The sequence below is a fragment of the Lygodium microphyllum genome, chromosome 24 (assembly GCF_053477565.2).
Source record: "Lygodium microphyllum isolate KBCC chromosome 24, Lygodium_microphyllum_v1.1.10, whole genome shotgun sequence".
Taxonomy (NCBI): Eukaryota; Viridiplantae; Streptophyta; class Polypodiopsida; order Schizaeales; family Lygodiaceae; genus Lygodium; species Lygodium microphyllum.
In genome coordinates, this window is record NC_141158.1 from 11,186,082 (window position 1) to 11,330,260 (window position 144,179).

The 144,179-nt window shown below is 40.1% G+C and overlaps 1 protein-coding gene across 1 annotated transcript; it reads right to left on the reverse strand.

The window, feature by feature from the left end:
* Positions 1-116,499: 116,499 nt before the first annotated feature.
* On the reverse strand, positions 116,500-118,907 carry LOC148014841 (putative xyloglucan galactosyltransferase GT13). The gene is made up of 2 exons (XM_087665461.1): positions 117,704-118,907; positions 116,500-117,611 (listed from the first exon to the last, which is right to left on the reverse strand). Exons 1-2 carry the CDS (start codon positions 118,745-118,747, stop codon positions 117,015-117,017), a joined length of 1,641 nt encoding a protein of 546 aa, XP_087521587.1. The 5' UTR covers positions 118,748-118,907; the 3' UTR covers positions 116,500-117,014.
* Positions 118,908-144,179: the final 25,272 nt, after the last annotated feature.

Consider the following 144,179-nt stretch of genomic DNA (forward strand, 5'->3'; position numbering starts at 1 on the left):
TTCCTCCGAATGCAGATCTTCTACGAGCTTGGAAACGAAGGAATGCAGATGCATTGTGTGCCTTAGTTACAAGCTGTTCTGACAGTGTTTTGACTCTGATTCAGCATACAACCAAAGCGTCAGAGGCTTGGAATGTACTAAGGAGTCAGTATGAAACACGAAACCAAACAAGGATTCAAAACTTGGAGAATCAACTAGCAGCGGAGAAGTTTGCTGAAGGAGAGACGGTTGAAGCATTCATCACTCGGATTAAGAATCTGCGCGACCAGATGGCTGGCGCTGGGATACAAAAGACTAGCGAAGAGCTAGCTCGGAGGTGTCTTCGGATTTGTCCACAAAAGTTTGATGGACTAGTAACTGCCCTTAATACTCAGGTGAGACCTCAAGCTTTGACTTTTGAGGAGTTTTGTGCATTATTAATGGAGGAGGAGTTGAGGCTGAAAGCCCGAGAAGGAAGCAACAATGGAGATGCTGCATTCTCTGCCAATGCAAAAGGCAAAGGTGTTTCCTCCACCAAAAATGATGGTGACAAAAAGAAGAAGGGCGCCAAGAAGAAGTTTCAAGGAGAGTGCTTCTACTGTAAGAAGAAAGGACATGCAATTGCAGATTGTCGTGTCAAGAAGGCAGATGAAAAGAATGGTACCCTTAAAAGTAAAGGGAAAGAGACAGCCAATACGGCTGAAGCAGAGTTAGAATTATTCATGGCGACCATTGAGGAAGTGTGCTCCTCGGCGCAAGAAGAATCTACCACTGACTCTTGGGTGTTGGATAGTGGGGCCTCCCGTCACATGACCAACAAGAAAGGTCTATACAGTTCTATGCAGCCTCTACAAGAATCCATCACTGTGACGGTTGGAAATGATGCTAAATGCCCTGCTGCGGGCACAGGTACTATTTCTTTTGTTGCTGCAAATGGTGAAGTCAAAAAGCTTTCAAATGTGTTGTATGTTCCCGAAATCAGAAGAAATCTCTTATCAGTTGCTGCCATAACTGATCTTGGTCATGAAGTGAGGTTCAAGAAGACAGGTGCAGAAATTATTGATAGTGCTGGCACAATTGTTGGCAAAGGAGAAAGGAGGAACAACCTGTATGAGCTAAGTGCTCTTACAGCCACCGCTGGAGTGGGCACAAGTAAGCTTTGGCATGAAAGGTTTGGACACATCGGATTTGCAGTATTGAAGGAGATGCAAAAGCAAGGTATGGTTGCTCACCTACCTACAATAACTGAATTGAAGGAACCATGTGAAGCTTGTATGATGGGCAAGCAACAGAGAAAGGCATTTCCACAAGAAAGCAAGAATAGAGCACATGCTCCTCTAGAGTTGGTGCATGCTGACTTGTGTGGTAAGATGCCTACACAGGCCTTGGGGGGATCTTCTTATTTTATGTTGATTATCGACGACTACAGTAGGAAGATGTGGGTGTACTTCCTTCGTGATAAGGCTCAAGCTTTTGGTAAGTTTAAAGAATGGCTAATACTTGTTGAGAATGAAACAGGGAAAAGTGTGAAGAAATTTAGAACAGATGGTGGTGGTGAGTTCAACTCAAAGGAGTTTGAAGGCTTTTGCAAGAGCAAAGGTATCAAGCGTCAATTGACAACGCCTCACACACCTCAGCAGAACGGTGTTGTGGAACGCAGGAATCGCACCATTGTGGAGATGGCAAGATGCATGCTAAAGGGCAAGGGATTGCCTAACCATTTTTGGGCTGAAGCTGTTAATACTGCAGTCTACATTCTAAATCGGAGCTACACAAAGGCTCTCAAGGGAAAAACACCTCATGAGGCTTACACTGGTAAGAAACCATCTGTTTCACATTTCAGAATTTTTGGATGTGAATGTTATGCACATGTTCCAGATGAGAAGAGAAACAAGTTACAACCAAAAAGCAGAAAATGTATCTTCTTGGGTTATAGTGATGAGCAGAAGGCTTACAAGTTATATGACCAAGAGGCAAAGAAGATCATCGCGAGCCGTGATGTGGTATTCAAGGAGGAGCCGCATACAGTGGAGGAGGAGAAGGCAAGGTCTTCCACTTTATCATCAAGCGAAGAAGTAGTCCACTATGAACCTGTCCCGAGAGCTATCCCTATCCTTAAGGAGGAGGAAGCATCATCTTCAGATGATGAGGAAAAAGTTCACCAACCTGACATCACCCCACCGGAAAAGCCATTGCCGCGCTGGGTGAAGCAGCTCTATGACCACAATAATCCTATGCCTGCATCTGTTGAGGAGAAGGCAGACGGACCAAGGAGGTCTCAGAGAATAGAGGAGCAAAGGAGGGCTTCTGCTCACATAGTCAACATGGCCTTGATGGTTGAGATTATGAGAGAAGTAAAGGAGCCAACTGACTTAGAAGAAGCACTTGCAGATCCATCATGGAAGGCTGCTATGCAGGCGGAGTATGACAGCATAATGAAGAATGACACTTGGGAGCTAGTGGATCGGCCAGCAAAGCGGAAGATTATTGGCACCAAGTGGATCTGGAAGGTAAAGTACAAGGCTGATGGTACCTTAGAAAAGTACAAAGCTAGACTGGTTGCCCAAGGATTTTCACAAGTTGAAGGGTTTGATTTTCAAGAGTCATTTGCCCCAACTGCCAGAATGACCACTATTCGCACGGTACTTGCAGTGGCTGCCCACAAGAAGTGGCCAGTGTACCAAATGGATGTTAAGTCAGCGTTCTTAAATGGTGACCTCAAGGAGGAGGTGTACGTGGCTCAGCCACCAGGGTTTGAGGCCCCCCATTCTGAGAACAAAGTGTGTAAACTGAAGAAGGCATTGTATGGGCTGAAACAAGCCCCCAGAGCATGGTACCAGCGGATAGATAGGTTCTTTTTAAACCTAAACTTCAAAAGATGTGCCTCAGATGCTAACTTGTATGTTTACAGGGATGGTAAAAAGTCTGTAGTGATTGTCCTATATGTGGACGACCTTCTTATTACAGGTGACTATGAAGACATGATCAACCAAACTCGAAATGCTTTGAGTTTTGAGTTTGAAATGACAGACTTGGGCTTGCTGCACTATTGTTTGGGGATTGAAGTCTGGCAAGAGCCAGGAAAGATCTTCATCTCTCAGAAGAAGTATGCATGGGAGATCTTGAAGGCATTTGGCATGACCGAGTGCAAGGAGATAGCTACACCTATGGAGGTGAATGTAAAGTTATCCGTTGAGGATACATCAGCACTAGCAGACATTGGGAGGTATAGGAGGTTGGTCGGCAGTCTAATCTACTTGTGTAACACCAGACCAGATATCAGTTTTGCTGTTGGTGTTTTGAGCAGGTTCTCAAACAAACCTCATGAGAGTCATTGGAAGGCTGGGATGCGGGTGCTCAGATACTTGAAGAAAACTCTTGACTATGGTATCACATACAGTTTCGGAACTTCTCTTGTGGGGAACTGTGACTCAGATTGGGCAGGAGACATTGATTCCAGGAAGTCAGTTTCTGGTTATTGTTTCTCTTTGGGTTCAGGAATTTTCTCTTGGATTAGTAAGAAGCAACCAACAGTGGCATTGTCTTCTACCGAAGCAGAGTACAAGGCAGCTTGTTTTGCTGCATGTGAGGCCGTATGGTTGAGAAGGATTCTATGGCATATGGGAGTGCAGGATGAAGAACCAACTGTGCTGAGATGTGACAATCAGAGTTGCATCGCCATTGCCAAAAATCCAGTGTTTCATGCACGCACCAAACATATAGAGATCCAGTATCACTATGTGCGTGATTTGATGGAGGATGGGATAGTGGAATTGGTCTACTGTCCAACAGAGGAGAATGGAGCAGATATCTTCACCAAAGCACTTACGAAGGATCTGCTTCAAGTTCATCTTCAGAGACTCGGCATTGGGCCGAGGAGATAGTTCACCTATGGGTGGACATTGAGGGGGGGTGTTAGATATGATCAATGCCCCACTCTCATTAGGTACTACCAATGATCCATGGTGCTCAAAGTTGTAAGGCCCCCATTATGAGGAGAAGCCAAGTGTGAGCCCGGACATTGGTTGAGTCCTGACTTGTATATCAGATGAGGTCTATGTGACCGGATGGCAAAAAGGTGACTGTTGTGGGTCTAATCTTTGGGTTAGACGGAGTGGTTAAGCTGGTAGCAACTCGAGGCACATTGCATTGAGTTGCGTGGTAAGGGAGTTAAAAGGGGCCCCTATTGTGGGGTCCAGGGGCCGCGGAAGCGGCCCCTGGCTGGGGGGTCCCAGGGGGGCCAGCGGCCCCCCTGGCGGGGGTCCGGGGGCAGCGCCCCCGGCCCGATGGTAAAGGGAATATTCCCTGGAATATTCCCTGGCCGACTAGTGGAGGCTCATATGGTAGGTCGGTCAGCAGGCCGACCTAACGACCTTCGCGGGCTATAAAAGCTAAACCCCTTCGCAGCCATCTCACACTCATCTTTCACCCAGTCAGAGTTGTTGTTCCAGCTAGCCTTAAGCTCTTCACCTATCTTCTGTCTAGATCGCCATCTAAGCTTCATTCATTGGAAGCGCACGGGTGGACAGAGCCATCTTTGTATCAGTTGTTTGGAGTTAAAGAATTTTACTGATTCTCCTCTTATCTGTTGTGTACTCTCTATCTCTTTCTCAGATTCTGTTCGCTGCGCCGTGTAATATTTTACACCTAGTATCTCGCATGAAGATGTTGCTTGCACTCCTAAGTATACAAGAAAAGTATGGGTGGAGCGATGCGAGTGTGACCAAGTTGTTCAGGTATCTTCTACATACGCTTCATTGATTTCTTTTTGACACCATTACAAAAAGCAATTGTGCTTTCTCAAGGTATTTTATGATTTCTTTTTAGGTTGCTAAATTATCATATATTACCACTTGCAAATACCATGCTTGAGTCTCGTGATGATGGGCGACATGCTTTTCGAAAGCTTGGCATGGACTACAATAACATCCATGCATGTGTCAACGATTGTGTGTTGTTTTGAGGAGAATACAAGACTATGGAGACATGTCCAAAGTGTGGTGCTCATAGGTATCTAAAGGACTTGCAAGGGCAAACCATTCCTCAAAAAGTTCTTAGAAAGTTTTTGCTTATCCCCCATATACATCACATGTTTCGTACGTCAGGCATGCCGAGCTTGACAACATGGCATGCATAGAATAGATCCAGAGATGGATTCCAATGAATGTGAGTGGATTTATGTGCATGGAGCCACATTGACTCTACCTTTCCAGGCTTTGCACGAGAGCTAATGAATTTTTTGCTCGGTCTTGCTATGGATGGCAAGAACCCATTCGGTCTCTGCTCAACTTCTTACAATGTGTGGTATGTAGTCATTGTTAACTACAACATTTCACCATGGGTTTCTACAAAGAAAGGATACCTAATCCTTACCTTACTCGTTCCTGGTCGCTACAAAGTCAAGAGTATGGGCCTCTATCTCCATCCATTAGTTGATGAGCTTAAGATTTTGTGGGAGGAGGGGGTTACTGTGGAAGATATGAGCAAGAACGATGGTCGACGGTCTGCCAATATATGAGCCATTCTCATGTGGACTATGCATGACTTTTTGGGATTCGAAGAGTGCTTACGTAAGTAGGCTTCCATTCTCATTTGGTAATATCTATCATAGCTCGTTCAAGTTTGTATTCATAGGATAGAGTTTTTGGGACACGTCTGGTTATCGCACGTTATCATGCATGTCCATTGTGTGGGCCACAGTTAGACTCCCGAAGATCACGAACCATGAAGAAGATGGTATATCAAGGACACGGAGGTTTCTTGCCGGCAGAGGGTCATGAACTGAGGGAAGGTTTTCTTGGACCACCTCGAACACAAATGAATGCCCAAATCTGGTATGAGCTGAAAATGATCCACACGGAGTCACATCCAAATGGAATGCAATGGTTCTCAGTTTTATACAAGTTGTCGTATTGGATCCACTTATAGATCCCATGCATATTTTTGGATCCCTTGCATATTTTCAAGAATATGAGCAGCTTACTATGGGACTACATCACAGGAAAGAGAGATTTGTAGAGGCATGATTGGATTTGAAGGAGGTAGGCAAGATTGAGGCCACAGTCAAGTGTTGATGGTCCCTTGGAGCTACCTTGCGCTCCTTGGGTTTTGTCCACTACTAAAGAAAAGCACTTTGTGAAGCAAATTATCAAGTCTTTTCGCACTCCGATGGGTCTGATGCATTCTCTCAAATCCATATTTTCTAAAGACGACCAATTATCAGGGCTAAAATCCCACGATTGGCATAAGATATGTCAGGTTTGTACTACGAATGGATTGTAAGTGGCATGTGTATTTTTCTATTTGGAGTCAAGTCATTGTTTGTAATGCTTCTTCATTTGTGGTAGTTTGTACTATCAATCACGATCCTAGGTTGCCTTACTCCACAAATATCCAGGGCAATTTACAAGTCAAAATTAGTACAATGGATCTCACAAAAGGAGATCAAGATATCCTCTATTGATTCCACAAGGTGAGAAGCAGCGGAGAGAGTCTATCTCTTTGAGAAGTACCTACCAACTAGCATGCTCATGATACAAACCCACCTCCTTGTGCATCTTGTAGATGAAGTGGACATCACATGACTTGTCCATATACAATGGATGTTCTTCTTGGAGCACTTTATGAAAACCCTGAAAGGCTTTGTGTGACAATGAGCTCGACCAAAGGGTAGCATGGTTGAAGGTTGGTTGGTGTCTGAGGCGTTAGTGTATATTTCATAGTAGGTACCAACGGTAGATTCTGAAAATAGTATTCTATGGTCACTGAAGGATGATGATAGACCGATCGGAGATGTGGTGGTCAAAAATGGGGTAGAAAAAAAAATGGATATTGCAATGTATGAGAAAGTGAATCGTTTTTGTATGTTCCACCATTCCCCCATGGAGACGTGGCTCGCTAAGTACGAGCAAGCCAAGAAAGATCGAGAAGAAGCGTGATCTAAATTTCAACGTAGTACACGTCGTTGACCGATTCGAGATCCCAAGGGCATGACGGAGATGCCATGGTTTATGTCAATCCAATTGTTGCATGCCGCTTTTATTGCAGCCTCTCACGAAGGGGTGAATGTCTCAACTGAGGAGTGGGAATTCTCAAGGAGATGTAGTCCAAAGGTGACCACATGTTTTATAAGCTGTCATATTTAGATTTTATATGTGACAACTAATTAACCATTTCAATGTACAATACAAAATATACAGTGTGACGTGTTGCGTGGACAATATTTTTGCGTGGAGCGTAAATCGAGCAACAATGACGGAAAGACAAGAGCCCAAGAATTCTTTGAGGATGAGGTGGACTCATCCTTCTGTGGTGACCTTTCTATCAACCTTCTAGTGTATGAGGAGTTGTGTCAGGAGATTGACATGGGACCATAGGCTACGTCATACTTGGAGCATCCTCCTACTCCATTTGTTAATGAATTGCTTATAAGAGTACTCTAGAATATGCGTTTTAAGTAAGATCGTTTTTTAAGAGTTCTATTACCGTGCTTTGCTTGAATCTTTATATTGATTATGCTAACATCAATTTTTTTGTGTGTAAGTGACCTTTGTGGATATTTGGATTTGCACGATGAGTCGAGGGATGAGCGATGAGGAGCTACAGGAGATCTTCATACGTATGTCTCTAGATCAGATGGCTCCATTCAGAGATATGGAAGTGTCTCGGACACCATCAAGCCGTTCCATTAGATCTACTTCCACATGCGCTAATGCTTCGGTTTCCAATAAACAAGGTCAACATTCGAGACTTGGACCAAACGGAGGGAGTGGTTTTGGGGGATGTTGTAGAGACATGGATGCAGTGAGCCCTCGCTCTCACAGGTTTAAGAGAGGATGGCTCAGGTGGTTGTTGTGGAGGTACCAATGCAATGTCTCCATCTTGTCATTCTGTTGGAGTTACTTCACCTGTGAAATTGGTTACACTTGTGGAGACATCTACTCCACTCACTCGAGCTTTTGCTTAGCCGTCCGAATGTGGTACCCCTATGGGTACTACTCTGAGAGATTTCACCCCCGTGGGTATACCAGATGTACATGGGTCTCTTGGATATACCTAGGAGTGCAGTCGAAAGTGAAAGAGGACATATCTTGGGCATACCTTAGAGGATTATGGATACCTGGTAGATGGTAGGACAGGAGCCGTCATCATGAATGATGAGGGGAGGAGGGTGATGGCTTATATGAGAGAGTTGTGCAAACAATTTTTTCAGCATAACGTCTTAGATAATTGAAAGAACATACTGGAGGGGAGTAAGAACTATATAGTAGCACCTTTGCATGAGGAGTTTCTGGTATCCACCATAGCAGATAGGTATTCCATATCCTACGTGATAGAGTGCATACGTGCGTACATGTCACACAAATGATCGGACGCATATAAGACACTTAAGAGTAGAGCCTCAAAGCCCGAGTGGCTAGACAGAGATGAATGGCACCTACTCAAGGAGGAGGCTATAGATTCTCCAAGACATTGGAGACAACAGCGCGAGGCAGCAAGGCCACGACTGGAGACAACAGTGATTTATCATCTTGGAAGTGGCGGCCACATGACTTATCTGGAGGACTTTGTAAGGTTTTCTTTTATTCTTCTCTCTTATTTTTTTGCAATATCGCTTGTACTGACAATCATGTTTCTAAGAGTTGTATTTTATTTTCTTTCCAACACTCCATCACAAACCTTAATTCCACCAGCGTAGAGACTCGATATGTAGAGAGACATGGTCTCAATGCATTGATCGGTAGATTGTATGCATATAGTGGCCCAACAAGTCACTCATCTTTCTTGTTCGTAGTTACTAAATTTAATCAAAATGCACTATTGTATGGTGGACTGATGTGTAGTTATTTCTTTTAATCAAAATGCATTATTGTATGGTGGTAAGTGCCATACCCATGACACTTACTACACCAAATATTGGATCTAGGTGGGTTTGGAGTTGAGCTACTCGAGGATTGTTATGCATTAGAAGACTATGTTGTTATTGAATAAATTTCTTTCAAATGTACTTGCACTGCACTCATAATCTCCTCATTCAACTTTCCTTGTGATTTTGTAATAATATTAGCTACTTTAACTTTATCAGAGGACTGAGATTGTGGCATAGAAGGCATTCCCATTTGCATCATATAGGCTGGAATAGAAGTGTATGGATTTAAAGGTATACTTGATACATTTGGATTTTTCATTACCGACGGATTTAAATGAACAGTCACATAAGACACGTTCTTAGATATCCCACTTGGAGTGCTTGGATATTCCATCCGAGGTTCTTTAAATAACTCCCTCCATCATTGTTGACTGAGTTGCGCTTCTTCCCACCATCTAGCATGTATTTTAGCATCTGCCGACATAGTTGGCCATTGTACGCTAACATGCTAATGAACTTCAAGGTTAAGCCCATCAATAAATTTATGCTTTTGCGTAGGTTCATCAGGAGCTGGATTCATCTTCCAAATAATTGTCTCTATACATTCAATGTAATGTTCAACACTTTCGATTGTTCCTTTGGATAAATAATCCAAATTGAAGGGCTAGTCTATCTTGGAAACCTTATCATCGAAATATTTCCAGGAACGTGCTTGATATGGCCGCATAAGTCACTTTATGTTGGGCATCTAGGTTCCCATATGACCTTTCTGTCTCATCTTTTAATGTTGTAGGGAAGATATGAAGCTTTTGGTCATCGTCTACTATCTCCTTGGCGACATAGATCACCTCAAATCTTTGCAAATGCACATCTAGATCCTTGTCCCACAATCCCCCAAATTGTGTGAAGTCAACTAATCTGACTGGATTATGAGCCATTATTTCTCTAAATAATATCTCTAATCCAAAATCTTGGGTAATATCCAACCATATAGGTTCCTGAGGCTCCTTGAATAGTTGGCGCAATCCAAAATTTGACTCTAAATCCCAATCAAAGGGTGGTTCAGTACTCTCCACTACTGTAGCATTAGCTTCACTCTCTCTACTTTCACTACTTTGCCTACTCTTTTTCCCAGTGACACTACTGGTGCCTGAGGCCTCTCAATCCCATTGATATGAGTCTACTCCACTTTCCATTGATCGTGTTCTATCGAATGATGTACTAGGCCTAAAAGGTTCTATGTTTGAGTTAGACATAGTATCTATCCCTAGATTCAATAATGCAATCAGCCTCTCAAGCCTATCTAATAGCCAAGCCTCCTGTCGCAATAGGTTGATGACCTCTCTCACTCTTTCCATTGCCTTCAGGGTTGTAGACTAATGTTAAAGCCAACTTAATACCCAATTGAGCAAAGAAGTTGTGTGCCTCATTAGTATCCAACTCTCCTCTATCTGTAGTAACTTTACCCACACAACCATATCTACAAAACACTTCTTCAAGCAAAAAACAACAAACAGCTTGAGTGGATTTGGTTGTTAAGGCTTTGCCTTCAACTTGATTGGTTAGATCCTCTCTTGGAAGCACTAAATACTGCATATTCCATATTCATGTAGGCATGGTTACAGGATCAATAACCCATCTATAATGTAAAGACAAGGGATAAGTCGGTTGTAACCCTTCTCGATGTTTAACCATAGAATACATTTAACACACATACTAGGTTTCAACAAAATGTGCTATGTCCCGATACATGTTTTGCCACCAATATTTTTCTTTGACTTTACCAAAGGTTTCGCATATGCCTCTATGGCCAGCCCACAGACTTTCATGAAATTCCTTTATTACCTGTTGTTGCAATCTTTTGTTAACTAAAACTTGGACAGTCACTCCTTTCTTCTTCTTTGCGTGCTTCCATAGATGTCATTCTTTAAGAAAAAAGCCATAAGCTTTCCTCTTGATATGCTTGAACTCCTCATCAGTCCAAGTCTCCTTCTTCTTCATTGTGCTCAAATATTGGTCGATCTTCAGCCAATCTTCTTCATAATTTTATTCTAGAAAATGAACTAAAACTTGAGCAATACAATGAGCATGTTGGCTTCTAGTTGACCATCCTGTTGTTTTCAACTTTGAACCAGTATTTGCAATAACTGAAAAGGTATTTTCAACAGTCATGGAATGAAATTCAGCAAGTATAGATTCTTAGCCTTATCTTCTTCGATCAGCTCTTCTTCATTGTCATATATTGCATGTGATAGCATGTCAACAACTGGATTTGCCTTACCTGCAATATGCTTTAATTCGAGGTTGAGATATTTAATATATGCAATCCATCTTAGCATAATAATGTCGGGTGTAGAGCAGTTGGCAATCATGCCCAAGAGTGGAAGACAATCAGTTTCTACCACTACGGAAGCACCTATAAAGTATTCACGATCACACTTTAATGTTGTTACAACTCCCCACAATTCCCTTTTTACTTGTGCATACCTTCTTTGACATTCATTGAGAACTTTTGCTCCAAAACAAATTGCATACCTGTTACCTTCAAGATCCTCTTGGCCAACAACTCATCATATCCCAATGGGACTTGTATCCACAGTAAGGATGATGGGTTGACTGTTTCAATAATCAGCCCTTTTGAGAGTGGGGTTGAAATTAATAGCTTCTTTAATTTACTCATAATGAGAGTATGCTCATTACCCCAAGAGAATCTTTGGCCTTTTCTTAATAATTGATAAAGATTTTCGACTACATGAGCAAAATGTGGTGTCTATATGAGATAGAATACACATGCACTAAGAAATCTTCTCACCTCTGAAACATTTGTGCATTTTTCTTGAATTCTGTTGATGGCATCTATCTTGATTGGAGAAGGTTTGTGTCCATAGGGGTCACACAAATGACCGACCACTAGGAATTCTTCTACTTCAAAAATCGACTTAGCTCCAGAAAGGGTAAGATGTACCTCTTCTAGCCTTGTCGAAATCCTGTCACAATCATGAATATGGTTAACTACAAATGTCCTGCAGCCATCTTCGTCAAGCTAATCATTATTTTCATTGACTTCACATCCCTTGATTTCTTGATAGGTACATCATCAAGAAATGGAATAGTAAGTTATGAAATAAAGTCCCTTAAGACTTTGTGCATGGCATTCATCATATGGGCTACGGAGTTTGTTGCACCTTGTGGTAGAGTACACATGCAGACCAATCCAAGAGGTGTCTTCATTGTGGTAATGTCTCTGCTTTCGAATGAAAGCTAAAATTGGTCATATCCTGAATATAGATCGCCCATAGAATAAATTTATGTACCTGCAAAAGCTTTAGCAAACTCATCAACAATTGGACCCGAACCAACATTTCAGATTGTGACATGATTAAAAGGTTGTAGATCTTGAATGAATCATAAAGATCCATTTTGCTTGGGCACGGTAAACAATCGGTTTAAGTAGGGCGTTGAAGAAGGTTCTAAAATCTTCATTCTAATCTTTTCATTTAGAAGTTCCAGTAATTTGGGCAAATGTGCCCTTGGAATAGGAATAGGCTTGAGGTTCAAAGGCACATGTGGGACCGTAAAAATGACTATAGGAGTCACAATATTCGGATCCACACAGCCTATTTCACTTGGTTGAAATGCAAAAGCTTTTCCATGTTTCATTAGTATTTGAATAAAATAGTGTTTTTGAGCTGAGGAAAGGAAATAATTTTCACCTATTTTGAGCTCTTTTATGCTTTAAGATGTGAACTTGTAACCAATGTTGAAAGGATCACTGAGACTTGACTGATTTGTTGCCCTATTAGCGAGCCCTTCACTTTCAGAAGGCAGTGGGACTGCCACACGTTTGACTTTCTTATCCATTGTCTTGTATTTTGTCTCCACTTGCGCTTCAACCTTGTTGAGTAAACCAATGTCTTCCTACTCAACAGATTCTTGAATTGTTTGATAAAAATCCAATGAACATACTTCTATGGATTGATTTTCTGTCTGGTTTTCTACATGAGCAGCTGCATATATTTCAGCCAATGTGTCAATAGTAATCAGTCCAAAAAAAATGCTCGAAATATCTTCATTTTCAGCCATCCTGTCGTAAGTTTTCAACTCCCTTTTTACATGACATAAATATTTTCTTTCAGCCTTAGTCCTGGCCGAAAGAGACTTATAACAGCCCATACTATTGGCTATACATACATAAAAATTTACTAGAGACACAGTTTCTATTGCATAAGGAGGTTCAATCTTTTTACATGACGCACTACCATAGTAGTGCAGCCCGAAAACCCTTGAATTCTCGGGCATTAGGAGGCACAGGATAATCACGTAGTTGATCTCTGTTTGGATGATGGTTAACACACACAGTAAGAAATCGGATAGCTCATTCATTATCCTTGCTTCAGATTCGAGCATAGGAAGAACCATCATCAAGAGCTTTTGTCTCCAAGCGGGCTTAAAAAATGTAAGGTTGCCCAAGAATGATAGGGTAACTACAAGAGTCTTCAACAAAAGAGTGAAAATTGTCTTTTATGTCTCCAATAGTTACCTGCACATTAGGACATGCAGCGTATAACTCTCTAGAAGAGTTGTTTACAGCTCTCATTCGCCATCCTGGATCAACATCTATGGGCCATCTGCCACTTTCATAGAGACTCCTTGCCATGGCATTTATCTTCAAGCCATGGTCTAAGAGTGCAATACATGGTGTTTCTTTTTCTCCAATTTTGACAACTGTCTCTGTTGTTGCTCTTGCTCAATGCGTATGGGAGCAGTGACTTCTTGGAATGAACCAAGCCTCTTCCTCCTCATGCATGTGCTGTAGACGGCCTTCTTTTTGAGAGGTGGGCTACCCTAGCTAACCATTACATTTTCAGCTTTTACTTCTTTAATTTTTGCTTTCATGTTTTCTTTATCTTCAGCTTCAATTGCTGCAATTAATTCTTTAACTGCTTCAAGATGAATTCCTTGTGAAGTTAGCTTCTCTTCATCTTGCACAAAAACTCGAACAACTTGTAAAAAAACATGCACTGTTTCTTCAACTTCATCACCAACATATTGTCTTTTCCTTCTGATTACATTAAAAATTACATCATAGAATTCACATTTGGCAATTCCAAGAATTTCACCTAAGGTGAACTCAATTTTGCTTCCTAGAATTCGTTTTTCTAGGACTTGTTTGAGATCGGTTATTCCAACCAGTTATTCCTCGAATGCACTGACTGGCGTTAGCCAAATCTTCTTTGGCTGCTTTACCACAATCCATTTGATCTAGTACTTGCATACATACTTTAGATTGCACATTAGCTTTGCATGCTTTCAAACTTGATTTAGTTGGCTCAATTTACAGCCCATAGATAGCTGCATCAATTGCTCCATAGGCATTCTTTACAACTAAATATTCTAATCTTTTCTTCATTCCACTATTGCCAAAATTTGGCTCCAATGGAAGACCAGTTTCAACTGCATGTATTTTTCCATCTTTCCAAAAGACGATCTTCTGTGCTTCAGCCTCACGCAAGGCAGAACGCTCCCTCTTGTCATGTTGTAGGCTGTCGCACCAAATACAGCACCTCTTAAAGCCTTCTTTCATGGGTCTTTGAGTTGAAGATCGCCCTCGTTCTTCAACTTTGACATCCAGCTTCTCTACTTTGGAACTAATTTATGTAAGATTCAAATGAAGATCATGCATGCTTTTAATAAGTTCATCCATGACATCATTTTTAGAAGGAACAGAAGAAGAAAGAGTTGTTGATTAGTCAAAGGAAAAGAGGATTTTGAAGGTGGAACAAGCTCCATCAATGGAGTTGTTGAATTTTAAGTAGAACCCAATGTTAGTTGCATCCATTCTCTTCGAGCAATCATGTTAACTACATCAGTAACATCTGTGCATGCAGTCTTGACTCCTGATTTGGAGGTAGCATCTTCTAGGCGATCAGCAAGCTTTTCTTGTAGAATGGGATCTGTAGCCTTAAGGAATAATTCAATCTTCTGACCTTCCATACTTTGTTGGTCTTCAGCATCAAGTTGTCCAAATTTACTTTCAAATTCATGGTGTAGAGCTATTGCAGCTAAACCTTTGTTGGGTTTTTCAACCCATTCAATGAAACTTTTCTTCGTCATAAGGCCAGAGTTTTCTAAGAAGAATTCTTCAGTAGGGCTTTCTTTAATGTAGCTCAATCCGCATCTTGTTGGAAAAGACCATGCACTACAAGATATAGACCTTATACCGACGTTTAAAGCGATGAAAATACAAACAACAAAATTTACCCTCGTCGTCGCAAAAAGCGTCGTTATTGACGACGCCCTAGAAACGTCGCTATTGGCGTCGCTAAATGCATTAGCGACGGCAATAGCGATGCAACCAGTAAGTTTGTGATGCGCATAGCGACGCCAATAGCAACGCAAGTAGTAAATTTGCGACGCAAATAACGACGATAACAGGGATTAAAAAAATTTTGTGGTAGGGCAGCAAGTTGCCCTGCCATATATAGCACTGTGTGTTGTATGAGAGCCATACAAAATAGTTTCTGCACTACTGTATACAAAGCGCTTGCAAACAAAAAGAATGTATACTGAAATCATAAAACTGATACATGAAATAAATACATGATCACATAAAAAGTGATTGGTACAATCATGACAGGATATCACTAATACATAGAAAATGTCTATATAGATCAGGCGACTAAAAAATAAAGGTGTGTGAGCTCCAAGGATCCAAGGGCGAGCTGGAAATCCTCATCCCCAAAAGCTCATCCCGCCGCCGCAAAGGAGCATCGAACGGATTCTGCAGAAAAAGAAACAACACATCAATCCACCATACAATAATACATTCAAATATCTCATGGTAACTATGGACAAGAAAGATGAGTGACTTACAGGGCCGCCGCATCTATACAATCGGTCGATCAATGCATTGAGACCGTGCCTCTCTGTATATCGAGTCTCAAGGCCTTGCGGATCGCGATTTGTAATGGAGTGCTACAAAGAAAACAAAATGCTAGCTATTAGAAACATGATTGTTAGTACAAAGAATATTTCAAAAAAACAAACTAGCAAAACAAAAGAGAAACTTACAAAGTCCTCCAAATATGTCCTGTGGCCGCCACTCCCAAGATGATGGACCACTCCAGCCTCGAGTCATGCCCTCGCCACCTCGCGCTGCTGACTCCAACGTCCTGGCTAATCTGTAGCCTCCTCCCTCAGTCGGCGCCAGTCGTTTGCATCTAACCACTCGGGCTTTGCAGCCCCACTCTTGATTGCCTTACGTGCGTCGGATCGTCTATGTGACATGTATGCACGCATGCAATCCATCATCCAGCCTGTAGAGAATCTATCTACTGCGGCTGGCACCGAAAAATCCTCGTGCAAGGATGCTACTATGTATTCCTTGCTCCCCTCCGATATGTTCTTCCAATGATCCAAGATGTTGTGCCGAAAAACTTGTTGGCACAACTCTCTCACGTGAGCTATCACCCTCCTCCCCTCATCATTCATGATGATGGCTCCTGACCTACTATCGACCAGATATCCATAACCCTTAGGAGTCTGCCTAAGATGGGTCCTCTCCCATCTCCGTCCATGCTCCTGGGCATATCCAGGAGACCCCTCTACATCCGGTGTACCGACGGGGGTAACCTCTCTCGGAGTGGCACCCAAAGGGGTGGCACTTGCTGACGGCTGCGCAAAAGCTGGAGTAACTGGAGTAGACGTCCCCATAGGTGTGACAAATCCTGGAGGTGATGCAGCTCCAGCTGAACGACGAGACAGAGACACCACATCCGTGTCTCCACAGTAGCATCCCCCTGATCCCGATGTAGTCCCTCCCTCTGGCTCAAGTCATGAGCATCAAGATCGTCTACTCGAAGCCGAAGCATCCGATCGCGCTGAAGCAGATCTAGCAGAGCACCCTGACGAAGAACGAGACAGCTCCTCGTCTGCCATCTCTCTGAATCTCGCAAGCTGGTCTGAAGACATGCGTGCGAAGATGTCCTGTAACTCCTCGTCGCTCATCCCTCGACTCATCCTGAAAATGTCACCTGCACAGATAAAAAATGGTGTTGTTAGAATAATCAATTTAAATTATACAAAGAACAGTTATATAAATCATTTTAAAAAAATCCCTCCTAAAATGCATATCTTATGTACCTTTATAAGAGATCTAAACAACGAATTGAGTAAGTGGATGCTCCAAGTATGAAGTATCATATGGTCCCATGTTAATCTCCTTACACAACTCCGCATACATTGGAAGGTCGATAGACATGTCACCACAAAAGAATGAGTCCGCCTCGTTTTCAAAAAATTATTGGACTCCTGTATTTCCATCATTGTTAGTAGCCGATGCAAACTCCAAGCTTTCGATGGCCTCCACCCCTTGTAATATTGACCCCTTTATTTGCATATTATCTTCATCTATGCTCGGAACATCGCTTTGATCATATACTCTCGCACTTCGGGGAGTTGAAGGTATAACATACCACCATCGAGGTTGTCGGGGGTTTGGATAGAAGATTACCTGTTGAGAAACTTTATTTTTTTTTAAATTATAATTTTATATTAATATAAACTTTGACTAATTGTGTGCAAATATAAAATAAAATATTACTAAAGATGGTACAAGAGAGAATGCATAAAAGGAAGATAAGAAGGTCACTTGTTTTTTATGTTTCATGAAGTTTAGAAACTAGTATATTGTTTTTGTAAATAATGATCAATTATCATAAATAACTATCTAATTATGGATATTTGATATCTTGATTTTCATCAAGTATAACCTATCTAGCATCATATGATGAAATCTTTTGACTATCCTCCTTGGAAGAGATAGAAAAAGGGTAGATTTTATGGAAAAAAACTCATGGTTGAATGCTTTAAAAGCTAGAATGCAGTCATGCTTAAAATTTATCAATAGATATAAAGATGGTTTGAATCCTCAAAGTCAAATGATCGACTCTACAGAAAGGCAAAAAAAATATTGAATTAATAATTTCTCAAAATCACCATGAAAATTTTATCATTGAAGTTTCATGGATGTGAGTACTTGTGGAGAGAGCGTGATATTTATGACTTGTGAGAAAGCACAAGGCAAGATAAAAGAATTTATTTGAGAAAAAAGGGCCTTGTAAAGAAGGTAAGTTAATGGATTTTTTTTCTCATTATCTTTCCTAAAATTTTCATTAGTAAATTCATTATTTTTTTGCATATAGAAAGAGTTTACAACCTTTTTTGGAGTGGATAATTTGGATAAGGTTGAACCTATATTCAAAGATGTGATTTCAAATATAATAGCACCATGAATAAGATAATATGATTTATATGTTTTGTTTTATGATTATCTGGTTAGTTTCACTTCTTCCATCTCCATATATATACCTTTTGTTGAGAAGTAAGCATGTGAACTCTCCTTATACTGGAAAGAATAAGGGTAGCTAGGTGTAAATGAACTAGAGGACAGAGGAGCAAGGGAAAACCCTAACCCTAACTCCTTCAGAGGCTATATAAACTACCTAAAGTACACCCTCACTGTTGAGGAGAGTATACTAGTTGTACCTTGAACAACTTACTAAGCAAGATCTTATTCTTGTACTTGAGCTTTCTCTCTCCCTCCTCTGCACACTCTCTCATGCTTCCAACTCTAATTTTCCACATGGTATCAGAGCCATCTCTGATCCTTCAGCTTCCCTCAGCCTCTCTACACACCTAAGTGCACAAGAAGAAACCTTGTCTTCTCATTTATCCTCATTTTCACCATAGCCAGCTTGACCCACCTCTGTTGGAGGACCTAGGGAGAGCATTTCAGCTCTTGGCTTCTTCTAGAGATATTTTTTTCTCAGAAGGTAAGTGACTTGGTGTGGCACATCATCAGAGGCCGACATTAGGCATCATGGAGGGCAGCATTGCACAAATCGTGAATCTAGTGTAGTTTTGGCAGCATGCTACTCAAGAGCTTCGTGCTTGCTAATGATGGCGCAATCATGGGGGCCACCATAGGGCTTTCATAGCCCCTCTAGCGGGCCATCTCTAAGAGGGTTTGGAGAAATTCCTCAGTTGCTAGCTACTATGAGCAAAACCCTAAGTGTGGGTTTCTGGCAGCCATAGCCAAAAAGCTTCAAGCTTTTCCATTTTCCATTTTTTCAAATCTCTAATCATTAATAGTGATTGTAATCACTAAAGCATAAACTCTAAAGTATGTCCCTAGCCTGTGAGTAGCTCCAACACTCGGGGGACATCATAAGCTCATTGAGAAGTGTAACTTCAATACCGGTAATAAGCAAAGTGTCTCACCAAGCTTGACAAGGTAATACCTAAACATCTCAATCTTGAGATGAGTGCTTCTAAGCACTAAAAAGGCATTTAGTGACATCAGTACTATTGTCCTATGAATATTAAAGTGATTGAAATCTCCTCGGACTCTTCACAAAGTATCGAGGTCATTAATCGACCGTGCTCAACCAAATGCTCGTATACTAAACCATAAGGAGGGGAGGAGCCAGAAGTCCAATCACCTCATTGAAACCTAGGAAAATAGTAAGACTTAAATCAAGGGTCGTTTGCAGAATAGGAACACCAAAATCTTATCTTGAGATATTACATATATATGATTTCCAACCTTTTTCAGCTTTACAATTTTAAAGTTGGTTATCATTTGTAGGGCTATCAATTCTGCTATTTGGTTCGTACTTGGCCACCTGTAAAGTACTAGACACTGCCATTGCTTAAAGCAATAGGTAAGACCTTCCTATAATGGCCATGGCCTATGCAGATGTAATGCCTTAAATTCACAAGTTCAATGGAAAATATTTCCATCCCTAGTAAGCCCTAGTAAAATATAAATTGATGGAATGAGGCTATTGGCCCTTTATAAAAGGGACAAAAGTTATTGATCCATCCAATCCCCCTGATGTAGAAGATGATGAAATAGCTCAAGCCATCATCATGCTTTATTTGGAGTAATCGTTAATTCATCATATTGACCAACTCTCCATTGCCAAGGAGAAGCGGGATGAGCTTGAAAGGCTTTATGGCGCTACAAGGAAGAACTCCAAGATCTTTCTAAAGATTGAGGTTTTTATCTTGGAGTATAGATAGGGAGAAGATCTAAGAAAGTTTATTTCACATATGAAGGGGCTCATGGCATAGCTAGCCTGCGTTCAAGCACCAATTCATGATGAAGATGCCATTGCCATCCTTCTCAAGTCTATGAATAAGGTTTTTTCAACCCTTGTTACTACCCATACTAATATCCTAAACCCAACCTTGGCAAGTACTATCCAACCATGCCTAGATGAAGAGAAAAGGAACCATAATGAAGGGACTTCAGCATTTACTTCCTGTGAGCAAGTGTTAGTCCATACAGCTTCTACAAAGTGCTCCTTCTATCACAAAAAAGGGCATATTGTAAGCAATTGTTGGAAGAAATATCTTGACAAAATGAAGTGCAATAAATGCAAAAAGATCGGGCATATCACCAATTAAGTGTCGCAGTGTTCTAGAAGTACCTAATGAATTGAAGGCTAATTTTGCCTCCCAATGCACAGATAATCGACATTTTTGAATCTTGTAACACTCTCTACCTATAACCATCTTTTATAGCCTGATTTATAAAGGCATCTCATTATGGATTAAGGGGGGGTATCCTATCATGCTTTATCCAATGCCACCTGGCATTGAGGGGGGGTGTTGAGAAGTAAGCATGTGAACTCTCCTTACACTGATTGGAGAGGATAAGGATAGCTAGGTGTAAATGAACTGGAGGACAAGGGAGCAAGGGAAAACCGTAACCCTAACTCCTCTAGAGGCCATATAAACTGCCTAAAGTACACCCTCATTGTTGAGGAGAGTGTACTAGTTGTACCTTGAACAATTGACTCAGCAAGATCTTATTCTTGTACTTGAGCTTTCTCTCTCCCTCTTGTGCACACTCTCTCATGCTTCCAACTTTGATTTTCCACACCTTTTGATGGTAGTGTAAAGTATTTACTCCTGTTGCTAGCTCTCAAAAGCTAGATGTATACATCCCGACTATGAACGATACCAATCAATCAAGCCTTGGAAAGGGTATCCTATGAAATTGTGTTTATTTTTTAATTCAAGATTTTTATGCTTTTATGGTATTTCATACATTTAATATATAGGTGTGGCATTATCTTAGTCTCTTGGACAAGAAAAAATATTTGAAGGTCCAGAAGAAGATAAGGAGACGATTTATCATTACATATAATGATTTTATTTAAAAAATTGTATTTTTTAGATAATATATATTTCATATATATTTATATATGAATATTTATTTATCTTAGATGAATATGTTTGTCAAAGGAGAGGAAAGATTTCAAGATTTTTAAGACTATGCAACAAATTAAGTTTTGATATCTATATTAAAATTAATTTTGATTACATGTTTGTATTCTTAATATTTTATCTTATTATTTACTTTGTCAAAATATATTATTAATGAAGGATGTTGAAAATAAAGATGAGAATCTTGATGTGGAAAGCTGTGTAACATTCTCAAAGTTGTTACATGGTTTAACAAAAAGAGTATATTCTAAAGAAACCATACAACAAAACATCAACAACTCAAGCAAAGATAAGGTACATATTTATTTTTCTTGTAGTAATATGTTTTTAAATCTGATTACTAGTTTTTTTTCAAATATAAGTTTATGTAGATGAGAAAAAGTATGAAGTAATACGAAAAAGTTTGAGAAAGTGAAAGGTAAATATTAATAGTTATGAATTGATAATATTTATATCATTTAGTAAAATTAAAAATATAATTTAGCATTTAATTATCTATATATTTATTTTAGCTGAATTAATAAAAAGATTAATCATTTACAAAACAAGCCAAAAAGAATGTAACAACATCAAAGAAAAGAGATTAAAGGTATTATACATGAATTTTATATTTTTATAAGTTTTACATTAGAAGAACAATCTTATTTGGTTATTTTATTTGGATTAGCAATGTAAGGATCTTTAAATCCAAGCATTGAAATTGATATTTTCAATGACATTCAAAGGGTAACTTTTTAGAGATTTTTTAAATTTGTATATGGTGTTTACTTAAAATTGTAATCATATAAATATGTATTTTATATTATAATAATTTACTTAGTTTAAAATAAATTATATTAGTTGTATATTTTGTTATTTATTTTTAAATAAAAATTGATATAACAAAAAAATATAGAGACAATACTTTTAAATTATCTTGGTGTGCATACGATTCGTGATATGTACTTTTCATTGAGAAGTATATATATCTCTCTCTTAAAAAGACTAATGCTCAAAGAGCTGGATTTTAGGACCCGATTTGGACCCATTCTTGAAGCGTTGAAGCTCCTTTTAGAGCCGAAAAATGCCAAAGAGGTGTTAAAGAGCCAATTTTCATGAAAAATCAAATGGTGGTGGATGGCTGAGCTAGAGTTTTCCTAGATGCATTTCGACATCACGAATCCAACACAAGTCTCGGTTCATCAATCAAAGGTCGTTTGACCTTACATTTAATCCCCGCAAGGTTCAACATTATAAAGCAGCTACCAAATCGGGAACCGATAAGTGCGTGGGAGAGACCAAGTTCATGGAGTTCGATGCCACGAAGCCAGTTGTCCAATCGGATTGCAAATCGGAGTTCGTTTGGGCCTTCAAAATTGAAAAAATCCACTTGCGGGACAGTGTGAACACAAAAAGATGAACTGGTTATTTTAATGTTTTAAACCTTATGCTTAATAAAAGCCTTGAAACGAATGCAAAAACTGTCAAACAGAGGGAAGCATCAATGCGCCTCCTCATTTTTGCTCGTTGCCTCTCCGATTCAAACCCGTTTGAAGAGAGAGAGGGAAATTCTCAATCAGGGCAGGGAGAGGAACAAGATGGCTGCAAGCTTGCTCGTTTTAATGGAGGATTTAAAAATCTCATTTTTAGTCCTTCTCTCTCCTCTCTTTCTCTATTGCAAGGGGCAGTTCCTGCATGTAAAGAAGAATAAAGCCCGATTGGTGAATGCTCGTCCCCGATGTGGTACCGGATTGCTTTCAAATTGAAGGTGGACTGAAGACGGCAGTGTCGAGGCGGGCTGAGCATCAAACAGGCCTTGATTTACAGACCCGCAACAAGTTTTAAAATCGAAAATAATGAAAAATACATGGTAATTACATTTTTACAAAGAAATTGGCTCTTTTTTTGCATTTGATGAGGTAAGCAATGTTCATATGGACTGAAAATTGATGGACATGTTTTTTGCTATTTTTTAAAATAAAGAAACCAAAAAATGTATACTTAAAATATGGAAACCCGAAAAGTATGGTTTTTAGAGTAAAAATGAAATTTTTGGGCTTAAAATGGAAAAAGCATGAAATAAAACACTAATAAAATCTCCATGGTTGCTCTTTAAAGCCTCAAGCCACAACTCTGAAATAATGCTAATTTTCTTCCATTTTTATTGATAATAAATAAGAAAAAAAAGGAAAAATGCTTGTTAAAAGGGGAAAATATAGGGAATGGACGAGGAAAATTATGAAAAATTATGGATGTGTTTGTGAGTGTATAATGAGGATAAAGCATGAGGGTTTGCCTCAAGTTATCCCCATTTATATGTTTTGTGAGTATCTACTGCTTATTTCGTGCAAAATACACATGAAATTACCCTTTTACCTATCACCGCAAGCAAAACTCTAAACAGTAGGAGAGAGGGGAGTTTGAGCATTGAAATATGATGTAAAACCTGATGTATTTGCTGTGTTATTCATATAGGATGACGTTAAGTCAAATAAAGGGAAGTACAGCACGAGTGTAAGGCTCGGTGTCTTCTCTCATCTAAGTAATTACGCGTTAGTGTATGGAAACATGAAAAGAATGGATTTGCATAATGCAGGAGGCTATTTTTCAATTGTTTAAGCACTTAATCATATACACATTTGCATCAAGCATTGTTAAATGGTATCAATTACAAGCTCCTGGATGCATAGCACTTGGTTTCTCTAGGAGTTGACCCAGGTAGAGAGAGAGTGAGCAACCCAACTGTAGGTCTAGACAGTGGGTCCAAGGGGACGGATAAGTGAGGATAAGTGCATTACTGGAACGTTAAATATATTGGAAATAAGAGGGGAGTTTGTTTCGAATGTGTCTATATATGGAAGCAGTGCATTGAGGAACCAATCCCCAAGATGTAGGAGAGCTGCAGTAGGGCCACGACAATCAGCCGATGGGGTATCCTTGGGTCTGTGATGTGTGGCATTTAATGCCGCTATATGTATAATCTCCCTCTAAGGAGATGGAGAAAAGGGAATATCTGTTGGATTACAGACTATAAATGCTCAGTCATTAGTGTTTAGGATAGTGTATCCCTCGAGAGATGCTCCTGGTCTGCGAGGCCATGTGGTGTTGTGGGGTTGTCTGTTGAGAGCATGAGGTCCGGCTAGTGCCTTAGCCAGTTCCGGCCCATTTTAGGTCCCATCAGTGGTGCGTCTGCCGCAAGCTGCCTATAAGTGGTGGTCTTTGAATCTAGGTTGTAAAGGGACCTAAGTTTATAATTGCCATTAGGAGTATGCTAAGCTAACCATAAAATGGGGTTTGTTCAAGGATGGAAAACCTTGGCTTTCCCTGTACAAAACTTACTGATAGAATTAGTTAGTTATGTAGAGCATGAGTCCTATACAGAAGATAATTTAGGTGATGAGAGGTGTAACCAGTTAGTGGTTATCCCATCCTCTAATGCGACGGCATGGGCCGAGGTTTGTCTTATGGCGGTCATGGCATCAACAAGTGATTATGCTGAAGCCACAGTGCCATGGGAAAAACTAGACACACAGTGGAGTGCAGTTATGACTGAAACATCCCATGTGGTGAGGCATCATGCCAAAATTTTAAGTATCACAAGGATGTTACAAGCCTTGGATGTAAAGGGAAAGCCGTTGCTTAAAAGACATGGTCCCCAAGTCTTAAGTGCTAAGGATAAGTTTGCTTTTGATGAGGAGCAGAAGCTCCTAGATAAAGCCATCATGGAACTGCCTAAGAAGGGGCAAGATATGAAAGATCATCTAAGAAAGGATAGGAATGACATGCTAGGAGCTATAGGTCTCCCTAAACCACTTTATGAGTTGGCAAAAAAGGGATATTAAGGATAATATTAACCTCCCTACACCACTAAAGGTGGAAATGAAAGAGGTTGGAGACCCTAAGATACTAGGATTAGGCCATGATTATGAGGATTTTAATGGCCCAGTGCTGATCCCGAAGGAAAGGACTAAAAGCCCTCCTTCTTATAGGGATCTCCCAGTGTTTCATGGGCTGGTTAATGAGGATCCGATGGTGCATTTATGAGAATACGGCCTAACTTACCTTGCAAGTGGGTTCAATTATGTTTATCGAATGCTCGTATTCTCAAGTACCCTAAAGGGAGAGGCTAGAAAATGGTATTGGAGCCTCCCAAGGGGGTCTATTAAATCCTTTGAGGAGTTGAGTGATCGATTTTTAGATGAATATGAAAAGAAGGTGCCTATGACCCAAGTTTTAGGGCAGTTGATGTAGATTAGGCAAGATTCCTATCCTTCTATTAAAGAATACGCTAGAGCCTTTGATGATATTCTAAGACTTTGGCCAATAAGAGCTACTGCATTGCCAAGTGATATGCTATGTGAGCTCTTTTTGAGTGGCTTGGAGATTAACATGCAAATCCAAGTGGGACTGTGGAATCCTAAGTCGTTAAGGGAAGCAAAGATGCATGCCATTGATTATGAGGGACATATTCAAAGATTTTTGGAAAACTTTTGGAGTTTTCCCTGCTAAGTACAAGTGCATCCTAGCTTCCAACCATTTCTGCAAGGAGACAACTCACTTATTGATACCAAGGCAGCCTATGGGAGGAACCTTGGTAGTCAAAATCTCCAATCAGAAAATGGCAATAGTAGGGATGATATACCCCCTAGGGATAAAAAGATTTCAAGCCCAGTAAGTCCCATCAAGGCTTGCAACACTTCCATGAGAGGTAGTTGTGACACCATTAGGTCTATAAGCTTTGATGAGCATTCTATGGGTGGTTCTAGTTGTGCTCCTAGTAAGGCTCTTGAGAGACCTTTCCAATTTATAGATGAATCATGCTTTCGAGTAGATGCTATTTCTTTTAGTAAAATCATGGTTCCTATGGCTAAGCAGTTGTTGCAGAGTGGACAAAGGCAAGTAAAGACATCTCGTGTAGAGAAGATGCGGCATGCAAAGGTCCACCTATACTAAATAGAAGCCATAAGGATGTGAGGCCATCTGGTAATGGTGATAAATCCACATTGAGTCCATTGGACTAATGTGGGTAGATGAGGCAGTCTAAGAATATGAAAAGGAATATGAGATGGGTTTGGAGGCCCAAAACCCCTAAAAATAGTGTTGGTGTATCAGATGAAGGGCCAAGAATTGCATGTGGACATGCTTTGATGGATTCCCAAGAGGATGAGACTAAAGGCCATAATGTGACATTCTACAATAGGGACCGCCGCCATGAGATGCATCTATGTGATGGGTCTAGGCTTGAAGCTCTGTCTAGTTTGAATTGTATCATTGACATATGTAATGGTCCAATTAGAGAAGAGTTGAATGATCATAAATCCATGATTCTCCCTGTAGGAGGAGTTACTGGAAAGTTGGGACAAGCGATCCGTTTGAATGATGACCAAGGGGATGAGATATATCAACCTAATGATGTCATTCATTCAACTTATAGTACCCAAGAAGAGATGGCCATTATTACTGAGATATCAGTAGAAAGGCTTGGGCTAGTGGATCTACAAAGAGCGTAGATCAAACTTTTAGATAACTCGCATGAGTAGCATGATGCTAGTCCTCCTATTTTATGCTATCCTTGGTATCCTGATTAGTTTGATAGGATGTGCTGTATATGCCAAGGAGATCATATATTGCATGGACTAGAATGAACTATCCATTTTAGACCAAGAGGGCCAGCTAGTTTGTAGTGAAATGTGCTATTTCTTTAGGCCAAGAGGGCCATTTGTCTGTTTGGTGCAGGTACAGTTAATGGGTTTTTGTTGTATTGATTGCATCATATAAGTTACCGAAGTCGTTGGAGGGAGCCTTTGCTGCAAAGGAGCTTCTTGTGGCCATTCCAGGTGGGTTCATCCCTTTTTTCGAGTCTTTTCCCTTAAGCAATTAATGATATATGTACGTGTAAGGGTCACTTTCTTTTGTTTATTGGGGACCAGCACACAAGGCATGAAGTCCCAGGTTTCAGCTCTGTGTGTCTGGGGGAGGTCTGAGTAGTCATTGCCTCCTGTAAGGCATTGTCAGGCATTGTAAGACCTATTTTAGATGGGAGTTCTAGTGACCCTATTCTGCTGACCTACTAGGCGGCCGTTCTCAGAGTTCCTGTTAGTTGTGAGGCAGTTAGAGAAGCCTACTAAAATAATGATGGAAAGAGACAAAACCCTAAATATCTGAAAGACAATATATGAATATATGGAGATGTGTAAAAAGGGGTTCTAACACCTATAAAAATAGAAATGGAAAGAAAGAAAAATCTTTGAGCTATTGTTTATCGCCTTGCGAAGGCCTGGTAGATGCTTGGGGACGAGACAAGACCCAGGGCCAATGCCTTGTCTTATTGGGGGTGGTGTGCAGTAGAAAAATAAGAATAAAAGAAGGTTGGAGTGAAAATGAAAGTGAGTGTTAGAAAAGGATTAAGTATCACCTTGCGGGGGCTTGGTAGGTTCTTGGGTACCGAGACAAGACCTGAGGCCGATGCCTTGCTCTCCTTGGGTCACTACGCTTATCTCCCTCCTTTTTACATACCCGAGTATCGAAAATAAGAGGCTAAAGACCCAATGTGCTAAAAGATAATATTTGTTGATCCGGCTATAGGAGTCCTCACCTAGTAGGAGCTCCTAGTTGAGTTGTCCTTAATTAGGTAGGTAGTTCAGACCACCACTGAGGATGACCTCTTTGATGATTTTTTTTGGCTTGACTGTATTGGCGCAGTTGGTTAGTGACTAGCTTTAGGCTTTCTGTCAGATTATGCTAGGCCTACTCCTCGTGGATTTAATGCCTTGGTTTTGAGAGGGGGTGGGGTGAGAACTGTGATGTGTTTTGCTTTGTATCTATTTTGTATCAGCTTGATCCTCTTTGTGGTTGTGTTTATGTGTAGATTTGTTTGTAGGATTCCATGGGCTAAGTTTCCCTATTCCGTGGTCGCCAATGAGAGCTGGATTTTAGGACCCGATTTGGACCCGTTCTTAAAGCGTTGAAGCTCATTTTGGAGTCGAAAAATGCTAAAGAGCCAATTTTCATGAAAAATCAAACGGTGGCGGATGGCCGAGCTAGAGTTTTCCTAAATGCATTTTGACATCAGGAATCCAATACAAGTCTTTGCTGAACAGTGCACGAGGGAGACGAGGAACGGAGGAAGAGGGAGGAGAAGAGAGACACGAGACACTAGAAGTGGAACCCCAAAAGTGCGTCAACTGAGCACACATGATAGGAATATATAGAGGGGACTGGGGCGCTATATATAAACAGACTATATATATAGCTAACACCCCCGCTCAAATAAAGGTCCCTTACTATGGATGAAAAAACCATTGGGGACTCAAGGGAAAAACCCACAGCTCTATATAGGCCTATCGTTATATTAATATTCAAAATATAAAATTAAAAAGTTGAACTTACAAGAGCCTACTCATAGGCATCAAAGGAGCTACATCATTGATGAATTACAACATCAACAGAGAAGGAGCTACATGTAAAATAGGGGTCGAAAGCCTTGTCCTTGGAAGAAGGGAACCGAACGTTGGCCAGACGGATATACGTTAACAATCAGCCCGACTGCTCTAATACCATGCTGAACAGTGCGCGAGGGAGACGAGGAACGAAGGAAGATAGAGGAGAAGAGAGACACGAGACACCAGAAGTAGAACCCCAAAAGTGCGTCAACTGAGCACACATGATAGAAATATATAGAGGGGACTGGGGCGCTATATATAGATAGACTATATATATAGCTAACAATCTCGGTTCGTCAATCGGAGGTTGTTTGACCCTCCGATTAATCCCCCCAAGATTCGACATTATAAAGCAGCTACCAGATCGGGAAGCCATAAAGTGCGTGGGTGAGGCCAGTTGATGGAGTTCGATGCCACGAAGCGCCTGTCCAATTAGATTGCAAATCGGAGTTCGTTTGGGCCTTCAAAATTGAAAAATCCACTGCGGGACAGTGTGAACACAAAAAGATGAATCGGTTATTTTAATGTTTTAAACCTTATGCTTAATAAAAGCCTTGAAACTAATGCAAAAATTGTCAAACAGAGGGAAGTGTCAATGCACCTCCTCATTTTTGCTCGTTGCCTCTCCGATTCAAACCCGTTTGAAGAGAGAGAGGGAGAGATTCTCAATTAGGGCAGGGAGAGGAATAAGATGGCTGCAAGCTTGCCCGTTTTAATGGAGGATTTAGAAATCTCATTTTTAGTCCTTCTCTCTCCTCCCTCTCTCTCCTGCAAGGGGTAGTTCCTGTGTGTGAAGAAGAAAGAAGCCCGGTTGGTAAATGCTCGTCGCGGCGTAGTACCGGATTACTTGAAAATTGAAGGTGGGCTGAAGATGGCAGTGTGGAGGCGGACTGAGCATCAAACAGGCCCCCATTGCAGACCTGCAACAAGTTTCAAAATCGGAAACAATGAAAAATACACAGTAATGACATTTTTACAAAGAAAATGGCTCTTTTTTCGCATTTGATAAGGTTAGCAATGTTCATATGGGTTGAAAATTGATGGACATGTTTTTTGCTATTCATTTTAATCTTTCATAATAAAAAACCCAAAATAAATACACTTAGAATGTGGAAAATAAATGGAAAAAACCCAAAAAGCATGGTTTTTAGAGTAAAAATGGGATTTTTGGGCTTAAAATGAAAAAACCATGAAACAAAACACTAATAAAATCTACATGGTTGTTGTTTAAAGACTCAAGAGCCACAACTTTGAAATAATTCTAATTTTCTTTCATTTTTATTGATAATAAATAAGAAAAAATAAGAAAAAATAGAGAAAATGCTTGTTAAAAGGGAAAAAAATAGGGAATGGACGAGAAAAATTATGAATGTGTTTGTGAGTGTATAATGAGGATAAAGCATGAGGGTTTTCCTCAAGTTATCCCCATTTGTATATTTTGTGAGTACTTACAGCTTATTTTATGCGAAATACATATGAAATTACCCTTTTATCTATCACCGCAAGCAAAACTCTAAACAGTAGGCAAGAGGGGAGTTTGAGCGTTGAAATATGATATAAAATCTGGCCTATTTGCTACATTATTTATATAGGATGATGTTAAGTTAAATAAAGGAAAGTATAGCACGAGTGTAAGGCTCGGTGTCTTCTCTCATCTCAGCAATTACGAGTTAGTGTATGGAAACATGAAAAGAATGGATTTGCACAATATACGAGGCTTCTTTTCAATTTTCTGAGCATTTAATCATATACACATTTGCATCAAGCATTGTAAAATGGTATCAATTACAAGCTCCTGGATGCATAGCACTTGGTTTCTCTAGGACTTAACCCACATAGAGAGAGAGTGAGCAACCCGGCTGTAGGTCTAGACAGTGGGTCCAAGGGGACAGATAAGTGAGGATAAGTGCATTCCTGGAACATTAAATATATTGGCACTAAGAGGGGAGTTTATTTCGAATGTGTCTATATGTGGAAGTAGCGCATCGAGGGGCCAATCCCCAAGATGTAGGAGAGCTACAGTAGGGCCACGGCAATCAACCAGTGGGGTGCCCTTGGGTCTATGATGTGTGGCATTTAGTGCCGATATATGTATAATCTCCCTCTAAGGAGACAGGGAAAAGACAATATGCATTGGATGACAGACTATAAATGCGTAGTGATTAGTGTTTAGGATAGTGTATCCCTCGACAAATAGACGCTCTTGGCTCGTGAGGCCGTGGGGTGTGGTGGGGTTGTCTGTTGAGTGCATGAGGTCTGGCTCGTGCCTTGGCCAGTATTTCCGGCCCATTTTAGGCCCCATCATGGTCGCTTTCAAGTCTTTTGTAAGGATACAAAAAAGCCAACAAGTGATAATAATTTGATACGTAAGATTCTTCATGGGCTTCTAGAGAATGACAAGATTGTAATAGCCACAAGCAACAATATGATTAGTTTAGATTATGTAAAGATTATATCGTAATGCTTTTATGCACTCCAAATTTATGAACTCATTACTACTTTAGAAAATTTGTATTTTTCTCTTTTATTGATACTATGTATTGATGTCTTCATTTTTTGAGTTTATATTAATGAATTAGATGTATGCTATGTCATTTTCTGAATTTAACTAAACAATCTCTATGTAATTTTCTAGTTGAGAATTTTCTATATAATATCCTACTTAAAAATAGACAAAACAAGACGTGTGTAAACTAGAAAAACTAGAATATCTCTAAGCTAGAGAAAAATTAGAATTATATTAGAAATTTCCCTTATAGGAAAACTATCATATGTAGACGAATTTTCCTATGTAGGGAGACAAAGTAAAATTTTTACATGTTGGAAAATCCCCACATAAGAAAACTTTCTTCCATAAGAAGGAAAAGAAAGGGGATTTTCTATGAAGTCCCTAGTTAAATACACACATAAGTAGAGAAAGTAGATCATTGGAAAAATTAAACATTTTCTAGTTAGAGAAAGTAAATTTACATACTCCCTATATAGAAAATTTTATTTTCCCTATGTAGAAAAAATTTTCTTAGTAAAAAAAAATATTTTTTCCTATGTAAGATAATTTTCTTATGGAGGAAATTTCCTATGTGATAATTTCCTAGTTTCTCCAACCAAGAAATGTTCTATTTTCCCTATGATTTACTTTCCTTACTTATGTGTATTTTTTACTAGGGAATTCTAAATTTTTCCTATGTAAGGAATGATAAAAAGTTCCTTGTGATGTAGTGAAGGAAGAGCTTGATAAGCTATTGAAGGAAGGATTTATTTATGGGATAGAGCACAATGGCTAGGTATCACTCATAGTCATAATCATGAAAAAGAATGGGAAGATTTCACTCTGCATAAACTATAAGAAGTTCAATGTAGCCACAAAGAGACACAACTACCCATTACCATACACTGAGCACATGATAGAGAAAGTGGCAGAAAAGGAAGCCTATAATTTTTTGGATGGTTTCTTGGGCTATAACCAAGTGCAAGTCCATTCAGATGACAACAAGCACAAGATGTCATTCGCCACCAAATAGGGGAGTGTTTGTCTACATAGTCATGCCATTTGGCCTGACTAACATTCCCACTACCTTCGAGCATCTCATGTGTGCCATCTTCAAGGACATGCTTAAAAAATGGTTAGAAGTGTTCCTAGATGACTTATGTGTTCACATCAATTGAAAAGAACACTTAGAAAAGCTATGAATAGTCTAAGAATAGTGTAGGCAATACAGTCTCTCATTGAACTCCTTAAATGGCCAGCTCTAAGTGAGGCACGATTGTATTTTAGAGGATGTTGTGTTGAGGAACAGGATAGAAATAGACTCCTCGAAAGTTAGAGTAATCTAGATCTTTCCCCTTCGACCAACTTCAAGGGAGTTCAATACTTTTTAGTTCACATAAGGTACTACCAACAATTTGTGTTGAACTATGTATTAATTGCAAGATGTTTATACAAGCTCTTGATAGTATTTGAGTGGACCGAGGAATGCTAGCAAGTCAATGAAAGGCTTAAATAGGCTCTAACTTTAGCCCCCATCTTAAGAGCCCAAAATTGATCAATTATCTTCCATGTTCACATTGAGGCCTCAAAGTTTACTGTGGGGGGCCATGTTGTGCCAACTTGGTGAGCATAACCTCAACTATCCAATGAGCTATGCTACTAGACAACTCAATGATACAAAAATGAACTATTCCATAGTAGAGAAGCAAGGATACACTATCTTTTGGCAACACCCTTTACCTTCTTTTTGGATCATCAATCATTGCTCTAACTTGTGAAAAAACCCTATGCAACATGATGCATTGCTCAATGGTTACTTTTGCTTTTGGAATTTGATTTCTTTGTGATAGTCTGCAAAGGCAAACCACATACCCATAAATGAAGCAGCTAGGTAGGGTATCTGTGATGACCTACCAAATGCACCTCTTTTTAGAATGTCCAAGAATGAGATTTGTTTAGACCACCTCACGCCATACTAGCAGATGATATAGCCCACATCCTAGACAATGAATTGCCTGAATGACCCATAGACAAATCTAGATTAAGGAGATTGATCTTGAAAACCCAACCCTATTAGTTGTTTGTAGGTCAATTCCATCGGTTAGGATAGGATGGACTCGTAAGGAGATGAGTTTGTGAATATGAAATGCACAATGTGCTCATAGAAGCACATAGCGAGATTGTTGTGGGGCCTTTCGATGGAGACACCATATCATGCAAGGTGCTCGAGTCTCAATTGTAGTGGCCAATACTATTTTGCGATATAGCTAAGTTTGTGAAGCACTGTAATGATTGCCAATGGACCAAGGTCTTGATTCGTCAAGACAAGATGGAATTGACCCAAGTGATTGCATACCAATCATTTGAGAAATGGAAAATTGACTTCATAACACCATATTGGGGAATATGAAAATTTCCTATAAGTTTGGGATACGTGGTCAAATCTTTGGATTTGTCATAAGTTGAACACCATAACTCCAAATGGAGCACTCTATAGCTCAACGGATTCCATTTTGCAAGCCCTTTCCAATTATACATTACATCATATAGTTTTGATAAACTTATAGGCATGTTATCCAAGTGCTACCTTTTTAGTATTAAAAAAATGGGAATTGGGAGATTCCCAAACTCTCTAATATTGTGTTTCATTGGTCCAAGTAGCCCTATGGCACGCTATTTCACCAAGTGGGAGAAGCTCAAGTAAATTGCAAAAATGACACTAGGACCACGACTGAGTTCCTTTAGGAGTAATTAATCTCATGGTTTGATTGCTCCATAGAGTTGCTTAATGACCAAGGTATACACTTTTTCAATGAAGTGATTGCTCACTTGTTATCCACCTTCTCAATAATCCACAAGAAGTCCTCACCATATTACCCTTACACCAATGGTCAATAGAAATCCACAAACAAGATCTTGGTGAATGTCCTAGCAAAAGTGACCTCTACCTCATGCAATGACTGGTACAACAAGCACATGGTAGCTTTGTGGGCATACAAGATGGCCTACAAAATCGGAGTAGGATAGAACCCATTCAAATTGACCTACGTAATTGAAGTGATTCTACTAGAATATTTCTTTGTTCCAAGCTTGAGAGTGATAATCCAAGAGAGATGGAAGGGCTTAATCGGTTGGTAAAGCTAGAATGCCTATCTGAGACTCATCTCATTGCAACCATACTCTAACATGTGAAAAGGTATGATGCAAGAGTTGGTTTGACAAACAGCTAAGAAAATGAGACTTTGGACAAGGAGACATTTGAAGGTCCATAATATCAGTAGAATAGGCAATGTGGAACTTGAAACCCTAGAAGGGGAGTACGTAGGCTTTTTCAATAGTAGGAGACACATAAAAAAGTATCATCCTCCTCCACATCCACTTCATGAACCTCTAACCATAAAAGCACCAAAAAATGTGGCAATTGCAACCATCAGAGAACTAGAGGAGGAGGACTAGGAAGCACTTGCACCATCCTACCTAGGAATAACTATGACTGCTCAAAAAGATACACCTTTGATGCATAAATTGATGAGGGAGTTGATCTAGCATCTTAATGTATGATCATTCGACCACCATGGGTCAACCCCAATTGCAACCAACCCATGAAAAACTTAGTCCATTTGGGAGGTAGTCCTATCCACTCTTGAAAAAATGCAAACTAATGATTTCTTTCAAGATAGAGAGCCTACCCATCATTTTTTATGTGCTACCTAACAAGCAAAGTGTTGGTAAGGAATCCCTGTTGACTCATGAGTTCAAAAAATAAGTTCACTGTAACGTTGACTATGACTCCTAGCACATCCATCTTGCCATCGGCAATGTTCCAATAATAAGGGCTTTCAACAAGGGTACCAAAGCCATCCAAGAGCTTGTAGTATCATTTATAGTTAAACCTAGTGTCAACCCTAAAGAGGGGGATAATGTGCCACAATGCACGCCCATGGTAAAGTCCCATGAGCGTCTAAAGACCACAACCAAAGCTATGATCCAAGCATTCAAGTGGATTCCCTAGCATAGACTACACTCTAGACGTAAATGGAGGAATTGTCGCTCTTGTAACTCATCGGTGACTAGATCGCACTTGATTCCAAAAGAGATATTGCGAGCTCAAGGCTATTATGAAGGTAACACCTTGATGTGGCTATCTAAACTCTCAACTACCACGTATGATCCTCAATCTCATGCTCCAAAAACTAAGGTGCAGAAACATTAATCAAAATAGGGAAACAGAAAAACCAAAAGGAAGGATGCTCAATCCATGAGTGCTCCAACAATCTATCACCACCACACAACTTGGCCCTTACTCATGAATGGAATGCCACTTAATGTGCTCCCTTTTTAATTTTTTTAAAAATAAAAGGAAAAGAAAAAAAGAGAGATAAAAGAAGAATCAGAAAAGAAAAGAAATACAAACATGAGATCCGTTCAACTGCACTCTATTGTCAACCCATACCATCAAGTGCCATGGGATGGCCGCTTAGCTAGAAGGAGGATAATGTTCACCCTTGGAAGACCAAGATGTAAAAAATCCAAAAAAGAAAAAGTGCAAGACAGTGCCAAGCCAAGAAGTGTGGAATAACACGTTAGGTTATTCAACCTATCTTCCAGTTCCATGATTACTTACACAATACAATGCATGGTAAGGTAAACATGACCCCCTAGGAAGTGAACTCTTCTTCTTTACACATACATTGTACAATGTCCCAGTAAGCCAACAATTATGGAGGCCCTCTTCAACCAACAATCTTATTCCAACATTGACAACTTCCAAAACCCGCTTCACACAAAGTCCCCAACATGACATATCTTTCCAAAGGCCCCAACAATTATTCCACACATACCCTCAATATTGTTAGGCCATACCATCAAGTTCCATGGGATGGGTACTCAGCTAGGAGGAGGGTAATGTTAACCCTTGGAAGACCAAGATGTAAAAAATCTAGAAACGCAAAAGTAGAAGATAGTGTGTGGAAGTAGCGCATCGAGGGGCCAATCCCCAAGATGTAGGAGAGCTACAGTAGGGCCACGGCAATCAACCAGTGGGGTGCCCTTGGGTCTATGATGTGTGGCATTTAGTGCCGATATATGTATAATCTCCCTCTAAGGAGACAGGGAAAAGACAATATGCATTGGATGACAGACTATAAATGCGTAGTGATTAGTGTTTAGGATAGTGTATCCCTCGACAAATAGACGCTCTTGGCTCGTGAGGCCGTGGGGTGTTGTGGGGTTGTCTGTTGAGTGCATGAGGTCTGGCTCGTGCCTTGGCCAGTATTTCCGGCCCATTTTAGGCCCCATCATGGTCGCTTTCAAGTCTTTTGTAAGGATACAAAAAAGCCAACAAGTGATAATAATTTGATACGTAAGATTCTTCATGGGCTTCTAGAGAATGACAAGATTGTAATAGCCACAAGCAACAATATGATTAGTTTAGATTATGTAAAGATTATATCGTAATGCTTTTATGCACTCCAAATTTATGAACTCATTACTACTTTAGAAAATTTGTATTTTTCTCTTTTATTGATACTATGTATTGATGTCTTCATTTTTTGAGTTTATATTAATGAATTAGATGTATGCTATGTCATTTTCTGAATTTAACTAAACAATCTCTATGTAATTTTCTAGTTGAGAATTTTCTATATAATATCCTACTTAAAAATAGACAAAACAAGACGTGTGTAAACTAGAAAAACTAGAATATCTCTAAGCTAGAGAAAAATTAGAATTATATTAGAAATTTCCCTTATAGGAAAACTATCATATGTAGACGAATTTTCCTATGTAGGGAGACAAAGTAAAATTTTTACATGTTGGAAAATCCCCACATAAGAAAACTTTCTTCCATAAGAAGGAAAAGAAAGGGGATTTTCTATGAAGTCCCTAGTTAAATACACACACAAGTAGAGAAAGTAGATCATTGGAAAAATTAAACATTTTCTAGTTAGAGAAAGTAAATTTACATACTCCCTATATAGAAAATTTTATTTTCCCTATGTAGAAAAAATTTTCTTAGTAAAAAAAAATATTTTTTCCTATGTAAGATAATTTTCTTATGGAGGAAATTTCCTATGTGATAATTTCCTAGTTTCTCCAACCAAGAAATGTTCTATTTTCCCTATGATTTACTTTCCTTACTTATGTGTATTTTTTACTAGGGAATTCTAAATTTTTCCTATGTAAGGAATGATAAAAAGTTCCTTGTGATGTAGTGAAGGAAGAGCTTGATAAGCTATTGAAGGAAGGATTCATTTATGGGATAGAGCACAATGGCTAGGTATCACTCATAGTCATAATCATGAAAAAGAATGGGAAGATTTCACTCTGCATAAACTATAAGAAGTTCAATGTAGCCACAAAGAGACACAACTACCCATTACCATACACTGAGCACATGATAGAGAAAGTGGCAGAAAAGGAAGCCTATAATTTTTTGGATGGTTTCTTGGGCTATAACCAAGTGCAAGTCCATTCAGATGACAACAAGCACAAGATGTCATTCGCCACCAAATAGGGGAGTGTTTGTCTACATAGTCATGCCATTTGGCCTGACTAACATTCCCACTACCTTCGAGCATCTCATGTGTGCCATCTTCAAGGACATGCTTAAAAAATGGTTAGAAGTGTTCCTAGATGACTTATGTGTTCACATCAATTGAAAAGAACACTTAGAAAAGCTATGAATAGTCTAAGAATAGTGTAGGCAATACAGTCTCTCATTGAACTCCTTAAATGGCCAGCTCTAAGTGAGGCACGATTGTATTTTAGAGGATGTTGTGTTGAGGAACAGGATAGAAATAGACTCCTCGAAAGTTAGAGTAATCTAGATCTTTCCCCTTCGACCAACTTCAAGGGAGTTCAATACTTTTTAGTTCACATAAGGTACTACCAACAATTTGTGTTGAACTATGTATTAATTGCAAGATGTTTATACAAGCTCTTGATAGTATTTGAGTGGACCGAGGAATGCTAGCAAGTCAATGAAAGGCTTAAATAGGCTCTAACTTTAGCCCCCATCTTAAGAGCCCAAAATTGATCAATTATCTTCCATGTTCACATTGAGGCCTCAAAGTTTACTGTGGGGGGCCATGTTGTGCCAACTTGGTGAGCATAACCTCAACTATCCAATAAGCTATGCTACTAGACAACTCAATGATACAAAAATGAACTATTCCATAGTAGAGAAGCAAGGATACACTATCTTTTGGCAACACCCTTTACCTTCTTTTTGGATCATCAATCATTGCTCTAACTTGTGAAAAAACCCTATGCAACATGATGCATTGCTCAATGGTTACTTTTGCTTTTGGAATTTGATTTCTTTGTGATAGTCTGCAAAGGCAAACCACATACCCATAAATGAAGCAGCTAGGTAGGGTATCTGTGATGACCTACCAAATGCACCTCTTTTTAGAATGTCCAAGAATGAGATTTGTTTAGACCACCTCACGCCATACTAGCAGATGATATAGCCCACATCCTAGACAATGAATTGCCTGAATGACCCATAGACAAATCTAGATTAAGGAGATTGATCTTGAAAACCCAACCCTATTAGTTGTTTGTAGGTCAATTCCATCGGTTAGGATAGGATGGACTCGTAAGGAGATGAGTTTGTGAATATGAAATGCACAATGTGCTCATAGAAGCACATAGCGAGATTGTTGTGGGGCCTTTCGATGGAGACACCATATCATGCAAGGTGCTCGAGTCTCAATTGTAGTGGCCAATACTATTTTGCGATATAGCTAAGTTTGTGAAGCACTGTAATGATTGCCAATGGACCAAGGTCTTGATTCGTCAAGACAAGATGGAATTGACCCAAGTGATTGCATACCAATCATTTGAGAAATGGAAAATTGACTTCATAACACCATATTGGGGAATATGAAAATTTCCTATAAGTTTGGGATACGTGGTCAAATCTTTGGATTTGTCATAAGTTGAACACCATAACTCCAAATGGAGCACTCTATAGCTCAACGGATTCCATTTTGCAAGCCCTTTCCAATTATACATTACATCATATAGTTTTGATAAACTTATAGGCATGTTATCCAAGTGCTACCTTTTTAGTATTAAAAAAATGGGAATTGGGAGATTCCCAAACTCTCTAATATTGTGTTTCATTGGTCCAAGTAGCCCTATGGCATGCTATTTCACCAAGTGGGAGAAGCTCAAGTAAATTGCAAAAATGACACTAGGACCACGACTGAGTTCCTTTAGGAGTAATTAATCTCATGGTTTGATTGCTCCATAGAGTTGCTTAATGACCAAGGTATACACTTTTTCAATGAAGTGATTGCTCACTTGTTATCCACCTTCTCAATAATCCACAAGAAGTCCTCACCATATTACCCTTACACCAATGGTCAATAGAAATCCACAAACAAGATCTTGGTGAATGTCCTAGCAAAAGTGACCTCTACCTCATGCAATGACTGGTACAACAAGCACATGGTAGCTTTGTGGGCATACAAGATGGCCTACAAAATCGGAGTAGGATAGAACCCATTCAAATTGACCTACGTAATTGAAGTGATTCTACTAGAATATTTCTTTGTTCCAAGCTTGAGAGTGATAATCCAAGAGAGATGGAAGGGCTTAATCGGTTGGTAAAGCTAGAATGCCTATCTGAGACTCATCTCATTGCAACCATACTCTAACATGTGAAAAGGTATGATGCAAGAGTTGGTTTGACAAACAGCTAAGAAAATGAGACTTTGGACAAGGAGACATTTGAAGGTCCATAATATCAGTAGAATAGGCAATGTGGAACTTGAAACCCTAGAAGGGGAGTACGTAGGCTTTTTCAATAGTAGGAGACACATAAAAAAGTATCATCCTCCTCCACATCCACTTCATGAACCTCTAACCATAAAAGCACCAAAAAATGTGGCAATTGCAACCATCAGAGAACTAGAGGAGGAGGACTAGGAAGCACTTGCACCATCCTACCTAGGAATAACTATGACTGCTCAAAAAGATACACCTTTGATGCATAAATTGATGAGGGAGCTGATCTAGCATCTTAATGTATGATCATTGGACCACCATGGGTCAACCCCAATTGCAACCAACCCATGAAAAACTTAGTCCATTTGGGAGGTAGTCCTATCCACTCTTGAAAAAATGCAAACTAATGATTTCTTTCAAGATAGAGAGCCTACCCATCATTTTTTATGTGCTACCTAACAAGCAAAGTGTTGGTAAGGAATCCCTGTTGACTCATGAGTTCAAAAAATAAGTTCACTGTAACGTTGACTATGACTCCTAGCACATCCATCTTGCCATCGGCAATGTTCCAATAATAAGGGCTTTCAACAAGGGTACCAAAGCCATCCAAGAGCTTGTAGTATCATTTATAGTTAAACCTAGTGTCAACCCTAAAGAGGGGGATAATGTGCCACAATGCACGCCCATGGTAAAGTCCCATGAGCGTCTAAAGACCACAACCAAAGCTATGATCCAAGCATTCAAGTGGATTCCCTAGCATAGACTACACTCTAGACGTAAATGGAGGAATTGTCGCTCTTGTAACTCATCGGTGACTAGATCGCACTTGATTCCAAAAGAGATATTGCGAGCTCAAGGCTATTATGAAGGTAACACCTTGATGTGGCTATCTAAACTCTCAACTACCACGTATGATCCTCAATCTCATGCTCCAAAAACTAAGGTGCAGAAACATTAATCAAAATAGGGAAACAGAAAAACCAAAAGGAAGGATGCTCAATCCATGAGTGCTCCAACAATCTATCACCACCACACAACTTGGCCCTTACTCATGAATGGAATGCCACTTAATGTGCTCCCTTTTTAATTTTTTTAAAAATAAAAGGAAAAGAAAAAAAGAGAGATAAAAGAAGAATCAGAAAAGAAAAGAAATACAAACATGAGATCCGTTCAACTGCACTCTATTGTCAACCCATACCATCAAGTGCCATGGGATGGCCGCTTAGCTAGAAGGAGGATAATGTTCACCCTTGGAAGACCAAGATGTAAAAAATCCAAAAAAGAAAAAGTGCAAGACAGTGCCAAGCCAAGAAGTGTGGAATAACACGTTAGGTTATTCAACCTATCTTCCAGTTCCATGATTACTTACACAATACAATGCATGGTAAGGTAGACATGACCCCCTAGGAAGTGAACTCTTCTTCTTTACACATACATTGTACAATGTCCCAGTAAGCCAACAATTATGGAGGCCCTCTTCAACCAACAATCTTATTCCAACATTGACAACTTCCAAAACCCGCTTCACACAAAGTCCCCAACATGACATATCTTTCCAAAGGCCCCAACAATTATTCCACACATACCCTCAATATTGTTAGGCCATACCATCAAGTTCCATGGGATGGGTACTCAGCTAGGAGGAGGGTAATGTTAACCCTTGGAAGACCAAGATGTAAAAAATCTAGAAACGCAAAAGTAGAAGATAGTGTGTGGAAGTAGCGCATCGAGGGGCCAATCCCCAAGATGTAGGAGAGCTACAGTAGGGCCACGGCAATCAACCAGTGGGGTGCCCTTGGGTCTATGATGTGTGGCATTTAGTGCCGATATATGTATAATCTCCCTCTAAGGAGACAGGGAAAAGACAATATGCATTGGATGACAGACTATAAATGCGTAGTGATTAGTGTTTAGGATAGTGTATCCCTCGACAAATAGACGCTCTTGGCTCGTGAGGCCGTGGGGTGTGGTGGGGTTGTCTGTTGAGTGCATGAGGTCTGGCTCGTGCCTTGGCCAGTATTTCCGGCCCATTTTAGGCCCCATCATGGTCGCTTTCAAGTCTTTTGTAAGGATACAAAAAAGCCAACAAGTGATAATAATTTGATACGTAAGATTCTTCATGGGCTTCTAGAGAATGACAAGATTGTAATAGCCACAAGCAACAATATGATTAGTTTAGATTATGTAAAGATTATATCGTAATGCTTTTATGCACTCCAAATTTATGAACTCATTACTACTTTAGAAAATTTGTATTTTTCTCTTTTATTGATACTATGTATTGATGTCTTCATTTTTTGAGTTTATATTAATGAATTAGATGTATGCTATGTCATTTTCTGAATTTAACTAAACAATCTCTATGTAATTTTCTAGTTGAGAATTTTCTATATAATATCCTACTTAAAAATAGACAAAACAAGACGTGTGTAAACTAGAAAAACTAGAATATCTCTAAGCTAGAGAAAAATTAGAATTATATTAGAAATTTCCCTTATAGGAAAACTATCATATGTAGACGAATTTTCCTATGTAGGGAGACAAAGTAAAATTTTTACATGTTGGAAAATCCCCACATAAGAAAACTTTCTTCCATAAGAAGGAAAAGAAAGGGGATTTTCTATGAAGTCCCTAGTTAAATACACACACAAGTAGAGAAAGTAGATCATTGGAAAAATTAAACATTTTCTAGTTAGAGAAAGTAAATTTACATACTCCCTATATAGAAAATTTTATTTTCCCTATGTAGAAAAAATTTTCTTAGTAAAAAAAAATATTTTTTCCTATGTAAGATAATTTTCTTATGGAGGAAATTTCCTATGTGATAATTTCCTAGTTTCTCCAACCAAGAAATGTTCTATTTTCCCTATGATTTACTTTCCTTACTTATGTGTATTTTTTACTAGGGAATTCTAAATTTTTCCTATGTAAGGAATGATAAAAAGTTCCTTGTGATGTAGTGAAGGAAGAGCTTGATAAGCTATTGAAGGAAGGATTTATTTATGGGATAGAGCACAATGGCTAGGTATCACTCATAGTCATAATCATGAAAAAGAATGGGAAGATTTCACTCTGCATAAACTATAAGAAGTTCAATGTAGCCACAAAGAGACACAACTACCCATTACCATACACTGAGCACATGATAGAGAAAGTGGCAGAAAAGGAAGCCTATAATTTTTTGGATGGTTTCTTGGGCTATAACCAAGTGCAAGTCCATTCAGATGACAACAAGCACAAGATGTCATTCGCCACCAAATAGGGGAGTGTTTGTCTACATAGTCATGCCATTTGGCCTGACTAACATTCCCACTACCTTCGAGCATCTCATGTGTGCCATCTTCAAGGACATGCTTAAAAAATGGTTAGAAGTGTTCCTAGATGACTTATGTGTTCACATCAATTGAAAAGAACACTTAGAAAAGCTATGAATAGTCTAAGAATAGTGTAGGCAATACAGTCTCTCATTGAACTCCTTAAATGGCCAGCTCTAAGTGAGGCACGATTGTATTTTAGAGGATGTTGTGTTGAGGAACAGGATAGAAATAGACTCCTCGAAAGTTAGAGTAATCTAGATCTTTCCCCTTCGACCAACTTCAAGGGAGTTCAATACTTTTTAGTTCACATAAGGTACTACCAACAATTTGTGTTGAACTATGTATTAATTGCAAGATGTTTATACAAGCTCTTGATAGTATTTGAGTGGACCGAGGAATGCTAGCAAGTCAATGAAAGGCTTAAATAGGCTCTAACTTTAGCCCCCATCTTAAGAGCCCAAAATTGATCAATTATCTTCCATGTTCACATTGAGGCCTCAAAGTTTACTGTGGGGGGCCATGTTGTGCCAACTTGGTGAGCATAACCTCAACTATCCAATAAGCTATGCTACTAGACAACTCAATGATACAAAAATGAACTATTCCATAGTAGAGAAGCAAGGATACACTATCTTTTGGCAACACCCTTTACCTTCTTTTTGGATCATCAATCATTGCTCTAACTTGTGAAAAAACCCTATGCAACATGATGCATTGCTCAATGGTTACTTTTGCTTTTGGAATTTGATTTCTTTGTGATAGTCTGCAAAGGCAAACCACATACCCATAAATGAAGCAGCTAGGTAGGGTATCTGTGATGACCTACCAAATGCACCTCTTTTTAGAATGTCCAAGAATGAGATTTGTTTAGACCACCTCACGCCATACTAGCAGATGATATAGCCCACATCCTAGACAATGAATTGCCTGAATGACCCATAGACAAATCTAGATTAAGGAGATTGATCTTGAAAACCCAACCCTATTAGTTGTTTGTAGGTCAATTCCATCGGTTAGGATAGGATGGACTCGTAAGGAGATGAGTTTGTGAATATGAAATGCACAATGTGCTCATAGAAGCACATAGCGAGATTGTTGTGGGGCCTTTCGATGGAGACACCATATCATGCAAGGTGCTCGAGTCTCAATTGTAGTGGCCAATACTATTTTGCGATATAGCTAAGTTTGTGAAGCACTGTAATGATTGCCAATGGACCAAGGTCTTGATTCGTCAAGACAAGATGGAATTGACCCAAGTGATTGCATACCAATCATTTGAGAAATGGAAAATTGACTTCATAACACCATATTGGGGAATATGAAAATTTCCTATAAGTTTGGGATACGTGGTCAAATCTTTGGATTTGTCATAAGTTGAACACCATAACTCCAAATGGAGCACTCTATAGCTCAACGGATTCCATTTTGCAAGCCCTTTCCAATTATACATTACATCATATAGTTTTGATAAACTTATAGGCATGTTATCCAAGTGCTACCTTTTTAGTATTAAAAAAATGGGAATTGGGAGATTCCCAAACTCTCTAATATTGTGTTTCATTGGTCCAAGTAGCCCTATGGCATGCTATTTCACCAAGTGGGAGAAGCTCAAGTAAATTGCAAAAATGACACTAGGACCACGACTGAGTTCCTTTAGGAGTAATTAATCTCATGGTTTGATTGCTCCATAGAGTTGCTTAATGACCAAGGTATACACTTTTTCAATGAAGTGATTGCTCACTTGTTATCCACCTTCTCAATAATCCACAAGAAGTCCTCACCATATTACCCTTACACCAATGGTCAATAGAAATCCACAAATAAGATCTTGGTGAATGTCCTAGCAAAAGTGACCTCTACCTCATGCAATGACTGGTACAACAAGCACATGGTAGCTTTGTGGGCATACAAGATGGCCTACAAAATCGGAGTAGGATAGAACCCATTCAAATTGACCTACGTAATTGAAGTGATTCTACTAGAATATTTCTTTGTTCCAAGCTTGAGAGTGATAATCCAAGAGAGATGGAAGGGCTTAATCGGTTGGTAAAGCTAGAATGCCTATCTGAGACTCATCTCATTGCAACCATACTCTAACATGTGAAAAGGTATGATGCAAGAGTTGGTTTGACAAACAGCTAAGAAAATGAGACTTTGGACAAGGAGACATTTGAAGGTCCATAATATCAGTAGAATAGGCAATGTGGAACTTGAAACCCTAGAAGGGGAGTACGTAGGCTTTTTCAATAGTAGGAGACACATAAAAAAGTATCATCCTCCTCCACATCCACTTCATGAACCTCTAACCATAAAAGCACCAAAAAATGTGGCAATTGCAACCATCAGAGAACTAGAGGAGGAGGACTAGGAAGCACTTGCACCATCCTACCTAGGAATAACTATGACTGCTCAAAAAGATACACCTTTGATGCATAAATTGATGAGGGAGCTGATCTAGCATCTTAATGTATGATCATTGGACCACCATGGGTCAACCCCAATTGCAACCAACCCATGAAAAACTTAGTCCATTTGGGAGGTAGTCCTATCCACTCTTGAAAAAATGCAAACTAATGATTTCTTTCAAGATAGAGAGCCTACCCATCATTTTTTATGTGCTACCTAACAAGCAAAGTGTTGGTAAGGAATCCCTGTTGACTCATGAGTTCAAAAAATAAGTTCACTGTAACGTTGACTATGACTCCTAGCACATCCATCTTGCCATCGGCAATGTTCCAATAATAAGGGCTTTCAACAAGGGTACCAAAGCCATCCAAGAGCTTGTAGTATCATTTATAGTTAAACCTAGTGTCAACCCTAAAGAGGGGGATAATGTGCCACAATGCACGCCCATGGTAAAGTCCCATGAGCGTCTAAAGACCACAACCAAAGCTATGATCCAAGCATTCAAGTGGATTCCCTAGCATAGACTACACTCTAGACGTAAATGGAGGAATTGTCGCTCTTGTAACTCATCGGTGACTAGATCGCACTTGATTCCAAAAGAGATATTGCGAGCTCAAGGCTATTATGAAGGTAACACCTTGATGTGGCTATCTAAACTCTCAACTACCACGTATGATCCTCAATCTCATGCTCCAAAAACTAAGGTGCAGAAACATTAATCAAAATAGGGAAACAGAAAAACCAAAAGGAAGGATGCTCAATCCATGAGTGCTCCAACAATCTATCACCACCACACAACTTGGCCCTTACTCATGAATGGAATGCCACTTAATGTGCTCCCTTTTTAATTTTTTTAAAAATAAAAGGAAAAGAAAAAAAGAGAGATAAAAGAAGAATCAGAAAAGAAAAGAAATACAAACATGAGATCCGTTCAACTGCACTCTATTGTCAACCCATACCATCAAGTGCCATGGGATGGCCGCTTAGCTAGAAGGAGGATAATGTTCACCCTTGGAAGACCAAGATGTAAAAAATCCAAAAAAGAAAAAGTGCAAGACAGTGCCAAGCCAAGAAGTGTGGAATAACACGTTAGGTTATTCAACCTATCTTCCAGTTCCATGATTACTTACACAATACAATGCATGGTAAGGTAGACATGACCCCCTAGGAAGTGAACTCTTCTTCTTTACACATACATTGTACAATGTCCCAGTAAGCCAACAATTATGGAGGCCCTCTTCAACCAACAATCTTATTCCAACATTGACAACTTCCAAAACCCGCTTCACACAAAGTCCCCAACATGACATATCTTTCCAAAGGCCCCAACAATTATTCCACACATACCCTCAATATTGTTAGGCCATACCATCAAGTTCCATGGGATGGGTACTCAGCTAGGAGGAGGGTAATGTTAACCCTTGGAAGACCAAGATGTAAAAAATCTAGAAACGCAAAAGTAGAAGATAGTGCTAAGCCAAGAAGTGTGGGATAACACCTTAGGTTGTTCGACCTATCTGCTAGTTCCACCATCACTTCCATAGTACAATGCATGGTAAGGTAGACACAACCCTAGGAAGTACACTCTTCTTCTTTACATGTACATTGTATAGCGACATGGTAAGCCAACAACTACAGTGTCGTGCCACTATGCGCACATCGTATTAAAAAAAAATCTAGAGTGTGGCTTCCTTTTAGATTTAGAGAGCCAATGCCATTTTAGACATTACCGTTAGTGTCCATGGTTCAAAAATATTAGATTTTAGTCAATTTTTAATATTCTAGATATTATCTCTTGTTAAAAAATCTTCAAAACTATAGAAAACTTCTAGATTAGGATGACATATAAAAGAAAGCATGTAGTTTTCAGCTAACTTGAGAGGATTTTATGTAAAAAGAGAGATTAATGAAATCGTGTGACACACGATCGCTGTTTTCAAGCAGTGAACAGCACTCTAAAAGTGGGAGATGAAGAAGAAGTGATCTGGCAGGATTCTGGCCAGGGGTCCTGGTATTTAACCCCCCTTTCGAAGCCACTGAAAGGATCAGATTGGCGATCTGAGCAGCATAGAGGAAGGTATTATTTTGTACACGTTTTTGTCTATTAGAGTTATATTTTCTCATAATGCTGAAAGAAACTGACAGGCTTCATCTCTGTTAGTATTCTTCTATATTTTCTAATTCTTTTTTGAAGTATTCTTCTACATCTTCAATCTCTTCGAACCCCTTCTCTTCCGCCTACTCCTCTCCTTTAATCTACCTTCACCTTGCTATCACTTATCTTCAAGAACTTGGCTTGAAACCTTTAACCCTTCTCTTATCTCTATCATCTCTGGAGTCTAAGCTCTTTAACCCCCATACATTCTTCTCTTGCCAAACCCCTATGGTGACCTTCAACCCTACGCGCTGCGACATGTTGAGATTCAAGCCCATTAGTCTTCTATTAGTTGTTTACCTTAGTGAATAAGGTTAAGTCACACTGAATTAACCATGATTAGATCTAGGTCAGTTGATCTTTGTATGTGTGTTGTACATACAATTGATTTTTGGAGATTGTGTGTTGATGGAATGGAATGAATTGATAGGGAGCATGTCTACTACCCTGGTGCCTATGCCTTTGTCTCCATCTCTCTCTCTCAATTGTAATATGGTATCAGAGCAATTGAGTCTGGGTTAGTCCAAGAAGCTCCCATTACTGCCATTTGCTATCATGAAGAGATAAAGCTGTGAAGAAAAGCTACTTCTCCATTCTTCGGGTCTCCATTTTCCTGCCAGGAAGAGATACAACAGTAAAGAAAGCCGCATCTGCATTTTTCGGCCTCCATTTCCTGCGTACATTTTGTGTTCAACCTTTCTTGTTGCAGTGTTTGGTTTTCAATATGCAGAGCTCGGAGTTCTAAGTGTGGCAACAGACATCCCGAAGAAAGAAGCTTCCATGCAAGAGTAAGTTTAACAACGGCAGGGCTGAGGAGCTTCTGGTGCACCACAACGGGTAGGAAGCCATTTCTAAATCTATATTCCCTTGAGACAATTAAGGCTTTCCTTAAGCCTGCCAAGGCTACATCAGAAGCCTCTTGTACATACGGCATATATCCTAATAATGGATATAACCATTTGCTAAGGTTCGCATCTATTTCGATAGTGGCAACATCAATCCACTGGTCAATGACAGCATATTCATAAAGACAGCTTCCAAGTAATGTGCAACTTTCACCACATAGCTTGTTTGGGGTAGCATAGACTTGCAATACCTCGAGTACCTCTAGTACATATGTCTCTGCAATGCTGAAACACTCGTGCTCCGTTAGCCATGCCCGCAAGATGGTGCTCTTCGGCAATAGAGATGGCCCAAAAAAAAAACTGGATCGCAGTCAGGATTTTAGATTTTCATCATGCGCATAAAAAATTCTTGAGGCATGACAGACCACATTCTATGCTCTAGGGAAAAATATGTTGGTTCCAGACGTCCCATAGGCTTGATCAGGCTGCTAGAGTAGGTGTGTCACCAAGTTTTGTGTGCAACACTTGCATGTATATTTCCACTTTTCCAGAGCAGGTTCTGGTAGATCCAGAGACTATAAATGACATTCTTGATTATATCAATGGGTCTGTGTGTAAATTCTGCTCGGATTGGAAGGCCAGAAGGTAGGCAGATCGATCCATGGCAGGATGAGACAGTAAGACAGAGTCGTGCAATTGCATTGCTTTCAAACATATATTTGGTTGGACATTCCCTAACACTTGTAGACATCTGGATGGTAACTATAGTGTGGTTTCTCAAAGAAGCCCCTAGCACATGAAAATCCTCTAAACCTTGTAGAGCAGAGACGTCATTTATTGTTGCATCCAAGGTATATGATTTGAAGCAGACTGGATACAGTGGATGTAAAGAACTTAAGCAGATGGTTGTGGCCCTCATGGTAGAGTCATATATGCTATTGTTAGATGATGTCATTGATAGCATCCTTGATAAGATTTTTGCAGAGCCAATACGCCATACGAGCTGTTTTTAGTGCTGGGAGTCATGTATGAGATTTCTGGCAGGACAAAGACTCTTACCATGTAGAAGATCAACTGTAGAGCCGATTTCAATGCTTAATCAAATGACCATTTATGATGTATTGTGGTAAAATGCAATGATTGGTGAGGCGTTTTGAGAGCTATGCAAAGACAGCAATCAAATTTTATGAACCAAGATCCTTGGCTGACTAGAGGCCTTTGATTATGCTACACTTGCATATGGGATCCTTCCCAATGTTCTTGTGTTGAGGTCTTGGCTCCATGTATAAACTTCCTTCCACTGTTTATTCAGACTGTAAAGGAATACTAAGTATTTATTTCCTCCATGTACTGGATCTTATGCAATCATATAAGCTTAAATCTGTGTTTTTTTTTTTGGAATTGAATGTATTTGTGGAGTTCAAGGGTGCTCATCAGAGATGTTGGTAGTGTGGCACTAAATGTTCAGTGATAGATGTGTGCATACTCAAGAGCATTGTATGCTCAAACTTGACTTCTATGAGGCTAATTTGATAGACTACTGATTGCAGTAAAAACTGGTTGTACTATAGATCACTAAAGTGTACTGGCCTGCTCGCATTTTGAGAAATTGTTGGTTTTGCAAAGCTTAAGACTTTGAAATGGCAAACACAGGAGAGAAGGATACTATCACTCAGATAGTTGGTGAGAAGCTGGACTACAACAATTTCGTTCTATGGAAATTCAGGATGTCTAATTTTTTAATTGGAAGAGGCTATTGGGACCTATTTACAGGTCTTGAAGATGAGTCCAAACTACCGGAGGATAGACCTCCAACATAGGATCAGTTAAAGGCACATAGGACTTGGTTGGAAAAGGCCAGCAAGGTCTTGCATTGGTTGTCATTATGTGTGTTAGACACAGGCTATGAAAATTGAAGATTGTACTTCCCCAAAAGTTGCTTGGGACTGATTGATGAAGAATTATGGGCATGTCACTCATGCGAGAAAGACACAACTGAAGTAAAAATTCAGCCACATATCCAGGAATGGAAGGTCTATTGAGGACTATGTCAGTGAGATCAGATCCATTGCAAAATAACTAGGCTCAACTGGAGCTAAAGATGAAGATGATGATTTGGTGGCTACTACCCTCCATGGACTTGGACATGAATGGAAGTAGTTTGATACTTCCATTTCAATGCGTCAGGAGCAGCTTGACTTTGATGAACTTGTAGCACTTCTATTGCATGAAGAAGTGAAACTTGGACTCAATACAAGTTCTAGTGGGTCTAAAAATAGAAGGGACATTGTCTTCTACTCCAATCAAAGGGGTAGAGGTGGAAGAGGAAGATCAAATTTTCGAGGAAGAGGTGCTGGAAATGCATATGCAGCCCGTGGACAGCAAGCTACTGGATGGAACAATAGGTAGCCTCAAGCAAATAGAGGTGCCTCAAATGCTCATGGAAGAGAAGGTTGTTCACCTAGAGGAAGACACACTTGGCAGTAGCCTCAAATGAGTCATGGATAACAATCAAATACAAATAAGGATTTCCATTATTGTGGCAAATATCGGCATGTAGCTAAGGATTGCTACAAAGAGCAGAATGATCAGAGAGCAAGAGGGAAGCAACATGGTAATTATGTTTCTTCTATTGGTATGCAGGAGGATGACAGGTTGTTTGCAATGCAACATGTGAAGAAAGGGTTGCCTGTATACCGCAAAGCAGATGATGTATGGTATATAGACTCAGGGGCATCTAACCACATGACTCCTCATAAAGAGTGGTTTGACACATTGGTAGAAGGTGCTCATGGATATGTTTGCACAGGGGATGATACGCAACATGACATTATGCATACATGTATTGTTCCCTTGATGATGCATGGTGACAGGAAAAAGAGTCTCTATGATGTGTTACATGTACCCTCCATAACCAAAAACTTTCTTTCTGTGGGACAAATGGCTGAACAGAATCTACAAGTTAGATTCAATAGAGATGGATGTCACATTGAAGAGTATGGTCAAGGATGCAAACTCATTGCTAAAGGCAAAAGAAATGGTAGGATGTTTACATTGGATATGAAAATTCAAGCATTGAATGCTGCTATGTACTCACATGAAAATGCTGCAATAAGGGACACTGAGATATGGCATAAAAGGATTGGACATGTAAATGTTCAAAAGTTCAAGAATATGCAGCATAAGCAAGTTGTACTTGGACTTCCTAAGTTCAAGCATGTGGAATTGGGACATGTATGTCAGCCTTGTCAATTTGGGAAGCAATCAAGGCTTCCATTTATGAGGCATGTAAGCACTACTACTAGACCATTACAGCTTGTACATTCTGATGTATGGGGACCCTCACAGAATGCATCTCTTGGGGGATCACGTTACTATGTGTCATTCATAGATGACTATAGTAGGTACACATGGTTGTATGTGCTAAAGCACAAGAGTGATGTCATGGATGCTTTTCAGGATTTTAAGAGACATGTGGAGAAAGAATTGGCTTGCTACATCTCATACTTGAGATTTGATAGTGGTGGAGAATATGTTTCTAAAGACTTTGATCACTTCTTAGAAGCTCATGGAATTAAATGGCAGTTGACATGCAGGTACACACCACAACAAAATGGTGTGGTAGAAAGGAAAAATAGGGTGATCATGGAATAGGCTAGAGTCATGTTGAATGAAAAAAGCCTACCAAATGCATATTGTGCAGAGGCTCTAATGACTACACTGTATGTCATGAATCGTACACCAACAGAAGGTATTCATGAGGTGATTCCTTATGAGAGGCTTTATGGCATCAAGCCGACATCAGCCATCTTAAGGTTTTTGAATGCTTGGCATATGTACATGTTCCAGATGAAAAGAGGAACAAGCTCGATACAAAGGCAGAAAATGCCATCTTTATTGGGTATGCACAAGATTAGGAAAGCGTACAAATGCTACAATCCTTCTACTCATGAGACATTGGTCTCAAGAGATGTAGTATTTGATGAGATGAAATCATGGCATGAGAAGAAGATCACTTTGATGAATGATGATGATGGTTGCCAGGAGCCTTATGTACATGCGAGTACAAAAAATTTTGGGCCTTCTAAAGATGCTACTACATCAGTTAGTCCTTGGACAGGGAGATTAAGGACTTCAACTTCTTTGTCCACTGACACGGGCATGTTAGTGAGGGGGAGAGATGTGGATAAAGGCAAAGGAAAACTTGATGATGTTACAAGGCCACTCACTTGTGGTTATGATTCACCTGGTACTGATAACTTGGATATTGAGTTTGATATTCCATCAGTTGTGACTCCCGGTGTGAGACATGGATATATACCGCCTCATGAGAGAGGAGAGTCTCATACTGCACCTCAGTTGAGGAGATCAAAAAGAGTCAGGAAGCCTGTGGGATAAGCTTACATATAGTGGCTACACAGTGAGGCACTATGCATGTCTGGCAAAAGTCACTAGCTTCAAGGAACCCACAAAGTTTTCTAAAGCTATTTTGGATGATCATTGGTGTAAGGCAATGGATGAGGAATATTCAACATTGGCTGAAAATGACACTTGGGATTTGGTTGACTTTCCTTAAGGAAAAATGGCTATTGGTTGCAAATGGGTATACAAAGTGAAACGCAAATCAGATGGCACATTCGAAAGGTACAAGGCAAGACTTGTGGCAAAAGGGTATGCACAACAGTATGGTCTTGATTATGAGGAAACATTCAGCCCTATTGCTAAAATGGCAACCGTGAGAACAATGATTGCTTTGGTAGCATCTAAAGGATGGAGTATGCTTCAGATGGATGTGAAGAATGTTTTTCTCAATGGTGACTTGGTTGAGGAAGTATACATGGATCAACCCGAGGGCTATGCACATCCAGATTTTCCTACATATGTGTGTAGATTAAAGAAAGCATTATATGGGCTAAAGCAAGCACCTAGAGCTTGGAATGCTAAGATAAGTGCATGCTTACAAAAACTTGGTTTTACTATGGGCAAGGCCGTTCATAGCCTATTCACAAAGAAGACAAGAGTTGGTTATGTGGTATTAGTCATCTATGTGGATGACTTGAACATTACAAGTGATGATATCACAGGAATTGGAGAGATCAAGGAAATGTTACATGCTGAATTTTAGGTCAAAGATTTGGGAGAACTGAAGTATTTCCTTGGGATTGAGGTTGTCTCTATACCTCATGGTACTTGGTTGTTGCAAAAGGAGTATGCATAGGATATGTTAACCAAGTATGGTATGTTGGATTGCAAAGCATTGAGCACTCCATTGGAACAAAATGTTAAGCTACTTGCAAATGTTGGACATGAGATTAAGAATGTCACTATGTATAGATAAATGGTGGGTATCCTGATTTACCTTACCATTACTAGACGGGATCTTAGCTATTCAGTTGGACTGATTAGCCAGTCCATGTAGAAGCCTATGAAGCTATACTTGGATACAGTGAGGAGGATCTTGAGATATGTAAAGGCTACATCAGATTATGGTCTATTCTATGAGCATGGTAAGCCTTTGGAGCTTACAGGATATACATATGATGACTGGGCAGGAAGTACCTATGATAGGGGATCTACTAGTGGATATGCATTTTCCCTTGCTAGTAGTATGATCAGCTCGAGCAGTAAGAAGCAACCTACATTTGCACTATCTAGTACCTGAGGCAGAGTATAGAGGTGTTGCACCAACTGCATGTGAGGCACCATGGCTCATGAAGCTTCTTGATGATTTGGGCATGCAGGAAGTCAGGCCTGGCACACTCTATTGTGACAACATGAGTAGTGTGCTCCTAGACAGTAATCATGTCTATCATACTAAGACTAAGCACATTGAGTTACACTATCACTTCATCAGGGAAAAAGTGATTGCAGCTGACATTTATTTGGTCCATGTGAGGACAGAAGACCAAGTTGCAGATATCTTTACCAAGTCATTGGGTAAAGATAAGTTTGTGCATTTCAGAGAGTTACTTGGAGTGAAGTACCCCACTTGAGCTTGAGGGGGAGTGTTGAGATTCAAGCTTATTAGTCTTTTGTAAGTTGTTTACCTTAGTGAATAAGGTTAAGTCACACTGACTTAACCATGATTAGATCTAGGTCAGTTGATCTTTGTATGTGTGTTGTACATACAATTGATTTTTGGAGATTGTGTGTTGATGGAATGGAATGAATTGATAGGGAGTATGTCTGCTACCCTAGTGCCTATGCCTTTGATTCCATCTCTCTCTCTCAACTGTAATACGACATTGGTGAACCCGATGTGACGGTTGGTGTAAGAGAACTCCAAGATAGGGGACTCTTTAGGAGATACTCTACAACAATTAGTGCGCATACTGCAACAGACTCAACAACAACAAATTATCCAAATGTTACAACAACAACAACAAAGGCAAGAAGAAGACAAGATTGATTCCACAGCTATCAAGGCCCTAGAAGAAGTTAGGCGTGAATTAAAACAATTTAATGGTAAAAATGTCTCTATTTTCATTCATTTGTATGTTGAGAAAATGCTCTTGTTTGGTGTACCGCAACATGCATGGAGCCGTTATTTTGCCAGACTAGCCAAGCATGGTCTTCAAGAAAGAATCCATGGTCTTTTCCAACAAGATGCGGATTGAGCTACATTCAAAAAATCCCTACGCGAAGAATTCTTCTTAGAATACTCTAGCCTTATGACGAAGAAAAGTTTCACTGAATGGGTTGAAAAACCCAACAAAGGTTTAGCTGCAACAACTCTATACCATGAATTTGAAAGTAAATTTGAACAACTTGATGCTGAAGATCAACAAAGTATGGAAGGTCAGAAGATTGAATTATTCCTTAAGGCTGCAGATCCCATTCTACAAGAAAAGCTTGCTGATCGCTTAGAAGACGCTACCTCTGAATCAGGAGTCAAGACTGCATGCATAGATGTTACTGACGCAGTTAACATGATTGCTTGAAGAGAGTGGATGCGACTAAGATTGGGCTCTACTTCAACTTCAACAACTCCATTGATGGAGCTTGTTCCACCTTCAAAATCCCCTATTCCTTTGACTAATCAACCAACTTCTTCCTTCTTCTGTTCTTTCTAAAAATGATGTCATGGATGAACTTATTAAAAGCATACATGACCTTCATTTGAATCTTATCGAAATTAGTTCCAAAGTAGAGAAGCTGGATGTCAAAGTTGAAGAACGAGGATGATCATCAACTCAAAGACCCATGAGAGAAGGCTTTAAGAGGTGTTGTATTTGGTGTGATAGCCAACAACATGACAAGAGGGAGTGTTTTTCCTTCCGTGAGGCTAAAGCATAGAAGCTCGTCTTTTGGAAAGACAGAAAAATCCATGCAGCTGAAAGTGGTCTTCCACTGGAGCCAAATTTTGGCTATGGTGGAATGAAGAAAAGATTAGAAGATTTAGCTGTAAAGAATCCCTATGTAGCAACTGATGCAGCTATCTATGGGCTGTAAATTGAGCCAACTAAATCAAGTTTGAAAGCATATAAAGTTAATGTGTAATCTAAAGTATGGATGCAGGCACTAGATCAAATGGAACGTGGTAAAGCAACCAAAGAAGATATGGCTAACGCTAGTCAGTATATTCAAGAAATAACTGGTTGGAAAGAACTGATAGATTCTTTTTCTACCTTTGCACATTTGGCTGACGTCAATCATAAAGAAGTCTTGATTGAAGAAAAGAGAAGATGAACCAGGCCCTTCCTCTTTTGGCCCTCCAAAGCGGGTAACTAGAAGAATGCATAAACAACCAAAGCTTGCTGAAAATATAACCCCAGATCAAGAGATGAAAGATGCGCCACAAACAAAGAAGACCGAAGGAAAGAAGAAAGGCAAGCAACGAGGCTACAAATTGCTGTCTGACATAGAATCCACAACTGATCTCAAAAGAGTCCTAAAAGAATGAATTCTAAGAAGCAAAATTGAATTCACCTTAGGTGAAATTCTTGGAATTGCTAAACGTGAATTCCATGATGTAATTATTAATGTAATCAAAAGAAAAAGACAATATGTTGGTGATGAAGTTGAAGAAACAGTGCATGCTTTTTTGCAAGTTCTTCGAGTTTTTGTGCAGGATGAAGAGAAGCTGACTTCATAAGGAATTCATCTTAAATTAGTTAAAGAATTAATTGCAAAAATTGAAGCTGAAGATAAAGAAAACATGAATGCAAAAGTTAAAGAAGTAAAAGCTAAAAATGTAATGGTCGATTGGTCCAAACCAGTTGGGTATCCCACCTCTCAAAAAGAAGGCCGTCTACAGCACATGCATGAGGAGGAAGAGGCTCGGTTCATTCCAAGCAGTCACTACTCCCGTACGCATTGGGTAAGAGCAACAATAGAGACAGTCGTCAAATTTGGAGAAAAAGATACACCATGTAGTGCACTCTTAGACCATGGCTTGGAGATAAATGTCATGGCAAGGAGTCTCTATGAAAGTGGCGAATGGCCCATAGATGTTGATCTAGGATGGCGAATGAGAGTTGCAAACAACTCTTCTGGAGAGTTATATACTGCATATCCTAATGTGCAGGTAACTATTGAAGACATAAAAGATAATTTTCACTTTTTTGTTCAAGACTCTTGTAGTTACCCTATCATTTGTTGGGCAACCTTACATTTCTAAAGCCCGCTTGGAGACAAAAGCTCTTGATGATGATTATTCCCACGCTCAAATCTGAAGCAAGGATAATGAACGAGCTATCCAATTTCTTACTGTGTGTGTTAACCATCATCGAAACAGAGATCAACTACAAGATTATCCTATGCCTCCTAATACCCAAGAATTCAAGGTTTTTCGGACTGCACTACTATAAAAAGAGGCTATGGTAGTGCGTCATGCAAAAATATTGAACCTCCTTATGCAACAAAAACTATCTCAAGTAATTTTTTATGTATGTACAGCCAATAGTATGGGCTATTATAAGTCTCTTTTGGCCATGACTAAGGCTGAAAGAAAATATTTATGTCATGTAAAAAGGGAGCTGAAAACTTATGACATGATGACTGAAAATGAAGATATTTCGGGCTTTTTTTTTGGACTGATTACTATTGACACATTGACTGAAATATATACAGGTGCTCATGTAGAAAATCAGGCAGAAAATCAGTCCATAGAAGTATGTATATTGGATTTTTATCAAACAATTCAAGAATTTGTTGAGCAGGAAGACATTGGTTTACTCAACAAGGTTGAAGCGCAAGTGGAGACAAAATATAAGACGGTGGATAAGAAAGTCAAACCTGTGGTAGTCCCACTGCCTCCTGAAAGTGAAGGGCTCGATAATAGGGTAGCAAATCAACCAAGTCTTCGTAATCCTTCCAACATTGGTTACAAGTTCACATCTGAAAGTATAAAAGAGCTCAAAATAGGTGAAAATTCATTCCTTTCGTCGGCTCAAAAATACTCTTTTATGCAAATACTAATCAAACATTGGAAAGCTTTTGCATTTCAATCAAGTGAAATAGGCTGTGTGGATCCAAATATTGTGACTCCTATGGTCATTTTTACAGTCCCACATGTGCCTTGAAACCTCCAGCCTATTCCTGTTTCAAGGGCACATTTGCCCAAATTACTGGAACTTCTAAATGAAAAGATCATAATGAAGATTTTAGAACTTTCTTCAGCGCCCTACTCAAACCGATCGTTTATCGTGCCCAAGAAAAATGGATCTTTATGATTCATTCAAGATCTACAACCTGTTAATCGTGTCACAATCCGAAATGTTGGTTCAGGTCCAATTGTTGATGAGTTTGCTGAAGCTTTTGCAGGTAGAGAAATTTATTCTATGGGCGACCTATATTCAGGATATGACCAATTTCAGCTTTCATTCGAAAGCAAAGACATTACCACAATGAAGACACCTCTTGGATTGGTCCGCATGTGCACTCTACCAGAAGGTGCAACAAACTTCGTAGCCCATATGATGAATGCCATGCACAAAGTCTTAAGGGAATTTATTTCACAACTTACTCTTCCATTTCTTGATGACGTACCTATCAAGAAATCAAGGGATGTGAAGTCAATGAAAAGAATGAGGAGCTTGATGAAGATGGCTGCACGACATTTGTAGTTAACCATATTCATGATTGTGATAGGATTTTGACAAGGCTAGAAGAGGTATATCTTACCCTTTCTGGAGCTAAGTCGATTTTTGAAGTAGAAGAAGTCCTCGTGGTCGGTCATCTATGTGGCCCCTATGGATGCAAACCTTCTCCAATCAAGATAGATGCCATTAGTAGAATGCAAGAAAAATGCATAAATGTTTCAGAGGTGAGAAGATATCTTGGTGCATGTGTATTCCATCTCATATGGATACCGCATTTTGCTCATGCAGCAGAAAATCTTTATCAATTATTAAGAAAAAGCCAAAGATTATATTGGGGTAATGAGCATACTCTCACTATGTGTAAATTAAAGAAGCTGTTAATGTCAACCCCCACTCTCAAAATAGCTGATTATTGAAATGGTCAACCCATCATCCTTACTGTGGATACAAGTCCCATTGGGATAGGATGAGCTGTTGGCCAAGAGGATCTTGAAGGTAATAGGTATGCAATTTGTTTTGGAGTAAAATTTCTCAATGAACGTCAAAGAAGGTATGCACAAGTAAAAAGGGAATCGTGGGGAGTTGTAAGAGCATTAAAGTGTGATCGTGAATACTTTATAGGTGCTTTCGTAGTGGTAGAAACTGATTGTCTTCCACTCTTGGGCATGATTGCCAACTGCTCTACACCTGACATTGTTATGCTAGGATGGATTGCATATATTAAATATCTCAACCCCGAATTAAAGCATATTGCAGGAAAGGCGAATCCAGTTGCTAACATGCTATCACATGCAAGATATGACATTGAAGAAGAGCTGATGAAGAAAGATGAAGTTGAAGAATCTATACTTGCTAAATTTCATTCCTTGGCTACTGCAAATACATTTTCAATTATTACAAATACTGATCCAAAGCTGAAAACAACAAGATGGTCAACTAGAAGCCAACATGCTCATTGTATTGCTCAAGTTTTAGTTCATTTCCTTGAAGAAGATTATGAAGAAGATTGTGATGCCAGGAGGCATATTACACAGTGGATTTTGTGCCACAATGGATTCCGTGAGATTTTACGGTGGATTCCGTAAGATTTTATTACCGGGGCTCATACACAAAGTGGATTCTTTGTGCGAGAAGTTGATGGGGATGCCTATCCTTTTCGGGTGTTTTGTTAATTTTATGTGTACATGGGTGATTCCATAGCGGGTGATTCTGCAAAATACATATTTAATTAATAAAATTTTATGAGTTTAGAGTGCGCACTCATGATAAATTAAGGTTAGGATTGATTTCTAACCAATTGATTTATTTAGCTGAAACTGCTAGGTATTCACTTTTGTCGGTTTAATTGTATTATTTTACTAACGATTGTGAATGCTCCAGTTGATGTGTAGAGATAGCAGCGGTGGTAGTGGACAGCATTGGAGGATAGCGTGTATTCAAGTTATCATCAATATTTTGATGGACGCATACCTTCAGCATGGCACCTATATTTTGTCACGCCTATTTATCAAGGCGTTTGATATTTATTTATTATTTTTGTATGCGCATGGGCGCACGATCTAGATATTTGTATTTGGACATTATATTTGGGTACGGCTGACTTCTTAGGCACCCATTAGCTTTATTCTCTATTTGGCACAAAAGCAAACTCAAAAGCTAAAGTGTGCTATTTTGTAATTTGGGCTATTATTTGAGCTTGAAGATGATTAATACATAAAAATACATGCTTTGTGGAGCGCTCACACAAGGCATGGGGGGAGATTGCACCCAATTGGTCTCTTGTTCATGTCGTGCAAGCTTTCTACATTGATTTGTGTGCAAAAAGTAGAGTTCTTTTGTTCTTGGAGACCTTTTCACGCTCACTACACGTGCTTATGGCATCCGATCTGTGCACCAGTGGTATCAGAGCGAAGCTGAGATCGAGAGCTTCCAATCACTTACCATCTTGCGCAAAGGCAGAGCTCCTAGAACGATCGAGCTCTACAGTCAGTTTCATCACGAACGGTCGATACGGGTGACTTCCTGGCGGTCAAGAACCTCTATCTACATCCTCTGATCACGAAGGACCGGCCTGAGGAGGCGGAGGACCACTTGTACATCTCCATCTTCAAGTCATTTTTCAACAGAGAACAGTAAGCCTCCATAGCTACAAAACTTAAAAGCTTTACTTCAAAGTTTATTAAGACTTAGTAAAAAGCTTAATAATAAGCTTTAAAAGGCTTCAAACAAAAAATTTGTCAACGGCGGCAAGAGTATGTGTTTGGCGGCATCGAATCCGTAGTAAATATACTAACGTCCTTAAAAAAAAATCGTTTAGCTTTAGTTACTAAAGCTACTAAGCTCCCTAATCATCTAAGTCTTTCAGGCTTAATTACTCATGCAAGTTCTATAAGTCACAAAGGATCAAAACAGACTTATCCAACTATTCCCATAAAGACTGTTCACACGCAGAAGCACATAATCACAGAATTGCTCTATGGAAGACCCTCTTCCTATTTGCAGACTTGCTGAACCAGTTTCAACAAATGCAAAAGGTCAAACGCAGGTCATACGAAGATTATACACAACTTTTACGAAGACAACGAATACCGCAATCGGAAAAGACAAAAACTACAAAAGCCAAACAAAAATTTATAAGCCTTGTATACCCGACTTTGAGCTATGCTCATCCCGCTAATCAGATTTCGAGAGTGTGAGGTCTTTTGGATTTTACAGGATGACAGAACAAAATATGGACAATTTAATGGCTGAAGGTGATTTATCAGAACCAACGATGGAACAAAAATTAGATTTGATTATGATGCAGCTTGATGAAGAACGAAGAGCCCGAAAAGCTTTGCAAGTTCAATTGGCCAATTTGCAGCGATCTACCACTAACAAAGATGGACCGCAACTCAAAGATCTTATTCGATGTACCATTGATGCGACGCTCAAGCTCAATCCATCCGCAAAGAAACAAAGATAAGTAAAAGAAACTTCAAATTTTGTACTTTCAATGGATCTCGAGATGGAAAGACTATACTTGCATTTATCAGTCAGTTTGATGATTACTTTCATGAAGAGACATATGCTGAGGAAGACAAAATTAAATGTGTCACTAATCATTTAGTCGATCAAGCATCTCTATGGTGGACTGTGGTTTGCAAGAGCATTGATTGTCCCACTACCTGGGAGAGTTTCCAAAAGAAGTTTTTGCAGAATCATTGAACGTTTTTGGAATGCCCTACTGCAACTACGCATGCTCGAAGATGTACCTGAAGTGACTCACAAACGCAAGTTTATGTCTAGCCTACTTGGACATTACTATGCTAAAGTCAATATGTTCAAGCCAACAACCCTTGAAGATGCAATTTTCTTGGCTCATGACACTGAAGACAAGATTCGCGGAAGAGACAAGCGTCCACAACAATTTCAAACTAATGGTAACTATGGTTCCAAGCAATTCAATTCAAATTTTCGAAGATTCAATCAAAGTCGTTTTCTTCCATCTTCATTCTGTAAGTCTTGGAAACGACCACCTACTTTGCCATCAAATACCAATCCAAACCCTAAGCCATCCTCACAGCCAAATCCCAATATTCCTAGACTTCCTGCCATTACCAAGAATGTATCTAAAGCCAAACCCATAGTTTGTTACAAATGCCATCAACCAGGACATCTAGCAACCAATTGCTAATCGAAAAAGCCACCTGTCCATATCAATTATCTTGGAGCAATGGAAGAAGAAGAACGTGAGGAAATGCCTGATTTTACGGAAGATGATGACGGCATTGGTACTCCTTCAGATACTTTGCCAGGTATGCCAACTCCACATTCTTTGTTGACAATGAAATGTTTTGTGCATGGTAAAGAAAAGACTATTTTGCATGATGATGGTAGCACACATGATTTTATTTCTGCAAAGTTAGTGAAAGAATTGAATTTACAAATTGTTTCTACACATTATCGCATTAAAGCTGCATTCCTAGGTACAAGATATAATGGAACACAAGAATTGGTGAATATACTGAACGAATGAATTTTCTAGTTGTACCTTTACAATCTAGTGATATTATCTTAGGTATGCCTTGGCGTCGTCAGTATAATCCTAACATAGATTATTCCACGCATTCAATTAAAATTTATTTTCAAGGAAAACAAATTACATTGCATGGTATGCACGCTTCTAATAGTTTTCCACTGCTTACTCATACTCAAGCTGAACATGCATTACGTAAAAGTAGAACATCTTATTTAATATGGGTGAATGAACTTGAAGCTAAAGAAAAGTATATGCATCCTCGGCATACTCAATTTCTTGTCAATTTAAAGATTATTTTGTTGATGATTTATCACTTGGACTACCACCCTCACGTCCTGAAGATCAACAAATAGATTTAATTCCTGGTACAGAACCACCATGTAAAGCACCATATAAGCATAACCAAATTAAACAAAAAGAAATTCAAAATCAAATAGAGAAATTGCTAAATAGAGGATTAATTAGACCTAATAGTTCTCCATTTTGCATACCTTATTTATTAGTAAAGAAGAAGAATAATACTTATCGCATGTGCATTGATTATCGTGCCCTAAATAAAATTACAGTTAAGAATAGATATCCGATTCCTAGGATAGATGATCTTATGGATAAACTACAAGGTTCTGCCATATTCAGTAAGATAGATCTTAAATTTGGTTATCATCAAGTGAGATTGGATAAATCTGATATATTCAAAAATTTGGACATTATGAATTTCTAGTGATGTCTTTCGGTCTAACTAATGCACCTGCTACATTTAGTCGAATGATGAATCGCATATTTCTGAAATATCAGCATTGTGTTATAGTATTCTTTGATGATATATTGGTATTCAGTAAAAATGAGAATGAGCATTATGAACATCTGTCTTTAGTTTTCAAGTTGTTGAAAGATAATCAATTGTATGCTAATTCGGAAAAGAGTGAATTCTTTCAAACAGAAATTGAATATCTAGGACATATTGTTTCATCAGAAGGTATTAAAGTTGACCCTAAAAAGATAGAAGCAATTTTAAATTGGCCCATACCCAAAAATGTGCATGAGTTACGTTCTTTTCTAGGTCTTGCTAGTTTTTACAGAAAGTTTATGCGAAATTTTTCATTACTTGCATTTCCTTTGACTAAACTTTTAAAGAAGGGTATTGTATATAACTAGACTAATAATCAACAATTATCTTTTGATTTATTGAAACATGCATTAACCCATGCTCTTATATTACAACTACTTGATTTCAATAGACCGTTCTTTTTAGTAGTTACTGATGCTAGTGGATCTGGAATAGGAGCTGTCCTTATGCAAGATAACCATCCCATAGCCTACTCTAGCTGTAAACTGAAACCATCCGAACTTAAATATTCTACATATGATAAAGAATTGCTAGCTGTAGTACAAGCCTTACGTCAATGGAAACATTACTTAATGGGTTCTGAATTTATGATTAAAAGTGACCAACAAAGCATTAGGCATCTCCTTAGTCAACCTAAAATATCTAACCGATATATAAAATGGGTAGCTTTCATTCAAAGTTTTCATCCCCTTATATAATATCAACCAGGAAAAGAAAATGTTATAGCCGACGCTTTAAGTAGAAGACCGACAATTCATAATATTTATGTGATATCATTTGATTCCCTAATCCCGATAAAAGATACTTATCATCAGGATATTACTTTTCAAGTTGATTGGAATAAGTTAGTTGCAAATAATTGGATTCCTATTAATTCACTGTCTTACAATAATGGATTCATGTTTTATGAAAAGAGATTATGTGTGACAGTTCCATTTAGATATTTTGTTTTGAATGAGATTCATTGTCCTCCATATCAAGGTCATAGAGGTATTATATCTACTTTGCGTACATTGACTGAAGATTTTTATTGGCCATATATGGACATTGATGCATCTAACGTTGTATTTGAATGTTTAGTTTGTCAACGAGTTAAAAGACACCATGGTAAACAATATGGTTTACTATTGCCCTGATCTATTCCATCATGACCATGGGAACAGATTTCAATGGACTTTAGTACTGGTTTACCTAATACTAAAGCTAACCATGATATGATTTGGACTGTTGTAGACAGGTTTAGCAAACAAGCATATTTCATTCCATGCAAGAAAACTTTAACTGCATCTCAAGCAGCTCAATTGTTTTTGAAAATTGTTTTCACTAATCATGGTTTACCAAAAGTTATTATTTTTTATCGTGATTCTAGATTTTGTAATAATTTTTGGATTACTTTGTTTGCTAACTTAGGAACAAAGATTGATTTTTCATCTACATTTCATCCTGAAACAAATGGTCAAACAGAAGCTACTAACAATACTATTTTAGATCTTTTGCGTGCTTACACTATTTCAAAACCACATACATGGGATACACATCTACATTTACTTCAGTTTGCATATAATAATACACGGCATACAGCTACAAAGAAAGAACCATTTGAAGTTATTTATGGATATAGATTGCCTACACCTGTTGCATCATTATCAAATAAAATTCAGACTGCTGATGATATTGCTAACATGCACACTAGTATTTTTGATGAAGTTAAAGATATGATTGCCAAAGCCAAGCAATCATATACAAAACAAGCAAATAAGAAAAGGCATGCCATGAATTTTAAAGTTGATGAATATGTTTGGTTATGTATAGAAAAACGTAGATTACAAAGTGTAGATAAACACCCAGTTGTGAAATTAGCACCTAGATTCTATGGACCATTCAAGATCAAACACAAAATCAATGGCAATGCATTTAAACTAGAACTACCACAACATTGGAAATTTCACAACACCTTTCATATTAGTTTATTACGACCATTTAGAGGCCAATTACCTATACACCCTATCTATGGAAACCCACCTTTGCTAGATGAAGAGATTAAAATCCTTGAGCCTGAAACTATTATAGATACTGACTTTATGACCACTAGAACTGGCCGTAGATGCTCTAGATATTTGGTCAAGTTTAAAAACCATCCTGTTGAAGAGGCCCAATGGATGTACGCTAGAGACTTAAATGCTTTTCCCACTCTATTAGCTCCACATTGAGCTAATAGCAATTGAGGTCAATTGCTATCCCACCCCGGGGGTATGATGCCAGGAGGCATATTACACAGTAGATTCCGTGAGGTTTTACAGTGGATTCCGTAAGATTTTATTACCGGGGCTCATACACAAAGTGGATTCTTTGTGCGAGAAGTTGATGGGGATGCCTATCCTTTTCGGGCGTTTTGTTAATTTTATGTGTACATGGGTGATTCCATAGCGGGTGATTCCGCAAAATACATATTTAATTAATAAAAATTTATGAGTTTAGAGTGCGCATCGTGATAAATTAAGGTTAGGATTGATTTCTAACCAATTGATTTATTTAGCTGAAGACTGTTAGGTATTCACTTTTGTCGGTTTAATTGTATTATTTTACTAACGATTGTGAATGCTTCAGTTTATGTGTAGAGATAGCAGTGGTGGCAGTGGAAAGCATTGGAGGATAACGTGTATTCAAGTTATCATCAATATTTTGATGGGCGCATACCTTAGTCATAGCACCTATATTTTGTCGCGCCTATTTATCAAGGCGTTTGATATTTATTTATTTTTTTGTATGCGCATGGGCGCACAATTTAGATATTTGTATTTGGACATTGTATTTGGGTACGCCTGACTTCTTGGGCACCCATTAGCTTTATTCTATATTTGGCACAAAAGCAAACTCAAAAGCTAAAGCGTGCTATTTTATAATTTGGGCTATTATTTGAGCTTGAAGATGATTAATACATAAAAATACATGCTTTGTGGAGCACTCACACAAGGCATGGGGAGAGATTGCACCCAATTGGTCTCTTGTTCATGTCATGCAAGCTTTCTACATTGATTTGTGTGCAAAAAGTAGAGTTCTTTTGTTCTTGGGGACCTTCTGACGCTCACTACGCGCGCTTACGACATCCGATTTGTGCACCAGATTGGCTGAAGATGGGCCAATATTTGAGCACAATGAAGAAGAAGGAGACTTGGACCGATGAGGAGTTCAAGCATATCAAGAGAAAAGCTTTTGGATTTTTTCTTAAAGAATGACATCTATGGAAGCACACAGAAGAAGAAAGGAGTGCATGTCGGAGTTTTAGGTAACAAAAGATTGCAACAATAGGTAATGAAGGAATTTCATGAAAGCCTGTGGGCTGGCCATAGAGGCATATGGGGAATATTTAGTAACGTGAAAGAAAAATATTGGTGGCAAAATATGTATCGGGACATAGCACATTTTTTTGAAACCTGTTATGTGTGTCAAATGTATTCTATGGTTAAGCATCGAGATGGGTTACAACTGATTTATCCCTTGTCTATATATTATAGATGGGTAACCATGCCTATAGTAATATGGAATATGCGGTATTTAGTGCTTGCAAGAGAGGACCTAACCAATCAAGTTGAAGGCAAAGCCTTAACAACCAAATCCACTCAAGCTGTTTAACATTTTTTGCTTGAAGAAGTGTTTTGTAGATATGGTTGTATGGGTAAAGTAACTGCAGATAGAGGAGAGTTGGATGCTGATGAGGCACACAACTTCTTTGCTCAATTGGGTATTAAGTTGGCTTTAACATCAGCCTACAAGCCTGAAGGAAATGGAAAGAGTGAGAGAGGTCATCAACCTATTTTCAAAGCTCTAGCAAAGCCTTGTAGAGGAAAGATCAAAGAATGGCCTAAAATGCTACCTTTTGCATTATAGACTGATCGAACTACTCACAGTTCAGTGACTGGCTATATGTCAGCTGAACTTATGCATGGACAACAACCAATTATGCCAATTGAAAAATCTATTCTCACATTCTCACATGGAGTCTTCTATCTTGGGAGGAAGGCATCATTAGAGAAGAGTTACTGACTTTGCGCATATGGCAGCTAGAAAAAAGGCTTGAACATGTTCAAGCAGCTATTGAGAAGCTAAAGACAGCAAGACTAAAGAACAAAAGAAGATTTGATAAGCGACATCGACTTCCGCCAAGAGAAATTCAAGAAAATGACTAGGTGCTTTTCTATGACAGCAACTTAGACAATCAATACAGTGCTTCTAGGAAGATGGTGAAGCATTGGATTGGCCCATATGTGGTAAAGGTTATTCATGACAATGCCAAATATTCATTGACTGAATTGGATGGAACCCATAGCTGGAAAAATAATCAAGCTCTTCAAATGAAGAGAAAGTTCAATATATGAGCTAGAAGGCTTGAATATAATTCAAGAGCATGAAGACATAGAGGAAGAAGAAGAGGTAGAGGATGAAGACATTGACTTGGCAGAAGATACTTCTTCTGACACTGCAAATCCATAAGACTTTGGCACATACCAAAGGATGCGCAGGTTAGGAGGGGGTGAATGTCGTGCCGCTACATGCATATCGTGTAAAAAAAAATCTAGAGTGCGGCTTCCTTTTAGATTTAGAGAGCCAATGCTATTTTAGACATTAGTGTTAGTGTGCATGGTTTAAAAATATTAGATTTTAGTCAATTTTTAATATTCTAGATATTATCTATTGTAAAAAAATCTACAAAACTATAGACAACTTCTAGATTAGGATGACATGTAAAAGAAAGCATGTAGCTTTCAGCTAATTTGAGAGGACTTTATGTAAAAAGAGAGATTAGTGAAATTGTGCGATGCGCGATCGCTATTTTCAGGCAGTGAATAGCACTCCGAAAGTGGGAGATGAAGAAGGAGTGATCTGGCAGGATCCTAACTAGGTGTCTTGGTATTTAACCCCCCTTTCGGACCATTGGAAGGATCAAATTGGTGATTTGAGCAGCATAGAGGAAGGTATTATTTTATACACGTTTTTGTTTATTAGAGTTATATTTTCTCATAATGCTGAAAGAAACTGATATACTTCATCTCTCTTAGTATTCTTCTATATTTTCTAATTCTTTTTGGAAGTATTCTTCTACATTTCCAATCTCTTTGAACCCCTTCTCTTTCGCCTACTTCTCTCCTTGAATCTACCTTCACCCTACTGCCACTTATCCTCAAGAACTTAGCTTGAAATCTTCAACCCTTATCTTATCTCTACCATCTCTGGAGTCTAAGCTCTTAAACCCCCATACATTCTTCTCTTGCCAAATCCTTTTCGTGACCTTCAACCCTATGCACTGTGACAACGGAGGCCCTCTTCAACCAACCATCTTTCTTTAACATCAACAACTTCCAAAACCCGCTTCATTAAGCATCCCCAACATAATCTAGCTTTCCAAATGCCCCAGGAACCATTCCACACCTCCCCTCAATATTGTTAGCCCATACCATCAAGTGCTATGGGATGGACACTCAACTAGGAGGAGGGTAATGTTAACCCTCAAAAGACTAAGACAGAAAAAATTTAAAAAAGTAAAAGTGGAAGACAGTGCCAAACCAAGAGGAAGAGAGAGGACAAAGACAGACTCAAAAAGAATCTAAAGACACAAAGTGTAGAAAAATTCTAAAATGTAGAAGAAAGCACACAAGAATAAGTGCACCTTAATGTTTTAACAAGAAGAGCACCAGGTGCATTGTAATTCATTTTGTAAAAGTGTGTTGGACTCTCTTCCATGCATGGATCCCCAAGAGGAACATCAAGGAAAAGGGGATTCTACTGCAAGAAAATCTATCTTGTAACATCAACAAGCTTTTATTTCATTCTTTTGATCATCAAAACAAAGAAAACAACAAATCTTCATGCAGCATCATAGTAGATATCTCCCACGGATTTGATAGAATTAACCATAATCTTCAACATCTTCATAGAATTCATCAATATAACAAAGAACATAGAAGAATACACCATCTTTGAATGGAAATCAATCACATAATATTCATCTTCAATGTCTTCATAGTTCTCTCTCTCAATCTCTAAGATATAGTTACACTGTTTTGATAGAATTGACTATCTCTGACTCTCTCTCTCTCTCTATCAATAGTACATCATATCCTCACTATCATACTCTCATAATAACTCTCAATAATACTTCTTAGGTCGTAGATGCACCTCCCAAGAGGTATGTCTGATATGAAGAGTCATTAGAGCCACTACAGTGTCTCTTCACAGCTCACTACTGTCACTGTCACTTCAGTTTTCTCTTCAGTCTTCAGCAACTGCTTCTTCTATTTGTTTTAGCTCTTTTGAACTTAGATTCATCCTTTCCAAAATTTAGAAAACTTAGTCACACATACATTCTACAGAACACTTACAGAAGGTCTACAGAATAGTACAGTACAGTACCAGAGCAGCTACAGTACAGTTACAGAGCAGAGGTAGAGGCTCTACAAAAGGTTACAAAAGTCATAAAAACCTCATAACTCATACTCAAACCATTCCAAACTATCAAAAAATATTCAATAAGCTTCCAAAAGATCTCAATCTTCATCAATCATCAATCCATGCTTCATATAGAAGAAAATCAAAACAAAACAGAAGCTATACAGAACCAATCAAAACCTCAACAGAACTTATCAGAATATCACAGAGCTTCATATCTCCACTGAGAATCATCATGATCTTCCAAAAAATAATCAATATCATCCAAAACACTCTCAAACACTTCCATTAACAACCATACATCACTCTAAATCCATAAAAAATCAATCATTCAGACCTCAAAAACAATAAAAATCAGTCAAAAATTCAGTCTTTTTCCACTCTCAACATATCCCCACACAGAAAGGAAGCGTCCTCGCGACCTAAGGAAAAGAAGAATATAAGTTCATTAAAGGTCTCAATTTTATCTTCCGTAGGATCTTCGACATTCTCACCAAACCACCCCCAACTTATTACTTGTATTTGATAGAAAATACTACTAAAGAAAAACTGCATTATTCATTAACTCATCTGATAATCATTTAAAAATCATAACAAATTCATAAAGGGATATAAGAGGTTCTCTTCAGCTTTGCACCATAGGCTTCCATCCACCATCAATAGTTGAAAAGAGCTCTCGAACAAATTATTCTCAATCAGCATGAACCCATCACATACAATTATTACAACACACACAAACATTAATACAACCATCTGAATGACACCTCCAAAAAGAGAGAGATATATATAATTAAGAATCATCCACAATACATTGCAAAGGCATCAATAAAGGAGATTCCTTTTGAAGGCTTGGTGGTTTCAAAAATGATCCATGGAGAAGGATTCATCTACAAATGTCTTTGGAGGATTTTGAAAGAACTGAGGGCAGGACATCCTTTCTAGCAAAACAAGGTATCTGCTAGGTAGACATAGGGCATGAAAATAGAGGACATCTAGCTGTTGGAAATCAATGTTTACATTGAAAATCATACAAAGCTTTAGAATGGCCTTTTGATCATTATGGGAATGCCTATGCATGTATGCTAGATACCAAGCAAAATGTGCTGTCAATCTCACTAAAGAATCTAGAGATTGTGAATATTGGTGAGCAAAATGAACGTAATTCTGGTATGCTTGACTGGCAGTTGTCCAATCCCCTGGAATTATTGGCCAGTTAATCACTGGTCCCGTGAGAGAATAAGTCAAGATCCATCCTCTTCTTCTGGGAATCTGCTGATCAAATCCTTTGTATTCACTAACCAACTGAGGGAGTTGAGAAATAGAAGTTGTAGAAGATGGAAGTGGAATAAGTAAAAGAGAATGAAGAAATGGGTAGGCAAAGTCATAAAAGGAGGAAAAGGATAAAGAAGGAGTGGCTGAAAATTTAAGTGAATCAGTTAGGAAAGGTGTTAATTGATAAACAAGAAGAGTAGAAGGTATATGGATAGATGGAGAAGGGCATTGTGAAGAAGAGGAAAATACTCTATCTTCGATAAAAGAGCAATAGGTAAATATAGGAATTTGAGGAAAAGATTGAGGTTGGAAAAGAAGAGGTAAAATAGCTGCTGAATCGGTTTGATAAAAGGAAAGATAGGTATCATAGCGATGAGCCATTTGTTGATAGTACAATAGGCTAGGAGCTGAAGGACCTTAGACACATCTTCTCTGATAGGCATAAAAAAAGGATGAATCAAATGGATGGTTTTTGGAAAGATGAGCTAGGAGATCCACCCTCAGTTGGTTAGTGCTCTGCACATAAGTAAAAGTTGTGTTCTGACGTTGATTCAGGACCATAGAATCAATCATTGAGTGCCATGAATTGTCAGGGCAACTAGCCACTTTTTAGGAGTAACACTGGAACATGTCATCTATCCGCAACTCCAAATAGTTGACATACAAAACATCTTGCAAAACCACGTCCCCCACATACCATGCCATATCTACTTCATCTAGAATCAAAAGATCACCTCGTAGATACATGTAAGACAGCAACATGGTATCCGTCGTCACAAAACCTTCAAACACCATAGGGACCACTTCTGTCAGCAACTCAGGAGATCAAGCCCCACTCCAAATATCCTCTGGAAGAGGAAGATCCATCATTGAAAGCGTCATATAAAATGCCAACTTCTGCAATTGATAGTGGACAAAGAAAGAATGGTCTGGAGGAACATACTCCTTAAAGTGCTCAAATGTCGACCATAACAAATCCATCCTGGACTGCAATCTTTCCACTTTATCTTGGAACAACGGACACAAGGTGGCCTGTCTCTAGAGAACTGCCAAGTCCTGCTTAGATATAGAAGGAATCACAGGAACATTGGGGCTTGGAGGAACGGACCATGACTGCATCAGTTGGTCTTTCAACTGCTTGATTTGGGAAGCTTGTGATTCCACTGTATTATGAGCAATTTGTAAGGCTAAGAATTTTGCATCTAAAAGAGTCTGAAAATCTTGAGCTTCTTTAGACAATCTCTCTTTCTCCTCTGAGACTTTAGTGACCTCTGATTGAGCTTCTGTTGAGTGAACCTTCAAAGAAGATATCTATTATCTCTAAGTCTCAATCATTTGGGTCTGGTACTCCATCTGCTTAAACAGATCTACAAGTGTGTCTTTAGCAGGGCTAACTCTAAGGTTGCCTTATGCAACTGGTCTTTGGACTGCATCAGTTCTTCATAAAAAGAAGCATACAACGGTTGAGCAGAAGTTGTCACTGAAAGTTCAATCGAACTCTGGATGTCTTTACAGAGGAATGGAATGGTATCTCCCGATACTAAATTGTTTAGTGAAGGGACTGATATGTCCAAGGAACCCTCTTTATGTGCTCTGAATAAATTGTTACATGTGAGGTAAGCAGGGAGGTCACTGCCACAAGTAGCAAGAATTGTGACTGAAGGAAGAACTGAAGGAGTTTTATTTGCCACACACTTCAATCCCTTTCGCTGAATGACCAGCGGAGTAGGGGAATCAAGATCCTCTGTGTCAATAGGTTCTGTCTCTTCTGAAGGTGGAGGGAGAGGTATTAGATCAGATGGAGAAGGTGGTAGCACCCTTCTTTAGGCCTGAGTATGTCATGAAAGCATATAGGTAGGAACTATAGGTGACATTTGTAACATTTCCTCTAGCTACTTTGACAAAATGTTGGTCCATCTTTGTAAGTAGGTTAAGTACTCCAATCAATAGCCACCCCTTTTAACACCATCCTGGAAGCTGTAAAGAGCTCTTTGGACAAGTAATGGGATGGTGTTTTGGCAGGCATAAACCTGTCTTGGAGAAACTGGCAGACTAACTTCCAAAGAGGATCAGTGATCATGGAAAAAGATACTCCTGAAGTGTTTATCACTTTCTTGATATCGAGAATATCCTTGGTCTGCTTCTGTAACAACTTGAAAATCTCATCATTGGAGAATAATTATCTAGCTGTAGCAAAGGACTCTTCTTTGTAGGGAAGAGACAAAGCCTTCCTTAATCCTTGGGGTGTCAATACCATGGAAGCACCATGAATCAGGCTCGACTTCTTGCTGTATGATGCAAGGAACTCATCACATAGGGATGGATCATCTGGAATCAATGGGAATGAAGCAGCCACGAAAGTCCCAAGTCTGGCTTTCGCTATAGGCTCAAAAGCTAGTAGGGAAGAATAATCCCTACTGATCAGCGGGACATAATGGATAGGAGGAGGAGCGTGAGGTGCCATTCATATGGAAAACACACACACCACAACATAGTCAATCACAAAGAATGTCTGCAAAAAAACCAAAGGGCTATAAAAAAGAAATCAATCAAGAAGAAGTACACACACATAGACGTAGCTAACCAATTTGCCACCCCAAACAACCCACATCCTAGAAAAAATTTGGCATGACCTCTATACATATGTGATCGAAAAATTAATGCGATGCAACAAACAAGCACCCAAAACCCCGTATCAGGCAAGAAAAGAAATAAAAACTACAAACCATACCCGTACTCGTAGCACATAAGCAATCCATAATATCAAAAAAGTCTAAATCAAGACCTAACCATGATCTTGACCAACAATTTTAACTAAGAGGACTTTACGCGCCTATCCCACAAAGGGTGTTTATTAAAAAGGGAAAAAAAAGTGTAGTGAGGGGAAATGGTTTTAATGAAGGGTTCATTTTAAGAAATTATTAACAATGGGTGACATTTGATTAGGTTATAAACCTTAATAAAAAAACGGCGGTTCCTTCTTAAAATTTTAATTACAAGTTATTAGGATGAAACGGTGCTTTATTGAAACCCAGACTACGATTCCCAGACTGGGGTCTCTAAATGCAAATTCATTAATTAAAAATTAATGGTGATGTGGAGCGCTTTTTTGCCAGCGCGTACTCTTTTTTTGTAACGGCTGGTTTATTGTTATTAAAAATTACGATGCCTCTTAAAAACACGTAGCGCATACAAAGTGAATGGCTTGTTGATTTTTAATTATTAGAAACTGTGTGTTTAGGGCGAATGCGGATGGAAAAGTGTTGGAATATAGTTCATTTTAGTAATTAATTGTGGTTAAGGGATAATGGAAATAAATAAAGCTTACAAAATAAATACCTGGTAGGGGTGTGTATGCAATGGACTGAAGGCGCACGGAGTAGTCTCCCAAATGCAAGAAATCCAGTCAAACAAAAACAAACACCACTGATTGGAAAAAATAAAGCACCTTAATGTTTTTGTTTTATTTTATTTTTATTTTGTTTATTTGTGGTTTTTTTTCAATTGTATTTTAGGTATGTTTGTATTTTGTATATTATGTGGATTTTTTTTCTTTTTATTTATTTTGTTTTTTTAATGATTAAAACGGGATATAGGACACATGAATATGTTGTGAATTATAAGGGTCAAATTTCAACAATCCAATAAGTGTCAACAATGTATGTTAATTCATCCATGATTTTCCAACTGATTTTTAGAATTTAAAATGAATTTTTATGAAGTGAAGTAGTAAAATTAGGATTTTTGGCTTTAAATAATACTTTTTTTCCATTTATGGAAGCATTATTAATTGGAAAATTAGTGGAAAAAGGGGCAAGGGGGTTTGTAAAATTTTTTGGATTTTTTCTAGATTTGTTTCTAAATTTTTACTAATTTTTAATAAATTTTACTCTTTTTACATGTAAATTTGAAGCAATTTCAGAATTTTTTATTTTTGTAATTTATTTTTTTTTAATTTATAATTTAAAAATATTCCAAATTATTTCAAAAATCTTGGTAAAATTTCAAAAAAAATTGTAATTTTTCTCAATTTTAAATAAATTTTTGGAAATTTTATGTGTTTTATGTTTATTTTTATGTATTTTGCGGGTTGGAAAATAAAAGGCAGTATCCGAGCTGCGTGTGAACAGCGAAGGATGACTGCGTGTGAATGGTTGAATGCAATACTCCACTGCACGGACAAGTCGGAAGCGCATTCTCGCGTGTAAACACCAACTAGCACACCCGTACACAACGGGAAAACAACGGAGGAGAAAGGGCAAGAACGGGGGCTAACTGAGTAGGTTAAGTTAAATAGGTTAGCTTAGTCTGAGAAAGTCATGTAAGTTAGTTTAGTGTGTTAAATCAATTAGGTTAGTGAGGTTAGTGGAGTTTGTTAAGTTAGGTTAGTTAGGTCAGTCTGGTTAATTAGGTTAGTCTGGTAAATTAGGTCAGTCTGGTTAAGTTACGTTAGTTAGTGTAAGTAGTAATAGTTAAGTAAGCTATGGTTAGTCAGGTTAACTATGGTTAGTTAAGTCTAACTAGGGTTAGTTAGGTCTAACAATGGCTAGGCTAGGCTAATTGTGGTTAGTGAGGGCTAACTATGGTTAAGTAAGTTAGGTTAACTAGGGGGAGTTAATTAACTAGGGTGAGGTTAATGAACTAGGGTTAGTTGAAGTAACTATAGTGAGGTTAATTAACTAGGGGTTAGGTTAGGCTAACTAGGGTAAAGTTAATCTAACTAGGGTTAGGGAGGCTAACAGTGGGTAGGTTAGACTAACTGTGGTTAGTTAATCTAACTGTGGGTAGGTTAGACTTAATGTGGTTAGTTAATCTAACTGTGGGTAGGTTAGACTAACTGTGGTTAGTCAATCTAACTGTGGGTAGGTTAGACTAACTGTGGTTAGTTAATTTGACTGTGGGTAGGGTAGGGTAACTAGGGTTAGTTAGTCTAACTATGGTTAGGGTAGGATAACTAGGGTTAGTCAATCTAACTATGGTTAGTTTAGACTAACTGGGGTTAGGTACTTTAACCAAGGGTGAGTTAGTTTAACTAAGGGTTAGTGTAACTAAGGTGTAGTTTAATTAACTAGGGTTAGTTGAACTAAGGGTGAGTTAGTTCAACTAAAGATTAGTTGAACTAACCATGGTTAGTATAACTCACCAGGGTAGTTAGGGTGGACAGAGGGGGGGTGGGCCACGCATGGAGGAGGAGGAGGAGGAGGAGGAGGAGGAAGAAAGAGGAGGCGTGTAGGGTGGCAATAGAGGCCTCAGCGGCGGCGTCGACGACAGGCGGCGGCAGCGTTGACTGTGACGGGTGGCGGCGTGGACGGTGGTGGGCACAATGTCGAGGCGGCGGGTGGCAAGGGCGACGACGATGGGCACAATGTCGAGGTGGCGGGTGGCAAAGGCGACGGCACAGTCGAGGAGGCGGAGGCGACAGGACGGCAACATCAGACGGGAGAGGAGGGAGAGGTAGGAGGGAGAAGCAGGAGGAGGAAGAAGAAGAAGTGGAAGGAGAAGAAGAAGAAGGGTGAGGAGAAGAAGAGGAGGAAGAAGGAGAAGCAAGAAGGGGAGGATGAAGAAGGCGGGTGCGGCGGAGAAGCGCGACAGGTAAGGGGGTTAGGGTTTTTTTTTTCTTTGTTAAAAAAAAATCGTTTCTTAAAAAAAAAAAAAACTTTTGTCTTTTCTTTTGTATTTTTTACTGTTTTTTGTTTTTTGTTTTTTCTTTTTTTCTCTTTATTTTATTTTATCTGATTTATTATTATTATTTTTCATGTCTTTTTTCTTTTTCTTCTCTTTTTGTTTCCTTTTTGTTTGTTTTCTTCTTGGTTTTTTTTTTGTTTTTCTTTCTTTCTTTTTCTTTTTTTTATTTTTTTTTCTTGTTCTTTGGTTGCTTTCCTTGATTTTTTTTTGTTTTTTTTTTCTTTGTGTTGTGAAAAAAAAAACTAAAAGATAAATGGAAGATGGGTGTGCAAAAAAAAAAACGCACCCCCATCTCGTGCACATGCACCGGCAGGGGTAAACAAATTTGCAATGACGAGATCAAACAAGGCAAGGACAGCAATGTGCAAACCACAGATGCCACGGGGGCATCCTGAGGCGCGTAAAACTAGAAACAAATGCGTTCACACGCGATACGAGAAACGCGGTCACACGACAAAAAGGAATAAAAATTAATAAAATCCAAACCGTTCGTCGGATCAAAAAACCGTGAAAGAAAAATGTGTCTAGAGACGAGAGAAAAATGATGAAAACATGGGAGATGGGTTCCGGGGCAAAATCAGGGTGTTCACATGGGAAAAACACAAAAAAAAAGCCCGAAAATACATACGGGTATTAATATCGAAAAATCCGCGCTTCGGAACGAAATGCAAAAAGAAGGAAAATTGTGTAGAATAAGGTGTCCAACAACCCTATCACGAAAAACGCAGTTCTGATCGAGATAGAACGTGTTCACATGGAAAAAACTCCAAAAACGGGCCCGAAAATAGACTTGGAAATTAATACGGGAAGAACCGTGCACTGGAGTAGAGGATAGTAAAAAGGAAAAATGTCCAGGGCAAAGGGATTCACAGGACTGATACATCAAAACTCAGTTGGAAAGGAATTAAGAGGGCTTCATGTGGAAGAAACACAAAAAACACACCCGAAAACACTCCGAAAAATTAATAACTAAAATTCGGCAGTTGGAAGAGGGGGGATGAAAAAGGAGAAAGTGGGAAAAAGGCTAGCAGGACACGACTGTCAAATTCAACTAGAATTCCGGTGAAAAGAGGGCAGGTTCACATGGAAAAATGTGAAAAATAGACATGAAAAGGACCTACAAACCCGTAAAAAGTAATAACAGATGAACCGTGCATCGGAATGACAAGGAGTAAAAATGGAACATGTCAAGAAAAATGTGTAGGACATGGCTGACATATTAGATCAGGGTTCTCAAGCAATAAAGACGCGTTTACATGGAAAACCAGCCAATTAACGAGAATTGCTTCAAAAATTAATAACTTTGGAACTGTCTATCGAAACAAGGGTTGATAAAAAGGAAAAATTGGGATATTGAAGGGATGAACACAGCTATAAGGTTGAATTGGGATTTCGGTGAACGTAGGGTGCATTCGTATAGAAAAATCACAAAACAAAGGATAAAGGAAAACAGTCAAGGAACAGCTTCGGGGACAGGGTGAAATAGAACGGAGGAGTGGGGAAGGGATCCGAGAAGGGTAAAATGAAGTCATGGCATAGATGCATTATCATAGCAAAGTATATGCATGGGGGTATACAACATAGACGCGCACGGACGCGTCCCCACACTTAAAACTTTAGTAGGAAGGGTAAACCGAATAATAAGAACCTAGTACCCCACATCACACCCACCACGAACGTCCCCACACTTAAGACATGACCGTCACTGAAAAATAGAAGGTGTAAGATTAGAAGAACTTGGCCCATATTGCCGAGAAGGAATGTTGACTATCGAGGTTGCGTCTGGTGTCGTTGTCGGTTGCAAGAGGTAAAAGGTGTCTTCATAGCACTCTCCAACGTCCTTTGTGGAAGGGACCACGCGGCAGCACCTAAGGAGGTAGCTGGTTGAAGGAATCGCAAGAAATTCGTTGATGACGAGGGATATTGCACTCAACTCACGATCACTCAAATGGATTGAAAGAGTAGTTACTCGCCCCATTGCTAACATCACTCGAGGAAATGATGATGAAAACCCAAAGCTCACACCCAATTTAGGAATCGACAAGAGAATGATGCAAAGGGAGTATGCCAAGATGCACAATTGATGGTGCATTAGTGCATCCCGCCCATCTGGCATAGGTGCAAGTAGGAAGGCTAGGGAGCCTTGCAGTGCAGTGTATAGAACAAAATGACGTGTTCTGTGCTGATGGAAGAGACCCAACCTGTGGGTGCATAGGGGAATAGAAACGTACCTGACTCCAATTGTCGCAACGTCCCTCAATCCTCACCTCTCAATAATTGATTGAAGAACCACCACTCACACTCAGCCCACCCTTTGTCTCTCGCTCTATTGAAAGATACAGAGGGCAATCCATTCCTGAAACCCATTGATGTAATTCTCACTGTCACTTTGTGCAGAGGTTGTATGCCTTGTGCGCATTTGATGGTGCAACTCTGCATCCCACCCTGTTCCGGCATACAATGCAAGAAGGAAGGCCAGGAAGCCTTATGGTGTAGGGCACAGGAACAAATCGTGCATTGTGCACTGAGAGGCCCATCCCGTGCATGCAACACTCTATTCACACATCTCACCTCTCATTTGATTTGAAGGGAAAAACTGGTCACTCACCCCACCCTCTGTCTCACTCTTTGATAGATACAGAGGGCAGCCCATACGCACATCCTCCCCATCCTGTTAGGAGAAAAGCTTGCATCACTCAAGGGGTTGATGATGAAGATCATGGTAGCTGTTGTTGTCATCATGATCTTGAAGACGAGGCGTACCCATGGAGATAGCCAACAAATCTCATACTTCAATGACTTGTAAGAAGAGTCGTCTGTTAAGAAGGGCAGATGGACTGATATTGCAGAGATAGCGCACAAAGGGAGGTGGCTTCAAATTACTTTTTGAAAAGGTTCTGCTGGTGATGAGTCAGCTATCCTGAATTGTGGGGCGTTACCACCTTTTTCACAGTCAGCTTCCCGCCCAAGGGTGTTTCCACCTTTTCTTGGAACGAGGCCTATTATGACAGGGAATTTCTTCCTTTTCTCCCATAACAGTTTTGTTTGTTTTGTTTCTTTTTCTCTCTCTCTCTCTTTTCTTTTTCTTTTTTTTTGTAGGAAAGAAAATGTAGAAATACCATATGTCAGGACCAACCTCCCCACCGTTGTTGGATCAGACGAGAAGAGAAAAAAGTTGGATTAAAAGATATCTGTGAGGGGCTAGCAGAACGAGACCGCCTCATGAGAAAAGTCATAAGGGCTATCAGAAGCACGATGAGAAGGACAGTGCGACGCCCAAAAGAGGAAGGGTAGGTCGATGATGATTGTCAAGATCCCCAGGGGGGAAGTACATCTTCAGATGATAGCCATTGATGAGGCAAGGATCATCAGAGGCATCAACGGTCTGCACCTGAACAGAGCCGTTAGGATTGACAGCAAGTACCTTGTACAGGCCCATCCACCGTTGTTGAAGCTTGCCAGGAAACTTGCCAAACCTCGAATCATAGGCCAGGACAAGATCACCTTCTGTGAACTCCTTGTGATTGATGAAATTGTCATGATAGGCCTTGCGTCGCGCTTGAGTGGTTTCCATGCACTATAGAGCCATCCATCGTATCTCATCCAAGCATTCCAAGTGCAGGAGACGGCATTGCAGTGACTCATCATCTCCCAAGTGTTCTTTAACTGCCACTCAGAAAGAGGGCAATTCCAATTCAACAGGGAGGATGGCTTCTGTCCCATACACTAGCTGGAAAGGGGTATATCCTGTAGCTGCCTTATGGGAGGTTCTGTATGCCCAGAGGGCCTCTGTAAGTTGATTGTCCCAATCAAGACAATGTGCAGCAATCGTTCTTGTCAGAGTCAAGCAAAGGATGCGATTGGTGACTTCAACTTGGCCATTGGCTCTAGGGTAATAGGGAGTGGACTTATGATGGCGGATCTTATATAGCTCTATCAACTCCTCCATGATTTTGCTAGGGAAATGAGTACCTCTGTTACTTACCAACTCAAGGGGACTGCCAAAACAAGTGATAATATTCTCGTACATAAACAAGGCTACGCTGTTATTATCATCCCGCTTCAGGGCTTTAGCATCACACCACTTTGTGACATAATCCGTACATACTAAGATGTATCTGTTCTGCTTTTGTCTGGTGGGTGGATCAATGGGACCCACAAAATCAATCCCCCACTTCTCAAATGGCTTTAGGGGAAGAATGGGTTGTAGTGGCATGGCACTTGTTTTGGTGGGTTTTCCCATTCGCTGACAAGCATCACATCTCTTCCAGTAGCCGTATGCATCCTTATGGAGGATCGGCTACCAGTATCCTGCTAATAGAGCCTTCATGGCTGTCGCTTCTTCCGCAAAGTGTCCACCACATGGTTCGTCATGGCATGCTTTTCAATACAATGCCGATTTCATCCCCTGCAACACATCTTCGCAGCACTTCATCTTTGCCTCTCTTATACAGTGCACCACCTAGCAAAGTGTAGGGGGCTGATTCTAACAGAAGCTTCTTCTTCTCACGACTTGAGATGCTAGGAGGATACTGTTGATTTGCCAGGAGGTTGGCTATGTCTGCATACCAGGGAGTGACTGTTTCAACTAGAAACAAGGAAGTATCAGGAAGGTCTGGATCATCCTGTTCCTCTGCTTTTGTTTGAGGGATCCGACAGATGATCAGCTAAGACATGGAAATGGCCAAGCTTAGTGACTACTTCAAAATCGAACTCTTGGAATAGGAGCAACCATCTCATCAGTCCTCCTTTAACATCTGCTTTGTTCATCAGGAAGGATGGAACTTCATGATCCACATAGAACTTGAAATGCGTTGAGAATAGATAGTGTCGAAACTTCTCCAATGCAAATACCATTGCTAAGCATTCAAGCTCTCTCACTGTATAGTTCCGTTCCCTATCAGTGACCCTTTGGCTTGCATAATATATTAGTTGATCTAATTTAGAAGGGCCCTTTTGACATAGGACAACACCTAGCCCTTCAACTGATGCATCTGTGTACACATGGAACTCTTTCGTCCAGTCAAGAGGTTGTAAAATAGGTGCTTGGATAAGGCACTATTTTAGGGTATTAAAGGCTTCTTCATAGTCATTAGTCCAAAGAAAATCAGCATCTTTCCTTAAGAACTTGTGTAGAGGGGCTGCCTTGATTGCAAAATGTGCAATAAATCTTCTGTAATAGCCCACATGCTAAGAAATCCTCTCAATTGCTTGAGGTTTGTCGGTGCTATCAAGGCGGCAATCTTCTCAATCTTTGCTAGGTCTGTTGCGATCCCTTGTGCCGAGACAATATGGCCCAAAAGAACTCATAATGAGATGCCAAAGACACATTTGTCGGGGTTGAGAGAAATCCCATACTCTCGGCATCTGTCAAAACATTGCTCTAGGTGTCCCTAGTGCTCACAGATCAAAGGAGCATTAGAAAGCCCAAATGGCATCACTCTATAGGCAAAGGTCCCCCATTCTATGGTGAAGGTTGTTTTGGATTGGTCCTCTTCTGCGATTTGGACTTGGTTATATCTGCTGAATCCATCCAAGAGGGAATACAGCTCATGGCCTGCCACTGTGTCCAACAGCTGGTCTGTAAAAGGGATAGGAAAATGATCATTTTTCATCTTCGAATTGAGCTTTTGAAAGTCGACACATATTCAAAGTTTCTTGTTCTTCTTGGGTACTACCACAATGGGCGAAACCCATTCACTATTAGCCACGGGGTAAATGAACTCTGCCTCAAGAAATTTCAATAATTCAGCCTTTACCAGAGTAGAATAATTAGGATTCATGCGCCTTTGTCTTTGCCTTACAGGTTTGGCATCGGGCTCTAGGTCAATGTAGTGTTGGCATACTGTGGGATCAATCCCCTTTAGATCTTTATATGACCAAGCAAACACATCTAAGTTCTCCTTTAGTAAGTCTCACAAGACCACTAGTTCTTCTTTTGGAAGATTGAGACCCACTTTTAGGTGACGTTCAATACCATCAGTATCTAGGAACGTTACTTGCCTTTCACCTTCCACTTCGTGGATAAATGTCCCACGGATTGCTTCTGGATAAAGGTTTTGACTCTTTCAAGGAAGTAGTGTCCTCGTCTGATGTTCCACTAGAACCAGTGCTCTCCTTCTAAACAAATGACTCATTTGTCTGTTGAGGATGCTAGAAGGGTATCAGAGCTTTGTTTACTTCTGTGTGAGAGGTGATTTCTTCTGGACTTAGGGATTCATCTTCAGAGGATACGTCTAGGAATGTCACATAGCACGGACCTTCTAGGGGCTGTGGCTCTAAGGGCTTTGGCTTCTGTTGGCAAGGGGCATCATCACCATCTTTTCTCCAGAATGAATGGTCAGGGCGACAGGAGCCACTGGTGAACTTAATTTTTATGCTTTTAATCCATTGCTTATACGGATTCTGCATACTTTGGGATCCATTGATCAACCAAATGGAACCATGGTCAGTCCATCTAGCACCTTGAGATCTTTGGTCTCTAAGGTCTCTGTAGGGACATCAGCAACAATAAGATAATCCGTTATCAGAGGAAATTCTTCATCTGCACTCCCATAACCTGCCTCATTTTCTTCCTTCTCATTCTCATCCTCTTCCTCTAGAGGCTCTGTCTTTGCTTCTATAGAGGCTCTGTGACATCTGCTTTTGTCACAGCTTTTGACTCTACTTCTGGCTCTGGCTCTGGCTCTGTCTCTAGCTCTGTCTCTAGCTCTGTCTCTGTGTCTGTTCTGTCTCTGCATCCGCTCTATCTCTATTCTGCCTCTGCTCTATCTCTATATTTGTTACTACTCTGTATCTGTTCTGTCTCTACTTTGCCTCTGCGCGGCTGTTATGTAACAGGGAGAACAGTACATCCATGCTTCTATTTCACTGCCAGAGGTGATTTCAGGAGTTAATTCCAGTTGAGGTAGGAAGTATTCTCCTATGGACAAGGATTTTGCTTCCCTTGGTAGTTGGCTTATAGTGCCCACTGTTAGGGACTGTGCCTCTGTTTTCTTAGAAAAGATTTGCTTAACAACCTCTTCATCTCTTGTTGTACCATTTGTTACCTCATTGGAGGAATCAGTTATGACTTCGATGGATGTGGATCCATTGCCTTTTTACAATCCATTCAACTTTAACACCACTTTCTTGGGTCCTCTACCTAGGGTTAGGGTTCCTTTGAACTAGTCCGTCCTGGCTCTTGCTTCAAAAAGCCAAGCTCTTTCCAATAGTAGAGGGTATGAGGTCCCATAAGAATTTGGTTTGACCACAAGATATGTCAGCCAATAGTCTCTTCCTGCAAGGGTTTTTTTTAAAAACGTATGGGAGGATGCCCAATGGTTTGACTCTATAATATTCCCGCTCGAAAATATTACCCAACTTGACTTCCCGCACACCGCGTGAACCTTGTGCAAGGTTATCTTCCGTATGCAAATTTCTGGTAGTTTAATCCGTAACCCGCTCGTGTAAAAACATGACCTCTGCATTGGCAAATCGAGCCCGGGGTTCAAATCCGCATAATTGCGAGGAAACACCCTCTTGGGAGGGGCAAAATGGATAATATTTAATGCAATTTTTTTTATGTTTATCCCTTTCCCCCAGCCAATGCATGGCTGGAGGAGAGGGAGTGTGGGGGGATGGGCTTACTGGAGTTGTGGGCTGCATGAGGAGAGGGGGGGAAGCCATGTAGTGGCCGCGTGGGGAGCTTCTCTCCCCATCTCCTTAGTGGGGGAAGAAGGGAGGTAGAGGGAGCAGTGGTGACACCGTGTTGAGGGAATGGAGTGAGAGAGCAAGTTGCCATCACCATCGCAAGCAGCAGGCTCCTGTGCCGTCGAGAAAAGGAAGAAGGGAGGATGATGCTGTGCTGCACAAAGGGGAGGAAAGAGGGAGCCGTCGCGAAGTTGCCACCCGGGCTGAGCACGCCACTGCTTGCAGCACTTGCTCTTGCCGCCATCGTTGCGCGTTGATGATGTGGCTCCATGTTGCCACCAGCACGTCAATTTACCAGTTCGTCGTCATCTTTTTCACTTCATTATTATCCCCTCCCTTTTCCACGTTGGATCTGACCATAGCCAGAAGCTTCTTTTAAGAAGCTTTTAAGGAGGCTTTCTTAAACCCCATTCCCACAAGCCATCCATAAGTCCATTCCTAGCCACCTCGGGTTTTTAAACGAAGCTCATAAAGCCTCCATTCCTGCAAGCCCCATTCGTAAGGGCCCTTTCCACAAACAAGCTTCAAATCCCACAAGCCTGCTCGTGAAAACCCCAATTCTCGCAAGCCCTCGTAAAGCTCCATTCCTGCAAGTTCTCATCTGAAGTTCGGTGAGGGTATCTCTTGGGTACGAGGGAGAAGGGTAAGATCTTGAGGCTGCTTACGAAGGCTGAGAGTTTCACCAATCACGTAAGGGTAAAGGCAAACCAGAAGTCCGTAATTATGGCCACGATGGCCCCCAAGAAGTTGCAAGTAGCGCCTACAGGAGGATCTTCTCCTAACATTCACGTGGACATCTCTTTGAGCCCACAAGGCCATGTTTTTTTTAATTTTGATTTCATGCAAAAGTATTGCATTAATCATGATAACTTCATAGACTAGGAAGCATCTATACATGTAAAATTCACCTAGCCTAGTTAAATGTAATTGAAAATAAATTGACTATTTGAACAATTACTAGAATTAGCTCATGACATGAAATTGGTCATTAGTATTTTCAATATAAAGAAATGTTCTATCCATTTAACGTCCTTAATAGTATGTTTCTCTGTCATGCACTTCAAAGTGACGGGCCTAGAAAACCTATTGCCTATCATTATAAGGTTGAAATTATTAAGTGCACCTTTGACTAGGCATGGAAAGACTAAGCGCATGTCGCATTTTTAGACAAATCTTCATTGTAATGATTCATTAGGGAAAGTCGTTAACCCCTGTAGGAAATAACAGAGCATGGAAAGTGATTCTATGAGCTCGCATGGAATAGGTTAACTCTAGCTTTAATTCGCATGAATTTCATTTGACTACATTGTAGTTATGAAAGGATTGCATGTTGCACATTCGCCGTATGAAAAATTTCATTTTATCAAAGAGTTGTATTTAGGGAAAGGCTGCATGGTTTGTTAAAGCATGAAATTTTAAAAGATTAGAAAAAGAATTGTGGGTATGATTCTTGAATGTAAGTCGTAGTAGGTTCAATGAAAGTTATTCGGCAATTTATAATGCGTAGTTAGGGTTATTGCGAATTTAGCGGTATGAAGAAGCAATGAATCACGTGTTTACATGTATTGTGATATGCTGCATCTAGTTTCTCCTTTAGATCAAGTTAACATCTCTAGAAATGATTCATCCTTGTCGCAAGACAAGTAGATCAAATTATCTAAATCACCTAACCCGCAAGGGATTTGTATAGGCATGGTTCAATCGATACGATAAATACCCCAAGCGCTAGCTAGGGTTTAGCTCGTTAAGGATTTGGCCTAGTTTCGCACTTTTGCCAAGTCAAAACCCTTATACCCAAAAGTCCAACCCACATTCATGCAATGTTGGGTCGATTGGACGCTCATGCAAATACGATCTAGGGCTTCTGCCCTAAGGATCAGTCATTCAAATACTAAAACTCAAATTGAGTTGGAGTCGGCCTAGTGCATTTCGGATTGGGTTGGGTAAGAAGACTCCCTAAACCCTGCTTCTTGTCTAAACATAATTCCTTGACCAAAAAACGCCGTTCAATGTGTGAAATGATCCCATGGAATGGATGCGACACTTGTGCAGCAAGCAGCAACGTCGCATGGTCTTGTGGTTTGATCACAAGAGAGTTTTGCCATTCCTTGGAATGAGGTTGGCAGGTTCTTGCGCAATTTTAACTTGCAAGAGGATGAGTAATCATCCTGTTACATCACCTTTCTCGGGAAAATTTTTCCAAGTTAAGGAAAGTTAGGAATTTTGCTTCGAAGCAAAGGATCAACAAATTTAAAGCGACATGGTCGCCAGGATTTACTGTTAATAAACCCAAAGGTATTGGTTAAGTTGGGTTAACAGGATATGGCCCTAACCCAAGGACAAAAGGGTTAACAAACAAACCCTTGGGGATATTGCCAAGTCACAATTGATCGCGGATCGAATGCTGGATGCATCCATATAGAAGGTTTACTCCTTAGCAGTTGGCCAAATAAACAACCACTGGAAATGATTGTGCTTGTAATAGTTTAGGAGCACTGTTTGCATTGTCTGTTCAAGGAACTAAAGGATGGAAAGATATTAAATTGCTTCAGGTTGAAGGCCTGAAGGGAGAGGCAGTTTTAGTTACCCCCGACTGTTTGCTTGACCCTAACCAAGGGGTTGTTAACCGTGTCGGGAACGTGGACCGAACCCATAGCGTGAGGTCTCTCCGTTGAGCGCTACTTGGAGTAGGAGGATGCTTGGGTGCCAGGGGGGGCTCTGGCCGTAAATCCCTTGCCTTCTAGGCCCTGCACAAGAGGCCAATGTGACTTGGGATTGGATCTCGATTCCCACATACTAGTCTACGGGCGGAATCTTGGATTAGTAATCCTTGTGGATTGTTGGATAGCCTTTGGGCGGATTATTGGTTGCATTCGGTAGGATTATGGATTAGCTTGCGGGCTGGACTTTATGGATGTATTCCAAAGATAAATAAGATAACTTGTTATAAAGGAACTTGTTTGACACTTCTTTTCTATGTCAAGTGTTAAGATTACGTGAAGGAACTAGTGTCTAACTAGCTAATTAATGAAGCTGCTTGATGCATGTCCAACTAAATGTGGTAGGTAATTAGACAACTAAAGAAATCTTGAGGAAAGTGCAGTGGATGTGGCTATGGGTCCGTCCTACGGATGGGTGGTCCCGGTTGGCGGGGAACTTTTCTCAATCGAAATGAACAGCAAGGGCGTTGATCTAAGGTTTAGGTTACTAGAATCCCGATTTATGCTGTTTTAGGGGAACGGATTGGGACTATGCCGTATGGGCAGAGAGGTTGAGCCTTGTATCCCTCTCGTTTCCCATTCTCCTTGAACCAAGTGCAGCATGAATCCGCTTTGTCCCTGGTGTTTTTACGTAAAGTAGTTTGCTTGGGGTTCGATGCTAGTTGCCGTTTAGAAAAGTGATCATTAAGGAAAACCCTGATTCAGGTCCTAAGTGGGATCGGCTAGAATACTTCCACTACATGGCAGACACGGGAATTCCTAAATCGCAAACCTCATAACATTCCATGGGAGTGCCGGGCGGCGCTTTCTAGACTCTCTTCCCGATGGACTACTAAGACGTGTCCTGAAAGGGAACAGGCGGATACATTACAGTTGGTATCAGAGCGAACCAATGAAGGATCTGTCTTTATAAGAAATATTAATAAGGAGTAAAGCAGATGTTGTTGTCAAGAACATTTCCTTACTTTCGATGCTGTCTTGCAGAATTATGAAGCATGGAATAGATTCTTAGTGTTCCAAGTCATGTTTATGACCACGATGCATTCCTCAGATTATCGACGAAGGATCAATATGATGAACATCCTAGACCGTATTTATAATCCATCGCCTTTGTACGTGGAACAGAGATGCACGGGTGACTCAGGAATCTACTACATAGCTGCCCACTGGTTTGCGTACCTTCGAACCAACCTAAAGAGAATCAAGTGGTTGGAGGACCTGAAGATCGTGAAGTTGTTCATTTTTGTTGAGGCTTACGTAAACACAAGTTTACATGTTGAAGGTCGGAGGGTCGAGCTGAACGCATATGTACCTGCATAATCCCCGCTGATAGGATCAAGGTGTTGGGACGCTATGAGAAGAATGGGTACCAAAGGAAAGGATATCCTAATCTTCCAATGACTTATCGATTCCTGAAGATCCATGACCCAAATCCATACTATTATCTAGTTCCCGTAGCTAAATGTAACACAATATTATTCTCCCTGAACTGATGTACGAGTTTGCTCTACCATCCTAAGAAATATTGTACTCCGAAAGGGCTATGCCCATATGAATGAAATAAGACTTCTTTTTATCAATGTTTTTATTGTCTATGAGCATTGATAAAAAGTTAAGTGGCTAGGTTTTTGGCTGAAAGTTGAATTGGGTATGAAATATAATCATAACGATTAGCGAGTTGTTAACGTTAAGAATCCTCTATCCAGGCACAACCCCAGGTACAGATTCCCAGTCCGTCCCCTACATCTAAGTACAGCTGTGATTCAGGAGAAGAAGTTTCTTCTCAAGCAGATCAACCCACCAGAATTTGACAAAAAAGGAAGGATGGTCCAAGTTGATGCTGAGATTTGGATAGAGTCCATGGAAGATTACTTTGAAGTGTCCAATACTGCACCTGCCAACCAGGCAATGCTCGCCAAGCTAAAGCTCACTGGTGAAGCCACGCTTTGGTGGAAGCAATGGTGCAGAGATCAAGGGATCTCGGAAGGATCTGTTACCTGGGAATAGTTGAAAAAACCTATGCAAGGAAGATACTTACCACCTGCATACTGCACATAGAAAATGAATGAGTTCTACGAGCTAAAACAGCTGGGTCTGACTCTTGACGCATACTACCCAAAGTTTGTCTCACTTCTGAAGTATGCGCCACAAATGGATATAACACAACAAGTGTTGAAATTTTGTGCCGGTTTAAACCCACCAGTGATGAATACCCTCCTCGAATCAATGCGCCCAACAGATCTACAGGACGCACTCATTTGAACTGCGCCCATAATTCAGGAGGTGCAGGCTAGACCAAGAATTAACAAAACTTGGTCTTATAATGATCAGAATAGAGGAGCATATAGGCCCCAAGCGAAGAGAGTTCAAGGTCAAAAATGGAGACAAAGAAAGAAAGCAAAAACCAACAATGTCAATAACTTTGTCCCTACCCAAAGTAATGGCCGCAATCTCCGTTGTTTCCACTGCGACGAGCCCGGTCATTTCAAAAGGCAATATCCCAAGCTTGGCGGAGAACAATGCCAAGCTCCTTTCTAAGGAAATGCCCATGGCCAAGGAGCCGCCACCCGAGGCAGAGGAAGAATTGCCTGTGTTGCCAATAGGTAAATGTGTGAAGAAGAGGACCCGACCATGGAACCAGAGTTTGAAAGGGCAACAGTCCATGCCGCCCTTCACAAGAAAGGCCCGAATCGCCAGTTTTTGGTGATTCAGACACCATCGGACTATCAAGGTAAAGGTTTCAAAACCTTGATTGATTGTGGCAGTACGCATTTCTTTATCTCACCAGCTTGTGCAAGAAGATTAGGAGTAGCCACAATAGAAGCACCTACCTTGCTTGTGGAATTAGCAAATGGTCATGAGATCACTTGTACCAAGCAAACTGCTAAGGTGGAATTCTTTCTGAGGGGAAAGTCGACTTCGGTCAGATTCAGGGTCATGAACCTAGGTATCCATGAGAGTTTACTCGGAATGGATTGGCTTATACCTAATGATGCCCACATTCATTGTGGAAAGGGCCAAGTTTCCTTTCGAAACTCTGAAAGGGAATTGGGTACAACTCAAGGAGAGGTTGGAAAGCCAAAAATTCAATTGGCCAAAGTATCTCGGATTATAAAGGGAGCTAGAAAGGGACTACCCGTCTACTTGATTAAGCTTAATAAGCTAGATCAAAAGCAGAAGTCTAGTGAAGAACCTTCATGGCTAAAGGAGTACGCATACGTATTTCCTGAAGAGCTGACATAACTTCTACCTCAAAGGGAAGTTGATCATGAGATCAAGGAGCTGCGCCAATTGCAAAGAGGCCTTATAGAATGTCCATCCCAGAAGCAATTGAGCTGAAGGAACAACTCAAGCAACTGTTAGATCAGGGCTACATCCGTCCCAGTAGTTCACCATGGGGAGCTCCAATGCTGTTCCAGAAGAAGAAAGATCGGACGCTTCGATTGTGTATTGATTACAGAGGGTTGAATCAATCAACGATTAAAAACAAGTACCCTATTCCTAGAATAGATGAGCTTCTTGACCGTCTTCAGGGTGCGAAGATCTTCTCCAAGATTGATCTCAGGTATGGTTACTATCAGATAAGGATCAAGGAAGAAGATATCCCAAAGACGGCCTTCAACACAAGATATGGACACTTTGAGTTCCTAGTCATGTCATTCGGGTTGATGAATGCACCTGCCACCTTCAACAGATGAATGCAAGATATCTTTAGGCCATATCTTGATGACTTTGTACTCGTCTTCTTCAACGATACCTTAGTCTATTCCAAATAGGAAGAAGATCATGAACCCCAGCTTCGGATTGTCCTTGAGACAATGAGGGCACACAAACTTTATGCTAAGATGAAGAAGTCTGCATTCTTCAAACGTCAGATTGAATATCTAGGATTCATCGTATCAGCGGAAGGAATCTCAGTGGATTCGGCCAAAGTCAAAGATGTTCTAGAATGGCCAATACCAACAACTGTCAAATAAATACGCAATTTTCTTGGATTGACAGGATGGTATAGGGTCTTCATAACAAACTATGCTTTGATTGCAGCACCTCTGACGGATTTACTGAAGAAGTAAACATCGATTGCATGGTCGGACTACCGAACAATCTAGCTTTGATAGATTAAAGAAAAGTTTGGTACCAGCACCTATCCTAAAACTTCCGAACCTCAGTAAGGAGTTCGAAGTAGTAACTGATGCTAGCACGCTTGCCTTAGGGTGTGTGCTTATGCAACAAGGTCATCCTGTAGCATACTCTTCAAGAAAACTGAAGAGCCACGAGAAGAATTATGCTACCCATGATCTAGAACTATTAGCTGTCATCCATGCTCTAAAGCTTTGGAAACACTACCTATTGGGTAACAAGTTTACCCTAGTGACGGATCATAAAAGTCTCAAGTGGATCTTTATCTAGAACGAGCTCAACATGAGGAAACGTTGGTGGATTGAAGTGCTGGAGAAGTATGATTTTGAAATAAATACCGACCTGGGAAGGAGAATGTAGTTGCCGATGCACTCAGCCGCGCAAGGCATTCCTTAATTTTCTAATCTTGAAAAATCCATCAATAGCTAGATATTTAGCCACAAAGGTATCCATGCCAAATAACCCAATACTTGAGCTAGCTAGAAAAGAAGCATGCCATGATCCAACCTATCAAAAGATGCTAAGGGAGATCCCTATCAAGGATTAGGACCAAAAGCTACAGGCTAAGTATCATGAATTCTCTCAATAGTGGACTTGTCTACTATAGAACGAGATTATGCATACCGGCAAGCTAGTCACTTAGGCAGAAGATACTTTGGGAAGCTCATGATTCCCCTTTCTCAGGACATCCTGGCTATGCCAAGACTCTCAATACAATTAGAAAGAGCTACTATTGGAAGAGGCTTAAAGGTGATGTTCTCAAATATCTCACTAAGTGTTTGTCTTGTCAGCGTATTAAAGCCGAACATGTCAAAATGCGAGGAAAGTTACAACCACTTGACATTCCCCAAATGAAATGGGAACTCATCAGTATGGACTTTGTTGTTGGCGTACCCCAAGTTCAGGGAGGATACAACTCCATTATGGTTGTGGTTGATATGCTTACTAAGGTTGCACACCTTATTCCTGTTAAGACAAACAAGCCTCAGATATTGCAAGGTTGTTTATCAAGGAGATATTCAAGCTACATGGGTTGCCTAGAAGAATCATTAGTGATGGTGATTCTCTCTTCATATCACACTTCTGGAGAGCGATCTTTGAAGCCATTGGGACTCAACTCTGTTTTAGTACAGCTTACCATCCCCAAACCGATGGTCAAACGGAGCGAGTGTCAACCAAGTCATTGAGAATATGCTAAGGCACACTGCTGCCGTGAACCAAAAAGATGGATTCAATTTGCCACTAGTTGAGTTTGCCTACAATACTTCTTACCAACAAAGTATTCAGATGACCCCTTTTCAAGCATTGCATGGACACGACTGCCGAAGTCCTTTAAACTTCTCAGATCCAACCTTGAGGGTTGAAGCTTCAAGACAGATGCTAGAAGAGATGGATGATCAAATGAAGTCAATAAGACAGGGCATCCAAGCTGCCAAGGATAGACAGAAGGCATACGTGGATTTGAAGCGTCAAGATAGAACCTTCAACGAAGGAGACATGGTCTTCATTTGCGTACGCCCAAAGAAGAGTTCCCTATCCTTAGGAGATTGCAAGAAGCTAAGCCCAAGATATTTTTGGACCATACAAGATCCTCAAGTGCCTAGGACCCAATACTTATAAAGTGCAACTCCCTGATAACCTAAAGGTTCATAATATATTCCATATTAGCCTACTAAAGAAGTATGTATTTAATCCTAGCCATGTATTTGATGAGCAACAAGTTGTTATGCCTAGCCAAGGAGTCCTTGAGCTACGGCCTGACAGGATCTTAGATATTAGGGAGAGACAACTGAGATCCAGAACCTTGAGAGAATGCCTCGTCCAGTGGAAAGATTATCCCGAGGAGGATGCCACTTAGATGGAAAAAAGCACTCTCATCCGACAATACCCCCAGTTCTTCTCGAGATGAGGACATCTCGATTCCCCCAAGGGGGAGAGAATGTAATATTCTCATTCGAAAATATTACCCAACTTAACTTTCTGCACACCGCGTAAACCCTGTGCAAGGTTATCTTCCGTATGGAAATTGCCAACAGTTTAATCCGTAACCCGCTCGTGTGAAACCGGGACTTTCGCATTGGAAAATCGAGCCCGGGGGTTCAAATCCGCATAATCGCGGGGAAATACCCTCTTTTTAATTCAAAAAATTTTATGTTTATCCCTTTCCCCCAACCGATGCATGGCTGGAGGAGAGGGAGTGTTGGGGGGGATGGGCTTAGTGGAGTTGTGGGTTGCATGAGGGGGGGGGAGGAGCCATGCAGTGGCCACGTGGGGAGCTTCTCTCCCCACCCCCTAAAGGCCTACATAAACCCCCCTTAGTGGGGGAAGAAGGGAGGTAGAGGGCCACTCTTGGTGATGCCGTGTTGAGGGAATGGAGTGAGAGAGTAACTTGCCATCGCCATCGCAAGCAACAAGCTGCTGTGCCGTTGAGAAAAGGAAGAAGGGAGGATGGCACCGTGCTGCACAAAGGGGAGGAAAGAGGGAGCCGTCGTGAAGTCCCTGCCAGGCTGAGCACGCCACCGCTTGTAGTGCTTCCTGCTGCCGCCATCCCTGCGTGTTGATGCTATGGCCCCACGTTGCCAGCAACACGTCAATTTACCAGTTCTCGTCATCTTTTTCACTTCATTATTATCCCCTCCTTCTTTCACGCCAGATTTGACCATGGCCAGAAGCTTCTTAGAAGCTTCTTTTAAGAAGCTTCTAAGGGGGCTTTCTTAAACCCCATTCCCACAAGCCATCCATAAGTCCATTCCTAGCTACCTTAGGTTTTTAAACAAAGCTCATAAAGCCTCCATTCCGGCAAGCCCAATTTGTAAGGGCCCTTTCTGCAAACAAGCTTCAAATCTCACAAGCCTACTCGTGAAAACCCCAATTCCCACAAGCCCTCGTAAAGCTCCATTTCCGCAAGTTCTCATCAGAAGTTTGGTGACGGTATCTCGTGCGTACGAGGGAGAAGGGTAAGATCTTGAGGCTGCTTACGAAGGCTGAGGAGTTTCACCGATTGCGTAAGGGTAAAGGCAAGCTGGAAGTCTGTAATTATGGCCACGATGGCCCCCAAGAAGTCGCAAGTCACACCTGCAAGAGGATCTTCTCCTAACATTCACATGGACATCTCCCGGAGCCCACAAGCCCACGTTTTTTTCAATTTTGATTTCATGCAAAAGTATTACATTAATCACGATAACTTCATGGACTAGAAAGCATCCATGCATGTCAAATTCACCTAGCCTAGTTAAATGCAATTGGAAATAAATTGACTATTTGAACAATTACTAGAATTAGTTCATGACATGAAATTGGTCATTGGTATTTTCAATATAAAGAAATGGTCTATCCATTTAACGTCCTTAATAGTATGTTGCCCTGTCATGCACTTCAAAGTGACAGGCCTAGAACACCTATAACCTATCATTATAAGGTTGAAATTATTAAGTGCACCTTTGACTAGGCATGGAAATATTAAGCGCATGTCGCATTTTTAGACAAATCTTCATTGTAATGATTCATTAGGGAAAGTCGTTAACCCCCGTAGGAAATAACAAAGCATGGAAAGTGATTCTATGAGCTTGCATGGAATAGGTTAACTCTAGCTTTAATTGGCATGAATTTCATTTAGCTATGTTGTAGTTAGGAAAGGATTGCATGTTGCACATTCCCCGTACGAAAAATTTCATTTTATCAAGAGTTGTATTTAGGGAAAGGCTGCATGGTTTATTAAAGCATGAAATTTTAAAAGCTGAGAAAAAGATTTGTGGGCCTGATTCTTCAATGTAAGTCGTATTAGATTCAATGAAAGTTATTTGGCAATTTATCATGCGTAGTTAGGGTTATTGCAAATTTAGCGGTATGAAGAAGCAATGAATCACGTGTTTACGTGTATTGTGATATGTTGCATCTAGTTTCTCCTTTAGATCAGGTTAACATCTCTAGGAATGGTTCGTCCTTGTCACAAGACGAGTAGATTGAATTATCTAAATCACCTAGCCCGCAAGGGATTCGTATAGGCATGGTTCAATCGATATGATAAATACCCCAAGCGCTAGCTAGGGTTTAGCTCGTTAAGGATTTGACCTAGTTTTGCACTTGTTGCCAAGTCGAAACCCCTATACCCAAAAGTCCAACCCACATTAACGCAATGTTGGGTCGATTGGATACTCATGCAAATATGATCTAGGATTTTTTGCCCTAAGGATTAGTCGTTCAAATTCTAAAACTCGGATTGAGTTGGAATCCCTAGGACCGATCGTTGTCGACCTAGTGCATTTAGGATTGGGTTGGGTAAGAAGACACCCTAAACCCTACTTCTTGTCTAAATATAATTCCTTGACCAGAAAACACCGTTCAATGGGTGAAATGATCCCATGGAATGGATGCAACACTTGTGCAGCAAGCAGCAACGTCCCATGGTCTTGTGGTTTGATCACAAGAAAGTTTTGCCATTCCTTGAAATGAGGTTGATAGGGTTCTTGCGCAAGTTTAACTTGCAAGGGGATGAGTAATCATCCTGTTACATCACCTTTCTTGGAAAAAATTTTCCAAGTTAAGGAAAGTTAAGAATTTTGCTTGGAAGTAAAGGATCAACCAATTTAAAGCGACATAGTCGCCAAGATTTAGTGTTAATAAAACCTAAGGTATTGGTTAAGTTGGGTTAACACGATATGGCCCTAACCCAAGGACAAAAGGGTTAACAAACAAACCCTTGGGGATCTTGCCAAGTTGCAATTGATCCCGGATCGAATGCTGGATGCATCCAGAGAGAAGGTTTACTCCTTAGGAGTTGGTCAAGTAAACGATCACTGGAAATGATTGTGCTTGTAACAGTTTAGGAGTACTGTTTGCATTGTTTGTTCAAAGAACTAAAGGATGGAAATATATTTAAATGCTTCAAGTTGAAGGCTTGAAGCGACACGCAGTTTCAGTTACCTTCGACTGTCTATGTGACCCTAACCAAGGGGGTTGTTAACCGCACCGGGAACCTGGACCGAACCCGCAGTGTGAGGTCTCTCCATTGAGTGCTACTTGGAGCAGGAGGACGCTTGGGTGCAAGGGGGGCTCTGGCCCATAAGTCCCTTGCCTTCTAGGCCCTGTACAAGAGGCCAACGTGACTCGGGATTGGATCTCGAGGCCCACATACTAGTTTATGGGCAGAATCTTGGATTAGTAATCCCTGTGGATTGTTGGATAGCCTTCGGGCGGATTATGGATTGCCTTCGAGCGGATTATGGATTAGCCTACGGGCTGGACTTTATGGATGTATTCCAAAGATAAATAAGATAACCTATTGTAAATGAACTTGTTTGACACTGCTTTTCTATGTCAAGTATTAAGATTACGTGAAGGAACCAGTGTCTAACTGGCTAATTGACGAAGCTGCTTGATGCATGTCCAACTAAATGTGGTAGATAATTAGACAACTAAAGTAACCTTGAGGAAAGTGCCGTGGATATGGCCATGGGTCGGTCCTACGGATGGGTGGTCCCGGTTGGCCTGGAACTTTTCTCAATCAAAATGAACAGCAAGGGTGCTGACCTAAGGTTTAGGTTACTAGAATCCCAATTTATGCTGTTTTAGGTGAACGGAATGGGACTATGCTTTATGGGCAGAGAGGCTGAGCCTTGCATCCCTCTCATTTCCCATTCTCCTTGAACCAAGTGCAGCATGAATCTGGTTCGTCCCTGGCCTTTCTGCGTAAAGTAGTTCGCTTGGGGTTCGACGCTAGCTGTCGTTTAGGAAAATACCATTAGAGGAAACCCTGATTCACATCGATCCTAAGTGGGACGGCCGGAATACTTCCGCTACGTGGCAAACACGGGAAGTCCTAAATCGCAAACCCCGTAATATTCCATGGGAGTGTCGGATAGAGCTTTCTAAACTCTCTTCCCGATGGATTGCTAAGACGTGTCTTGAAAGGGAACAAGCGGACACGTTACAGATTCTGCTTTGGTCTGCCAATCTGAGAAGCCACTGTGTAGGTTGAATTCCTTGTAACCCTAAGTCCTTCATTGTCACATCTGTCATTATGTTTACTAAGGAGCATCCATCAATCAATGCATTTGAAATAAAGCATCCTTCTATCCATACACTAATCTCTAGGGTTCCAGGATCTAGGAAGGCATTAGCCACATCTACTTCCTTTGCAGGCTCCAGGGCCTTATTGGTCTTGGTCACTGTTGAAGGAGCGATCCTTAATCCATGTCTTCTTGTCAAGATGCTTTTAAATTTATTTCAGCAGCTGGGAGATAGCATTAGTAACTATCGGAATGTTAAGTTTGGTTTAAAAGTGTCTAGGTCCTTGACCAAGTCATAATCTTTGATAGGATCCACCGGCTTCTCTAGCCGGCTGGGGAATGGGGCTACACCCATTTTCATCTTTCCTTTTTCTTCTAATAATTGTAGCATTAGCACTTCTTTTGTTTCTGGAAATGCGTCTACATTGTCTATCTCCTGGGCCTCTAGTCTTGTCTCTAGGACTCTTTGTAACTCTCTGTGGCACTGCAATGCTTTGTACTGCACTGTTATGTTCTGTACTACTCTGTCCCTCTGTTGCCAGGTTGAACTTCACAGTCTTGGCAAAAGATTTATTTTCATTCTGAACAACTGGTTCCTTCTTCTTGGTGCGCGTGACAGTGGCAGTCCATCGGAAAGGATGTCTAGAAAGCTCCGCCCGGCACTCCCATGGAATGTTACGGGATTTGCGATCTAGGTCTTCCTGCGTCTGCCATGTAGTGGAAGTATCCTGGCCGTTTCCACTTAGGATCAACCGGAATTAGGGTTTTCCTGATTGGTCATTAACTAACAACAACTAGCGTCGGACCCGAGCGAACTACTTTACGCAAAAACGCCAGGTCCGAAGCGGATTCATGCTGCACTTGGTTCAAGGAGAATGGGAAACGAGAGGGATGCAAAGCTCAATCTCTCTATCATAAGGCATAGTCCCATTCCGTTCCCCTAAAATAGCGTAAATTAGGTAAGACATAACTCTAGGTCATCGCTTTTGTTATTCGTTTTGATGATCATCTCGCTGTTCTTCGAGATTTTTGAGAAAAGTTCCTGGCTAACCGGGACCACCCAACCGCAGGAAGGACCTATGGCCCATCGTCTGCACTTTCCTTGATTTGTTTTAGTTATATAATTATCTAACACATTACTTTGACATGTAACAACCAGCTTCTTTAATTAATCCGTTAAACACTGGTTTCTTCACGTAATCTTATCACGTGACATAGAAAAACAATATCAAACAAGTTCTTTATTAACATATTATCATTTTTATCTTTGAAATACAAGGAGTTCCGCCCGTAGGCTTGTCCATAATCTGCCTGAAGGCTATCCAGTAATCCACAGTGATCACTATTCCAAGCTTCTGCACGTAGACTAGTATGCGGGCCTCGAGATCCAATCCCCAGTCACGTTAGCCTCTTGTGCAGGACCTGGAAGGCGAGGGATTTACGGCCAGAGCCCCCCCTGGCACCCAAGCGTCCTCTTGTTCCAAGTAGAGCTCAACCGAGAGACCTCTCGCGGTGGGTTCGGTCCACGTTCCCGGCGCCGTCAACAACCCCCTTGGTTATGGTCAGGCAGGCAGTCGGGGGCAACTGAAACTACCTCTCCCTTTAGGCCTTTAATCTGAAGTATAGGTATTCATTTAATTTGTAATTCATAATTCAAACAGTGCTCTAAAATCCCTAGCAAGCACAAACATTTCCATTAATCGACCGTGTTGTTTGGCAAACTGCTAAAAAAATGTTCTTTCCTTTTGAGTGTATCAGCACTCGTTTCCAAGGTGTCTTGTAACTTGGCAAGATCCTTTATATTCCGGGTTAGGGTGTACCTTATTAACCCAATTGGTCAACCCTAAAGTTCATTAGATACTTTAGTTTCCCATTTATAACTTTTCTTATTTAGAAGGATATCCAAAAATACGTCCTTTTTCAAGATAACTTGCGTAAGGATCTGGCATCCTTGTTGAGGGTATTTACCCTTTCTCCTTGTGAATCAATCACAAGACTAAATGACTTCGTACTTGCTGCGCAAGTGCTGCGATGGAATAATCCGTTTTAGATCCTTTAAGCTGACGTATGTCGGACCTAGGGTCTCTTTTTAAGAACCTCAGGGACATACCCTAGTTCTTTATCTTTACGAATTTATTGACCCTACAATAAGGAAAGTAGTCAAGTGCTTCAGGTATAAACGTTTCTTTGGTCTTTAAATCATTTCCAAGGCATATTTTTTTGCAACATGGTATTTCTAAGTTTAGATTTCTTTGGTTATCTTTTGGAAGGTAATATTGATCGCCTCGTCACGGTTTTGTTATCCTTGTGACAATTGATTTTTCAGTCAATACAATTCCTTTTTCCTTGCAGACGAAACTCATGCCAAATAACAATCATTTCCCTTGCTAAGATGTGCAATTGGCAATGATAACTTCCTAGTAATTTGAGCAACGAAAGAAACCTTTCATGAACCTAATCATCTACAATGATTCGTTGCAAAAAGGAATAGGACTAATGGTGCAAGATACAATTTTTATACCTTCAGGATTTAACTGAAATATACTACTATAGTAAATAGATAATCTTGCTCGTAATTCGTTATAATGTATGATGCTATTCGAAGGAAACTATGTTCTATACATTATCATTTGTTCAATTAAACTAAACTCCTTTATTGTAAATTACTCGGAAAAATATATCCTATCCCTACCAATTTCTCTTTGCATGATTGACTTAAAACCGATTTAAAGCCAAGAAGGAAAAACCTGGTTTTGGGGTGAGATATCCACATGGATACCGGGAGATGAACCTCCCGCAGCTACTCCTTGGACTTTCTTAGGCGGCATCGTAGTTCGAACGTGAAGGTAGATTTTACTCTTTCTTCTGGATTTCCACCGTCTCTCTTTCGAGGCAAGGTGCCATTTAAATGGTTGATCACGAGAAGGAATAATAAGACTTTTAGGTTCCTAGCTTCTTCGGAGAGAGGAAAGCTTTATAAAACCTAAGAAGGACCTAGGGTATATACTTGGCAAAAAGATTATGGGTGAGTGTGGCTTTGCAATCACATGAACCTTTTGAGAACTTTGCGCTTGGGCAAAAGGTATAGAAAGGGAATTATTCTCTTTTCTTGCACTTCCTCTACCTTTTTCCTTCTTCTTTCCTACTCTTCCTCCTTCACCCCTCTTCTTTTATTCTCTTTTTACTCTTCTACCTCCTTCTATTCCTTCTCTCTTACCTCCTTTATCTTCTCCCATACTATACCTTCTTTCACTCTACTCTTCCTCCTTCACTCCTCTCTTTCTCTTCTTTATCTTCTCCTACCCTATTTCACTCTACTCTTCTTTCTCTTCTTTATCTTCTCCTACCCTATTTCCCTCTACTCTTCTTTCTCTTCTTTATCTTCTCCTACCCTATTTCCCTCTACTCTTCTTTCTCTTCTTTATCTTCTTCCACCCTATTCCTCTCTACTCTTCCTCCTTCACCCCTCTTCTTTTCTTTATCTTCTCCCACCTTATTCCTCTCTACTCCTCACGGAACAACATCCGGGGCCCATGATGATGGTTTGAATTGGGGTCCAGGGGGGGCTCCGTGACTCCATGATAGGGAAAAAGTGGATTGGGTCAGAGCCTACATGGCCTATGTCGAGAGAATGGGGGAAAAAGAAGATATCACGGGGCTGGGTGGGCGAAGCGGCCGCAGATCTGCAGCCGCAGAGACTGATCCAGGGAAGAAGGCACATGGGCTAGGTGGCGCAGGCTGCCGCCAATGCAAATGGCCATGGGGGAATAAAGAAGACATGTACGTCTGCAGGGAGGTGGCGACGCTAGAGACCTGGCACGAGAACAAAATGGAGGCCTAGGATTATTGACGGCTGCCTACTACATGCGAAAGGCATAGGCGATGCACACAACCCTCGTCCTCCCCCTCGACTCTCCCTCCTCCCTCTCTGTCGACTGCCCTCTGCCTCGCTGGATGCACGAGCTTCTGCAGATGTACGTGCTTCTGCAGATGCTTGTGTTTTAGCCGATGCACATGGAGCACGTGGAGTACCTGCAAATGGAGTACCTGCATATGGAGTACCTACATGTGGAGTCTGGGAAGTAGTGCCAGGCAAAGATGCCAGAGGCGTCCCAGACATGACACTCAACACCTCGTCCGCTGTGGGAGAGCGGCCAAGGTGTCTGGTCATCTCTCCCATGAAGTCTTCCCTACTAGGAAAACCTCCAAAAAATGCATTGACCCCCTGCCAACGGAGGCCAATGTATCATTCATGCGATCCACATCTGGGTCATTGCTAGATGAACCAGGATACGACATCTGTAAAAAAAACACAGGAAAAAGACAAATTTATTTGCATACAAAAAATCATATATTACCTACATTTTCAAAGAGCTTTCTTTAGACATTGAGCATAACACTTAAGTGCCTATGCTTCTCTTAAATAAGAAAACTAATAAACACAAACATGGAATTGGTCACATTCATCATTGCAAAAATATATTGTTTAATATTAGAACTGGGAGACCTAGCGCGTGTATCCCCGCATCCACATTGCAAGTTAGACGCGCTCTCAGATGCGCTCTAGAGTGAACCTTCTGTCCAGCGTGTCTATCTGCGCATCTAACATGCAGCATAGACGCGCTGCCAGACGTGCTTCCCAGGTCAATTTCTGTCCAGTGCGTCTATCCGTGCATCTAACATGTAGCACGAACGCACTGCCAGACGTGCCTCCCAGGTCAATGCGCGTGTATAATCCCGTGTAGATTGCAGGTCAACCTTCTGTGCAGCGCATGTATCATCGCGTGTACATTGCAGAGCACACGCACCAGCACACACGCTCTAAGACGCGCCCTCAGATGCTCTGAGAGGAAACATTTTTTCACGTCTATATCTGCGTCTACACTGAGATGTAGATGCGCTAGCAGACGCGCTGGGTCAGTCAATTTTAGGCCGACGACTGCCATTGACAATTTACAAAATGCAATACATAATGGAATCACAAATCCTAAATACACAGGTAGAGCAGAGAGAGGAAGAGAGAACCAAAGAGAGAGAGAGAGAGAGAGAGAGAGAGACTCACCTTGGGTGTTTGGTGTGGCGGGTGGTGGCACTTCTCCTTCTCCTTCTTCCTCTCCTTGGTAAGTTACCCTCCCTTGATGCTTGTTTGCTTGCTTGCTGCTTCTTCTTGTTCTCTCTTTCTTCCTTTCCTTGGCTTTCCTTTTTCCCTTCTTCTGTGTTTGAAATGAAAGAAGAGGTGAGTCATGAGGAGGTGAGGCATGAAGAGACTAGGTGAGGCATGAAGAGATTGCATGTCGGCTAAACTCAAGCTTCAGAACCGCAAAAAACGCAAGAAAGGAAAGGTGCAGTTTGAAAAGAAATGATTTAAGTATGGTTTGAATTTTCACGTGTGCGTCTATTTTCACGTGTATATGTGCGTCTATTGTTCAGGTAGATGCGAGTATAGATGCGAATATAGACGCGTAGTTAAATGCGGATATAGACGCGCATTTGGGATTTATCATAATTTTTTATTTTTAAGATAAGTTTTGATAGTGAATTGTTATCATAAGTTTTAACGTATTTATGATGATTTTTGTGTATTTAAAATTAAGATCTTATGTAAACATATGAATGACAAATATTTTGATGTTGTTATGAATTAGGTTTAATCATGTCGACGTCGTCATCACCTAGTGCGGTGCAAGCTGGTGAGTCAATGAGCACATCCTCAAGTTAGGATGAAACATTGCATCTTCATAATCAAGATGCATGGCTACGATGAAAAATTAAATGCATGTGTGATCGTTGTCGAGGGTGTATTTTTTGAGCACGTCGAATTGCAATGTCACACCTCAGCTTGTATGGAGAATGGGACCGAGACAAATCACCGGTATTCATAGTTTTTTTTTACCACTAAGATTGCATGTCTATGTTATGGGAATTATATAACAACGTACATGAAACTCCCTTTTGTGGTTGAGCAGGATGCGGTGCCACATCCTTAGATGCTCCCTCCCGGGCGTCGAGAGGCTGCAAAATGTCGACGCGAGGAGGTAGAGTCTTCAAGAAGAGTAGAGACTGACGACCATGATAGTAGCCCTCATGAAATGCCCCATCAGGTTGTAAAGGATGAGATTTTGGACAACATGGCACACCATCTATTTTCACAACCAGTTCAGGGAGAAGGTCACTCTACGAAGCCAAATGATCCACTATATGTAGCATCATCTACTCCATTGTATGAAGGTTGTACATACTCAGTTCTTCCTGCGTCCCTCGAGATACTTAACTTGCAAACAATTTATGGATGGAGTAATGTCAGTTTGGATGCATTATTGAAGTAGGTATCAATTCAGTTTGGCTTATATATGAATCATAATATTAATTGTTAATTCTATTTTGAAATCAGACAGAAATATATGTTGGTGGTCTTTTAACTCACTTTTAAAAATATATGTAGGTTATTATCACAAACGCTTTCAAAAGGAAACAAATTTTCAACTAAGAGAGAGCAAGAAAGACATTACTTGACATCTCTGGGAGGCCTCGATTATGTCAAGATCCATGCATGTGTCAATGATTGTGTCTTATTTCGTGGGATTCATGAGTTCGCACGAGAGTGTCCTGTTTGTGGCGAATCAAGATACGAAGTGGAGATGAAGTCAATGGATGTGCCTCATAAGGTTTTGTGACATTTTCTGATGGTTCCACATATGAGACTTATGTTCAAGTGTAAGTCTATTGGAAAGCTCATGTCATGGCATGCTAGTCATTGTTCAAGTGATGGAAAATGGAGGATCCCTGCAGACACACCCGCATGGCAACATATAGATAATTTGTGGCCCGTTTTCAAAGAAGAGCCAAGAAATTTGAGATTTGGTTTAGGTATGGATGGAATCAATCCATTTGGCATCAAAAGCACATCATACAGTGTATGGCCAGTGGTATTGGTGAACTATAATATTCCTCCATCCATGGCAATTAAAAAGGGACATGTGATATTGTCCCTTCTGATTCCTGGAAAGCACAAGGTAAAAAACATGGACATTTACTTAGAGCCTTTGATTGAAGAGTTAGAAATGTTATGGGAAGGTATTGAGGTGCAAGATACAAGTGCATCGACATCCTCTAGAGATTTCACATTGAAGGCCATGTTGTTGTGGACCATGCACGACTTTTCAGGATACGGAGAGTGTTCAGGTACATGTATATAACTCTATATTTGAAATTCAAGACTTGAATCAATTGCATTTGATTAATTAACTTGTTTTTTCAGGTTTAACCACGTGAGGATATCATGCATGTCCTATTTGCGGTCCCTCTCTAGTTTCCTCTAGGCCGGCACATTTAAATAAGGTTATCTACGACAATCATCATGGATTTCTTCCTATTGACCATCCCAAATATGTTCTCCCTACTAATGGAATGACTCCACAATCTCTAACCATTCGAGATTGGAAAGAGAGATGGATTAATGCCGAGAGCCACCCTCCACTTGGCATGAGTTGGTAAGAAGTGCACTTCTCTCGATTGACTTTAAAGTATTTAGCATGATGAATTGTTTACATAATATATTGTTTGTTTGTTAGGTTCTCTATATTCTTTCGTCTTCCGTACTGGACTGAACTCAAGATCAATCACCTGCTGGACCCAGAGGAAAGATCAATCCAAGGTTGCATGAGATGAGCCTGGCCACGCATTGGACCCAGAGGAAAGATTGAGCTACCCCATGCACCTTGGATGTTGTCAAAGAACGAGGAAAAAATAGCGAAGGAACAAATATATAGCTTTCGAACACCCACAGGATGTATGAGATGTCTCAAGGGAGCCCTTCATAAAGAAAAAGAAAAGAGGTGTGGAGCAACTATCTGGTTTGAAGTCCCACGATTGGCACAAAATGATTCAAGTAAGGGTATCTCTAACCATGAATATAGTAATTAGTGGAGTAACTATGTGTAAACTTTGGGGTATGATGACTTTTTCCTCAACTAATCATTTGATCTATGAATATTGTTTACATTCAGTTCGCACTTCCTACTAACATATCCCATTGTGCCTCCAAAGATGTACGTGATATAATTTACAAGATGGGAGAGCTTGTGAGGTGTGTATACATTGTATTTTTTCATTATATATCTTTGAGTTTCTACACAAAAATAAACAATTCTCAAATACATCTTGACAGATACGTGAGCTCGAAGGAAATTGATCCAAACACATTGCAAGATGCTCGAGTATTATCTGTTGAGGTGGTTTATTTGGTGGAGGAAATTTTTCCTCTATCCATTTTGACTACTCAATTACATTTACTCGTACATTTGATTGATGAGATCGCACTTTGTGGCGCAGTTCATGTAAGATGGATGTTTTTTCTTGAGCGCTTCATGAAAACCTTGAAAGATTTTGTGAGGCAAAAAGCACGGCCTGAGGGAAGCATGGCTGAGGGTTGGTTAGTGCAATCATCCCTTGTTTATATCTCTCAATATCTTGCTGAAGTGGATCCCTCTCAACCACGACTATGGAAAGATGATGAAAACTTGAGGATGACCTCTATAGTACCTCAAGGAAAATGAATGAGTAAAGTGCTACCAAAAGAAGAACTTCGTAAGTTAAATAGTTTTTGTATGCTCAATAGTGATGTTATGAGCAAATGGGTGACACTATATAATGAAGCAAGGGTAAGAAGAAAAAGCGAAAGACAAGAATTTCACACTAGATATGAACGTAATGTCTCATTTCCAGATCATCTAAATGCGCTCCCACGTCATATTGACATAGATTGGTTACATGAGGAAATGGAGACATACTATCAATTAATTTGTTTCTATAAGTTTTATTTTATATAAATAAATGACATGTTTGATCTTTTATCTTTTACTACTAGTGCACATTATTCAATGCACTATGGTGTGAGGGTAAACATCTTCGAACTCAATGTATAGATGAAAGGAGAAATACCCAAGATTGTGGTTTCCTTGCTCACTTCGAGGCTGCCAATGGTACCATGGAAGGTTATTGTGGCTTGATCCAAGATATTCTGAAGCTTGACTTCAGACGATTCTTTATATATGTATTGGATGTGAAGTGGTTTAAAGAAGTGGTAACAAATGGTGAGCATTGCACAATCAGACATCATCCAAGTGGTTTTGTAGTCATTGACTCTACAAAATTTCACCAAAACAAGAATGACACATTAGTACTACCTCAACAATGCGAGCAGGTATATATGCAAAGGCTAATTTTTTTATATGTATACATGTGATACATATACATAATATAACAAGTACTTAAGTTTTTTGCTTTTGTTTTTCAAATACAGGTTGTGTATCATCCAATGGTAAACAATAACCGATGGTGGTATGTCATCCCTAAATCTAATCGTTCAAAACCAATATATGGTAATATTACCGACATGGAGATAGCAGATGACAATCCAACAATTAATGATGATGTGCATGATGACACCATAATGGAGGATATGCATGATATAGTACAAGATAAACCTCGCGAGGATGTTCAAGGAAACGCAGAAGAAGACAATAATGTGATTGTCGATGATATTGATGAAGTTATTGAGCAATATAGCAACACATCTGATAGTGGGATAGACTTATTTGTTTCGTCACCTCTTGGTAACATAGACCTAGAAGTAGATAGTTTAGCAAGGGCTGATCTCATTGAAGATGAGATGGATCATTCACTGTAACATACTTAATTTGCTTATTGATTCAATGTGTATTCCTAATTCTATGCTTTTTATCATGCGCACACGTGCATACTCAAGAATCAATAGTCAATTTTAAAGCAAGCATTGAATTTTCCATAATAAAAAGGAAGTATCTTTTATCATCTCTAAGTACATAGAGAAATTACAAGATACATATTGCAATGCTTGCTACTAATTGTAAGGTTTCTGTCGCTTGTCGCTAATTACTTATATCAGGCTTGTCAACTGGAGGAACTGCCATTCATTAGAGAGCAATGAAAAAGTAATTATTAACTCTATTTTTTTAATTCAATGATTCAATGTGTATTCTTAGTTCTATGGTTTTTATCATGCGCACATGTGCATGCTCAAGAATCAATTTCAGGTGGTTAAATAATTATTAACTTTGGTTTTTCAATTATGTGAATTGCTAATTTTAGGTGGTTAAATAATTGTGCATCTGTTGGCGCATCTATATTAGCGTCTATTTGCACGGATATATAGATACAAAATTCGTGTCTATTTACATGCAGATTTACACGCATTTATAGACGCTCTGATAGATGCGCCCGACTTTGTGCGCCTAACATGCGCGTCTATGCCTCGTTTCTGTTGTAGTGAAGACTGCTAGGTATTCACTTTTGTCGATTTAATTTTATTATTTTCTAACATTTGTGAAGGTAGCGGTGGCGTTGGGAAGCACTGGGCAGTTGCGTGTATTCAAATTACTTAGAAGAAATTATCATTTTTTATGGACGTGCGTCTTATTATTAAAGGCATGGTGCTAGTATTTATTTAGACATGCTTATTTATTGAAGTGCTCGATAAATATTTATTATTTTGTATCCGCATGGGCATACGGTTTAGTTATTTCATTATTGGACATTGTATTTGGGCACATCCCGACTCTTCGGCCACCCAATGGCTTTATTCTTTATTTGGACAAAAGCTAGCACAAAAGCTAAAGCATTCTTATTGTAAAATTGGGCTATTTTTTAGCTTGGAGATTAATAGATTTATAAATACATGCCTTGTGGAGCACTCACAAAAGGCATGGGGGGAGATTGTACCCAATTGGTATCTTTTCTTCATGTCGTGCAAACTTGTTTTTTGTAGAGTTTTTTTGTTCTTGGGGATCTTCCGGCGCTCGCTACATATGCATACAACATTCAATCTGTGCACAAGGTATTCACCTTCAGCGTATGTAGTTACTCTGTAATCACATCCATAAGCTCTTTCTTCATACTTGCAACTCAGTTAGATAAGTAGTTCTTCAAATTTTCACTTTCTAGAGTATTTGTAGTAGGGTTTTGGAAAGCTTTTGTTATTTTTGCATATACTAGTTGGGTTGATCCAGAGGATCCTCTGTTCTGGTTTTGATTCAGAGCTCCTATTAAGACTTGGGGTTGTTGATTCCAATGGGTAGGGTTCCACTATTGTTGAGTCGCCATTGGAGGAACTATTTGAGACCACTACTATTGTGGTTGAATCATCATTTAAGGCATTGTTATCTGTGGCCACTGTGGATTAGGTGCATTGTACGGTGGTACTATTTGCATCTAGGGGTAGGGGTAGGGAACTATCCCTGGGATTGCATTTGGTGGGTATACCATTCCTAGCATGGGAGGAGGTAAGATTCCTCTTCCTGGAGTCATTAAAAACCTTGCTTCAACTTTGTCATACAGTCTTGCACCTTCCACTGCAGCTTGCAGATTGACTGGCCTTCTCAATTCCACAAACTTGCGAACTTCTAGTTGTAGGCCTCTAAGAAACACTCCTTTCTGGATACCTTCATCCAAATAATGGTTAGTCCATCTCTTCAGGATGGATTCCATTCACGAGACATAAGCTTCTACTCTTTCTCCAGAGGACTGACTTAGGTTCATGAACTCCTCTCGCATCCGCTCTTCAAAACCTTCACGCCTGAATTTAGTGAACCTTCTCAGACACGCTCTCAGACGCGCTCCAGAGTGAACCTTCTGTCCAGTACGTCTATCTGCGCATCTAACATGCAGCATAAACGCGCTGCCAGACGTGCATCCCAGGTCAATTTTTGTCGAGCACGTCTATCCGCGCATCTAACATGCAGTACAGACGTGCTGTCAAACACGCGTCCCATGTCAATGTGCGTATATAATCGCATGTAGACTTCAGGTCAACCTTCTGTGCAGCGCGTGTATCATCGCATGTACACTGCAGAGCACACACGCCAGCACACGCGCTCTAAGACACGCCCTCAGACGCTCTAAGAGGAAACATTTTTTCGCGTCTATGTCTGCGTCTACAGTGAGATGTAGACGCGCTAGCAGACGTGCTGGGTCGGCCGATTTTAGGCTGACGATCGCCATTGACGATTTACAAAATGCAATAGATAATGGAATCACAAATCCTAAAAACACAGATAGAGCAGAGAGAGGAAGAGAGAAACAGAGAGAGAGAGAGAGAGAGAGAGAGAGAGAGAGAGAGAGAGAGAGAGACTCACCTTGGGTATTTGGTGTGGCAGGAGGTAGCGCTTCTCCTTCTCCTTCTTCCTCTCCTTGGTAAGTTACCCTCCCTTGATGCTTGTTTGCTTGATTGCTGCTTCTTCTTGTTCTCCTCTTTCTTGTTCTGTCTTTCTTCCTCTCCTTGGCTTTCCTTTTTTCCTTCTTGTGTGTTCGAAATGAAAGAAGAGGTGAGTCACGAGGAGGTGAGGCATGAAGAGACTGCATGTCGGCTAAACTTAAGCTTCAAAACTGCAAAAAACGCAAGAAAGGAAAGGCGCAGTTTGAAAAGAAATGATTTAAGTATGGTTTGAATTTTGATGTGTACATCTATTTTCGCGTGTATATGTGCGTCTGTTGTTCAGGTAGACATGAGTATAGACGCGTAGTTAAACGCAGATATAGACGCGCATTTGGGATTTATCATAATTTTTTGTTTTTAAGATAAGTTTTGATAGTGAATTGTTATCATAAGTTTTAATGTATTTATGATGATTTTTGTGTATTTAAAATTAAGATCTTATGTAAACATATGAATGACAAATATTTTGATGTTGTCATGAATTAGGTTTAATCATGTCGACGTCGTCATCACCTAGTGTGGTGCAAGCTGGTGAGTCAATGAGCACATCCTCAAGTTAGGATGAAACATTGCATCTTCATAATCGAGATGCATGGCTACGACAAAAAATTAAATGCATGTGTGATCGTTGTCGAGGGTGTATTTTTTGAGCACGTCGAATTGCAATGTCACACCTCAGCTTGTATGGAGAATGAGACCGAGAAAAATCACCGGTATTCATAGTTTTTTTTTACCACTAAGATTGCATGTCTATGTTATGGGAATTATATAACAACGTACATGAAACTCCCTTTTGTGGTTGAGCAGGATGCGGTGCCACATCCTTAGATGCAGCCTCCCGGGCGTCAAGAGGCTGCAAAATGTCGAGGCGAGGAGGCAGAGTCTTCAAGAAGAGTAGAGACTGATGACCATGATAGTAGCCCTCATGAAATGCCCCATCAGGTCGTAGAGGATGAGATTTTGGACAACATGGCACACCATCTATTTTCGCAACCGGTTCAGGGAGAAGGTCACTCTACGAAGCCAGATGATCCACTATATGTAGCATCATCTACTCCATTGTATGAAGGTTGTACGTACTCCATTCTTCCTGCGTCCCTCGAGATACTTAACTTGCAAACAATTTATGGATGGAGTAATGTCAGTTTGGATGCATTATTGAAGTAGGTATCAATTCAGTTTGGCTTATATATGAATCATAATATTAATTGTTAATTCTATTTTGAAATCAGACAGAAATATATGTTGGTGGTTTTTTAACTCACTTTTAAAAATATATGTAGGTTATTATCACAAATGCTTTCAAAATGAAACAAATTGCAAACTAAGAGAGAGCAAGCAAGACATTACTTGACATCTCTAGGAGTCCTCGATTATGTCAAGATCCATACATGTGTCAATGAGTGTGTCTTATTTCGTGGGATTCATGAGTTCGCACGAGAGTGTCCTGTTTGTGGCAAATCAAAGCACGAAGTGGAGATGAAGTCAATGGATGTGCCTCATAAGGTTTTGCGACATTTTCAGATGGTTCCACGTATAAAACTTATGTTCAAGTGTAAGTCTATTGGAAAGCTCATGTCATGGCATGCTATTCATCGTTCAAGTGATGGAAAATGAAGGATCCCTGTAGACACACCTGCATGGCAACATATAGATAATTTGTGGCCCGTTTTCAAAGAAGAGCTAAGAAATTTGAAATTTGGTTTAGGTATGGATGGAATCAATCCATTTGGCATCAAAAGCACATCATACAGTGTATGGCCAGTGGTATTGGTGAACTATAATATTCCTCCATCCATGGCAATTAAAAAGGGACATGTGATGTTGTCCCTTCTGATTCCTGGAAAGCACAAGGTAAAAAACATGGACATTTACTTAGAGCCTTTGATTGAAGAGTTAGAAATGTTATGGGAAGGTATTGAGGTGTAAGATACAAGTGCATCGGCATCCTCTAGAGATTTCACATTGAAGGCCATGTTGTTGTGGACCATGCACGACTTTCCAGGATACGGAGAGTGTTCAGGTACATGTATATAACTCTATATTTGAAATTCAAGACTTGAATAAATTGCATTTGATTAATTTACTTGTTTTTTCAGGTTTAATCACATCAGGATATCATGGATGTCCTATTTGCAGTCCCTCTCTAGTTTCCTCTAGGCCGGCACGCTTAAATAAGATTATCTACGACAATCATCATGGATTTCTTCCTATTGACCATCCCAAATATGTTCTCCCTACTAATGGAATGACTCCACAATCTCTAACCATTCGAGATTGGAAGGAGAGATGGATTAGTGCCGAGAGCCACCCTCCACTTGGCATGAGTCGGTAAGAAGTGCATTTCTCTCGATTGACTTTAAAGTATTTAGCATGATGAATTGTTTACATAATATATTGTTTGTTTGTTAGGTTCTCTATATTCTTTCGTCTTCCGTACTGGACTGAACTCAAGATCAATCACCTGTTGGACCCAGAGGAAAGATCAATCCAAGGTTGCATGAGACGAGCCTGGCCACGCATTGGACCCATAGGAACCCATGCACCTTGGATGTTGTCAAAGAACGAGGAAAAAATAGTGAAGGAACAAATATATAGCTTTTGAACACCCACAGGATGTATGAGATGTCTCAAGGGAGCCTTCATAAAGAAAAAGAAAAGAGGTGTGGAGCAACTATCTGGTTTGAAGTCCCACGATTGGCACAAAATGATTCAAATAAGGGTATCTCTAACCATGAATATAGTAATTAGTGGAGTAACTATGTGTAAACTTTGGGGTATGATGAATTTTTCCTCAACTAATCATTTGATCTATGAATATTGTTTACATTCAGTTCGCACTTCCTACCAGCATATCCCATTGTGCCTCCAAAGATGTACGTGATATCATTTACAAGATGGGAGAGCTTGTGAGGTGTGTATACATTGTATTTTTTCATTATATATCTTTGAGTTTCTACACAAAAATAAACAATTCTCAAATACATCTTGACAGATACGTGAGCTCGAAGGAAATTGATCCAAACACATTGCAAGATGCTCGAGTATTATCTATTGAGGTGGTTTGTTTGGTGGAGGAAATTCTTCCTCGATCCATTTTGACTACTCAATTACATTTACTCGTACATTTGATTGATGAGATCGCACTTTGTGGCGCAGTTCATGTAAGGTGGATTTTTTTTCTTGAGCGCTTCATGAAAACCTTGAAGGATTTTGTGAGGCAAAAAGCACGGCCGGAGGGAAGCATGGTTGAGGGTTGGTTAGTGCAATCATCCCTTGTTTATATCTTTGAATATCTTGCTGAAGTGGATCCCTCTCAACCACGACTATGGAAAGATGATGAAGACTTGAGGATGACCTCTATAGTACCTTATGGAAAAGGAATGAGTAAAATGCTAACAAAAGAAGAACTTTGTAAGTTAAATAGTTTTTGTGTTCTCAATAGTGATGTTATGAGCAAATGGGTGACACTATATAATGAAGCAAGGGCAAGAAGAAAAATAGAAAGACAAGAATTTCGCACTAGATATGGACGTAATGTCTCATTTCCAGATCATCTAAATGCGCTCCCACGTCATATTGACATAGATTGGTTACATGAGGAAATGGAGAGAATGGAAAAATAGGAGAAAATTAATATATCTCAAGAAGCGTGGGAATACGCACGAGGTTGCTTATCAAAGGTGAGACATACTATCAATTAATTTGTTTCTATAAGTTTTATTTTATATAAATAAATGACATGTTTGATCTTTTATCTTTTACTACTAGTGCACATTATTCAATGCACTTTGGTGTGAGGGTAAACATCTTCGAACTCAACATATAGATGAAAAGAGAAATACCCAAGATTGTGGTGTCTTTGCTCACTTCGAGGCTGCCAATGGTACCATGGAAGGTTATTGTGGCTTGATCCAAAATATTCTGAAGCTTGACTTCAGATGATTCTTTATATATGTACTGGATGTGAAGTGGTTTAAAGAAGTGGTAACAAATGGTGAGCATTGCACAATCAGACGTCATCCAAGTGGTTTTGTAATCATTGACTCTACAAAATTTCACCAAAACAAGAATGACACATTAGTACTACCTCAACAATGCGAGCAGGTATATCAGGATGGAAAGATCTTCTCCAAGATTGATCTCAGGTCAGGTTACTATCAGATAAGGATCAAGGAAGAAGATATCCCAAGGACGGCCTTCAATACAAGATATGGACACTTTGAGTTCCTGGTTATGTCATTCGGGCTTACGAATGCACTGACCACCTTCAATAGGTTAATGTAGGATGTCTTTAGGCCATATCTTGATGATTTCGTGCTTGTCTTCTTTGATGACACCTTAGTCTATTCTAAACAGGAAGAAGATCATGAACCTCAACTTCGGATTGTCCTTGAGACAATGAGGTCACATAAGCTGTATGCAAAAATAAAAAAGTGTGCATTCTTAAAGCATCAGATTGAATATCTTGGATTCATAGTAACAGCAGAAGGAATATCAGTGGACCCAGCCAAAGTCAAAGATGTGCTTGAGTGGCCAACACTAGTATCCATCAAAGAGATATGTAGCTTTCTTGGATTGACAAGATGGTATAGGGTCTTCATAAAAAACTATGCTTTGATTGCAACACCTCTGACGGATTTACTGAGGAAGAAGACTTCCATTGCATGGTCAACTCCCGATCAAAATAGCTTCGATAGATTGAAGCAAAGTTTGGTATCAGCACCAATTCTAAAACTTCCAAACCTCAATAAAGAGTTCGAGGTAGTAACTGATGCTAGCATTCTTGCCTTGGGATGTGTACTTATGCAGGAAGGTCATCTAGTAGCATACTCTTCAAGGAAATTGAAGAGTCATGAAAAGAACTATGCTACGCATGATCTGGAATTACTAGCTGTCATCCATGCTCTAAAGCTTTGGAAACACTACTTGTTGGGTAACAAGTTTACTCTATTAACCGACCATAAGAGTCTCAAATGGATCTTTACCCAGAATGAGCTCAACATGAGGCAACGTCGTTGGATTGAAGTGTTGGAGGAATATGACTTTGAAATCAAGTACCGAATAGGGAAAGAGAATGTAGTTGCCGATGCACTTAGTTGCAAGGCATTCCTAAATTCCTTAATCCTGCAGAATCCATCAACGGCCAGATCTCTAGCTATAAAAGTATCTATGCCAAACAACCCTATACTTGAATTAGCTAGAGAGGAAGCATGCTATGATTTGGCCTACCAATCAATGCTAAAGGAGATCTCTATCAAGGATCAAAATCAAAAGTTGCAAGCTAAGTATCAGGAATTTTCCATTGATAATGGACTTGTCTACTACAGAACAAGGTTGTGTATACTAGCAAGCCAGTCACTTAAGCAGAAGATAATGTGGAAAGCTCATGATTCCCCTTTCACAGGGCATCCTGGCTATGCTAAGACTCTTAATGTAGTTAGGAAGAGCTACCATTGGGAGAGGCTCAAAGGTGAAGTTCTCAAATATGTCACTGAGTGCTTGTCTTACCAACGTATCAAAGCCGAACATGTCATGATGCCAGGGAAACTGCAACCTCTTGACATTCCCCAAATGAAATGGGAATTCATCAGTATGGATTTTATTGTAGGGCTACCCCAAGTCCAGGGAGGATACAACTCCATCATGGTTGTGGTTGACATGCTTACTAAGGTTGCACACCTTATTCCACTAAAGACAAGCTATAAAGCCTCAGACATTGCAAGATTGTTTATCAAGGAGATATTCAAGCTACATGGTTTACCTAGAAGAATCATTAGTGATCGAGATTCTCTCTTCACATCACACTTCTGGAGAGCTATCTTTGAAGCTATTGGGACTCAACTCTGTTTTAGCACCGCCTACCATCCCCAAACGGATGGCCAAACAGAGCGAGTAAATCAAGTCATCGAGGATATGCTTAGGGCATACTGTTGTCGAGAGCCAAAGAGGTGGATTCAATACTTACCTTTGGTAGAATTTGCATACAATGCTTCTTACCAGCAGAGCATTCAGATGACTCCTTTTCAAGCATTGTATGGTCATGACTGTCGAAGTCCCCTAAACTTTTCTGATCCAACCTTAAGGGTTGAAGCTTCAAGACAGATGTTGGAAGAGATGGATGACCAAATAAAGTCAATAAGACATGACATACAAGCGGCCAAGGATAGACAAAAGGCATACGCGGATTTGAAGCGTCAAGAAAGGGTCTTCGAAGAAGGAGACATGGTCTTCATTTGTGTATGCCCTAAAAAGAGTTCTCTATCCTTAGGAGATTGTAAGAAACTAAGTCCAGGGTATTGTGGACCATACAAAATCCTCAAGTGCCTAGGACCTAATGCTTATAAACTGCAACTCCTTGAGAACCTAAAGGTTCATAATGTATTCCATATCAGTCTATTGATAAAATATGTACCTAATCCTAACGACGTACTTGACGATCAACAAATTGTAATGCCTAGTCAAGGAGTCCTTGAACTAAGGCTTGATAGGATCTTAGATGTTAGGGAGAGACAATTAAGATCCAGAACCTTGAGAGAATGCCTCATCCAGTGGAAAGATTATCCCAAAGAGGATGCCACTTGGGTAGATGAAGGCACTCTCAACCATCAATATCCCCAGTTTATCTCGAGATGAGGACATCTCGATTCCTCTAAGGGGGAGAGAATGTAATATATCAAATTCACCTCCTATTAAGATTAAAGGGGATTTTTATTTTTGCTTTCATCTTTTAGATTTTATTGTCTTGTCTATCATACATGTTTAGCTAAAGAAGATGTGCAACATTTCAGACATCATGGATTCAAATTATTGAGCAATGGCATGTTTCAATTTAAGTGTATTTGCATCAATATATGAGAGATAATGAGTAGCAACACTAGTCTTTGAAGAGAGGAAGGAGATGAGAGATAGACGTAATAAAGATAATGGAGTTTTGCATATGGGCATATCGGGTACGAAGAGGTGGTGGCAAACGCATTGTTACTACAAGGGCAAACTACTCGGATAAGTCTTTGTCCTTTGAACTAGCTGAATGCAAGCAAATAACTTCATAAGTTCATTTACGATTATGCATAGATAGCTGCCATGCCAAGGTTGGGTTTAGGGGAGATATTTATTCATTCATACCTAAAATTGGTGACTCGTCTACGCATCAAGTAAAACATCCATGTGATTGAGTCTTTAGAACTCCGTTGTGTGCATGAATATCGAGGTCGAGTTATTTATTATGCTCCGTAAATCCATGGAAGGTGGCGTCTCAATATTCGTTCAATGGAGTGTATTCTGTGAGAGCTCAGAGCACTTTGACGTTTGTAATAAATAGATGGATGGTTTCGAACGTCTAACTGTATAACTTGATTAAAGGGAAAGAGATGTTATCTAGTGCGGGAGCCATGATCGTTGTTGAGGAAGAGGCGAAGGGCGAATTGCATGGCGTCCAGGTAGGAGGTGGAAGCGCCAGGTGAGTTGTAGATGATGCGGGGGAGGATGTCTGAGACCAACGTCTCACGCATGGCCGCCACTCGAGAGGTGGGTATCTGGGACAGGAGCTGCACCACGTTCACGTGTTGCTGCGTGACGCACTCCTGGGGCAGCACCACGGCGTAGCGGTCCTCGGCCTGAGTGGGCAGGTAGCCGACGTACTGGTCGTGCGCCGACTGGTTGGTGAAAAGCACCGGGACGCAGCCGGCCACGATGCTGTCGAAGAGACTCTTGCGCGTGGGGGTGTCTCCCTCGGGTTGCAGGCAGAACACGGCTCGTGAGAACTCCCGCGTCACCACTTCAGGCTCCATCTCGCAGGGCAGGCCCTCGCCCCAGAGCACGCACTCCTGCGCCAGGCAGAGGCTGGGGCTTTCCTGGCACTGCCGCATCAGCTCCTGCCGGAACTCGGACGTGCTCTGCCGCGAAAACTGGCGCTTGGCGGATCCCAGAAACATAACCAGCCACTCCCTCTTGGCGTGCCGGATGGTCTCCTGCTCATGAGCAGGTATAAACACACAGATCAACACGATGTTATGGTATTGCAGAAACAGTGCCTTGATTAGATTTTGTATCTTAATTTTACCTGCCAGATGGCGAGGTCTTCATCGGAGGTGGGGTGGAAGGAGGTAGGGTAGGGCACGCCCATCTCTCGAATGCCGCGCCTGAAGCCTTTCTCCCACCACAGAATGGTGACGTTGGCCAGGTCGGGCTGCGACGTGACGGGCATCCCCCACGTGTTGAGGCCCTCAGGACGGCTCAGGTCGTTGGGCTGGCGCCCGAGGACCATAAAATGGGCCCGGCCGCCCGTGGAGCGCCACGTGGTCTGCGCAGAGAGCCAGCCGAGCAGGCGTTGCAGGCGGCGGTCTCGCAGCTGAAGTTGATTGCACAGAAGGGACAAGGCGGCGTCCTGGCCGGCGTAGTAAGGAATATAGAAGGCCTGGGCGCGGGCGGGGTCGTTTGTGAGGCACGGGTAGCGCTTCATGCTGTTATGGAAGATCACCTCCAGCGAGAACTGGTGCGTGCGGAACCAGGCGTGAGGCGGCACAGGCGAAATACGAGTGCTGTTACTGCTATCGTTACGAAAAGCTGGCACACGCGGCCCCAGCCCCTGATTGTCCAGCTTCCCGCAGAACAGGCAATCCCAGGCTTGATCCTTGCACCCTTCCTTCCCAGCCTGGCACCTCTCGGTCAGCTCCTCGTTATACTCTCGCGGCAGCTCGTACATGTACACCCGCGGCCTTCCTTCGCAATCCCCACGCCCCACATCATCATTATTCCTTCCATTTATCGCCTGCTCCGTGCCATCACTATCATCATCCCTAGTGACATCAGCCGCCTTCTCCATACCATCGAACTTTGTCTTACTATAACTCTCCCTATTGCTCTGACCATCCCCCTGATCCGCACCGCGGGTCGTGTCCAGCTGCCCCATCAGTGAGGGACGATGATACCTTTCTTCCTTCAGCAGCTTTAGCAATCCTGCCGACGATGATGACCATATGTCCGAAGGGCTCGCCGCCATCCATAGCACCAGCCCCGCTGCCGAAGCCGTCAAGCACAAGATGAGCGTGCATGTGGAGGTGGGAATCAAGATCCGGTGAACCTGCTGCTGCTTGGAGTAGCTCATGATCTGCAAGCCCTAACTGTGGATTCTCTAATATCCGCAAGCTGTTGCTACATGCAGGCATGATTAGATTATAATCGTGATCAGTCGAAGTCCTCGAGCAGAACCGTCACATCATAATTAAGTTTGAACAAATCTGCAGGTACTGAGAGCTCTCAATCCTTCGAAGTATGACCCGAATAAAAAAACAAAGACCTTCATGATCATTGGATCGTCATGTTGGTAGATGGCCCGATACAATAAGACTGCATGATCATCGCATCATGGGGCTCTGCTAGCCCCAGCCTGTATAGATCGTGGCATCGTGCACTTTCCTTCATCCACCACGGCAGGTGAATGTCATAAAAATACCCCGAGGTCTATCTTCCTCCAGTTGACAGTGGACACGGCCATCCGCTGCACGTGGCTTCCAAACACTCGCGAGTCTCTCAAATTTAAAGCACAGCCTAGAGATTTCGAAATGGTCAATTGAGAGCAGCATTCCTAATTTATAGGAGCTTTCACGCTAGCTGGTTTTAGACACCTCGTTATCTCTAGTGGCGGTTCTGAAATGATACATGCATATTATATCAAAATTGGATGGGATTTTCCCAAGAATATAAGCTAGTGGAGTAAAAGATTTGGAACAAGTATTAAGTAAAAATTATTTTTAATAAAAAATAAAAGTTTAAAAATACATGAAAATTGGTCAGAACAATGCTTAACAACATTATTTGGAACTCTTAAAAATGTTGATGGTTTTTATTTTATTCGAAATTTTTTCATGAGAATCCATAATATACATATCAAAGTATTTTTAGTGAAAGTTTTAGTCTAATAGAATTTTTTCTTAGATGGTTTTGATTAGAAAGACTAAAAGTTTTCTACTCTCTACGAAAATGATCTTAAGGGTGAACATAGAATTATACACTTCCTAGCTTGTTTTGAACCTTTTAATTTTTTTTCAACTATCATCTTGTGTTTATCACATTTCCCTAAAGTTGTTTCCTCTTAATCTTTCTCATTAATGAGAAATGAAATTTTTGGTAGAGGGTCCAAACTACCACAAAAGTGTTTCTTTTGTTACAAGACTAGTGATGTTTTTAAATGAACACGAGAAACTACCAACAAGCTATCCAAAAGCCTAATCATGTTCATACCTTCGCCTCCCACAACTCCTTCCAACAAGCGCCCCCCCATCCATAAGGGAGTACATAAAAAACAAGTCTTACATTTGTATTAATCAAATTGTTTTTGTTAGAAATATAAATTTTAATGCAAAATTTCTATGGAATTATAGATTTTAAAGTAGTAAAATAATAATGTAATGTATTTCATTTGTGTTCTTATTACCATAAAATTTAATACAATGATTAAAAAATTGGTGGTTTATATTGATGCTCATAACGGCTATGAATTTTTAACACTCATCAATGTAATAGCAAGATTTACTTCGATAAATTTGTAATTTATCATGAACATGCAGTTTTACCTCACTTTGATATAATATAAGAACTTCAAGATAAGGCAAAGTAGAATATGTATCACTATAACAAAAAGGCCTCATAGATGCACTTTTAGACGCAATTTTTGAATATAGAGAAAATCTTACGGGCGCGTCTATCCGCCCGTCTATTTGCGCATCTACCGTGCCGCGTCTATCATCGCATGTATGAACGAATTTACACGCAAAAATAGACGCGCAATAGACGCACATATACACGTGTGAATACATACATATAATAAATCAAAATTGCTATTTATTTAATTTATTTTGTGTGTCTATTAGCGCGTCTATTTGACAGTTAGAGGGGCATATAGACACGCTTATAGACACGCTTTTACAAGCACCTGTAGACGCGAACGGAAAACAAAAAATCTCCTTTAAAAAAAAGATATTTAATTTATTTTTTAAATTTGAATTATCTAGCGTGTGTATAAGCGCGTGTACTCTGCATTGTAGACGCGCTTATAAACGCGCATTTTCTGCAATTTAGACGCGCCGATAGACGCGAAAAACAGAACTGGAAAAAAAAAACCAATGAGCATGCTCTCTGGTTTTTTCTTTCCCCCTCCCATACATCAGATTGTGCATTTGGGAAAAAGACAATGGATCTAAAAGCACGAGAATTGAAAATAAAAGTCCATGCATTCATTATAGATCAAAAGCATTTACATGGGAAGTTTAAGTGCTTGCGACCTAAAGCGTGGCCACAAGCAGTAGGCTCAAAGATGGATCATACATATACAAGAAAATAAGGCCATAGAGGAGGTATGGTGCTCCTCTACGAATCTGAAGAACAAACATCTTCACTAGTACCACCATGGCTGCTAGTGTCGCTATCCCCCTCCTCGCTATGCTCCACATTCGGGTTCACCTACACACACAAAAGATCAAGGTTGCTTACGTAGACATGGTGGAGAAAAAGTTATAATTAGCTATACTTTTAATAGGAAAGTAAGAAAAACATACCTCCTCTGGCTGGCAAATCCTCATAGCCTGGTTGTATTGGTCCTTAGTGATGAGACCCTCCTCATAGAAGTGAAGCCATGTAGCTGCGCGGTTATGGCCTCAATGGTAACCTACCTCTCTAGGAGTAGGTATCCTACCAACGATAGTAGTCTGCAAAACAATTATGATATATACAAACAATTATGAGACACAATATATTAGAATAAATTATATAAAGAATTGAAAGAAATATAAATTTTAAAAAACTAAAAATCAAAATATACTTACAAAATCTGCCTCCCACGACTCTCTACCGCCCGATCCGTAATGCGACGATCCCATTGTTTCCATTTGGATCCGCTGCACCTCTATGTGCTGGCAACTCTTCACTTTCTCTGCTGCTTTCTTCTTAGCTTTCTTCCACTCTATGTGGTGGCACATAGGTGGTTGGCTATAGGCTCCACGCCCCTCCTTCTGCCTCCGCAATGAGTCCCTGGTGCGTGTCATGAGGTGGGAACTTTTGTTGTAAAGAAAATCCCTCACTTTTGTGTGTCCCCAATCATCCGAGAATTGTTGAACCTTAGGATTTGGGTACCTCCTATGGACTGCCCTCAACACCTCCTGCCACAAGCCGCTTTTCTAATTTTTGAAGGCAATGAAATAATCTTTATACATCGCATGCATGACACTCCTCATGTACGCCATTACATCCCTTCCTTCATCATCATGGAAGATGCCACTAGTATCTGTAACTCTATAGTACTGGTGTACAAGCTCCTCTACGTGATCTACTAGTGAGGGTGATCACTCGCCACCTCCTAGGCAACCCCTACACAAGACTCGTCCTCCCCCTCGACTCTCCCTCCTCCCTCTCTGTCGACTACCCTCTGCCTCCCTGGATGCACGTGCTTCTACAGATGCATGTGCTTCTGTAGATGCTTGTGCTTCAGCCGATGCACGTACAGGTGCTGCACGTGGAGTACCTGCATATGGAGTACCTACATGTGGAGTACCTGCAATTGGAGTTTGGGAAGTAGTGCCAGGCAAAGACTTCAGAGGCGTTCCAGACATGACACTGAATACCTCGTCCACTGTGGGAGAGCGGCCAAGGTGTCTGGTCATCTCTCCCATGAAGTCTTCCCTACTAAGAAAACCTCCAAAAAATGCATTGACCCCCCTGCCAAATGAGGCTAATGTATCATTCATGCAATCCAAATCCGGGTCATTGCTAGATGAACCAGGATACGACATCTGCAAAAAAAACATAGGAAAAAGACAAATTTATTTGCATACAAAAAATCATATATTACCTTCATTTTCAAAGAGCTTTCTTTAGACATTGAGCACAAAACTTAAGTGCTAATGCTTCTCATAAACAAGAAAACTGATAAACACAAACATGGGATTGGTCACATTCATCATTGCAAAAATATATTATTTTTTATCAGACCTGGGAGAGCTGGCGCGTGTATAACTACGTCTAAATTGCAAGTTAGACGCCCTCTCAGACGCGCTCCTAAAGTCAACCCTCTGTTCAACGTATCTATATTCGCATCTGAGATGCAGTATAAACGCGTTGTTAGACACATATTCTAGGTCAATCTGCGCGTGCGTGTATCATCACGTGTAGATTGACCTGCACACGCGCTAGCATACGCGCTCTAAGACACGCCCCCAGACATAATGAGAGGAAACATTTTTTCGTGTTTATACCTGTATCTACACTGAAATGTAGACGCGCTAGCAGACGCGCTCAGTCGGCTGATTTTAGTCCGACGATCGCCATTGATGATTTACAAAATGCAATACATAATGGAATCAGAAATCCTAATACACAGACAGAGCAGAGAGAGAAAGAGAGAAACAAAGAGAGAGAGAGAGAGAGAGAGAGAGAGAGAGAGAGAGAGAGAGAGAGAGACTCACCTTGGGTGTTTGGTGTGGTGGGTACATGGTGGCACTTCTTCCTTCTCCTTCTTCCTCTCCTTGGTAAGTTACCCTCCCTTGATGCTTGCTTGCTTGCTTGCTGCTTCTTCTTGTTCTTCTCTCTCTTGTTCTCTCTTTCTTCCTCTCCTTGGCTTTCCTTTTTCCCTTCTTGTGTACTTGAAATGAAAGAAGAGGTGAGTCATGAGGAGGTGAGGCATGAAGAGACTGCATGTCGGCTAAACTCAAGCTTCAGAAGCGCAAAAAACGCAGGAAAAGAAAGGTGCACTTTGAAAAGAAATGATTTAAATATAGTTTGAATTTTGACGTGTGTGTCTATTTTGGCGTGTATATGCGCGTCTATTATTCATATAGACGCGAGTATAGACGCGAACATAGATGCACAAATAGACGCTAATATAGATGCATACATAAACGCGGATATAGACACGCATTTAGGCTTTATCATAATTTTTTGTTTTTAAGATAAGTTTTGATAGTGAATTCTTATCATAAGTTTTAATATATTTATGATGATTTTTATGTATTTAAAATTGAGATCTTAGAATAATTAATACGCTAGCTTTAAGTTTTTATGTAAACATATGAATGACAAATATTTTGATGTTGTCATGAGTTAGGTTTAATCATGTCGTCATCATCACCTAGTGCGGTGCATGCTGATGAGTCAATGAGCACATCCTCAAGTGAGGATGAAACATTGCGTCTTCATAATCGAGATGCATGGCTACGACGAAAAATTAAATGCATGTGTGATCATTGTCGAGGGTGTATTTTTCCAGCACGTCGAATTGCAATATCACACCTCAGCTTGTATGGAGAATGGGACCGAGAAAAATCGTCGATATTCCTTGTTTTTTTTTACCACTAAGATTGCATGTCTATGTTACGGGAATTATATATCAACGTACATGAAACTCCCTTTTGTGGTGGAGTAGGATATGGTGCCACATCCTCAGATGCTCCCTCCCGAGTGTCGAGAGGCTGTAAAACTTCCATGCAAGGAGGTAGAGTCTTCAAGAAGAATAGAGACTCACGACCATGATAGTAGCCCTCATGAAATGCCCCATCAAGTCGTAGAGGATGAGATTTTGGACAACATGGTACACCATCGATTTTCGTAACCGGTTCAGGGAGAAGGTCACTCTATGAAAGCCAAATGATCCACTATATGTAGCATCATCTACTTCATTGTATGAAGGTTGTACGTACTCCGTTCTTCCCGCGTCCCTCGAGATACCTAACTTGCAAACAATTTATGGATGGAGTAATGTCAGTTTGGATGTGTTATTGAAGTTGGTATCAATTCAGTTTGGCTTATGAATCATAATATTAATTGTTCTATTTTGAAATCAGATAGAAATATATGTTGGTGGGTTTTTAACTCACTTTTAAAAATATATCTAGGTTATTATCACAAATGCTTCCAAAAGGAAACAAATTGCCAACTAAGAGAGAGCAAGCAAGACATTACTTAACATCTTTGGGAGGCCTCGATTATATCAAGATCCATGCATGTGTCAATGATTGTGTTTTATTTCGTGGGATTCACGAGTTTGCACGAGAGTGTCCTGTTTATGGCGAATCAAGGCACGAAGTGGAGATGAAGTCAATGGATGTGCCTCGTAAGGTTTTGTGACATTTTTCAATTGTTCCATGTATAAAACTTATGTTCAAGTGTAAGTCTATTGGAAAGCTCATGTCATAGCATGTTAGTCATCGTTCAAGTGATGAAAAATAGAGGATCCCTGCAGAGACACTGGCATGGAAATATATAGATAATTTGTGGCCCTTTTCAAAGACGAGCCAAGAAATTTGAGATTTGGTTTAGGTATGGATGGAATCAATCCATTTGGCATCAAAAGCACATCATACAATGTATGGCCAGTGGTATTGGTGAACTATAATATTCCTCCATCCATGGCAATTAAAAAGGGACATGTAATGTTGTCCCTTCTGATTCCTCGAAAGCACAAGGTAAAAAACATGGACATTTACTTAGAGCCTTTGATTGAAGAGTTAGAAATGTTATGGGAAGGTATTGAGGTGCAAGATACAAGTGCATCTGTATCCTCTAGAGATTTCACATTGAAGGCCATGTTGTTGTGGACCATGCATGACTTTTCAGGATACGGAGAGTGTTCAGGTACATGTATATAACTCTATAATTGAAATTCAAGACTTGAATCAATTGCATTTTATTAATTCACTTGTTTTTTCAAGTTTAACCACATCAAGTTATCATGCATGTCCTATTTGCCGTCCCTCTCTAGTTTCCTCTAGGCCGGCACATTTAAAGAAGGTTATCTACGACAATCATCATCGATTACTTCCTATTGACCATCCCAAATATGTTCTCCCTACTAATGGAATGACTCCACAATCTCTAACCATTCGAGATTGGAAGGAGAGATGGATTAATGCCGACAGCCACCCTCCACTCAGCATGAGTCGGTAAGAAGTGCATTTCTCTCGATTGACTTTAAAGTATTTAGTATGATGAATTGTTTATATTATATATTGTTTGTTTGTTAGGTTCTCTATATTTTTTCGTCTTCCGTACTGGACACAACTCAAGATCAATCACCTGTTGGACCCCATACACATATTCAAAAATGTTGTATCTACATTATGGGATCACTTGATAGGGGCTCGTGATTCAGTTAATGTAAGGGAGGATTTACGTAACATTTGTCGCATGAGACGAGCCTGGCCACGCATTGGACCCAGACGAAAGATTGAAATACCCCATGCACCTTGGATGTTGTCAAAGAATGAGGAAAAAATAGTGAAGGAACAAATACATAGCTTTCGAACACCCATAGGATGTATGAGATGTCTCAAGGGCGCCTTCATAAAGAAAAAGAAAAGAGGTGTGGAGCAACTATCTGGTTTGAATTCCCACGATTGGCACAAAATGATTCAAGTAAGGGTATCTCTAACCATGAATATAGTAATTAGTGGAGTAACTATGTGTAAACTTTGGGGTATGATGACTCTTTCCTCAACTAATCATTTGATCCATGAATATTATTTACATTCAGTTCGTACTTCCTACTAGCATATCCCATTGTGTATCCAAAGATGTACATGATATCATTTACAAGATGGGAGAGCTTGTGAGATGTGTATACATTGTATTTTTTCATTATATATCTTTGAATTTCTACACAAAAATAAACAATTCTCAAATACATCCTGATAGATATGTGAGCTCGAAGGAAATTGATTCAAACACATTGCAATATGCTCGAGTATTATCTGTTGAGGAGATTTGTTTGGTGGAGGAAATTTTTCCTCGATCCATTTTGAATACTCAATTACATTCACTCGTACATTTGATTGATGAGATCGCACTTTGTGGGGCAGTTCATGTAAGGTGGATGTTTTTTCTTGAGCGCTTCATGAAAACCTTGAAAGATTTTGTGAGGCAAAAAGCACGACCTGAGGGAAGCATGGCTGAGGGTTGGTTAGTGCAATCATCCCTTGTTTATATCTTTGAATATCTTATTGAAGTGGATCCCTCTCAACCACAACTATGGAAAGATGATGAAGACTTGAGTATGACCTCTATAGTACCTCAAGGAAAAGGAATGAGTAAAGTGCTAACAAAAGAAGAACTTCGTAAGTTAAATAGTTTTTGTGTTCTCAATAGTGATGTAATGAGCAGATGTGTGACACTATATAATGAAGCAAGGGTAAGAAGAAAAAGCGAAAGACAAGAATTTTGCACTAGATATGGACGTAATGTCTCATTTCTAGACCATCTAAATGCGCTCCCACGTCATATTGATATAGATTGGTTACATGAGGAAATGGAGAGAATGGAAAAAGAGGAGGAAATTAATATATCTCAAGAAGAGTGGGAATACGCAGGAGGTTGCTAATCAAAGGTGAGACATACTATAAATTAATTTGTTTCTATAATTTTATTTTATATAAGTAATTGACATGTTTGATCTTTTATCTTTTACTACTAGTGCACATTATTCAATGCACTTTGGTGTGAGGGTAAACATCTTCGAACTCAACGTATAGATGAAAAGAGAAATACCCAAGATTGTGGTGTCCTTGCTCACTTCGAGGATGCCAATGGTACCATGGAAGGTTATTGTGGCTTGATCCAAAATATTCTGAAGCTTGACTTCAGACGATTCTTTATATATGTACTAGATGTGAAGTGGTTTAAAGAAGTGGTAACAAATAGTGAACATTACACAATCAGATGTCATCCAAGTGGTTTTGTAATCATTAACTCTACAAAATTTCACCAAAACAAGAATGACACATTAGTACTACCTCAAGAATACGAGCAGGTATTATGCAAAGGCTAATTTTTTTATATGTATACATGTGATACATATACATAATATAATAAGTATTTAAGTTTCTTGCTTTTTTTTTTCAAACACAGGTTGTGTATCATCCAATGGTAAACAATAACCGATGGTGGTATGCCATTCCTATATCTAATCGTTCAAAACCAATATATGGTAATATTACCGACATGGAGATAGCAGATGACAATCCAACAATTAATGATGATGTGCATGATGACACCATAATGGATGATATGCGTGATATAGTACAAGATGAACCTCGCGAGGATGTTCAAAGAAACACAAAAGAAAATAATATGATTGTCGATGATATTGATGAAGTTATTGAGCAATATAGCAACATATCTGATAGTGGGATAGATTTATTTGTTTCGTTACCTCTTGGTAACATAGACCTAGAAGTAGACAGTTTAGCAAGGGCTGATCTCATTGAAGATGAGATGGATCATTCACTGTAACATACTTAATTTGCTTATTGATTCAATGTGTATTCCTAATTCTATGCTTTATATCATGCGCACACGTGCATACTTAAGAATCAATAGTCAATTTTAAAGCAAGCATTGAATTTTACATAATAAAAAGGAAGTATCTTTTATCATCTTGCTACTAATTATAAGGTTTCTGTCGCTTGCCACTAATTACTTATATCAGGCTTGTCAACTGGAGGAACTGCCATTCATTAGAGAGCAATGAAAAAGTAATTATTAACTCTATTTTTTTAATTCAATGATTCAATGTGTATTCTTAATTCTATGGTTTTTATCATGCGCACATTTGCATGCTCAAGAATCAATTTCAAGTGGTTAAATAATTATTAACTTTGGTTTTTTAATTATATTAATTCCAATTTTAGGTGGTTAAATAATTGTGCGTTTGCTGCTGCGTCTATATTGGCGTCTATTGGCGCGGATATATAGACGCAAAATTTGTGTCTATTTACACACACTTTTACACACACATATAGAAGCAATGATAGATGCGCCTGACTTTGCATGTCTAACATGCACGTCTATACCTCATTTCTGTTGTAGTGTACGCGCAAGTATTGAAAGTATAATGAAGTTCTAAATCTTGGTGCAAGTCTTTTTATTACACTACAAGGGTACACACATATAGCAATGCCAAGTAGCGACGTTTTTTTTTCGACTCGATATTAGCGTCGCTATCTGCGTTGCTAAAAACGTCGCTATTTAGCGATGCAAACAGCGACGTAAATAGCGACGCTAATAGCGACGACTTACTGCGGTAACTTTTCGCGGAAACCCGAATGTTTCTTTCAAATGTGCGCGCAAAGGCGGAGAGAAAGAGAAAGGGAGGTGAGTAAGAGAGGGAGGTGAGAAAGGGAGGTGAGAAAGGAAGCAAGCTCGAGCCCCACGCGAGGAGAGGAGCGTCGCCCGCACGAAGAGGTCGCGGAAGAAGAAGAGAGCACGATGGTATGCCTTGTTTTGGTTTCTTTACCATCTTTGTTTTGCTTTGCAATGTAGGTTAGAAAGTGTTGGTTTCTCTATCTTTGTGTTGCTTTGTGTTGCTTTGCAATGTAGGTTAGGAAGTGTTGAAAGAGAGAGAAATGGAAGCGAGTGTTTTGAAATTTTATCTTGTGTTGGTTTTTATTCTTTGCAATGTAGGTATGAAAATGTATGTGTGTGAGCATAGTTTAGAGCCGACCTCAAAGATAGATAAGTTTAGAGCTGAACTCAAAGAGATAGGTATGAATTTTTTTTAAAAAAAGACATAAAATATATATAGTGGAGTGGTCCCAATATACAATATAGAATCGTTATTAAATTATCATTCCATTACATCGCAATCAAGATGTCTAGCACTCACGACCAACATGGTGGTGATCGTGAGGCTTGGCTTAATCAACGTGTCCCCTGTCCATGCACGCAATGCAAATTGGCCATTCGTCAGAAACGTCGTTTGTTCATAGAGCATGTGCAACGGTATGGAGAGTTTCGAGTTAAGATAATCGACCAAGCAGTCTTGAATTACGAGATTGCGGTAAGTTCTCTCTCATTACTATATGACATGTAATTGATTTAAGTATAACAGTTTGGGGTTATCTTAGAAGTTAGCTCCATAACGTCCTTTACAGGGTCAGGACCATGTTGATACATTGCAGTCCGCAGATCTCTTGCGTCCAGTAAGACGGGTTCATCCGCGCTCTATACAAACGCCGTCCGAGATAACTAACTGTCTCATAGGTCCTTCTGCTTTTTTGGAGCCCGAGTTAGAGGAGATTATCGAATCATTGCTTCCGACAGACTCGGAATCCCAAGATCCTTTTATTGCGGAGACTGCCATTCCATTGTATGATGGGAGTCGGGTATCTCATTTGAAGACACTTCTTGCATTGTTGAGCATACAAACAAAGTATGGATGGAGCAGTGCGAGTGTGACAGCGCTATTCAGGTATATTATGATGCGTATGATTCTTTATTGAAAGCCATTAAAATGTGATATGTAGTACTCTAATAACGTGCTTCATTGCAATTTGTAGAACATTGAAATCTTACATTTTGCCTACCCAAAACACGATGCTTGAGTCTCGTGATGATGCAAGACAAGTGCTGTGAAAGCTAGGCATGGATTATAATTGCATTCATGCTTGCCCCAATGATTTTGTTCTCTTCCAGGGAGAGTTTGAATTGTTGGCCACATGTCCCAAGTGCGGTGCGGACAGGTATCAAAATGACTTGCAAGGACACACTGTTCTGCAAAAGGTTTTGAGTCACTTTCCGCTAATACCGCGTGTTCGTCACATTTTTCAGACTAAGAGTTTTGCAAAGTTGACTAATGGCATGCGGAAAATCGATCCACTGATGGTGTATAGCATACACCAGCTGACTCAGAAGCATGGCATCACATTGACGAGACTTTCCTTGACTTTGCAAAGGAGGCAAGGAATCTACGATTCGGTCTTGCCATGGATGGGGTAAATCCTTTTGGTTTACGTTCCACCTCCTATAGTGTATGGCCCGTGGTCCTTGTTAACTACAATATACCGCCATGGATTTCCACCAAGAAAAGACACCTTTTGCTCAGCTTGCTTGTGCCTGGACGATACAAAGTCAAGAATATGGATGTCTACCTCTCTCCACTGATTGATGAGCTGCGTGGAGCCTACAGCCAACCACCTATGTGCCACCTCGTAGAGTGGAAGAAAGCCAAGAAGAAAGCACGCAGAGGCGCGACGGATCCAAATGGAAACAATGGGATCGTCGCATTACGGATCGAGCGGCAGAGAGTCGTGGGAGGCAGAGTTTGTAAGTATATTTTGATTTCTAGTTTTTTTAAATATATATTTCTTTAAATTCTTTATATATTTTAGTCTAATATATTGTGACGTCTAATTGTTTGTATATCTCTAAATGTTTTGCAGACAACCATCATTGGTAGGACACCTACCCCTAGAGAGGTAGGTTACCATCGAGGCCATAACTGCGCAGCGACATGGCTTCACTTTTATGAGGAGGGTCTCATCACTGAGGACCAATACAACCGGGCCATGAGGATTCGACAGCCAGAGGAGGTATGTTTTTCTTACTTTCCTATCAAAAGTATAACTAATTATAACTTTTTCTCCACCTTGTCTATGTAAGCAACCCTGATCTTTTGTGTGTGTAGGCGAAACCGGATGTGGAGCACAGTGAGGAGGGGGATAGCGATGCTAGTAGCCATGGTGGTACTAGCGAGGATGTTTCCTCTTCTGATTCGTAGAGGAGTACCATACCTCCTCATGAGGCCTTCTTTTCTTGTATATGTATGATATCTCTTTGAGCCTATTGCTTGCGGCCATGCTTTAGGTCGCAAGCACTCAAAACTTCCCTTGTAAATGCTTTGATATATAATGAATACATGGACTTTCACTTTCAATTCTTGTGCCCGTAAAATACATTGTCTTTTTCCCAAATACACAATCTGATGTATGGGAGGGGGAACAAAAAACCAGAGAGCATGTGGACCAGAGAGCATTTGCAACCACATGCTCTCTGGTTTTTTTTCCCAGTTCTGTTTTGTGCGTCTATCAGCGCGTCTAAATTGCAGGTAATTCGTGTTTATTCGTGCATCTATAATGCAGACTACACGCGCTGCATTATTCAAATTAAAAAACAAAATTAATTTTTTTTAAAAAAATGACATTTTTTGTTTTTCGTTTGCATCTATCAGTGCTTGTAAAAGCGCGTCTAAAAGTGTGTCTATATGCGCGTGTATATGTGCGTCTATTGCACGTCTATTTGTGCATGTAAATTCGTCGATACATGCAATTATAGACGCGGAATGATAGACACGCAAATAGACGGCCGGATAGATGCGCCCATAAGTTTTTCCCTGTATTTAAAAATCGCATCTAAATGTGCGTGTATGAGGCTTTTTTGTTGTAGTGCATGTAACCAATCTATGTAAATATGATGTGGGAGCACATGTAGATGATCTGGAAATGAGACATTACGTCCATATCTAGTGCAAAATTCTTGTCTTTCGCTTTTTCTTCTTGCCCTTGCTTCATTATATAGTGTCACCCATTTGCTCATAACATCACTATTGAGCACACAAAAACTATTTAATTTACGAAGTTCTTCTTTTGTTAGCACTTTACTCATTCCTTTTCCTTGAGGTACTATAGAGGTCATCCTCAAGTCTTCATCTTTCCATAGTTGTGATTAAGAGGGATCCACTTCAGCAAGATATTCAGAGATATAAACAAGGGATGATTGCACTAACCAACCCTCAGCCATGCTTCCCTCAGGCCGTGCTTTTTGCCTCACAAAATCATTCAAGGTTTTCATAACCCGCTCAAGAAAAAACATCCACCTTACATGAACTGCCCCACAAAGTGCGATCTCATCAATCAAATGTACGAGTAAATGTAATTGAGTAGTCAAAATGGATCGAGGAAAAATTTCCTGCACCAAACAAACCACCTCAAGAGATAATACTCGAGCATCTTGCAATTTGTTTGGATCAATTTCCTTCGAGCTCACGTATCTGTCAAGATGTATTTGAGAATTGTTTATTTTTGTGTAGAAATTCAAAGATATATAATGAAAAAATACAATGTATACACACCTCACAAGCTCTCCCATCTTATAAATGATATCACGTACATCTTTGGAGGCACAATGGGATATGCTAGTAGGAAGTACGAACTGAATGTAAACAATATTCATAGATCAAATGATTAGTTGAGAAAAAAGTCATCATACCACAAAGTTTACACATAGTTACTCCACTAATTACTATATTCATGGTTAGAGATACCCTTACTTGAATCATTTTGTGCCAATCGTGGGACTTCAAACCAGATAGTTGCTCCACACCTCTTTTCTTTTTCTTTATGAAGGCTCCCTTGAGACATCTCATACATCCTGTGGGTGTTCGAAAGCTATATATTTGTTTCTTCACTATTTTTTCCTCGTTCTTTGACAACATCCAAGGTGCATGGGGTAGCTCAATCTTTCCTCTGGGTCCAATGCGTGGCTAGGCTCGTCTCATGTGACCTTGGATTGATCTTTCCTTTGGGTCCAACAGGTGATTGATCTTGAGTGCAGTCCAGTACGGAAGACGAAAGAATATAGAGAACCTAACAAACAAACAATATATTATGTAAACAATCCATCATGCTAAATACTTTAAAGTCAATCGAGAGAAATGCACTTCTTACCGACTCATGCCGAGTGGAGGGTGGCTGTCGGTATTAATCCATCTCTCCTTCCAATCTCGAATGGTTAGAGATTGTGGAGTCATTCCATTAGTAGGGAGAACATATTTGGGATGGTAAATAGGAAGAATTTGATGATAATTGTCGTAGATAACCTTCTTTAAACGTGCCGGCCTGGAGGAAACTAGAGAGGGACCGTAAATAGGACATGCATGATATCCTGACGTGGTTAAACGTGAAAAAACAAGTGAATTAATAAAATGCAATTGATTCAAGTCTTGAATTTCAAATATAGAGTTATATACATGTACCTGAACACTCTTCGTATCCTGGAAAGTCGTGCATGGTCCACAACAACATGGCCTTCAATGTGAAATCTCTAGAGGATGCAGATGCACTTGTATCTTGCACCTCAATATCTTCCCATAACATTTCTAACTCTTCAATCTAAGGCTCTAAGTAAATGTCCATGTTTTTTACCTTGTGCTTTCCAGGAATCACAAGGGACAACATCACATGTCCCTTTTTAATTGCCATGGATAGAGGAATATTATAGTTCACCAATACCACTGGCCATACACTGTATGATGTGCTTTTGATGCCAAATGAATTGATTCCATCCATACCTAAACCAAATCTCAAATTTCTTGGCTCTTCTTTGAAAACGGGCCACAAATTATCTATATGTTGCCATGCGGGTGTGTCTGCAGGGATCCTCCATTTTCCATCACTTGAACGATGACTAGCATGCCATGACATGAGCTTTCCAATAGACTTACACTTGAACATAAGTTTTATACATGGAACAATCGAAAAATGTCGCAAAACCTTACGAGGCACATCCATTGACTTCATCTCCACTTCGTATCTTCATTCGCCACAAACAGGACAGTCTCGTGCGAACTCATGAATCCCATGAAATAAGACACAATTATTGACACATGCATGGATCTTGACATAATCGAGGCCTCCCAGAGATGTCAAGTAATGTCTTGCTTGCTCTCTCTTAGTTGGAAAATTATTTCCTTTTGGAAGCATTTGTGATAATAACCTATATATATTTTTAAAAGTGAATTAAAAAACCACCAACATATATTTCTGTCTGATTTCAAAATAGAGAGGTTAACAATTAATATTATGATTCATATATAAGCCAAACTGAATTCATACCTACTTCAATAACGCATCCAAACTGACATTACTCCATCCATAAATTGTTTGCAAGTTAAGTATCTCGAGGGATGCACGAAGAACGGAGTACGTACAACCTTCATACAACGGAGTAGATGATGCTACATATAGTGGATCATCTGACTTCGTAGAGTGACCTTCTCCCTGAACCGGTTGCGAAAATAGATGGTGTACCATGTTGTCCAAAATCTCATCCTCTACGACCTGATGGCGCATTTCATGAGGGCTACTATCATGGTCGTCAGTCCCTACTCTTCTTGAAGACTCTGCCTCCTTGCGTCGACGTTTTGCAACCTCTCGACGCCCGGGAGAGAGCATCTGAGGATGTGGCACCACATCCTGCTCAACCACAAAAGGGAGTTTCATGTACGTTGATATATAATTCCCGTAACATAGACATGTAATCTTAGTGGTAAAAAACAACTATGAATACCAGTGCTTTTTCTCGGTCCCATTCTCCATACAAGCTGAGGTGTGACATTGCAATTCGACGTGCTTGAAAAATATACCCTCGACAATGATCACACATGCATTTAATTTTTCGTCGTAGCCATGCATCTCGATTATGAAGACGCAATGTTTCATCCTCACTTGAGGATGTGCTCATTGACTCACCAGCTTGCATCGCACTAGGTGATGATGATGTCGACATGATTAAACCTAATTCATGACAACATCAAAATATTTGTCATTCATATGTTTACATAAGATCTTAATTTTAAATACACAAAAATCATCATAAATACATTAAAACTTATGATAAGAATTCACTATCAAAACTTATCTTAAAAACAAAAAATTATGATAAATCCCAAATGCACGTCTATATCTCCGTTTAACTATGAGTCTATATTCGCGTCTATACTCGCGTCTACCTGAACAATAGATGCATATATACACGCGAAAATAGACACACACGTCAAAATTCCAACCATACTTAAATCATTTCTTTTCAAACTGTGCCTTTCCTTTCCTGCGTTTTTTGCAGTTCTGAAGCTTGAGTTTAGCCGACATGCAGTCTCTTCATGCCTCACCTAGTCTCTTTATGCCTCACCTCCTCATGACTCAGCTCTTCTTTCATTTCAAACACACAAGAAGGGAAAAAGGAAAGCCAATGAGAGGAAGAAAGAGAGAATAAGAAAGAGGAGAACAAGAAGAAGCAGCAAGCAAGCAAACAAGCATCAAGGGAGGGTAACTTACCAAGGAGAGGAAGAAGGAGAATGAGAAGCACCACCACCTGCCACACCAAACACCCAATGTGAGTCTCTCTCTTTCTCTCTCTCTCTCTCTCTCTCTCTCTCTCTCTCTCTCTCTCTCTCTCTCTCTCTTTGTTTCTCTCTTCCTCTCTCTGCTCTGTCTGTGTATTTAGGATTTGTGATTCCATTATGTATTGCATTTTGTAAATCGTCAATGGCAGTCGTCGGTCTAAAATCGGCCGAAACAGCGCGTCTACTAGCGTGTCTACATCTCACTGTAGAGGCAGACATAGACGCGAAAAAATGTTTCCTCTCAGAGCGTCTGAGGGCGCGTCTTAGAGTGCGTGTGCTCTGCAGTGTACACGTGATGATACAGCGCTGCACAGAAGGTTGACCTGCAGTCTACATGCGATTATACACGCGCATTGACATGGGAGGCGTGTTTGGCAGCGCATCTGTGCTGCATGTTAGATTCGTGGATAGACGCGCTGGACAGAAATTGACCTTGGATATGCGTCTGGCAGCGCGTCTGTGCTGCATGTTAGATGCGCAGATAGACGCGTTGGACAGAAGGTTCACTCTGGAGTGCGTCTGAGAGTGCGTCTAAGAAGGTTCACTAAATTCAGGCGTGAAGGTTTTGAAGAGCTGATGCGAGAGGAGTTCATGAACCTAAGTCTGTCCTCTAGAGAAAGAGTAGAAGCTTATGTCTCGTGAATGGAATCCATCCTGAAGAGATGGACTAACCATTATTTGGATGAAGGTATCCAGAAAGGAGTGTTCCTAAGAGGCCTACAACTAGAAGTTCGCAAGTTTGTAGAACTGAGAAGGCCAGCAAGTTGCAGTGGAAGGTGCAAGACTGTATGACAAAGTTGAAGCAAGGTTTTCAATGACTCCAAGAAGAGGAATCTTACCTCCTCCCATGCCAGGAATGGTATACCCACCAAATGTAATCCCAAGGATAGTTCCCTACCCCTACCCCTAGATGCAAATAGTACCACAGTACAATGCACCTAATCCACAGTGGCCACAGACAACAATGCCTTAAATGATGGTTCAACCACAATAGTAGTGGTCTCAAACAGTTCCTCCAATGGTGACTCAACAATAGTGGAACCCTACCCATTGGAATCAACAACACCAAGTCTCAATAGGAGCTTTGAATCAGAACCAGAACAGAGGACCCTCTGGATCAACCCAACTAGTATATACAAAAATGACAAAAGCTTCCCAAAACCCTACTACAAATTCTCTAGGAAGTGAATATTTGAAGAACTACTTATCTAACTCACTCGCAAGTATGAAGAAAGAGCTTATGGATGTGATTACAGAGCAACTACAGACGCTGAAGGTGAATACCTGGTGACAGATCGAATGTTGTATGCATACGTAGCGAGCGCTGGAAGATCCCCAAGAACAAAAGAACTCTACAAAAAACAAGAGAGAAGATTTGCACGACATGAAGAAAAGAGGCCAATTGGGTACAATCTCCCCCTATGCCTTTTGTGAGCGCTCCACAAGGTATGTATTTAGAAATCTATTAATCTCCAAGCTAAAAAATAGCCCAATTTTATAATAATTATGCTTTAGCTTTTGTGCTAGATTTTGTCCAAATAAAGAATAAAGCGATTGGGTGGCCCAAGAGTCGCGATGTGCCCAAATACAATGTCCAATAATGAAATAACTAAACCGTATGTCCATGCGCATACAAAATAATAAATATTTATCAAGCACTTCAATAAATAAGCATGTCTAAATAAATATTAGCGCCATGCCTTTAATAATAAGATGCGCGTCCATAAAAAATGATAATTTCTTCTAAGTAATTTGAATACACGCAACCGCCCAGTGCTTCCCAACGCCATTGCTACCTACTCTACACAAAAAACTGAAGCATTCACAAATGTTAGAAAATAATAAAATTAAATCGACAAAAACGAATACCTAGCAGTCTTCACTACAATAGAAACGAGGCATAGACGCGCACGTTAGATGCGCAAAGTTGGGCGCATCTATCATGCGTCTATAAATGCGGCTAAATCTGCGTGTAAATAGATGCGAATTTTGCATCTATATATCCGCGCAAATAGACACTAATATAGACGCGCCAGCAGACGCACAATTATTTAACCACCTAAAATTAGCAATTCACATAATTGAAAAACCAAAGTTAATAATTATTTAACCACCTGAAATTGATTCTTGAGCATGCACATGTTCGCATGATAAAAACCATAGAATTAAGAATACACATTGAATCATTGAATTAAAAAAATAGAGTTAATAATTACTTTTTCATTGCTCTCTAATGAATGGCAGTTCCACCAGTTGACAAGCCTGATATAAGTAATTAGCGGCAAATGACAGAAACCTTACAATTAGTAGCAAGCATTGCAATATATATTTCGCAATTTCTCTATTACTTGAAGATGATAAAAGATACTTTCTTTTTATTATGGAAAATTCAATGCTTACTTTAAAATTGACTATTGATTCTTGAGTATGCACGTGTGCGCATGATAAAAAGCATAGAATTAGGAATACATATTGAATCAATAACCAAATTAAGTATGTTACAGTGAATGATCCATCTCATCTTCAATGAGATCAGCCCTTGCTAAACTATCTACTTCTAGGTCTATGTTACCAAGACGTAGCGAAACAAATAAGTCTATCCCACTATCAGATGTGTTGCTATATTGCTCAATAACTTCATCAATATCATCGACAATCACATTATTGTCTTCTTCTGCGTTTCCTTGAACATCGTCGCGAGGTTCATCTTGTACTATATCACGCATATCATCCATTATGGTGTCATCATGCACATCATCATTAATTGTTGGATTGCCATCTGCTATCTCCATGTCAGTAATATTACCATATATTGGTTTTGAAGGACTAGATATAGGGATGACATACCACAATCGGTTATTGTTTGCCATTGGATGATACACAACGTGTATTTGAAAAACAAAAGCAAAAAACTTAAGTACTTATTTTATTGTGTATACGTATCACATGTATACATATAAGAAAATTAGGCTTTGCATATATACATGCTCGCATTGTTGAGGTAGTACTAATGTGTCATTCTTGTTTTGGTGAAATTTTGTAGAGTCAATGATTACAAAACCACTTGGATGACGTGTGATTGTGCAATGCTCACCATTTGTTACCACTTCTTTAAACCACTTCACATCCAGTACATATATAAAGAATCGTCTAAAGTCAAGCTTCAGAATATCTTGGATCAAGTCACAATAACCTTCCATGGTACCATTGGCAGCCTCGAAGTGAGCAAGGATACCACAATCTTGGGTATTTCTCTTTTCATCTATACGTTGAGTTCGAAGATGTTTACCCTCACACCAAAGTGCATTGAATAATGTGCACTATTAGTAAAAGATAAAAGATCAAACATGTCAATTATTTATATAAAATAAAACTTATAGAAACAAATTAATTGATAGTATGTCTCACCTTTGATAAGCAACCTCGTGCGTATTCCCACTCTTCTTGAGAAATATTAATTTCCTCCTCTTTTTCCATTCTCTCCATTTCCTCATGTAACCAATCTATGTCAATATGATGTGGGAGCGCATTTAGATGATCTGGAAATGAGACATTACGTCCATATCTAGTGCAAAATTCTTGTCTTTCGCTTTTTCTTCTTGCCCTTGCTTCATTATATAGTGTCACCCATTTGCTCATAACATCACTATTGAGCACACAAAAACTATTTAACTTACGAAGTTCTTCTTTTATTAGCACTTTACTCATTTCTTTTCCTTGAGGTACTATAGAGGTCATCCTCAAGTCTTCATCATCTTTCCATAGTCGTGGTTGAGAGGGATCCACTTCAGCAAGATATTCAGAGATATAAACAAGGGATGATTGCACTAACCAACCCTTAGCCATGCTTCCCTCAGGCCATGCTTTTTGCCTCATAAAAATTTTCAAGGTTTTCATGAAGCGCTCAAGAAAAAACATCCACCTTACATGAACTGCCCCACAAAGTGCGATCTCATCAATCAAATGTACGAGTAAATGTAATTGAGTAGTCAAAATGGATCGAGGAAAAATTTCCTGCACCAAATAAACCACCTCAAGAGATAATACTCGAGCATCTTGCAATGTGTTTGGATCAATTTCCTTCGAGCTCACATATATGTCAAGATGTATTTGAGAATTGTTTATTTTTGTGTAGAAATTCAAAGATATATAATGAAAAAATACAATGTATACACACCACACAAGCTCTCCCATCTTGTAAATGATATCACGTACATCTTTGGAGGCACAATGGGATATGCTAGTAGGAAGTACGAACTGAATGTAAACAATATTCATAGATCAAATGATTAGTTGAGGAAAAAGTCATCAGACCCCAAAGTTAACACATAGTTACTCCACTAATTACTTTATTCATGGTTAGAGATACCCTTACTTGAATCATTTTGTGCCAATCGTTGGACTTCAAACCAGATAGTTGCTCCACACCTCTTTTCTTTTTCTTTATGAAGGCTCCCTTGAGACATCTCATACATCCTATGGGTGTTTGAAAGCTATATATTTGTTCCTCCACTATTTTTTCCTCGTTCTTTGACAACGTCCGAGGTGCATGGGGTAGCTCAATCTTTCCTCTGGGTCCAATGCGTGGCCAGGCTCGTCTCATGCGACCTTGGATTGATCTTTTCTCTGGGTCCAACTGGTGATTGATCTTGAGTTCAGTCCAGTACGGAAGACGAAAGAATATAGAGAATCTAAAAAATAAACAATATATTATGTAAACAATTCATTATGCTAAATACTTTAAAGTCAATCGAAAGAAATGCACTTCTTACTGACTCATGCCAAGTGCAGGGTGGCTGTCAGCATTAATCCATCTCTCCTTCCAGTCTCGAATGGTTAGAGATTGTGGAGACATTCCATTAGTAGGGAGAACATATTTGGGATGGTCAATAGTAAGAAATCGATGATGATTGTCGTAGATAACCTTCTTTAAACGTGCCGGCCTAGAGGAAACTAGAGAGGAACCGCAAATAGGACATGCATGATATCCTGACGTGGTTAAACCTGAAAAAACAAGTGAATTAATAAAATTCAATTGATTCAAGTCTTGAATTTCAAATATAGAGCTATATACATGTACCTGAACACTCTCATATCCTGGAAAGTCGTGCATGGTCCACAACAACATGGCCTTCAATGTGAAATCTCTAGAGGATGCAAATGCACTTGTATCTTGCACCTCAATACCTTCCCATAACATTTTTAACTCTTCAATCAAAGGCTCTAAGTAAATGTCCATGTTTTTTACCTTGTGCTTTTCAGGAATTAGAAGGGACAACATCACATGTCCCTTTTTAATTGCCATGGCTGGAGGAATATTATAGTTCACCAATACCACTGGCCATACACTGTATGATGTGCTTTTGATGCCAAATGGATTGATTCCATCCATACCTAAACCAACTCTTAAATTTCTTGGCTCTTCTTTGAAAACGGGCCACAAATTATCTATATATTGCCATGCGGGTGTGTCTGCAGGGATCCTCCATTTTCCATCACTTGAATGATGACTAGCATGCCATGACATGAGCTTTCCAATAGACTTACACTTGAACATAAGTTTTATACATGGAACAATCGAAAAATGTCGCAAAACCTTACGAGGCACATCCATTGACTTCATCTCCACTTCGTATCTTGATTCGCCACAAACAGGACACTCTCGTGCAAACTCATGAATCCCACGAAATAAGACACAATCATTGACACATGCATGGATCTTGACATAATCGAGACCTCCCAGAGATGTCAAGTAATGTCTTGCTTGCTCTCTCTTAGTTGGGAATTTGTTTCCTTTTAAAAGCATTTGTGATAATAACCTACATATATTTTTAAAAGTGAATTAAAAAACCACCAACATATATTTCTGTCTGATTTCAAAATAGAATTAACAATTAATATTATGATTCATATATAAGCCAAACTGAATTCATACCTACTTCAATAACGCATCCAAACTGACATTACTCCATCCATAATCTGTTTGCAAGTTAAGTATCTCGAGGGACGCACGAAGAATGGAGTACATACAACCTTCATACAACGAGTAGATGATGCTACATATAGTGGATCATTAGGCTTCGTAGAGTGACCTTCTCCCTGAACCAGTTGCGAAAATAGATGGTGTACCATGTTGTCCAAAATCTCATCCTCTACGACTTGATGGGGCATTTCATCCTCTACTCTTTTTGAAGACTCTGCCTTCTCGCTTCGACGTTTTCCAGCCTCTCGACACCCGGGAGGGAGCATCTGAGGATGTAGCACCGCATCCTGCTCAACCACAAAACGGAGTTTCATGTACGTTGATATATAATTCCCGTAACATAGACATGCAATCTTAGTGGTAAAAAAAAACTATGAATACCGGTGATTTTTCTCGGTCCCATTCTCCATATAAGTTGAGGTGTGACATTACAATTCGACGTGCTCGAAAAATACACCCTCGACAACGATCACACATGCATTTAATTTTTCGTCGTAGCCATGCATCTCGATTATGAAGACGCAATGTTTCATCCTCACTTGAGGATGTGCTCATTGACTCACCAACTTGCACCACACTAGGTGATGACGACATCGACATGATTAAACCTAATTCATGACAACATCAAAATATTTGTCATTCATATATTTACATAAGATCTTAATTTTAAATACACAAAAATCATCATAAATACATTAAAACTTATGATAAGAATTCACTATCAAAACTTATCTTAAAAACAAAAAATTATGATAAATCCCAAATGCGCGTCTATCTCCGCGTTTAACTACACGTCTATATTCGCATCTATACTTGCGTCTACCTGAACAATAGACGCACATATACACGCGAAAATAGACGCACACGTCAAAATTCAAACCATACTTAAATCATTTCTTTTCAAACTGCGCCCTTCCTTTCCTGCGTTTTTTGCGGTTCTGAAGCTTGAGTTTAGCCGACATGCAGTCTCTTCATGCCTCACCTAGTCTCTTCATGCCTCACCTCCTCATGACTCACCTCTTCTTTCATTTCAAACACACAAGAAGGGAAAAAGGAAAGCCAAGGAGAGGAAGAAAGAGAGAACAAGAAAGAGGAGAACAAGAAGAAGAAGCAAGCAAGCAAACAAGCATCAAGAGAGGGTAACTTACCAAGGAGAGGAAGAAGGAGAAGGAGAAGTGCCACCACCCGCCACACCAAACATCCAAGGTGAGTCTCTCTCTCTCTCTCTCTCTCGCTCTCGCTTTGTTTCTCTCTTCCTCTCTTTGCTCTGTTTGTGTATTTAGGATTTGTGATTCCATTATGTATTGCATTTTGTAAATCATCAATGGCGGTCATCGGCCTACATCTCAGTGTAGACGCAGACATAGACGCGAAAAATGTTTCCTCTCAGAGCGTCTGAGGGCACGTCTTAGAGCGCGTGTGCTGGCACGTGTGATCTGCAGTGTACACGAGATGATACATCGCTGCACAGAAGGTTGACCTGCAGTCTACACGCAATTATACACGCGCATTGACCTGGGAGATACATCTGGCAGCACGTCTGTGCTGCATGTTAGATGCGCGGATAGAGGCGCTGGACAGAAATTGACATGGGATGCGCGTCTGGCAGCGCGTCTATGCTGCATGTTAGATGCGCAGATAGACGCGATGGACAGAAGGTTCACTCTGGAGCGCGTCTGAGAAGGTTCACTAAATTCAGGCGTGAAGGTTTTGAAGAGCGGATGCGAGAGGAGTTCATGAATCTAAGTCAGTCCTCTGGAGAAAGAGTAGAAGCTTATGTCTCGTGAATGGAATCCATCTTGGCGAGATGGACTAACCATTATTTGGATGAAGGTATCTAGAAAGGAGTGTTCCTAAGAGGCCTACAACTAGAAGTTAGCAAGTTTGTGGAATTGAGAAGGCCAGTCAATTTGCAAGCTGCAGTGGAAGGTGCAAGACTGTATGACAAAGTTGAAGCAAGGTTTTCAATGACTCCAGGAAGAGGAATCTTACCTCCTCCCATGCCAGGAATGGTATACCCACTAAATGCAATCCCAGGGATAGTTCTCTGTCCCTACCCCTAGATGCAAATAGTACCATAGTACAATGCACCTAATCCACAGTGGCCACAGACAACAATGACTTAAATGATGGTTCAACCACAACATTAGTGGTCTCAAACAGTTCCTGCAATGGCGACTCAACAATAGTGGAACCCTACCCATTGGAATCAACAACCCCAAGTCTCAATAGGAGCTCTGAATCAGAACCAGAACAGAGGATCCTCTGGATCAACCCAACTAGTATATGCAAAAATAACAAAAGCTTCCCAAAACCCTACTACAAGTACTCTAGGAAGTGAAAATTTGAAGAACTACTTATCTAACTCAGTCTCGCAAGTATGAAGAAAGAGCTTATGGATGTGATTATAGAGCAACTACAGACGCTGAAGGTGAATACCTGGTGCACAGATCGAATGTTATATGCATACGTAGCGAGCGACGAAAGATCCCTAAGAACAAAAGAACTCTACAAAAAACAAGAGAGAAGATTTGCACGACATGAAGAAAAGAGACCAGTTGGGTACAATCTCCCCCCATGCCTTTTGTGAGCGCTTCACAAGGCATGTATTTATAA

Excerpts from the sequence above, each read along its gene's own strand:
- LOC148014841 (XM_087665461.1), bottom strand. The coding sequence starts at position 118,747 with ATGAGCTACTCCAAGCAGCAGCAGGTTCACCGGATCTTGATTCCCACC. Across the intron at positions 117,612-117,703 it reads AAGACCTCGCCATCTGGCAG|GAGACCATCCGGCACGCCAA; the intron begins GTAAAATTAAGA and ends GCTCATGAGCAG.